General features: G+C 34.6%; 7 protein-coding genes across 11 annotated transcripts in view; 3 read left to right on the top strand and 4 right to left on the bottom strand.

The window, feature by feature from the left end:
• Window positions 1–2,657: 2,657 nt before the first annotated feature.
• Window positions 2,658–9,691, top strand: LOC129939783 (uncharacterized). Of its 2 annotated transcripts, none has more exons than XR_008780577.1 (2): window positions 2,658–3,218; window positions 9,009–9,691. XR_008780577.1 is itself a non-coding variant. In XM_056047925.1 (2 exons), exons 1-2 carry the CDS (start codon window positions 3,077–3,079, stop codon window positions 9,565–9,567), a joined length of 729 nt encoding a protein of 242 aa, XP_055903900.1. In that variant the 5' UTR covers window positions 2,676–3,076; the 3' UTR covers window positions 9,568–9,691. The 2 variants fall into 2 exon arrangements, 1 of the variants encoding a protein (XP_055903900.1); XM_056047925.1 differs by having other exon boundaries at window positions 2,676–3,246.
• A 15,664-nt stretch (window positions 9,692–25,355) lies between these two features.
• LOC129946804 (uncharacterized) lies at window positions 25,356–26,614 on the top strand. Its single transcript, XM_056057148.1, has 3 exons — window positions 25,356–25,890; window positions 25,966–25,990; window positions 26,035–26,614. Exons 1-3 carry the CDS (start codon window positions 25,561–25,563, stop codon window positions 26,532–26,534), a joined length of 855 nt encoding a protein of 284 aa, XP_055913123.1. The 5' UTR covers window positions 25,356–25,560; the 3' UTR covers window positions 26,535–26,614.
• Window positions 26,615–29,010: 2,396 nt separating this feature from the next.
• On the bottom strand, window positions 29,011–29,857 carry LOC129940564 (uncharacterized). The gene is made up of 2 exons (XM_056048942.1): window positions 29,303–29,857; window positions 29,011–29,227 (listed from the first exon to the last, which is right to left on the bottom strand). The coding sequence occupies exons 1-2, from the start codon at window positions 29,644–29,646 to the stop codon at window positions 29,110–29,112; spliced, it is 462 nt and encodes a 153-aa protein (XP_055904917.1). The 5' UTR covers window positions 29,647–29,857; the 3' UTR covers window positions 29,011–29,109.
• Window positions 29,858–40,398: 10,541 nt separating this feature from the next.
• LOC129953808 (fructose-bisphosphate aldolase) lies at window positions 40,399–52,658 on the bottom strand. Of its 4 annotated transcripts, XM_056067284.1 has the most exons (7): window positions 52,453–52,658; window positions 47,067–47,217; window positions 46,749–46,992; window positions 46,117–46,536; window positions 45,861–46,060; window positions 44,905–44,979; window positions 40,399–40,611 (listed from the first exon to the last, which is right to left on the bottom strand). In XM_056067284.1, exons 2-7 carry the CDS (start codon window positions 47,199–47,201, stop codon window positions 40,516–40,518), a joined length of 1,170 nt encoding a protein of 389 aa, XP_055923259.1. In that variant the 5' UTR covers window positions 47,202–47,217; window positions 52,453–52,658; the 3' UTR covers window positions 40,399–40,515. The 4 variants fall into 4 exon arrangements, with proteins under 4 accessions (XP_055923259.1, XP_055923256.1, XP_055923258.1 ...); XM_056067281.1 differs by lacking the exon at window positions 44,905–44,979 and having other exon boundaries at window positions 52,453–52,654; XM_056067283.1 differs by lacking the exons at window positions 44,905–44,979; window positions 52,453–52,658 and adding an exon at window positions 48,335–48,357.
• Window positions 52,659–68,414: 15,756 nt separating this feature from the next.
• LOC129940255 (larval cuticle protein A2B-like) lies at window positions 68,415–69,202 on the top strand. The gene is made up of 2 exons (XM_056048534.1): window positions 68,415–68,560; window positions 68,630–69,202. Exons 1-2 carry the CDS (start codon window positions 68,477–68,479, stop codon window positions 69,080–69,082), a joined length of 537 nt encoding a protein of 178 aa, XP_055904509.1. The 5' UTR covers window positions 68,415–68,476; the 3' UTR covers window positions 69,083–69,202.
• Window positions 69,203–80,765: 11,563 nt separating this feature from the next.
• On the bottom strand, window positions 80,766–82,731 carry LOC129942528 (uncharacterized). The gene has a single exon (XM_056051510.1). The coding sequence runs from the start codon at window positions 82,610–82,612 to the stop codon at window positions 80,792–80,794; it is 1,821 nt and encodes a 606-aa protein (XP_055907485.1). The 5' UTR covers window positions 82,613–82,731; the 3' UTR covers window positions 80,766–80,791.
• A 7,527-nt stretch (window positions 82,732–90,258) lies between these two features.
• LOC129941268 (ras-like protein family member 10B) overlaps window positions 90,259–121,896 on the bottom strand; it is a 151,103-nt gene continuing 119,465 nt past the window's right edge. The window contains 4 exon segments of the mRNA XM_056049854.1: window positions 90,259–91,442; window positions 94,789–94,856; window positions 109,125–109,238; window positions 109,316–109,429. Of these exon segments, the coding sequence (XP_055905829.1) occupies window positions 91,301–91,442; window positions 94,789–94,856; window positions 109,125–109,238; window positions 109,316–109,429 (438 nt within the window). The 3' untranslated portion in view covers window positions 90,259–91,300.

Genomic DNA, 121,896 nt, shown 5'->3' with positions numbered 1-121,896 from the left:
TGTCAACAAAAATGACAGCTGACGTTCTTCCTGTGCTACACCATTGTGGGCGACCTTTGCTACATTAGTGAGCGTTTTTATTGACAGCTTATACTACAGCGATTTTTTTAGCTACAGCTGCATCTAATTCTGTTCAAGCAGTTATTCTGCTTGAAAAGTTACTTGTTTTAGTTTTAAATATGCTATTTTCATTTATGAAGATCTCTGCGTTTTTGATCCACTATCTCTGTTCCACTTAAATAATTTTCATATTTCTTCTGTTCTGTTTGTGTGAAGATTTAAAAATGCAGAGTAGTAATTGATAGCAATTTAAATTGGAAGAATCATATTCATGTGATTGAAACATACATGTTATTGGTCATACGAAAAAGTTATTTAATTAAGTCTTTTTGTTCCCAAAAAGGTTTAAAATTTTATTTTATGGGCTTGCAAACTCAAAGCTGCAATACGGCATAACAAGCTGGGTTGGTTTCTACGTTAATACTTTTCAACCTCTATTGATTGCAGAGAAGTATTTAATACGAATTATTTTAATTACAAATCAGTCGGGTGAAAGTTGGCCTTTATTTAGGGAATTGATAATTCTACCAATTAGGCATTTATATATTTTTAAATTTTTGAGAGAATTTTTCAAACAAAGCGGAAATATTCCTAGTCGGAATTATCAAATGTACAACCTTCGTGTGAACAATATGAGCTTAGTTGATTTACCTTTTGCTTATAGAACACATTTTTCACATTTTTATACATATACAGCTTCAAAAATTTTCAATATATTCCCCTATCCTTAAGAGAAACCTTTTCAATTGATGTGTTATTCACCACTAACTTCTAGTTAAAGAATGGACACCATTATTCTTATTGATCAATATATAATATATAAAAAATCCTGTCACAGTGTTAGTTGCCATAATCCTACGAAACGGCTGAACCAAATTCAATGAAATTTTGCATATATATATTTGGTAGGTCTGAGAATAGGTTTTTATCTATTTTTTATATTCTTAAGTGCTATGGTTTGTTTGCATCAACATCGTACACGGTGCAACGATCTTACGATAGTATTCAATGACGCTATGTTGAATGAAGCATCGAATGCTATTGAGGATCTTTGCATTGTCATTGCCAAATTAACGCTCAGAATGCAGAACAAAGAACCATTTATGACCACATCATGCTCGCAGTTTCGTCAGGACAAGATTCTTTTTTTAGATGCAAAAGTTGGAACTGGCAGAACATTCCTTATTTCGCTAATTCTTGCTAAAATACGATCAAATAATGGTTTCGCATTGGCTGTTGCATCTTCTGGGATTGCGGAAACTTTATTGGATGGATGCAGAGGAGTTCATAATCCAGACGCGGTGTGCAATATAAAAAGCAGTCATCAATGGCCAAAGTGATGAATGCACTATGGCACACAAACATTCGCTTGAGGCGTTGAATAGGACATTGAAAGATATAAAAAACAACGACAGACTATTTGGCAGCACTATTTTCAGGTTATTTCAGATAAATACTTCTCGTTATTCCGCGTTCAACGTACGCTGATAAGATCAACGCGTGCTTAAGATCATCGCCACTGTGCCGTTATGTTGAAAAAGTACTACTGAATGTAAGTATGAGTGTTCAAGTGCTTCAAGATCCATCCGCTAAAATTTCTCAAAACAACTGATTGAATTAGGAGACGGAAAAGTTACTACAGATGAAACTGGATATCTGTCGATTTCTCGGTTATTGATACACAAGATGCCCTTATTGGCCAGATATTTTCCGATGTACACAGACAATATACAAATCATGAGTGGCTGGCAGAAAGAGCAATTTTATCACCAAAAATGTAGATGTCAACTAATTAAATCCCAAGATACAACATTTGTTACCAGGACACTTAGTGTCATACAAATATTGATACAATTTGTGAAGCTGTAAATTATGCAACTGAGTTTTTGAACTTATTAGATTTACCAGGCATGCCACCGCATAATATACAACTGAAGGTTGGATCTCCGGTAATTTTTCGTAATTTGAACTCACCACGGTTGTGCACCGGCACGTAATTAGTAATTAAAAAATTAATGAAAAATATTATCGAAGCCATAATTCTAAACGGCAAATTCCGAGTTGAAAATATATTATTACCGCGAATCCTTTTTATACCCACAGATGTGCCAATTCAATTCAAAAGATTTCAACTTTCAATTAGATTGGCATTTGCAATGACTATCAAGGCCAAAAGATGTCTGTCGGTGGCTTAAATTTTATTCATTCATTCCATTATTCAACTCTAACAAGTACATTTGACATTCATAGAATATCTTATAAGCTAAACTTAAATCTAATTAATTATATATTATTTACAAGTAGAGTCTTACATTTGTTGGAGCTCAAATCATCATAAATTACTTTATTTTTGAATTAAATTTTGAATAATTAACTTACTCTTAAATTGAATAAATTCTACTACTTTTATTACATTTATTTTTGAATTTGGCGCTTCATTTATACCATTCGCCATAATAACTTATTGTTGAATTCGCCTTAAAAATGTTACTTAAAAATAACGTAATTTCTCTCTCTAAAAATCTGCAATAAAATGTATGTATAAATAGAAGCTTTCAACTTTAATAAAATCTCTTTTCTTGTTCAAAAACCCTTAGGGGAAAAATCGCTGCATTCTCATTTCGTCGTTCGCTACAAGTTTATAGTTTCGCTTTTATAGTATATCGGCTATAATATAGTAATTTAAAAGTTATAGGATCTAAAGTAATTTCGCTTAATTTATCTCAACCAGGATCTACCTATCTTTTTCATAGAAAAGACAAAATAGAGTTCCCAGGTTGACGGTCAAGGTTGTTTGATCGTACATTTTTGGCGCCCAAACGTGTTTAAAGTGGTAATCCACATAAATTCCTATACAAAATTTAAAAAGTAATAAATTCTGTGTGAAAACTTATATATATCTTGCACTAAAAGTGACTATAAAAACTATAAACTTAATCAAAAAACTATAAATTAGTGCATTAAAAGTGAAAATTTCATCGGTTACGTCGCGCTATCGGTTTCGTGTCGCGAGTGCATGGTGTTGGTGCTAAAATCCAGGAGAAAGGAGAACAAAATCCAAGGAGAAAACTCTCATCAATCATCCCAGAAGAAGACGAACCAGCAGGTTAAAAAGCCAGAGAAAATTGTGGGAAATAAGTATAAAAATTCCCACCCAGGTATGTCCGGTCTGAATTTTATTCAAATGTGCGTTGTTCCAGCATCATAATTCATAATTTTAAAGCTAATTACAACATAAAAGCTAAATACAAAAAAAAAAAAACGCACATTCGACATACAAAAAAGACCATTAACTTGCTATTACCTAAATCTTCAAATGTACATTATATATATATCTAAACTATATACATACATAAAATATATTCTAACTATATTTAAATAAAACTATGAACAACATATCCTGCTTTATAAATAAATTTCATAAATAAATATTTAAATATAAAACTACATAAACTAAATAACATATATCGAACATAAATTCATTCGCTAACCATAATCAGCATCCGCATAATTTATGGTGCTTTCATCACGTAAAAATTGATAAAATCCACAAAAGTGTAATTACGATCCACTTTTGGGCGAAACACACACACACATTCACACAATATTAAAAAGCTTTCGTTTCCAACATATTTTCGAAAACTAACCCATTGACGCACTCACCACACCATTGCATAATATCGTTTCGCTCTATTCGCTCGTTCTCTCGTTACTTACAATCCACAAATAGGATCCATAGTATACACACCTGATTTCGATTTCAGTGCACAGATCAACATTTCGGCACACAACATCATTGATTTCATTTATCGCTTTGCTCTATTCGCTCGTACTCTCTTATCGTAGCCACATAACATCTCCATGGTATACACACCTGATTCGATTTCAACTTGATATCAGTGCATCGATCTTCATTTCGCCAATACATCATCACCCAGGTCGTCAACGTTGTCATCATCGTCATCATCGCCATCATCGTCGTCGTCGGGGGAGATTTTTGCTTCATGATCAATTCACTGATAGAGCTTTTTTGAATAGCATTTTTTTGTCGTTGAAATGCATTAAACAACTTTTGCCTTTTCGTAGGTTTAACCTTCAATGCTTTGAAAAGAAATTCTTAGTACAGAATAAATTCGCTTGTTAAAATTGGATTTTGGATTAATCTCAATTCTCACAATCTATCTTTGAATTCAACTCGCCGTGAGATTTTATTTGTTGGGACAGTTTTTTATTGGGAAATTTTATTCTTTACAACAGGGTTGCCACCTAGCATTTTTGATTTGTTGAATAAATTTAATTGAATTTTCAATAAATTATAATCGTTTTTGTTTTTACTGTCGCTGTTTAAAGAATAATAGAAAATTAAAAATCTAAAATGGCTGAACCAACACTTGATGAATTAAAACAACAACGAGCTTCTACTAAAGGAAGTATATCTCGGATAAAGAATATCGTGGAATCCAATTCTAACGCCCTAACTTCAACTGAACTTGAATGTCGTCTAGGAATTTTGGAGTCGTATTTTAAACAAATATTAGCATATCAAACCAAAATAGAAGTTTTATTACCAACAGATACTAGTAGAGGTGAAATAGAAGATTTGTACATCACCGCAAAAACTAAAATTCTTTCGCTTTTGGGTACTGGTAGACGAAGTAGTATCGCAGACATGACAGTTTCTACTGTCCCACATACAATTAGTCATCTTCCAAAACAACGTTTACCAAAGTTTAGTGGAAGATATTCAGACTATAAAAATTTTATAAATTCGTACAACAATTTGGTAGAAAATGATTTAAGTTTGACAAAAATAGAAACATTTAATTACTTGCTTTCTTGTTTGAGTGATCAAGCTCTTGGCACAGTTAAGGCTTTTCAAGTCACGGAAGCCAATTATCCCAAGGCACTTCTTAGTTTGAAAGAGCGCTATGATAATGATTGCCTCATTTTCTTAGAATATATCTCACAGCTGATCGAATTACCTAAGGTTCAAAAAGCTTCTTCTGTTTCTCTTCGGAGCTTGGTAGACAATATTTCGGCGTTGATTAGTTCGCTACTTTCTATAGGATCGCATGAGAATATTTGTAACGCAATAATAATTCATATTGCGATGTCGAAGGTTGACACAGATATACAATCGAAGTGGGATGAACAACTGGACTATAAGAAGTTGCCGGATTGGAAGGATTGTGCAAGCATACTCAATAAACGGTGCCAATATTTGGAAGCAAGAGATAGCAAGCATATTCGTTCGGAACAATGCGTGAAGACATTCAACAAACATTCATCAACAAAGCCAACAATAGTAAATCCTCATCGCCCACAAACTTCGCTTGCTGCAAACCAACGATCCTGTATCTTATGTCGAGACCTTAACCATTCAATTACAAATTGTAAAAAATTTCTTGAGCTTTCGGTTATGGATAGATTTTGGAAAACCAAAAAACTAGGCTTGTGTCTGAATTGTTTAGGGAAGGGTCATAGTGTATTAAGATGTCCATCGTCTTATAAGTGCAAGACTTGCAAACAAGCACATCATAGCCTTTTGCATAGGACTCAACCTGCAGACACCAATTCTGGTATTAATCCTCCCTCAGATACATCTGGTCAAAGCACATCAGCTGCAACTCATTCCGCAATGGAAAAAGAGCAAGTTCCTGAAGCACAAGTTATTTTAGCAACAGCATTAGTTCTTATCAAGGACTCATCGGAAGGCTTTCAACTCGGTAGGGTTCTACTAGATTCTGGTTCACAAGTCAATTTTATTAATGAAAAGTTCGCCAATTCACTTGGTCTAAGGAAACATCGTAAGAATGTTGACATCGTCGGAATAGGAGTGACTGAAACAAAAATAAAATATCAAACTCAATCAACAATCCGTTCACGATATAGCAACTTTGAAATTTCTCTCGAGTTTTTAGTTGCACCTTCCATCACTGGGTATCAGCCTGAAGCATCTCTCAATGTAAGCAGTTGGAATCTACCTTCTAATTTAGAGCTTGCTGATGAGAATTTTAATCAACCGTCACAAATCGATTTATTATTAGGGGCTGAAGCTTTCTTCGATTTATTAGAATCAGGTCAGATAAAACTCGGAGAGGGTCTTCCATCATTGCAACAAACTGCATTAGGATGGATTGTATCTGGAAGATACAAATCAAAATACAACACTACAAAGAAAGCATCGTGCGTAGCCAATACACTTGAAGTTGGTCTTGATAAATATTTTGAAAAATTCTTTGAATTTGAAGAAATTCAAGGTCTACGGTCAATATGGTCTGAAGAGCAGAATGAATGCGAAAAGCATTTCATAGACACAATTAAGGTGCTTCCTAGCGGTCGGCTTATGGTACAACTACCTTTCAAAAAACATCCTAGCTGTCTTGGAGGCTCTTACGATATTGCTTTTAGAAGATTTTTGTCGCTTGAGCGTAGGTTATCCAAAAATGCATCAATAAAAAGTCAATATTCTGATTTCTTAAAAGAATACGAACGTTTAGGTCACATGTCTCTAGTTCCCAATCCAAACCTTGATGAAGATCATTATTATCTTCCGCATCAATATGTATTAAGGCCTGATAGCGTATCAACAAAGTTACGTGTAGTCTTCGACGCATCTTGCCGCACATCATCACAAATTTCTTTAAATGGAATACTAATGGTGGGTCCTACTATACAGGATGAGCTTTTGATTATTTTGCTACGTTTTAGACTTTATCGATACGCGCTAACTGCAGATATCGTTAAGATGTATAGGCAATTCCTTGTGCATCCATCGGATAGGAAATTCCAATTCATCTTATGGAGAGAAAACGAACATACCCCAATACAAACTTACCAGCTCAATACCATAACTTACGGCACATCATCTGCACCCTTTTTAGCAATTCGCTGTCTTCAGTATTTGGCTGAAATTAACGTCGAACGTTTTAGTCAAGGTGCTGCTGTTCTTAAGTCGGACTTTTACGTTGATGACATGCTAACTGGGGCAGACGACTTGGATACTCTTTGTCAAAAACGGAATGAAGTCGTTTCAATTTTGAGTACAGCTGGCTTAGAACTTTCGAAGTGGAACAGCAATCATATCGCTTTAATTGAAGAAGCTACACCAAAGGACATCAAATTGACTGAATCCAATCTCACCAGTACGTTAGGTATTTCTTGGAACCCTCGTGCTGATGAATTCATTTTTTCATACAAACCTAATCGGGTCTATACAAAATACACAAAAAGATCTATTCTCTCGCTTTCGTCGTCTCTTTTTGATCCAATGGGCTTGCTTAGTCCAATAATTATCCGGGCTAAGATACTGCTACAACAGCTTTGGATAGAAAAATTCGATTGGGACGAAAATATTTCTCCAAATCTCGAGACAGAGTGGCGTCAATTCATGACAGATCTCAACTCAATTCAAAATCTTCCAATTCCTCGATACGTTTTTCTAGAAAACAATATCAGATTCCAGATACATGGGTTCGCAGACGCATCTATGAAAGGGTATGGCTGCTGCATTTATCTGCGGAGCATTGACAATAGTGGGTCCGTAGGAGTGAAACTTTTAGTCGCCAAATCCAGAGTTGCTCCTGCAAAGAAGAGAACACTTCCCCGCCTAGAGCTCTGCGCAGCACATCTCTTATCCAAACTTTGGGTAACAATACAAAGGGTCATCGTCAAGCACTACAATGAAACTTACTTTTGGACTGATTCGTCAATAGTTCTGCACTGGATATCCACACATTCTTCGAAGCTAAATACTTTCGTTGGTAATAGAGTAGCTGAAATCCAGGACACAACAAAGGAGGTGGTCTGGAAACATGTTCCAACTTCTGACAATCCAGCAGATATAGTTTCTCGAGGATGTACAGCGGAAGAGCTTAAAAGTTCAATTTGGTTCAGGGGTCCAGATTTCTTGATCAAGGATGAAGAAAGGTGGCCATGTTCATTAGGAGCTTCTCCTCCTCCAGAAGATTTATTGCTAGAACACAGGAAAACTGTTTTAGTTTGTCAAAAAGACAAAAACTATTATCTCAATTTAATTGAAAAGGTTAGCTCGTACACCAAAGTTTTGAGAATCTTTGCTTACGTAAAAGATATCTCAATTTACGATTACTGAGGATTCCATTCCCAGGTCGATACCTTACAGCTGGGGAGTTAGATTATTCGTTACTCACCATAGTTAATGTCATACAAATGGAGTATTTTGCGAAGGAGATCCAGGCAGTAAAATCAAACTCAAAACTTCAAGGATCGACAAAATGGTTATGTCCTTTTATCGAGGACAGAAATGGTCTTTTGTTGTTGAGAGTAGGTGGCAGATTGAAACATGCTGACATTCCAGAGGAAAACAAACATCCGATGTTGCTTCCAAAAGATTGCAATTTCAGCAAAGAACTTATTCGACATTTGCACTATTCTAACTACCATGCAGGTCCAAAGGCTCTTGTGGCGCTAACGAGACAAAGATTTTGGATCATCAATGTTCGACAGTTGGCACGCAGCGTTATTCGAAGGTGCACTCATTGTGCAAGATATCGACCGAAGTTATATGACCAAGTAATGGGAGATTTGCCTGCAGAAAGATTAACATCTTCACGTCCATTTTTATGCTGTGGGGTTGATTTCTGTGGTCCTATTTACACATACTACAAAATCAGGGGGAAGGTGCCTTATAAAACCTATGTGGCAGTTTTTGTCTGCTTCGCTTCGAAAGCGGTTCACTTAGAAGCTGTATCAGACCTTTCAGCAGACGCTTTTATAGGAGCATTAAAAAGAATGATAGGTCGTAGAGGTATTCCCAAAGACATCCACTGTGACAACGCGACAAATTTTGTTGGCGCACAGTCAAAACTAAGCGAGTTGCGAGATATGTTGTTCAAAAAATCCAACCAAGAAAATCTCATTAATTATTGTACTAATTCCAATATAAATTTTCATTTTATACCCCCCAGGGCACCCAATTTTGGTGGAATTTGGGAAGCTGCAGTTAAAGTCGCTAAGGGTCATTTGTATCGCAGCCTTGGAAACGCCAAATTGTCATTCGAAGAGCTGTCAACTGCACTTGTCGAGATTGAGGCCATCATGAATTCGAGGCCTATTACTTCTATATCAACAGATCCAAACGACTTCGAAGCCCTAACACCAGCACATCTCCTGATCGGATCCTCTCTCAAGGCGATTCCCGAACTATTGACTGAGGTATCCGACATAAGCTATCTCGAAAGGTGGCGGCGAATTAACGCTGTCAAAACTCATTTCTGGAAGCGATGGTCCAACGAGTACGTCACTGAACTGCAAGGTCGTGGAAAGTGGACAACATCAAGTCCAAATATCGCTATCGGCAGCTTGGTCATCATTCACGAAGACAATTTACCACCCCAAAAATGGCTCTTGGGAAGAGTCACCAAAGTCATCGAAGGTCCTGATGGGCGAGTAAGAGTCGCCGATGTTAAAACTCAACGAGGAACATTTCGAAGACCTATTCGCAAATTGGCGGCGATTCCGTCTTGAAAGGTGATCCTTTCAAAGGGGGCGGAATGTTGGAGCTCAAATCATCATAAATTACTTTATTTTTGAATTAAATTTTGAATAATTAACTTACTCTTAAATTGAATAAATTCTACTACTTTTATTACATTTATTTTTGAATTTGGCGCTTCATTTATACCATTCGCCATAATAACTTATTGTTGAATTCGCCTTAAAAATGTTACTTAAAAATAACGTAATTTCTCTCTCTAAAAATCTGCAATAAAATGTATGTATAAATAGAAGCTTTCAACTTTAATAAAATCTCTTTTCTTGTTCAAAAACCCTTAGGGGAAAAATCGCTGCATTCTCATTTCGTCGTTCGCTACAAGTTTATAGTTTCGCTTTTATAGTATATCGGCTATAATATAGTAATTTAAAAGTTATAGGATCTAAAGTAATTTCGCTTAATTTATCTCAACCAGGATCTACCTATCTTTTTCATAGAAAAGACAAAATAGAGTTCCCAGGTTGACGGTCAAGGTTGTTTGATCGTACAACATTCATTTCAACTTAAATGGAAATCTAATAAATCCTCAAATTGGTTGAAACAGGAAGCAGCATTGCGTATAGGATTATTCAAACCGTTAATAGTATTGTGTCTTGGGATATAATAGAAGTCGTTTTCTCTAGGTCGTATGAAACGCGCAGGAGCATAGATATTAAATAAAGACAGCAACTTAGGGCTAGAATTTCTAAATATAAAACCAAGCATAGCATTCGATTTTGAGATCAAAAAGTCCATATGCAAGGCGAAACTCAACTGAGAGTTAAAAATAACCCCCAAATCCTTTTGCACCGTAACGCGATTAAGATCACTCTGAGAGATGTTATATGCAAACAAGTTTGGATTTCTAGCTCCAGTAAATGACATCACCGCACATTTACGAATATTTAAATACAAGCAATTTACATATATCACACCAACTTGTAAGCCTGTCAATATCAAGTTGAAGTTGAGTACAATCAGACACAGTTTTAATTTGTCTAAAAATCTTAAATTCATCCGCAAAAAGTAATCCACTTGAATTTAAAATAAAATTTTGCAAATCATTGATAAATAAAAGAAACAAAAGAGGACCTAGATGGCTTCCTTGTGGAACACCCGAATGATTGAAAATCGTTTTCGAAAAATGCGAACCTAATTTCACGTATTGCTTACGGTTTTTTAAGTAACTCATTACCCAACTCAGTAAAGTAGCGTGGAAACCCAAGCCCAATAATTTACGCTCTAAAATATGAAACTGAACACGATCAAAGGCCTTAGCAAAGTCTGTGTAGATAGCATCCACTTGAAAGCGTCGTTCCATACTGTGAAGACAGAAGTTGGTAAAAATTGCCAAATTTGTTACCATAGACCTACCACTTATAAACCCATGTTGATCTTCGGATATAAGAGACCGAGTGACAGAATAGAGTTTTCGCTTGACTTTAGCTTCGAAGACTTTAGGGACCAATTGTAGTTTCGCAATAGGCCTATAATTTTCAATATTTTGCTTAGAACCAGACTTATGAATTGGTGTGACAAATGAGTACTTCCAGTAATCCAAAAACACACCTGTAGACAGCGAAAGATTTAAGATTATATGAAACGGGATTACGAGATTATATCTACAATTTTTAACAAAAATAGCTGGAATGTTGTCAGGTGGAAAAGTAGGAGAGCCATCAAGAGATGATAGTTCAGATAAAATATCATTTTTAGAGACATAAAGATTTCTCAAATTAACAGACGAGACATCACGAATTGGTTCAAAAGCAGATTCTGGCTCAGCAACGCAGTTAGATTGAAAAAAGTTCGCAAACATGTTACAAATATTTTTTAAATCGCTGCTCAGAGCATTATTGTATTTCATAGATAGAGGAACACCGAGCGATTTCCTTTTTGTATTCAGAAAAGTCCAAAAAGCCTTAAGATTCCTCTTAATTTTGGATTCTACAGATAAAATATGCTGGCGATAAAGAAATCTTTTTAAAAATTCATATTCTTTTCTCAGTCGACAAAATGTTACATGATGTGATGAATCATTTAAACTTTTCTTATACATTATGCAAGGGAGAGGAAACGCTACTTGACTTTTTTTTGAGATTTTAATAACTGGACATTGACCTTAGGTATTCACTGTGTCATGGTTGAATTTCGCATTTCTCTTTGTAAATCAGAGTTTTTATCTATATTGACTTTATTTGCACCATCGTCAATATTTAAAAAGTCGATCTGATGATATTCGTCGATCACCCGTTTCAAGTGTCCAAAACAGTCATACAGATTCCTCTGCCATAAGGACAAAGAAACATTTGCACAATTAACACATCTCCAATAGATATTTATGTTAGATTTTATTGTTTCAAGTTCATTTGATTTCAATAGAGAACATAATACATGAAAAAATGCACCGCAAATACCACATGAAACAGTATCACACTCGTTCAGTGATTTGGCACAATGTTTGCACATAGAACTCATAATAGACAAACGAAAATAAAAGCAAAAAACAAAAACAATAAATTTGCAATGAAAGCTTTTCGCAAGAAAGACTGAGCCCTTCATGTTTTTACACAGACAATTTAACGTAGAGTGGTATCAAGTGGGCAAACGATCCAGTTAGTTTGTATTAACGAAAGATGGGATCATAAAAAATATTGTTCACTCTGTTGTTATTATAATTGATAAAGAATTAATATTATAATTTAAAAAAAATTGTTTATTGATTTGTTATTTTTATATTTTATCACCGTTTACAGTGTTCTATATCTCTCCCACTTATATACCACATCCTTACATACTTAAAATAAGTTATTTATTGCTAGAAAAATATTCTTTAGAAATTGTTTATATGACAAAGCAACGTTTGTCGGGTCAGCTAGTTGTTATATAGTTTTAAGTTTAAATGAATGAATAAAAATACAATACAATACAAGACAATGTAATACAAAAAACTTTGTTTATCCGCTACGTTCATACCGACGTGATTTAAAAATCACGATGAAAGGCCGTCATGAATTTTTCGTATTTTGGTTTGTCGTTTATGTCAATTTTGACATTTACCTTGCAAACTGCAATAAAGTATCAAACAAAATTTACCATCTGTACATTTAAAGTTAAAATGAACTCGAATACTTTATTTAACATTTATTGTACCAACTTAAGGCCAAATATGATTTAAGCATTTTACTCATCTGCACATATCAACAAAGCAAACAAATAAATATCTTAAAACTATTAAGCTGGCTATATACGATTGAGCTAAAGAGCCAAATGGACTGGAGCCGAACCGTAATCGACCTTGTTTGTTGAATCTGAGATGGTTCGGTTTGGCTCTATCAATCCATTTACATTTTCAGCAAGTCAGAAATCAACGAGTCCGAGCCAACGAGCCAAGACTCAGCTCAGCCGTAATAAATGTACCACGTAGTTCCGTCTGTTTACACAATATTATCTTGCTATCTAAAAACTATATTAATGTCTCAGTCTATAACATACAACAAATGCTTAATGTCTCTTTTCCTCTTTTTATTTTTCTGGGTCAGCTATCAACTTTTTTACATTTTTGGATCAAGTTTTTCTGATTTAAACATATTCTTTTGAACAAATTAAAGGACATTTTGCACACATACACACATATATTTAATTTGCTCGAAATGAAAAATATAAAAATAATCAATCTGTCAATGTGGCTCCGGCTCGGTGGTGCATGTTGGGAAAATTTGGACCGCATCCAAATTGCTCGGAGCCAATTGGCTCTACCGTGTTTGGCCAGCTTTATGTACATCACCTACCGCTTTAATCGGTCAACACAACAAACATATGTATGTACGTACATTTTTGCAGTTAATTATAAGACTGCGTTATTTCTAGATACGCTCAAAAACTTTCTGGTAAAAGATGTAGCAGCAAATAATGATGCTTTTTTGAAAGAAAACTTCCTTATGTCTCGGTAAAATTTCAATGTATTATGCAGTGAGTTCATATTCCTGAAAGCGATCTCATGGAAAAAGAGGTTGCAATTGCATTTTACACGTTTGGCTCTTCAACTGAGTATCGAAGTATCGCAAACCTCTTTGGAGTCGGAAAGGCAACAATTTGCAATATTTTGAAAAGTTTTTGTTAGAAAGTATGCAATATTTCCAAATTACATGACAGCTTATCAACTTACTGAAGTAGAAATGTCAATGGATTTGCAATGGCTGTAAGATGAAAGTGCAATCAAAGAGCAACGGAAGCTAAGTCTGCTATTACACGATGCCTCACGATTCACGACTCACATAAGTGCGAAAAAGAAAGCAACTATCAGAAAATTAGATGCAAACAAAAATTTCCGGTGAGTCTCGGGCAAATTTTTAGTAGACTCATTTTGACGTTTCTTTTTTCTCATATTCGTTTTATGCTGTTTATTTTCATTCGATTTTCTTGTTGCTTTGATAAACAACATCGAATTAGTTTGAAAACCAGAGAAGTGTGTAACTCCATATACGAAGGAAAGGAGCACTCAAAACAAAACAAATAATAATTGTCAAATTTGAGGCACTTAAATGGAAATCTAATAAATCCTCAAATTGGTTGAAACAGGAAGCAGCATTGCGTATAGGATTATTCAAACCGTTAATAGTATTGTGTCTTGGGATATAATAGAAGTCGTTTTCTCTAGGTCGTATGAAACGCGCAGGAGCATAGATATTAAATAAAGACAGCAACTTAGGGCTAGAATTTCTAAATATAAAACCAAGCATAGCATTCGATTTTGAGATCAAAAAGTCCATATGCAAGGCGAAACTCAACTGAGAGTTAAAAATAACCCCCAAATCCTTTTGCACCGTAACGCGATTAAGATCACTCTGAGAGATGTTATATGCAAACAAGTTTGGATTTCTAGCTCCAGTAAATGACATCACCGCACATTTACGAATATTTAAATACAAGCAATTTACATATATCACACCAACTTGTAAGCCTGTCAATATCAAGTTGAAGTTGAGTACAATCAGACACAGTTTTAATTTGTCTAAAAATCTTAAATTCATCCGCAAAAAGTAATCCACTTGAATTTAAAATAAAATTTTGCAAATCATTGATAAATAAAAGAAACAAAAGAGGACCTAGATGGCTTCCTTGTGGAACACCCGAATGATTGAAAATCGTTTTCGAAAAATGCGAACCTAATTTCACGTATTGCTTACGGTTTTTTAAGTAACTCATTACCCAACTCAGTAAAGTAGCGTGGAAACCCAAGCCCAATAATTTACGCTCTAAAATATGAAACTGAACACGATCAAAGGCCTTAGCAAAGTCTGTGTAGATAGCATCCACTTGAAAGCGTCGTTCCATACTGTGAAGACAGAAGTTGGTAAAAATTGCCAAATTTGTTACCATAGACCTACCACTTATAAACCCATGTTGATCTTCGGATATAAGAGACCGAGTGACAGAATAGAGTTTTCGCTTGACTTTAGCTTCGAAGACTTTAGGGACCAATTGTAGTTTCGCAATAGGCCTATAATTTTCAATATTTTGCTTAGAACCAGACTTATGAATTGGTGTGACAAATGAGTACTTCCAGTAATCCAAAAACACACCTGTAGACAGCGAAAGATTTAAGATTATATGAAACGGGATTACGAGATTATATCTACAATTTTTAACAAAAATAGCTGGAATGTTGTCAGGTGGAAAAGTAGGAGAGCCATCAAGAGATGATAGTTCAGATAAAATATCATTTTTAGAGACATAAAGATTTCTCAAATTAACAGACGAGACATCACGAATTGGTTCAAAAGCAGATTCTGGCTCAGCAACGCAGTTAGATTGAAAAAAGTTCGCAAACATGTTACAAATATTTTTTAAATCGCTGCTCAGAGCATTATTGTATTTCATAGATAGAGGAACACCGAGCGATTTCCTTTTTGTATTCAGAAAAGTCCAAAAAGCCTTAAGATTCCTCTTAATTTTGGATTCTACAGATAAAATATGCTGGCGATAAAGAAATCTTTTTAAAAATTCATATTCTTTTCTCAGTCGACAAAATGTTACATGATGTGATGAATCATTTAAACTTTTCTTATACATTATGCAAGGGAGAGGAAACGCTACTTGACTTTTTTTTGAGATTTTAATAACTGGACATTGACCTTAGGTATTCACTGTGTCATGGTTGAATTTCGCATTTCTCTTTGTAAATCAGAGTTTTTATCTATATTGACTTTATTTGCACCATCGTCAATATTTAAAAAGTCGATCTGATGATATTCGTCGATCACCCGTTTCAAGTGTCCAAAACAGTCATACAGATTCCTCTGCCATAAGGACAAAGAAACATTTGCACAATTAACACATCTCCAATAGATATTTATGTTAGATTTTATTGTTTCAAGTTCATTTGATTTCAATAGAGAACATAATACATGAAAAAATGCACCGCAAATACCACATGAAACAGTATCACACTCGTTCAGTGATTTGGCACAATGTTTGCACATAGAACTCATAATAGACAAACGAAAATAAAAGCAAAAAACAAAAACAATAAATTTGCAATGAAAGCTTTTCGCAAGAAAGACTGAGCCCTTCATGTTTTTACACAGACAATTTAACGTAGAGTGGTATCAAGTGGGCAAACGATCCAGTTAGTTTGTATTAACGAAAGATGGGATCATAAAAAATATTGTTCACTCTGTTGTTATTATAATTGATAAAGAATTAATATTATAATTTAAAAAAAATTGTTTATTGATTTGTTATTTTTATATTTTATCACCGTTTACAGTGTTCTATATCTCTCCCACTTATATACCACATCCTTACATACTTAAAATAAGTTATTTATTGCTAGAAAAATATTCTTTAGAAATTGTTTATATGACAAAGCAACGTTTGTCGGGTCAGCTAGTTGTTATATAGTTTTAAGTTTAAATGAATGAATAAAAATACAATACAATACAAGACAATGTAATACAAAAAACTTTGTTTATCCGCTACGTTCATACCGACGTGATTTAAAAATCACGATGAAAGGCCGTCATGAATTTTTCGTATTTTGGTTTGTCGTTTATGTCAATTTTGACATTTACCTTGCAAACTGCAATAAAGTATCAAACAAAATTTACCATCTGTACATTTAAAGTTAAAATGAACTCGAATACTTTATTTAACATTTATTGTACCAACTTAAGGCCAAATATGATTTAAGCATTTTACTCATCTGCACATATCAACAAAGCAAACAAATAAATATCTTAAAACTATTAAGCTGGCTATATACGATTGAGCTAAAGAGCCAAATGGACTGGAGCCGAACCGTAATCGACCTTGTTTGTTGAATCTGAGATGGTTCGGTTTGGCTCTATCAATCCATTTACATTTTCAGCAAGTCAGAAATCAACGAGTCCGAGCCAACGAGCCAAGACTCAGCTCAGCCGTAATAAATGTACCACGTAGTTCCGTCTGTTTACACAATATTATCTTGCTATCTAAAAACTATATTAATGTCTCAGTCTATAACATACAACAAATGCTTAATGTCTCTTTTCCTCTTTTTATTTTTCTGGGTCAGCTATCAACTTTTTTACATTTTTGGATCAAGTTTTTCTGATTTAAACATATTCTTTTGAACAAATTAAAGGACATTTTGCACACATACACACATATATTTAATTTGCTCGAAATGAAAAATATAAAAATAATCAATCTGTCAATGTGGCTCCGGCTCGGTGGTGCATGTTGGGAAAATTTGGACCGCATCCAAATTGCTCGGAGCCAATTGGCTCTACCGTGTTTGGCCAGCTTTATGTACATCACCTACCGCTTTAATCGGTCAACACAACAAACATATGTATGTACGTACATTTTTGCAGTTAATTATAAGACTGCGTTATTTCTAGATACGCTCAAAAACTTTCTGGTAAAAGATGTAGCAGCAAATAATGATGCTTTTTTGAAAGAAAACTTCCTTATGTCTCGGTAAAATTTCAATGTATTATGCAGTGAGTTCATATTCCTGAAAGCGATCTCATGGAAAAAGAGGTTGCAATTGCATTTTACACGTTTGGCTCTTCAACTGAGTATCGAAGTATCGCAAACCTCTTTGGAGTCGGAAAGGCAACAATTTGCAATATTTTGAAAAGTTTTTGTTAGAAAGTATGCAATATTTCCAAATTACATGACAGCTTATCAACTTACTGAAGTAGAAATGTCAATGGATTTGCAATGGCTGTAAGATGAAAGTGCAATCAAAGAGCAACGGAAGCTAAGTCTGCTATTACACGATGCCTCACGATTCACGACTCACATAAGTGCGAAAAAGAAAGCAACTATCAGAAAATTAGATGCAAACAAAAATTTCCGGTGAGTCTCGGGCAAATTTTTAGTAGACTCATTTTGACGTTTCTTTTTTCTCATATTCGTTTTATGCTGTTTATTTTCATTCGATTTTCTTGTTGCTTTGATAAACAACATCGAATTAGTTTGAAAACCAGAGAAGTGTGTAACTCCATATACGAAGGAAAGGAGCACTCAAAACAAAACAAATAATAATTGTCAAATTTGAGGCACTTAAATGGAAATCTAATAAATCCTCAAATTGGTTGAAACAGGAAGCAGCATTGCGTATAGGATTATTCAAACCGTTAATAGTATTGTGTCTTGGGATATAATAGAAGTCGTTTTCTCTAGGTCGTATGAAACGCGCAGGAGCATAGATATTAAATAAAGACAGCAACTTAGGGCTAGAATTTCTAAATATAAAACCAAGCATAGCATTCGATTTTGAGATCAAAAAGTCCATATGCAAGGCGAAACTCAACTGAGAGTTAAAAATAACCCCCAAATCCTTTTGCACCGTAACGCGATTAAGATCACTCTGAGAGATGTTATATGCAAACAAGTTTGGATTTCTAGCTCCAGTAAATGACATCACCGCACATTTACGAATATTTAAATACAAGCAATTTACATATATCACACCAACTTGTAAGCCTGTCAATATCAAGTTGAAGTTGAGTACAATCAGACACAGTTTTAATTTGTCTAAAAATCTTAAATTCATCCGCAAAAAGTAATCCACTTGAATTTAAAATAAAATTTTGCAAATCATTGATAAATAAAAGAAACAAAAGAGGACCTAGATGGCTTCCTTGTGGAACACCCGAATGATTGAAAATCGTTTTCGAAAAATGCGAACCTAATTTCACGTATTGCTTACGGTTTTTTAAGTAACTCATTACCCAACTCAGTAAAGTAGCGTGGAAACCCAAGCCCAATAATTTACGCTCTAAAATATGAAACTGAACACGATCAAAGGCCTTAGCAAAGTCTGTGTAGATAGCATCCACTTGAAAGCGTCGTTCCATACTGTGAAGACAGAAGTTGGTAAAAATTGCCAAATTTGTTACCATAGACCTACCACTTATAAACCCATGTTGATCTTCGGATATAAGAGACCGAGTGACAGAATAGAGTTTTCGCTTGACTTTAGCTTCGAAGACTTTAGGGACCAATTGTAGTTTCGCAATAGGCCTATAATTTTCAATATTTTGCTTAGAACCAGACTTATGAATTGGTGTGACAAATGAGTACTTCCAGTAATCCAAAAACACACCTGTAGACAGCGAAAGATTTAAGATTATATGAAACGGGATTACGAGATTATATCTACAATTTTTAACAAAAATAGCTGGAATGTTGTCAGGTGGAAAAGTAGGAGAGCCATCAAGAGATGATAGTTCAGATAAAATATCATTTTTAGAGACATAAAGATTTCTCAAATTAACAGACGAGACATCACGAATTGGTTCAAAAGCAGATTCTGGCTCAGCAACGCAGTTAGATTGAAAAAAGTTCGCAAACATGTTACAAATATTTTTTAAATCGCTGCTCAGAGCATTATTGTATTTCATAGATAGAGGAACACCGAGCGATTTCCTTTTTGTATTCAGAAAAGTCCAAAAAGCCTTAAGATTCCTCTTAATTTTGGATTCTACAGATAAAATATGCTGGCGATAAAGAAATCTTTTTAAAAATTCATATTCTTTTCTCAGTCGACAAAATGTTACATGATGTGATGAATCATTTAAACTTTTCTTATACATTATGCAAGGGAGAGGAAACGCTACTTGACTTTTTTTTGAGATTTTAATAACTGGACATTGACCTTAGGTATTCACTGTGTCATGGTTGAATTTCGCATTTCTCTTTGTAAATCAGAGTTTTTATCTATATTGACTTTATTTGCACCATCGTCAATATTTAAAAAGTCGATCTGATGATATTCGTCGATCACCCGTTTCAAGTGTCCAAAACAGTCATACAGATTCCTCTGCCATAAGGACAAAGAAACATTTGCACAATTAACACATCTCCAATAGATATTTATGTTAGATTTTATTGTTTCAAGTTCATTTGATTTCAATAGAGAACATAATACATGAAAAAATGCACCGCAAATACCACATGAAACAGTATCACACTCGTTCAGTGATTTGGCACAATGTTTGCACATAGAACTCATAATAGACAAACGAAAATAAAAGCAAAAAACAAAAACAATAAATTTGCAATGAAAGCTTTTCGCAAGAAAGACTGAGCCCTTCATGTTTTTACACAGACAATTTAACGTAGAGTGGTATCAAGTGGGCAAACGATCCAGTTAGTTTGTATTAACGAAAGATGGGATCATAAAAAATATTGTTCACTCTGTTGTTATTATAATTGATAAAGAATTAATATTATAATTTAAAAAAAATTGTTTATTGATTTGTTATTTTTATATTTTATCACCGTTTACAGTGTTCTATATCTCTCCCACTTATATACCACATCCTTACATACTTAAAATAAGTTATTTATTGCTAGAAAAATATTCTTTAGAAATTGTTTATATGACAAAGCAACGTTTGTCGGGTCAGCTAGTTGTTATATAGTTTTAAGTTTAAATGAATGAATAAAAATACAATACAATACAAGACAATGTAATACAAAAAACTTTGTTTATCCGCTACGTTCATACCGACGTGATTTAAAAATCACGATGAAAGGCCGTCATGAATTTTTCGTATTTTGGTTTGTCGTTTATGTCAATTTTGACATTTACCTTGCAAACTGCAATAAAGTATCAAACAAAATTTACCATCTGTACATTTAAAGTTAAAATGAACTCGAATACTTTATTTAACATTTATTGTACCAACTTAAGGCCAAATATGATTTAAGCATTTTACTCATCTGCACATATCAACAAAGCAAACAAATAAATATCTTAAAACTATTAAGCTGGCTATATACGATTGAGCTAAAGAGCCAAATGGACTGGAGCCGAACCGTAATCGACCTTGTTTGTTGAATCTGAGATGGTTCGGTTTGGCTCTATCAATCCATTTACATTTTCAGCAAGTCAGAAATCAACGAGTCCGAGCCAACGAGCCAAGACTCAGCTCAGCCGTAATAAATGTACCACGTAGTTCCGTCTGTTTACACAATATTATCTTGCTATCTAAAAACTATATTAATGTCTCAGTCTATAACATACAACAAATGCTTAATGTCTCTTTTCCTCTTTTTATTTTTCTGGGTCAGCTATCAACTTTTTTACATTTTTGGATCAAGTTTTTCTGATTTAAACATATTCTTTTGAACAAATTAAAGGACATTTTGCACACATACACACATATATTTAATTTGCTCGAAATGAAAAATATAAAAATAATCAATCTGTCAATGTGGCTCCGGCTCGGTGGTGCATGTTGGGAAAATTTGGACCGCATCCAAATTGCTCGGAGCCAATTGGCTCTACCGTGTTTGGCCAGCTTTATGTACATCACCTACCGCTTTAATCGGTCAACACAACAAACATATGTATGTACGTACATTTTTGCAGTTAATTATAAGACTGCGTTATTTCTAGATACGCTCAAAAACTTTCTGGTAAAAGATGTAGCAGCAAATAATGATGCTTTTTTGAAAGAAAACGTCTCGGTAAAATTTCAATGTATTATGCAGTGAGTTCATATTCCTGAAAGCGATCTCATGGAAAAAGAGGTTGCAATTGCATTTTACACGTTTGGCTCTTCAACTGAGTATCGAAGTATCGCAAACCTCTTTGGAGTCGGAAAGGCAACAATTTGCAATATTTTGAAAAGTTTTTGTCAGAAAGTATGCAATATTTCCAAATTACATGACAGCTTATCAACTTACTGAAGTAGAAATGTCAATGGATTTGCAATGGCTGTAAGATGAAAGTGCAATCAAAGAGCAACGGAAGCTAAGTCTGCTATTACACGATGCCTCACGATTCACGACTCACATAAGTGCGAAAAAGAAAGCAACTATCAGAAAATTAGATGCAAACAAAAATTTCCGGTGAGTCTCGGGCAAATTTTTAGTAGACTCATTTTGACGTTTCTTTTTTCTCATATTCGTTTTATGCTGTTTATTTTCATTCGATTTTCTTGTTGCTTTGATAAACAACATCGAATTAGTTTGAAAACCAGAGAAGTGTGTAACTCCATATACGAAGGAAAGGAGCACTCAAAACAAAACAAATAATAATTGTCAAATTTGAGGCATGGGGCACGAGTCAACATGTAATAGCGCTTGCTTCAACGAATACAAATTTAAAAGAAAAGTCAAAGTGAGTCGTTTTTCTTTTTTAGTTCAGAGCTCGAACTGTCAAAAGAATAATTGTGTTTCTTTTTGAGCTCTGATCGTTCAGAGCTTCGAATTGCTGTTTCTTTTTTAGTTCTGAACATGTTCAGAGCACGCTCTGTAAGCTCAAAGTAAAATAACAGAGTAAACGGAGTAAAATGCTGAACACACACAATTTGAACTTGAAAGCCGGAAAATTAAAAAAATTATCGTCAATGCAATAAAAATGGTGGAAGAGGCTAGTCTCTTTAGTGTAGAAGGAATGATAATTTAGAAAAAAATAATTGCATATAGCATTTTTATGAATCAAATTTATTTCATGAGTCAAATGAACCAACTTTATTACGTCGGCTTGAAATTTCATTAAGAAATTTACAAACCGACTCGTAGCATTACACTCAACTTCTATTTCAATGAGTTCTTCATCTGTTTTTTTCTTTTTTAATAATTTCTTAGAGTTATTTTAATGACTTATTATCTGATGCACGTACTTAAGAATCAGTAGCGCTGGACGTGGAGGCTTCAAAACGCATAGGCAGTTCCAATTCATCCAGTTCAACGGTCTCCCAGATTGCAACAAGTTGCTTTTCTATTTTGTGACAGAAAATCATTTCAATTAAATCTTATTTAACTTTTATCAGAGAGCAACTAATTACTTGTAACTACTCATATTATGAATCTGTACACTAAAGATAGTAGTTTTATCCTCAAAGCACTTGGATATCTCTTTTTAGAAGTAAATTTACCGAGAACATTAGTTAAAAGGAACATAATTAAATTTTGTAAAATAATTCCGATCGAAAGTTAAATTTAATTTGTTATGACAGTTTGGAAGTCGTATTTGATTTTTTTTCCTGAATTAACTGCTGAATTGGTAAACATGTATTTGCGATTTAAATTGCATTTTGTTTCCGCTACTTCGATTTTATTTTATGCAGATTTGCGATGCCAGATACGTAATTTAAAATAAAACGAGCTAAATGAAGTCAATTTAAATCATTAAAAATGTATGGTAAAGCACAGAATTAGTTATATGACTTACATACATACATATGTATATCTTATCGTATTTTTCAGACTCAGAAAAGGATGCAAAAATACTGGAAGAATGAAATTACTGTTAATTTCTTTTCAAAAGCAGGCAACTGATAACTTGTAATTGCAAAATCATTAAGTGAATCCTTGAATTTCTCATTCTCCGAGAATGAAAAATGTGTCCAGTTGGACACAGTCCAAATTTGCCCGACATTCACTACATAGAAATAGCCAATTGGACGAACGTATTGTTTATGTTTGTATTTTTCATTGGGCAGGTTCAGACGACATTATGGTCTTGAAAGTAAAACAAGTTTCTAGCATCAGATTGGCCAGTTGCCAAAAAATGTCCTTCCAATTAAGGCAAATTTATTGGAAAGTTGACTGGAAAGTTAGTCAAGAAAAATCTCAAGTCAATTTTACTTATGTCAAAATAACAGATGATCATAATTTTTTCTTCAAAGGAAATCTAAAATGTATTACTCCGTACTTGCTCATTTCTATTTGATGTTTTTTTTGTAAAAGGGCTTCTCATCAAATTGAAAAAAAGAGTAAGCAATATTTCTTTAAAATACAAAATACAACTCGAGATGAAATTTTAGCTTGTCTGAGAAGTGTTTTGTAGACAATTATGTTTTTGGTAATTTTCGCACAATTAACTGAAGGTAGATGTTAGTGTAGTAAAGTTCCGAGTTTGAAGTTTATGACATTAAAGAAATTAACTAGTTGCCTTGGTCCACATTTACGATGAAAGAATGCAGCGGACTGCAAATGAAGTCCCTTATGTTGTCTGAACCTGCCCATTTATAGGTTTTCAGCTATGGCCAAAAATGTAATTCCATGTTAAAATAAAAGTTGTCAACTGAAGCAGAAAAAAAATTAAAAGGGTAAGATACATTCAGAATTTTGTTTCCTAAATTATTGTATGAGATCGACTGAGATAGTTAGATAGTGTTTAGATATCGAGATATAATTGTTTAAACAGACAGAACCCACTTGGCTTGATAAATCCCTACACACGGCAGAGCTGAGCATTGGCCCGTTGATTTTTGTATTGCTGAAAATCCAAACGGATGGACAGACACCAACTGAGCAATATCAGTTTCCTCACACAAGATTTTGGGGCGTATCCTGTCAGTTTGGCTTTGTTGTGACTTATGCTAGCTTAAATGCTTGAAGTTTTAATTTTCTTTTTAAATAATGTTGCAAATTTTGTATACGATTTAGTGAAATTTTAAAGCAGTAATTTATTGAGCTTACAAGATGATTTACATAATTTTAACATCTTACTATTGCTAAAGTTAAAATCATGGAATAGTTGCTTTAACTTTTAGCAATTCGTTAAGGCCATATGACATAATTAAAATTATTTCTTAAAGAGCAGTGGATGGAATAGTCCAGTCAACAGTTGTGTCGATGATAAATTTTTAATAAAGCAATTTGCTAATAAGCAAAAACGAAAAGAAGGGTTTAAAATTTTGGAGTCTCTTCATAAATTGCTAAGTATTTAGCAAATTTCTAACTAGCAAATTGCTTCGAAGTTCCAGAATTTGCAAACTTGAGACAATGACAAAATCTTTATTTTATGTTTAACTTTCTTTTGATGTATTAAAATAACTTTCAATCAGTCAGAATGCATTTTATTTTTACAAATAATAATTGAAGGACTAAACTTTTACTTCCAGTTTTTGCATCAATAAAATATTTGACAGTCGATGTTGTAAAAACGGAAATGTCAAAATGTGTAAATGTTCAGTATGAACGATTTTCGGGTTTTCGAAAACTTTTTTCCGAAAACTTGGTTTTGAGTTTGGTTTGAACAGACTATAACCCAAAAAGAAACTTGCGGAGTCTATCTAAATACCGACTCATAAGAAGTTGATCAAACATATTATTTTGTTTTGGTATTTATTAACAAGTCGTCTTTGAAAAAATTGGATGCTTAAGAAAAACGTTTATTAAAAATTACAATCTGGTCAAATGCACGAGCAACCCAGTTTAATATCTAATTTTATTAATTAGGCGCTGAATGCACTTCCAGTTCCAACAGATGGTAATATCTAACTTTTAACATCTTTACTTTTACTTGCACTGAATTCTGTTTTGGATTGGTTGGTTGTATGTAGTTCACAATAACAAAAAAAAAACAATAATAGAACCACCAAAGGCAAACCGAAACCACTTCAACTAAAACTTTATGCCTTGGCTTATGTTCTTCGAAATTTACTTTTGTAACCACAACTAGAAAAAGATTAATAATTTAGGACCAATTGCATTTTCTTTACAACAAAAATTATTTTAAGTAATAAATGGGTCGCTTTTCTGAAAACGACATAATTAAATTCCTTGAACTGTACAAGAAAAGCGAATGCTTGTGGAAGTGTAATCACAAGTATTATCGAATAAAATCTAAACGAAATGAAGCCTATATTCGGATAAGAGATGCAATGAATTTGGCTAGCGTGCTGGAAGTGAAGCAAAAGATTAAATCTTTCCGGGATACATATGCTTCGGAAAGAACTAAAGTGAGAAGATCCATGTCGAGACATTCTTTTAATGAAACCTATAAACCGAAATTACGTTGGTACAATTTAGCTGATTCATTTCTTAATAATCCTGAAGGATTTTTTAAAGTCAACTGTTCGGTGAGAATTGAATTTAAATATAATAGCAATTGGTAATAAGCTTTTTTTTACGTTTTAATTCTTTTGTAGCTTACTGTTGAAGATCCTCATACTAGTAGAAACACCTTTAATGAGCCGTCAACCATTTCCAACCACAAGGACCTGATGCTATTTATTCCAACTCACAATCATCTCAAGGTTACAGCATGATTAATAAAAACCCAATTGTAAATCAGTATCCAATGCCTCGAGTTCATGCTCCCAACCATTATCAATATCAAAATAACAACAACTCATCGCTGCAACAAAATCAGCAGAATTACAGACAGATCCCTGATAATCCTGAACCTGAAAAACAACATCCAATCCAATCTAATGAATTTTATCACTTTGGCATGAATATTGCCATGCAATTGGGCTCCTTGCCGCTTGTGCAAGCATTAAATGTACAAACGAAGATTCAGCAAATGTTATGTGAGGAGCGCATAGCTTATGAACAAAGTCGTTATGAAATTATTTATGATTCCAATCATTCCCAGTTGGCAGGACGAACTGAATCGGACTTTGTGAATAATACACAAAGTGATAGTATTTCAATTGAATCCACCATTGAGAAAGATAATATTAAGGAAGAATATTTGATTGATGAACAATCATGAGATGATTTATAAATGTATTAATACCAAATCAATAAGTTAAAAAAAAAATCTTATTTGTTTCTTTTCCTTAGAAAAAAATTGCATTTTTTAATTTTTACTGGAAATCTTGCTTACCACGAATTCCATCGTAATCCAGAACTTATGAAGTCCGAAAAACTGTAACACGAAATCTGTTCGTAATGCTAAATTGTATGAGATTTTAAACTACGAACCAATAGCGGATCCTTAGGGCATCTGAGAACTGAATCAAGAACTAAATATGAATTGGAAATCCAGCCCTATTACAAATGCACAGCCCTATTCCATCTAAAAATTTGTTAGTAATTTAACAATATTCACCAAAAAAGGTTTACAACAAAAAACAACTGTTTTCACAACATTAAGAATTAAAAAAAAACTTTAGTAGTGCTTTTAAATTATTTTCACAAGATCTTATCTAAAAGTAAAGGGAAAATATTTATGTTCTTAGGAAGAAGCTTAGAATAAGAATAAATTCCTTAATCTTGTTTTCAATTCCATCTTATTTTTTAAAGCACATAGTTAGTACAATACAAGGGTTTTTTAAATTGTTTTTTTTTTTTTGTTTTAATTGGTTTTCTATTGCTTACTAACTTGTGGTCCGGGCGCACCTGGGCCTTAACCAACATGCGTCTCCAGCCAGCTCGGTCCGTATTTAGCTGTCTCCAGTTTCACACGCCAAGTTGGTTGAGGTCTTCACCCCCGTGCGTGCGCCACCTGAGTCGCTGTCTTCCTCCATTGCGCCGTTCCTCATTGGATTGGAAGACCTTTCGGGCTGGAGCGATTCGTCATTTCCGTTTAATATGCAGTGTCGGTGTATAGCCCGTACAATTCGCCGTTATATCTTCTCTCATCTATGCATACGGGACGAATATCTGTAAGGTCGAGATACACATTATTTTGTTTACATTTTGTCAGTCTCCTTTAGAGAACATTTTTATGCGATGCTCAAAAAATCGTCTTTATGTTAAGTGTCTGCCCGCTTCCCCCTTTGAATAAAGGTCTAGGATGTCCTTGCTAAGAACGTATTTTGTAATGGTTTTTTTCGGGATTCTTAAAAGTTTTTGATTACTATAAAATTCATGATGGGCCTAAATATCTAAGATTCTTAAGTAAGACAAGGATATCATTTAAGTTTGAGAAGATATTCTGCAACTAAATGAATAATAGTTAAATTGTCAGTAAATCGATTTCCACTATTTTGAAGAGAGTTGTGAACATACACTTCGGCTTCAACTGAATACGCACAAACATTTTCGAAAATGATTTTTACATTTTTTCCAAATATTGATGTGTATAAGAATTTGAAAAGATTTATTCAAAATCAACTGCTAGTTTTTCTTTCGCCCAGATTGGTAGTTTGATAGATCCAACTTTTCTTTTAATCATTTCCTAAATTCGTGCGGGTATGAATCTTACAGCCTTTTGATAAAGTTCAACGATATTTCGCCTAACGCTAACTTAGTTGCAAAATTAAAGAATTCTTTAACTTTAAACTGATGACATCCCTCGTTGACTGTGGGAACTAACCACCTCCAATTATATTTAATCATGTTACGACCAGGTGAGTACGGCAGTTATTAAAAGAAGTGTAAATTTCGTCCAAGCTTTCATTACGCACACAGAGTGAATAGGTGCGTTATCATGTTGGTAGACCAAGTTTATGAGTCAAAAAATGTTAGATTGTTAAGTAAAAATTCATCAATCAATTGTTTAGTAAAAGCCTAAAAGAAACAGAATACCATTATTATTTAAGTTTTGAAAATCTCTAATAGCATAACTTTCCGTTGGTCATCAAGAAGCTGTTTTTTTCTTAAGTTTAAGATGGCTCGAATTTTATAACTTTTAAAACTGTAGAGTGACTTGCACTTACGCCAATTTGTTGTTTCATTTTTCTCAACTCAGGTGCACAACTTCTTCAAGCTGTGGTTTTTGCCGTTTTTTTTTACCTTCCACTATGTTTTATCTGTACGAATCTATAAGTAAGAATAAAAACCATCAAGACGTCAGCCAATTTTATCAGCAGCTGCACGTCTGGTTAGGTGTTGGTGTCTAATCAACTCGATTTTAGCTATTGAAACACTGCCAAATGCGTATGAAATACTTTACAACTGGGTGAAAACAAGACTCGCAGTTTTATTTGAAAATAGCATCTTAAATTAGTAGTAGGAGTAGTTAGCATCGACAGATGTCACAAAAAATTGTTTAATTGTATTTAACACTGAAGAGATGAATTATTTTTACCTTTCTTTAGACAGATTTGAACGATCATACTTTTGACACCCCCGGCTTTGAATAAAATAGAAGAACCCTGCAATTTTTATCTTTGCCCAATTTAATGTATGTTTTTGCTAATGACTAAAAGTAAATCATGTTAATGAATTCATATAAGAGTACAGACATTGAATAATTGCAATTATTCAATGATACAGACAGATAAAGGAAAAAAACAATTGCATTTTTTTTATTTATTCACATGCTTTGGAATGCGTTACAAAAATAATTTTAACATTTTTATTATTTACAAAGAGATTTAATAGAAAAAAAGTAACTATTTTTATCGATATAACCCAAATGCATATAAAATTTGAGTGTTTTTATCGACAATCTTGAATGCGTAGTTGTGATCATACAAGAAACCATAACATTTGTCCTTTTTATCTCTATTTACACTTCTAAGGTAAATTTTATTATTTGACGTCTTACTTGAAAAAGTTACTTTATTGTAATCATTAAATGCATAAATATACCTTCCGTACAAGGAGAAAATCTTATCGTCGATTTCATAGATATCCTCGCTGGTGGGACAAATTGTACCACCAACTCTTTGCTGTCTATTCCTTTCGATCTTCTTATCTGGTTCAGTATAGGTAAACTTTTTCATAATATCAATATAATCGATTATATTTGGTTCATCAGCTTTATATAGAACATTTCCTTTGAAAAATATGGCCTTACAATGATAACTAGGAACTTCAACCAAAGCCCCTAAATCTGAATGATTGTTGAAAAATGTCTCTATTCTGTAGTTGCCCTTTAGCTTGACGTCTTCAACGCTATCAGCGGAAAATGTGTCGTCGAGGTTATTGTACATTTTCTTGATTCTACGATATACAATTATTATATTTTAAGTGAATCGCTAAATAAAAATTGTTTATTATTTCGTTTTTATCAATAAAGTTCAATTTGCCTTGTTGTTTTCTTTATGATTCAGGATTAAGTTCAGATAACTTTAAATACGATGTTTTAATTTAACAGAAACTCAAATTCAAAAGCTTTGACAGAAATTTGAAGTTACATAATTTATGTTGGTAGCTCTGCAAATGAACTTTGAATGTCCTGAATGGCTGCGTTCATCGCAGATGTTTAGGTTCAAAACTATTGTAAAATAAAATGTTCAATGAATTATATTGATAATTCACCAGATTCTTCTCACGAAGCATACAAATTTGAAAACAATTGTTTGGTCCCTTCTAATTCAACCATATCGCTGGCTGAATACTTAAAGGTTGTATGTCAGCAAACCTAAGTTTTGAAAAAATTATTTTGTATAAAACTTCTAAATAGCAGTAAAATATTGATTAAATCTGATAAAGAACTGCTAAAAACCCAAAAACAAATAAAAAAAATAATATTTTAATCACTATAGACAATTCTACAGTCATTTAAAAAAAATACATAGAAGCTTTTCCTGAAAATCTTAGTTATATATGAGATAAAGGGTTCTATGTTCAACATAGAACCTTATATTACTTAAGAGCTTATATGGAATAAATGGTTTTTGTATGGAGTAAACAAATCGTTTTTCGTGAAAATAGATGGTTTTTAAATTGTATTCTATTTTTTATACTATACAGTAAGAAAACTGATTAAATAGTATATTTTCTTAAAATAAACTATTTCCTAAAGCATATAATTGTTGTAAAATTAGGAATCCCCAAAAAAAAGTTTTTTTCCATACTTAACTTGATATCAAAACAATAAGGAATCTGTTGTAAGATAGTAGTTCTTTTTTATAAAAGTCCAACGAAATTGTAATAAAGCCCAATATAATTATAAGTTACATAAATAAATTAATTTTTATTATAAAGTAACGAATACATAACAACTTGGATAGTAATTAAATACAAATAAAGAATTGTCAATTAAATGTGAACAAATTATTGAACCAGTTAAGTAGCATTTTTCGAAATTAAGTTTTCCAAGAAATCAAAATCTACCTTTGGCATAAAAGGAAGCATTGCAATAAAAGATTTTATTTTAGCTTCAGACAATTTTTTCTTACTTTTTTCTTCTTCAGGAATTGGAAATTCGGGAACAAAAGTTTTGTTTGCATATGATTTTCTTGAAGGCTTGTCGTACTTTAAATTTATATAATCATAACTTTTTTTGTAAAAACTAGTTTTAAACCCCACCGTTAAAATATTAGTCGAAAATTCGATTTCACATACTTTTGTGAAAGGTATTGTTTTAAAATAAAACGTTTTGGAGCAAACCTGATAGTTTTTGAAGTCCGAAGGTCCCATCTGCATGACAATCAATTCCTGTCTTTTGTAGGTTATTTTTAGTACTATGCGAATAAGAGAAATCGGCGAGTAATACTCGAACCTTCTTAGATTTCTCTCAATCACGCTGTGTACTGAATCGATTTCTTGTATGCACGAATGGCCAGGTACACTGAAGCGGAGTGTTATTTTTATTATTTGTGGGTGCCATTTTATAAAATTTAACAAAGCAAATGACATAATGGAGTTCCTGTTCTGCGGAACACAAGAATCGGACCAGAGAATCAAGTGAATAAAATGCTGGTTATCTTTAATGACCCGATCCAAAATTTGTATTAAGGCACTGGCCAAATCATTGCCACTTCTTCCCATTAAATTCTCGCTCCACAAAGCGCAGTAGACCTACATTAAAAGAACATAAATAAACTTATTATCCAAGAAATATTACATTTTTCTTACCATATTATTAGTGGACAGATGGGCAGTGAGATTAAAATTATTTAGCTTTGAATAGTTAAAAATGAAGAAACTTCGGCCTTAGGACAAGAAAGGACATTTTGAAGATCAAAACATATGACTCGAGTCGATGATCAGAGAGAAAAAAAAAGAATTCAACACGCTATAAAAAATGAGAGTAAGAGGTTCCAAAGGGACGGAGACGAGGAAATTTGGCTCTCTCATTTAGTTTTTTCTCTCTGTCGATGATGTTCTGTCCAACTGTCGAGTTTCTCTCGATTTTTGGTTTTGTAATTGATGTGCCTTATGTTTTGATTTGAATTCTTTCAATATTATGTTGCTCGAGCTTCAAGTGACTTTAAATTCCTCACAGAGGTCCTTTTTAGGTTTAAAAAAAGAGATGTTGAACTCTCGTTCAAATATTCTGCGGTAGACGTGGCTTTTAACTGCCTTTTCCTCTTCACATTTGAATATTTAAACTCGAGTCTATGTATTGTTTTTAAGAATAACGTCTACAGTAATGTGATTAAACGGTAGGGAATCGAGCAATATGATTTCTTATCGGTTCCTCTTTTAAACTTTCTCATCAATCGAGATGTTCAAATGGTAGACATGTGCATTCAAGAGGACACAAGCGTCCACAGGTTTTTCTTAAAACCAACCTCTGTCTATCAACTCCTACTCTCACCTCCACGTGGTGAACATCGGGTGCCTAGTACCTCAACTGGAGATTGGGTTCCAACCCCAGTGGAAAGATGTTGGGGGCAGCAAACAAGAGAGGTGGGGAGAGGTGTTTCCACTAAGGCACCTCTCCTTATCCAGACGGCAGCGGAGGAACTCCCGAGATGGAATCAACGGTGGCGTCTACAGTTCCAGTAAGGTTGAACTACTTAGTGAACACCTTATAGGGCTTTTTCGACTTATTCGAAGCCCAGGCCTGTAAGGAGCGGTTTTATCCGGCTCCCCATCCTTGGAGTTATACTTAGGATCTGGCCCTCCAGGTTGGAGGTTGTGCGTCGGGGTGACTTCCTGGCCACGTAAAAGCTTTCATGGTTGCGAAGCACCAACAAGCCTCGGATACGGACGGATTTACTGTTGACAACCAACGCAAACGAATAAAGGACAACGAACTTCGGATATGCACGTGGAATGTTAGGTCCCTTAACAGACCACGTGCGGCCGAAGAATTAGCGGAGGCCCTAGAACGATATAAAGCAGCTATGAGCAGAAGAGGCGAGAGGAACGCCGACTTCTCAGAAGGAAAAAGAGAGGGCATGAGAAGCGTGCGGTCGAAGATGTTGAGAGGTATAAAAGCAGGAATGAGGTTCGAAAGTTTTATGAACAGGTGAAACGAAATTCACAGGTACATAAACCTAGAACCGAAGGCTGCAAAGACGAAAGTGGAAACATTATAGTGGAACCGCAGTCAATGCTGAGGATATGGAAGGACCACTTCTGCAGACTGTATAACGGCGACGAAGAACTGAATTCCGCTGTCAGACATGATGATCCATTCAATATAGAAGACGAAAGCCAACAATCCCGTCCTCCCGACTTAGACGAAGTAAAGAGCTCTTTAAGGCAGCTGGGGATAAGCTGGTTAGGAGCATGCACCAACTTATCTGTTAGATATGGTCGGAAGAAAACATGCCCGATGAATGGAACCGCAGTATTGTTTGCCCGATCCAGAAAAAAGGAGACCCTCTAAACTGCACCAACTATAGAGGAATAAGTCTACATAACATCGCCTATAAAATCCGTAATATGTGAACGTCTAAAGCCCATCGTCAACAACCTGATAGGTCCTTATCAGTGTGGTTTTAGACCAGGAAAGTCCACAGTTGATCAAATATTCACATTACGGCAGATCCTGGAAAAAACTCAAGAATACCAAATCGACACCCACCATCTCTTCATCGATTTCAATGCCGCATATGACAGCATCTACAGGGACGAGCTGTATTGAGCCATGTCTAGTTTTGGCATCCCTGCCAAACTCATCCGTTTGTGCAGGATGACCATGGAGAATTCACGCTGCTCCATAAAGGTTGGACACAACTTAACAGAACCTTTTGATGTCAAAAAATGCTTTAGACAAGGTGATGCGCTGTCATGCGATTTTTTTAACATCCTGCTTGAAAGAATAGTGCAGAGCTCACGTCAACACTAGAGGCACTATCTTTCAAAAGTCTGTCCAATTACTGGCATATGCTGATGACATTGACATAATCGGAAGAACTCAGCGTGATATCAGTGGGGCTTTTGTGAGTATTGAGGCAGAAGCGGCAAAAATGGGTTTAACGGTTAATGAGGGCAAAACAAAGTACATGCTGTAACTTTGAGGTAGTCAAGGACTTCGTCTACCTAGGCTCCGCTGTAAACGCAGAAAACAACACAAGCGCTGAGATCAAACGCAGAATAACTCTTGCTAACCGCTGTTTCTTTGGACTAAGAAAGCAATTGAGTGGTAAAGTCCTCTCTCGAGGGACCAAAGTGTTGCTATATAAGACCCTTATCATCCCCGTCCTGCTATACGGTGCAGAAGCATGGACCATGAAAAAAGCGGATGAAAGCACCTTGGGTCGCTTCGAGAGAAAAGTTCTTCGTGTGATCTACGGTCCCGTATGCATCGAAGGGGAGTGGAGGAGAAGATGGAACGACAAACTGTACGGGCTGTACAGCAACGTAGACTTAGCCAGAAGAGTAAAAGTCCAACGACTACGATGGTTGAGTCACGTAGAGCGCATGGAAACCAATGCTCCGGCCCGGAAAGTCTTCGAATCCGCACCCACAGGACAGCGCAGTAGAGGAAGACCGCGGGTCAGGTGGCGCGCACAAGTGGAAGGTGACCTCACCCGACTTGGAGCGCGAAACTGGAGACATCTAGCTAGGGACCGAGCTAGATGGAGAAGTTTGTTGGGTGAGGCCCTAGTTCACACAGGACTGTAGCGCCACCTTAAGTAAGTAAGCATCAATCGAGACACAAAAATCACAATGAAAATAATACTAATGTAATAACTACTACATAGAACTTTTCGTTTCATTCAAACGGTATTCAATGCCGTGTAGAGCAATTTAGTGCAAAATAGTTGCATGTAACTTAAAAGTATTTGTTTTTTGTATGAGACAAATTAGGCAAAGGGTTCTATGTTGAATTTTTAATAACATAGAACCTTAAGATATTGGATATTGGTGCAAATGCATGAAAGTTGTGTGTTTTTTGCCTGTAGTGTTGCCATTGATTTTTTCTAATTTATAATTTTGACTTCATCTGAAAGCCGCTGAAATTACGAAAATTATGATGTATAAAACTTTGTTGTTTCAATGACTTGCAACCTTTAAGTACTCAGCCAGCAATATGTTGAATTGAATACATACTATGTACAGTGGTGGCCAAAGTAATAATGAAAAATGGAAAAATTTTCATCAGTTAATAAATTCTACCGTTATAACCTTACAATTTTTTTTTAAAATGTACAATTATTTTTGGATTTCCTGTAAGAATTTTCCAGAATCCCTGACAATTTCCACACGTTATTTTAATTCACGAAACTCATATAGCGTGCACTATAATTTTGCAATATTTCTGGGAAACTATGGCTGGGTTTTCTTTTTTAATAACCAATTAACTAAAATAATAGTTTTTAGTTTTGAAACTTTAAAAAATGGGACATTTAAGACATTGTTCTGAAGAAAAAAGCCGTGTGATTTTGCAATTAGAAGATGGAAGTAACACTTGCGATTTTGTGGACCAGGTATTAAAGCATCAATATAAAACATAAACACCAGCCAAACCAAGAGAACGTCCAAAGAAAACTTCAGCAACTATCGACAGAAAATATATCCCGAAATATTTTGTACAGAAACGAAACCAAAATAAATTTTGATTTGATGGCCGTATTTATGTTAGAAGGATCTATATCCTGAACAACTTAACCCTAGAAACACCATAAAAACGATAAAGCATGGTGGCGGCAATATACAAATTTTGGGGTCTTTTTATTACAATAGAAAACGCCCTATCTTTTGAATCAAACATATTATGACCCAAGCAAAGTACCTCCAAATATTGTAAAACGTTATGCTTCCATTTGCGAATGATAATCTGCCATTAGTGTGTCCCCAAAACACACTGCTAAATTCTCGAGAAGTTGGTTTGTACATACAATTCGCCATAAAGATTTTGTAAATGTAAATTGTTATATTCTTATGTTTATAATAAATAAAATCATTTTAATCTAAAAAATCTACAAATGTGTCGATGTTACAATGTCGTTCTCAATCGCAAGATCTAAACCCCATAGAAAATCTTTGATGTTAGATTTTAAAAATAGAATATCGTGCAAGAAGATCACAAATACGAAGGCACTATGGATACAAATACAAGAAAGGTGGTACACTGCTAGACAACATCTGTGGAAATAAGTCATTAACTAACTCTATGTCAAGAAAATGTGAAGCGCTTCTTAAGAACAAAAGTCACCCTTCCAAGTAGTGACGTCTTGATTTTACCCATTTTTTACCTGATTTTTTGTCTTATCATTTGGGGTTATCGGGAACTTCTTTTCCCATGGATTTGTTCACATATTCGAAAAATTGGTATGGGGAATTTTTCGAAATTGGAAAAAAAATTCTAATGGAAAAATACCTATCGGCAACTTATTTTTCATGGGTAAATCTTGTGTTTTTTTCTCTGAATATCTCCCCGTTATTTAGTTGTCGGAATTGTAAGTGGAGCAAACATTGTAAGCAATTCTCAACAAAATAATAATGAAAATATTAATAAAAATCATCTTTTTAAGGTCGAATTAAATAAATACTCACCAAGTTCCCGTTTTAATTAGTTTTATGGAAAAAAACGAGATATTGCTAATGGTTCACAACAAATCGGTGTAAGGAAGATGTATCAAAATTTTGGAAAGAAGTAGAAAAAGAACTTACCAGTTTGGGCCCACAAACAAAATCTATTTCTGAATGGAAAAAAGTAGGTGATAAGTTGATAACAATGTTTTTTTTCTCTTAATAAAAAATAACTTGAGGTAAGGCTTAAAAAAAAAAGTACGTGAGAAAAAAAATGTATGAAAACAAAAGACAGGTGTTTAATTTAGTGCGTTGAAGGAAACGATAATACGAATTTGTGTCTTAAAAGAATCGGTGAAAGGATGTCCAGACGCTTTAACTGTTGGTCTCCCAGCTAAACATTGAATGCAGAACTTCAACTCCTTGTCCTACAAAAAGCCAGAAAAAGGCATAACTTGTGAAGTCGCTTTGGAACGAGAAATTGAAATCCAAAAAGAACTCTGCAATAAGGTTGAAGAGTTAAGAGCTATGAAGCGACACCTAAAAGAAATGGAATACCTACCATTTCAGGAAAACATAAAGATCCACTGACAAAATTAGTGAGTTTCAGAAGAAGGTGTTGGATTAACCTCAAGGCACAACCTTGAAATGGAAGCGATGAGAAAGGAGGTTAAAGCAAAACTCGAGTTCCATTTACTTGAAAGCCCCTTATGAATTTATAATAAAAAGGATATTCTTTGCATTTTAAATTAGGGAGTAGTTCTAGGACGAGAACAAACAATTTTTTTCACAAAGAACCGACTCCAAAACTATGTTCGAAAATAAATTTACGATTTTCATGTTGGCAAAATTTATTCCCTTGAAAAAGAATTCCGTGGGGAGTTCCCGATAGTAGGAACATGCTGCCGGGAAGAGAAAAATTCCTAGGGAGAAATATTTCAAAAGTAATTTTCGATAAAATTTTAATCCCTCTAATTTTTATTGGGAAAGAAAAAGGTTTCATGAATATTTTCGGTTATAATTTTTTTTTAAACTAAATTTCATATTAACAATTGGCAAGAATAATATTAACCTACAAGACTTACACCTTTTTAGTTATTGGCTCAACAACCTTTGTTTTCAAAGAAAGTTAGGGCATTAAATTATTTTAAAGCTTGACGAAATTATTGAAGTACAAAAATCAAGTGACAAACGATAAATAATGGAATTGAATTTTGAAAACAAAAATTATACTAATTTCCAAAATCAAAACAAAATCAGTTTGAACATTTTTTCTTGAAATTTCAAGTTTAGAAAACATTATTAACAAAACTATTCATTCGAACAACTCTATTAAAAAATAAAGCTACGGAATAGTTCCTGGCTTTACAAAATGCTGTAGCATGACGCTGTGTGTATTACCGTTGTTTTTTAATATGTTTAAATGCACAGTGTGACAATTTCTGTATTTAGCGGGATCTGATTAAAAAGTCGACTTGCAAAAATGTAAACAAACGTAAAGTTGTGCACAATAATTCATGAAAAGGTTTGGTGTAAGAGCAAGTGTTTCAGATTTCTTTGCAAGTGGATCGCATGGTATTAATTGAACGTTTTATTTTTAATTAATAAAAATAATTTTAATTGATAGTAGGGTAAGGTTATTTAGGATAATGGGTACTTTTGATTGAATTAAGGAGGAAAGGAAAAAAATCATATTATAAATTTATGCAATTCTCCGCATTCATTAGGGAAAATTATAGTTATTAAGTGTTACACAAGTTGAAGACTCCATTTGTTGTAAAGCCATGTATACCTATGTTGACAATCAAAAAGTGTTTTGACTTCTTATGCACATGTGCGGCACCCATACTTATTTAATTTAATTTTTAAGGATTACTACAGAAATTCCGAAAAAAAAAAAACAAATGTATGATGATTGGATTTCAAAGAATGATTGGATTTTAAATTAATATCTTTGATAATTAAATGGGGCTGTGATGGTGCTCATCAAAAGGCATTAGGTGATAATTTCTATAGAAATCTTTTTAGTGTCTCAATGGTGCTTTTCCAAATGTTTTTCTTACAAGAGAAAATGTAAAACGTCCTGTGGCAAAACCTTCCGAAATAAACAATCTAGCCAAATCTTTCGAGGAAGTCTGTGGGCCAACTTTCAATGTTCTTCGGATTAAGTCATCTTCACTCTTGGATCCGAGAGACATCACGGGAAATTGTAGAGCCGATGAACTCGCTAAAAATGGAACCGTCATGCCTATTTCATCTAAAAGGGAGGAGATAGGTATACCGATAGCTAGATGTAAACTTATGCTAAAAGAAACAGCTTTTGCGATAGCAAATTCTAGGTGATACAATTTACCAACATGCGCAGCCACAAAACTCATATGGTCTTCACTGTACCTAAAGCGCTCTAAAGGCTTGTTATCTCAAAGCAGACTTCATATTAGCTCCCTAATAGGTGTCCTTACGGAACACTTTCTTATAGGCAGACACGCAATACGACTTGGTGTAGCCTCAAATGACTTCTGCAGGAACTGTATGGACGAAGAAAAAGAGGAAACAATCTCTCACCTTCTCTGCACTTTCACTAAAACGCAAACTTCATCTGGGAGACTACTGTTCTTATAATCCAAGTGAACTAGTTAAAAAGGATATGAAATATCTTTTTCTCTTTATAAAAAGCTCAAAATGATTCGACTAGTAAGAAGTAGTTCTCTAGATTCATATTGTATCACAATGGGCCTTTTCTTCTGGCCTTATAGTGTGGATTCTAAATCCCCAGCCTAAGGCAACTTTATTGGAAAGTTAACAGGAAAGTTAGTCAGGAAAAATCTCACTACCTATTAACTATCCACTTATGTCAAAATGAAATCTAATCATAGCTTTTATTTTCAACTGAGAGCTGAACTTTATTAACCTGTGATTTATTTATTTCCTACACAATTCTATTTAATGTTTTATGTAAAAGGATTCTTTGTCAAATTGGAACAGGAATAAGTAATATTTTCTTGAAATACAAAATTCGGGTCGAGATGGAATTGTAGCTTGCCTCAGAGGTGTTTTGTAGACAATTAAGTTCTTGGTAGTTTTTCCGCGGTCAACTGAACGTACAGGATTGTGAAGTAAAGTTCCGAGTTTAAGGTTTGTGACACCTGCAAAACTAACTAGTTGCCTTGGTCTTAATTTACGTTCAAAGAATGCAGTCAACTGCCCATTTCCTCCTAACAGACTTTTAATATCTCAAGTCAACATGAAGTGCGCTAATTGTTAGACATACCAAACGAGTAAAAAACCGTGTAAATTGTCGGCCTTTTTAAGTTGTTTTTTGGCAATGTAATGCAGCGAAATTTGTTCACACCAGAAAAGTTAAGAGACCTATAAGCAGTGGAAAAGTAAGAGACTGGGGTAGAGAAGACGTTAACGATAGTGCGTTAAAATTGTAGATAATTTATGTCCCGCTATGTCCTTAGAAAGTAAGTCTTATTAAAAAAGGTTTAAGCATTAGTTAGTACTCAACATGCAGATAGGAAATTCAAACATTCACTATTACTTTTTGAATAAATTTATTTAAGTTTTTTTTTTCAACATGCCAAATCTAAGATTATGGTTTTTTAAAGTAGGTTTTGTTTGTAATGTATCATGCTTTAACAATTTAATTATAATTTAACACAAGTAACAAAATTGTGTCGCATAAAATGTACTGCTTTAAAAAAAACTCCATCTCATTCGAACAGACATATATCCAGGCATTACAGGAAATAAAATCCTTGATGAAAATAAATCTATGTTCAAGACAGAAGTCTACATACATTTGATTTAAAGTGTAAGAATATTTTTATTTTCCTTTTTATCCTATTTTAATTTTTGATAAATAATTTATAAATATTTTTTTTAGTAACTGGATTTAATTGCACCTAAGCTTCTAACCTCTTTTTTACCTTTAAGTTTTATCTGCTATTGTTATAATTTGTATAAAAAGAAAAAACATTGTTCGTTTTAGTTGTAAGTTTTTGTGGTGGGAAGAGGATTAGTTTTTGTATTTACGAGTAGGTTAAAATCTCCATTGTGCTTCATATATTGATAGATTTAAGTTCTTTGTTTGTTGATTTATTTTATTATTTTTTTTTGTTGATGCTTATAACTATATTTCCACAATAATAAAAATCATATAATCCTTTTAGTTTTGAATTTTCAGGTAGAGAACGTATTTAATAGGCGTGGTTGGCAACGAACAAAGCTGCATCAGCGCCAGCACCGACTACACTACCAGCAACGTATTTGCCAGTTGCTGCTTCACCGTTACCCTGAAAATAGAAATAAGAAAGCAATTGTTATTACTTCTGTTTTTATTTATTTAGTTTTTATTAATTTAATCATAGAAAATATGGAATTTGAAAAGATCAGATAAGTTCAAAAAATTTACAGGGTGTTTATTTTTTTTTCTAATATTTTTAATACGTATGTTTTTTAACAAATAACCAAGCTAAGGGTTCACTATGCTAAATGATTTTTTTATTCTGGTTGGTCGTATTATTTGTTCGAAAAATCGTGCGCTATTGTTAAAAAGCATGCTTCTTAATTCTAAAAGAATGTCGACAATTGAATTGACCAAATTCTTCCAATGCTTATTGTCTCTTATAGGAAAAGCCGAGCTGTCTGTCATTTCCAGTTTAAAAAAAAATCAGCCATGGATTGTGGTTCAAATATCGACGGATTTTTAAAGGTATTGGAAAGGTTCAGAGAACATAAGGGGCTTCATTTGCAGCTAACTGCAGCCATATATCAAACTTAAATGAAAAGGAAAAAGTGTTATTTATTTTCAGTCGTTTTAGACCTTAGTTTAAAACCACGTTTTCTGTTTTCAATACTATAACTTTAACATTTATAAGCTTTTTCCATTAGTTAAATATTTTCTTTTGAAAAGCAGCTTATATTTTTAAAGTAAATTTGGCAATTTAATTCAAAAGTTTAAGGGCTTCTGTCAAGGAATAAAATTCTGTGTTTTTTAACTTCCCATAGGAAGTTATTGTAATGGGTCCGATTTGTCAAATTGAAAATATTGACATTTCTCGACGTTTCAAGGTCCCTAGAGTCGAAATAAAAGATTTTTAGAAAGATGTCTGTGCGTGAGTCCGTACGTCCGGAACATGAATACAGACTTGGTACTCTTTGTTTTATCACCTCTAGACATTTCTATTTACAATGATTACTTTAAAAATATCATTCAAGTAAAATGTTTTTGCCATTCAGTACATCATAAAATGATGAAAAATGTAAAGTAATACCGTTTTTGGAGCTATCATAGACAAATTTGGTCCTTTGTATTGAAAGGCGCTGTAGAGCGAGAACCTTTGTTTACAGAAAAAACAACTTTCGACACAAAACTGTAGCAAATGTTGGTCATATTTTTGTTATATATAATTTGTTTGCTCTCCTGGTAACAAAAACTATTCTTCTTAATGTAAAAGAACAAAATTTATTTATACCTGAATTTTTAAATTTAATGGATATTTGTTTTGAAAAGTTATTTCCAAAACGATGTTTAAGAACAATAAGCACAAATTTTTACAACAAAAACACCTGCTTTAAATAGCACACAAAATCCTGTCCGTGCAGCTTGTGAAGTGGAAGAGAACAAACGCGTTAGACCCAGACTTTAGATAATATACAGTGTGGGCCAACACTAAATCAACTTAATTTGTTCTTTGTATTTTTGATGTATTAGTTTTTGGATACTTCGGTTAAAATATGGTTTCAAGGAATCAAGGAAAATATTACTTTTAAAAATTAGAATTCTCTGGTCGCTTAAGTTTTGGCTGACAACGTAAAGTTGAAAGTAAAAAATAAATAAAAAAATGAAGTATGTTTTTTTTGCACTTTTTAGATTTCCCAATAACGTTTGCTTTGAGCCGAGTTTTTAATTTGTTGTTTGTAATAAAGGTCTTAATTTGAAAATATAATATTATTTAGTGCAAAAATAAACTAACTAAAAGCCTAGCGACTTACTACTCTCAACCATTCCTGTCTGCCAGTAGTGTTGTCAGGGATGAAGGTGACCTACACTTTTAAGCCGAATCCGAACGGCTAATTTGAGAAAGCACTTTTCAAGTCAAGAATTACTTTAGGAGGATTTGTCAAATCCTCGTAAGAGGCACTATCCGTGAAAATACTTTAGTTGGCACAGGCGGTATTGACCTTAAGACCTCATGACAGTGCTATGCACTTATCATCACGCTACGGGTACTACAAACTTTTCACTTTTATTTATGGATACGAATTATGATGTAATTTTTATATTTTTGGAGAAGATTATGAACAAATAATCATTACCACTTCATTAGAGTCTTGAACAGTGTTGCCAATTTGTATTCGTAAGATTGCACTGGGGTTCAATAATTAACTATTAATTTGAACATTTCAATTTAAACTTAAGCTGAAAGCTCGCTTCATTTCATCTTATAAAAGTAGTTAGTGCTTCCTTCGGCGACGAAGAACAGAATTCCGCTGTCAGGTAGGATGATCCATTCAATATAGACGACGAAAGCCAACAATCCCGTCCTCCCGACTTAGACGAAGTAAAGATTGCCATATCTAAGCTGAAGTCTAATAAAGCCGCTGGAGCGGATGGCTTGAATGCCGAGCTCTTTCAAGCAGCTGGAGATAAGTTGGTTAGGAGCATGCACCAACTTATCTGTAAGATATGGTCGGAAGAAAGCATGCCCGATGAATTGAACCTCAGTATTGTTTGCCCGATCCTGAAAAAAGGAGACCTTCTAAACTGCACCAACTATAGAAGAATAAGTCTACATAACATCGCCTATAAAATCTTCTCTGCCGTAATATGTGAACGTCTAAAGCCCATCGTCAACAACCTGATAGGTCCTTATCAGTGTGATTTTAGACCAGGAAAGTCCACAGTTGATCAAATATTTACATTACGGCAGATCCTGAAAAAAAAACTCAAGAACACCAAACCGACACCCACCATCTTTTCATCAATTTCAAGGCCGCATATGACAGCATCTACAGGGACGAGCTGTGTAGAGCCATGTCTAGTTTTGGCATCCCTGCCAAACTCGTCCGTTTGTGCAGGATGACCATGGAGAATTCACGCTGCTCCATAAAGGTTGGAACCAACTTAACAGAACCTTTCGATGTCAAAAAAGGTTTTAGACAAGGTGATGCGCTGTCATGCGATTTGTTTAACGTCGTGCTTGAAAGAATAGTGCAGAGCTCACACGTCAACACTAGAGGCACTATCTTTCATATGCTAATGACATTGACATAATCGGAAGAACTCAGCGTGATGTCAATGGGGCTTTTGTGAGTATTGAGGCAGATGCGGCAAAAATGGGTTTAACGGTTAATGAGGGCAAAACAAAGTACATGCTGTCGTCTAGAAAGGACATACAACACCGACATTTTGGTCAAAACGTCACAATCGACAGACGTAACTTTGAGGTAGTCAAGGACTTTGTCTACCTAGGCTCCGCTGTAAACGCAGAAAACAACACCAGCGCTGAGATCAAACGCAGAATAACTCTTGCTAACCGCTGTTTCTTTGGACTAAGAAAGCAATTGAGTGGTAAAGTCCTCTCTCCAGGGACCAAAGTGTTGCTATATAAGACCCTTATCATCCCCGTCCTGCTATACGGTGCAGAAGCATGGACCATGACAAAAGCGGATGAAAGCACCTTGGGTCGCTTCGAGAGAAAAGTTCTTCGTGTGATCTACGGTTCCGTATGCATCGAAGGGAGTGGAGGAGAAGATGAAACGACGAACTGTACGGGCTGTACAGCGACGTAGACTTACCCAAAAGAGTAAAAGTCCAACGACTAAAATGGCTCGGTCACGTAGAGCGCATGGAAACCAATACTCCGGCCCGGAAAGTCTTTGAATCCGCACCCACAGGACAGCGCAGTAGAGGAAGACCGCGGATCAGGTGGCGCGCACAAGTGGAAGGTGAGCTCACCCAACTTGGAGCGCGAAACTGGAGACATCTAGCTAGGGACCGAGCTAGATAGAGAAGTTTGTTGGGTGAGGCCCTAGTTCACACAGGACTGTAGCACCACCCTAAGTAAGTAAGTAAGTGCTTCCTTCAAATTATTATTTATTGTAAAATTGGAGTTTTGAATTAAGCTTGACTATTTTAGTTAGTCGGATAGACTTTATAAAAATAAGATGAAAATATGGAAACACAAAAAATAACAAAAATAAATAAACTAAAGAAAAACAAAACAAAGCAAAGAATATATTAGGTGTATTTTTATAGAAGTGTAAGAAAAACAGGTAAGCAAATAAAATTTAAAGTATTAAAAGAAAACATAAAATAAAACAAACAATTAAAAAGCATACAAACAAACAAAAACTAAAAAATTACAAATAAAGAAATTTGATATTTTGTTAAATAGAATAGAAATTTAGAATGCAAAATGATTAGTGTAGTATTTTTTGGATATATCGACTTTTATTTAAGTCTTTTTTGTCAGTCTTAGGAATAATAATATTTTTATATCCAAAATTTGTAGTTGTTGAAAAGTCCGTATAAATTATGTTTATTGTGTATTGCTGTTTTTCTAGTACATATGATTTTTAACATGTGAAGAAGTGTTGCCGGCTAACGAAGAAATTGATCCAGCTTCGTATTTGCCTTGACAAGCAAGCGAATTGGCCTATTTTAAAATAAAAAGAATTCTAAAAATTAGTCACTTTACAAAAAAAAGGTTAAAATGAAGCGTTTTTCCTTTTAGAACCATACAAATGTGTTAAATTATATTGTAGAATGTTTGTATTCCCTTTTCGCTTATTCAAAATATTCATTTAAAAATGTAAATCCCAGCCACGAACACTTAAAAGTCAGCAGATCGAACTAGTTAAACATGCAATATCTAGGTAGATGATAGAGTTCTTATATGTTTCAAAGCTATCAACAAAGTTGATAACAATTAAATTAATGAGTTCATGCAAAAGCAAATTTTTAAAAAACATGCATATGTACCAAAAAGGTAAACACTTTCTCAAATTATACATCTATGTTATTTCATTTCATATCCCCTGAATTTGGTTTGGTAAGCGCTGATGATTGACGTATTATCAGGTTTATTTTGAATCCAGGAAGTCTTTGTTAGTTTCGTGAGTTATGACAATTATGATACTGAATATAAAGCTGGTTCCCTAATTAAATTATATAATGTATTGATTAAAAAAAAACTGAATGAAGATTTTCCTAAAGTTCATAATTGTTTTATAAATAAACCGAATGACCAAAGCAAATGAATTTATGGGAAGAGTCAAAAGTGTGTTCCAAAAAAGTTTCGTTAAAAATATTGGTACCCAAAGGCATACACTTTTTTTTTTTAATTCTAATTTAACGAAGTTTCACCCATTTTTGTCAATTTGTTTTTTATCTCACCATCTAAATGATTAAGATTTAAAAAAAAACTCAAAAAGTTCCCATTGAATATCATGACACCAAAATATAAAAATAAGTTTCACAGATTTTTGTTCAGGCATGAACCACCCTCGCTATGTAGTATAGTTGAAAAAAAATTACCTTAGCACGTTTCAAGAGTTCAGTTTGGCCAGCGGCGATATTTTCCTTCTTACCAGCCCAGGCGCGGAGTACAGATGCTTGAAGGGCACGTCCGTATGAGAAGGTAAGTGCCCATGGTTTCAACAATGGTACTTTGTTGATGGCGTTCAAGTGAACGGATGCTTCTTCTTCAGACTGACCACCAGACAAGAAGGTGATTCCTAATAATAAATAACTATGATTCTAGCTCTAGTTCTATTTGTGTATTATAACATACCGGGAACAGCAGCTGGGACAGTCCTGCGGAGGGCTAAAACGGTTGCGAGCGCAACTTCATCGGGTGTGTACTTCTTGGCGCATGATTGTCCAGCGGTTACCATGTTTGGCTTCAACAATGTACCTTCCAAGTAGACATGGTGATCATTCAAAGCTTTGTAGCATGCAGCCAAAACGGTTTCGGTAACTTTTTGGGCACGTTCCAAATCATGGTCACCATCGGGGAGTACCTCAGGTTCAACAATTGGGACGATACGTTGCGATTGGCAGATGGAAGCATAACGAGCCAAGACATTAGCATTCTCCAAGATGGATTGGTAGCTTGGAGTGTTCTTGCCGATTTTCAAGACGCAACGCCACTTGGCGAAATCGCAACCATCCTTTTTGTATTGAGCACAACGAGCAGCCAAGTCATCAAGACCTAAAAACAAATATAACGCATTTCAAAAAAAGATTCTTTAATCTGTATTGTTTTTTTTTAAGTTTTTTTTCTCAAAATTGTAAATAATAAATCAACATAAACAAATTAAATAGAATTTTGAAGATTACGAATTGGTTTTCAAAAGTTTGTCTTATATTTTGTAATTAAAACCCTTAAGGAATTTATTTTAATTAAATACATTTATAGCTTACCTTGGGTGGTGCACTCATCTTCAGATCCCATCAATGGGACAACACCTTTGTCGACCTTGATTCCGGGAATAATTCCACGCTTCTTCAACAATTCAACAAATGGAGTGCCATCATCAGCCTTTTGGTACAAGGTCTCGTGGAACAAAATCACACCGGAAATGTTTTCAGATACTTTTGGGTCAGTGGAGAACAATAATTGACGGTATTGACGACGGTTTTCGTCTGTGTTCTCAACACCGATGTCCTTTAATTAAAAAAAAGTATAATTATTATTATTACCAAAATTTTCTTTAAAAAGAAAAGCTTTATTTTAATTACTTGAAGACGCTTGCCCATTGTAGAAACGGACTCATCAGCGGCAAGAATACCTTTGCCAGGGGCAACAATAGCCTTGGCAATACGGCTCAACTCTTCTTGCAATTCCTTTGATGGGTAGTTGAAATAGGTTGTCATTTTGATTTTTTTTAATCTGCAATAAGAAAATAAATAAAATGTTTTAAAAGTTTTATGTAGGAATACACAAAGGGCCTACATAACAACCCTTTAAAGCTTTCAATTGAAATTCTTTTTAACTAAGTTGGAATATCTATTGATCCGTTAATTGGCAGCCTAATTTAAATTCTGAAGCTAAATCAATAAGTTGATAATTATTAAACAGTTTTGTGTACTGTCTCGATTGTATAATCAGGGAGCTGGTTGAAGTTGAAGAAACATTGCCAAAATGCAATCAGAGTTGCCTCTGACGTGCTGGGTTTAAAGCAACCATAAATGGACGAGTGCTGCCCCCGAGCTCTATGAGCAGAAGAGGAGAGAGAAGCACTGGCGTGTGGTCTAAGATGTTGAGAAGTTCAAACGCAGAAACAAATATCGAATGTATTATGAGCAGGTGAAACGAAATTCACAAGTACATAAACCTAAAACCGAAGGCTGCAAAAATGAAAGTGAAAACATCATAGTGGAACCGCGTGATATGTGATGATAACTTCTGCAGACTGTATAAAGGCGACGTCGAACCAAACCCTGCTGTGAGGCAGGAAGATCCATTCAATATAGATGACGAAGACCAACAATCCTTCCAAAAGGATGCGTTGCTCAAAAGAATTTGACTTGAAGATATTGGAACTATTGAACATTAAGTTTGCCACTTATAATAACACACCCTTTTAAGGAAATTCAATTAAATATGTAACTTCATCTTAATAACTTGAAGAAGTAAACAAGAATTGCTTTATTAAAAGAACAATGCACTCGATAATTTGAACAGTTCTTGGATTAAAAGCAAAGTTATTGATATCTTATCAAAACACCAACAGAAAATAAGAAATAATTTATAATTACTCGAATGAGGTTCAAAGTTTATCAGGCAAGAATTTTACACGAGATAAAACAGAAATTACAACTCAAATAAAAAGAAAACTCGTTAAATCTGAATGGATTAAAAAAAGTTTTGTGTTTTTGAATCTTCAGTTGAAGGAGAAAGTCGAATGATTAAAAATAACCTTGATGTTGACCTCTGCAAATATAAAACAAAAAACTAGACTAATCTTACAGATACAAAAAAAAAGTATAACAAAAATCAACTTTACCCTTGAAAGTTTTCCAAAAAACTAGAACGAAACCAATGGAATTATTTAGTGGTAACCGGCTGTTGGCACTTTGTACAAGTTAACATAAATCTATGTAGACCTCTTCTCTGAGAGGAAGAAATTCGACAAAAGCTTTATAATTTACCAAAATAACTTTCACTTCGATGATTTTCATGTGTTTAGAAGACAAAAAAAGCTTTATTTTTGAATATGCGCAGTGAGTAAGCAATTGAGTACATTACGTTTGACATTGATGAAGGTCGAAGTGATATGTGTATGTAGGTACATTCCAAAGAGACGTATGTATATGCGATTGTGGAATAAGCCATTAGTTCATTTAGGATATTATTGTATTGGAAATATAGATAAGGGTGGGTTACTTAGAGAGAAAATCGCAATCCTTCTTATCGTCATTGATAATAATTTAAAGTTTTATTTTGATGGCGAAAAAGAGACAAATGGTCAAAAAGAATCTCTTACGTGATAAATATAAATTGTTTACAATTTTTTGTAGTTGATTTGTTTGGTTTTAATTTAAGCTGCATACAAACAATCATGTAGTAAATAATTGTTGGAACAAATCTAAATTGTTAGTTTTTTTTGTCAGAGTTCAGGAACTTAACTTTGCTTTCAACTAGAAGACTAGACTTTAATCTCTAATCATAGTTATATTTTGTATGGTTACGTAGATTTTTTGGAATAGGTTCCTAAAATAGAGCCATCAAACATTGACACGAGACGGTTTTTTCGATACAAATATAACAAAATGTTCAATTTTAAAATCAAATCTTTCACCAAGACTATATAATATCTTTTTATAGATATTAATTTGTTTGTTGTTTTCGTTATATACTCGTATGTACATTGAAAAAAATACACCATATGCATTTTATTAAATTTCATAAAAATAACTGCAGTATTTGTGAAAATAATATTTTTTTTGTTTAAAAATCACATCGCTATACGAATGTTCATCGATAGACAACGTTAAAACAAATACAGTCAAACTTCTTTATAACAAACCTTCAAGGGAACAAAAAATTGTTTTTTATAAACAAATCGTTATGTAAAAAAATTATTATTTTTAACGGTCCAGGCGTTCTTTTATATTATATTTTTATATATACTGCTTGCTAAAACTCTCCTAAAGTTGCTGTTGTTGCTAGATTTTTAATGATCTCATTGTTGGAACTGAGTCTTCATCGAACCAACTATCAAAAGTACTGAGTTTAAAAAATGACATTTGTTAAAATTAATCTTATATTTCTTAAAGGGATGGTGAACAAAATGAAATTGGCTACAAAGACAATTACGTTATAAAGAATTTTGACTGTAATGGTACACATCTGAAATGGCCAGTTCACGAAAAATACGCAAGGTTATTAAATTTGTCTGTTATTCAATTGAATCATACGAACTATCTTAAAAACCCATATTTCTACGTTTCTATGTTTTTGTGTTTGAAGATATTTCATTTTTTTTCACGAAATTATGTAAGAAATTTTAAATTAAAACAAATTGTCGATCACAAATGATTGTATTCGTTTTATAGAAGTACCCCCGCTACGACGTTTGGACTTATCAGTGTTTGATTTTGTCGTATCTTTATAAGACATAACTTATCAATGTTTGAATTAGTCGTAGCTTCATAAAGCTTAACACCTTAGTTGATAAATCCTTTAACAAATGTATTCATATTTTTCTATGCGAAAAAAGCAAAACAAACACAAAAAATAAGTCGATTCACCAGGATTAAATTCTAAAATTAAAGAAAACATATTTGAAAAATGAGTTTTTCAAGCTGTTCATCACGGTAAAATAGTTTACACATACTTAGATAGGACAGCACAAAGCTATTAATTTAAATATCCAATCCAATATCGAAAGGAAAGAATAAATATCAAAATCACAAAGGACCTCATTGATTGGAAATGAAATTATGCGTCAATTATGATTGCAAAAGGGTTTCCTTTTTTTATCTAGTTAACTAGTAAATTCATCTATGCATGAACTCCACACAAAAAAGCTATAATCTAAGTCCAATGAATACATGACCCCATTTATTGTTTTTAATATACAAATGTACCTATTTAATTTAAAATGAAAATTTTATAAAAAAGCCTTTTATATTTAAATAATTAAGTAAATAGAATACAAGTAAAGACAATTTTATCAATCAACATTAAACCTTATCAGTATGTGTATTTGTAAACCAAGCCCCCCAAAAATATTGTTTTTGTTTGTTTTGGTTGACCTGGATTTGACCTTAATTTGATACGATAAGAAGAACTCGAAACCTCAGGACGACTTTGTCCTCGTTTTTTGTACTTGCGACAAATAAGAACTATGTATATGACAAGTTTTGCATTCGTAAAAAATTTGAACTCGAGATTTTAAGAAAAGAATAAAACGGGTTCCCCGATTCCACCCGTCTGTCTGATGCCTACATCTCAAATCAGGGGGTCGGTTGACTTGACATTTGGAAATTAAGGTATTGAGACGATTCGCGTTAGGGCCTTTTTTATATTTTTAAGACTAAAAATAATAAGAAATCGATTATTCGAATTTTCTCAAAAACAAACCAACAGATTTTTTGTAATGTTCTTTTAAATTTCTCTTCTTTATTTGGCTTCTTTCAAAATACAAAATAACTTTGTTTTGCTCCAGAAGAGTACCCCCCATAGAACTGTTATTTTATTTTTAAGTTTTCTTAAGAACTAATCAACCAACTTCAATGATTTCGTATTCTCTTTCAATAATATTTGATGATAAAAAATGTGATTGTTTTTATTTTTGATTTTTAAAAAAATATATTTTTTTTTTCGATATTCGATAATTCAAAAACCAACATTCTTGAATATGGGAAAAATTGAAAATACAAAAGAAAAATGTACCTTTTAAAATCCGATCTATTCATAAATATTAGGAACAAAAAGTATTTTGTCTGAAAACAATAATATGCCTTTGGACCTTCGTTCAATTATTATAATTGATATATTCAAAAAGCGTGTAATTTTCTAACGATTTTGATTAGAAAAATCAAAAATGTATTTTATTTTTGCATTTTAGTTGTTTATTTTCGAAAAAGATATACCTAATCAAATACCCAACTAGATATATGTATGTACATATGCAACTCGCAATTGATTTAATTTTTGTTCTCCTACGCAAATCTTGTTCAACAACATTAAACAGGAAAATAAACTGGATCAGAAACAGGAAGAAAAATTCATAAGTTTTCAAATCGCTGCATAAAAGAACCTACCTACTTGTAACTTAAATATACATATGTATATGTATGTATGTATATACACAAAAGTGATAAATTCAGTTTGGTTACAATAAAAGACATTCAAATCAAGTGAGCGCCAGATATTTTTGAACAAGTTGTTTTTTGTATTAAATATTTTTAAATAGGTACGTTTCAAGCATCACATAGAGAACGTGTTGGCACTGTAATTAACAATTTAATTTAAATAAAGAATTGAACTAGCAAGTGGCGCATTTAAGAAGGAAAGTACGACACTATGCAAGGGAGTGTTTCAGAGAAAAAGTTGATGATGCTTTTTTTTGTTCAACTTTGTCATCATGTGATTCGATACAGAAAATACGAACGAACGTAAGGTTGAGTTGAGGGTCGCTTCTTTTACGTGACATTAATTAAGGTTATTAAGGCTTTTCTTTTATACAAAACTAGAGGACATGAGTGAGAACTTGATTTAGATGCCATCTTACTCCTGCTAAACCCCAATCGTCTATGTACATTATGTATCACATATCAACTCTTGATTTATTATTATCTAGGTAAGTTAGATAGGTATACAAAAACAAGATATAGAAAACTTTCTTATCTTATGAAGGTTCAAGGTCAAATTGGTGACTGATGATAGATTATTAATCATAACATTGATTTCACGTTATAACAACTTTATTACTCAAAATTGCAAACTTTTTAAGAAAGTAGCTTTAAGGTAGTTCGAATTTCTATTAAGTTTTTGCGCACTTTTCACAATGAAAATTCGTGTTATGAAATCACATCTTAACGCGAAAAAAGAAAACGTCTCAACTTCGTAGGAAAATTATTTAAAAAAAAAGTAAAGAAGAAACTTTGCACTTACTTGTCTTGTCGCTGATTGGATTAAGAATAACAACTAAAATTCACAAAATGAATTTTTAACTTCTTTTTTATTTTCTATAAATTAGTTTGCTTCCGGTGTGTTGACTGGAAGGTGGACACTTTACGATTCACTTTTAAATTTCCAAATCACTTTATGAAAAGAGCTGAAGCTTAAAACCTGATGTAGGGGTGAGAAAGATACAGAAATTTCACCGTCTCTGATGAAAATTGAACAAAATTTCCTGATAAGTAAACGTCAAAAGGTTGTTTAGAGGTCATTTGAGTGGCGGTATCTTGTAGTGAAGATGTGAACTGTGTTTTGATGCTGTTTTTACTATCAAACGTTAGGTGGCACTGGCATCATCTAAGTGTATTTCTTTAATATTATTATATAGGGTGATTAGTTTATGGTTTAATACAATTTTATTTTATTTATAAAGCACTTCTTCAATTTTCAGCTGGAGTAGGGGAAGGTGCTCGAATGACGGTCACTTAAGGGGAAAGTATGAAAACTCATTTAAAATGTCGCACATTTTTTTTTATTTTGATCAAAAAACATAAATTATTCAATTCTTTAAGTTTCTCATACACTTCATAAAAAGCGAAATTTAAAAAAAAGTCCAATCTGACCGTCATTGCCCATTGCATAGTGGGAAATTACGGTCATGAACACGGGTAATCACAGTCAGACAATTATTGTCTTCAAATATAAGGAAAACTACAAAAATAATTCAATTTTTACTTTAATTAAAGATAAAAATACATAGGCCTTAAAACTACATGACCTGCATCAGTTTTTGGTGTTGAAGTCACGGACGAGAATGGTGTCCAAGAAACGGTTTGAGGAGTCTTAGCTGAAAATAATTTCAATTTAGGAACATCTTTTAAAAAGAAAAAAAGATAATATGTACCGTTCGAGAGCTTTAATTATTCGACGAAAGCAGATTTTGACGTTGACGGAATTTCTAATGGATCTGATGTTGTTAAATCACCAGCAAAAAATTCATCTTCTTTAAAAACATGAGGATCTAACGGATATATTCCTGTTGCTCGGAACCCCTTAATGCCTTTATTTATGTTGGCCACCTTACCATATGCTTTGTTAAATAGGGATGCTACTTCATATGGTGTGACTCTTGCCATTAAATTTGATTTCATATAGAAACTTACTTCCTGTCTGTAAGCAGCCTTAAGCGGACCATAAAATGACACGTCAAGAGGCTGAAGTCGATGAGAAGTGTGGGGAGGAATCTAAAGCATGACAATGAAGTTATTCCTGCAAAAATTATAGGATGCAAGTGATATATGGCTGCTGTGGTTATCAACTATTAAGAGAACATTGTTTTCTTCGGATGGCTTAGTGCATGAGCGGAAGTGCTTCAGCCAGTAGTTGAAAATATCTTCAGTTATCCAACCGTTTTTGGAGATGGTGTAGAGAGCAGCAGGTGGACCACCTTTCTCCAAAAGAGGAGACATCCTTGCTCTCGGGAAAATAAACATTGGAGGAACATATGTTTCTGAAGCACTCACGGTTATATTTTTTCCTCGTTCACCACTAGTTACAGCACCCACTCTTCTTTGTCCTTTTTGGGCTAAGATTTTTCCCCGATCGGCAACCGTTGTTATCCCAGTTTCGTTCACATTGAAGATGTTTTTTGGCGTAAACTTGTGTTTTTCCATCAAGTTTTCAAGCTGTTGATAAAAGAGGGAAACCTCAACCTTGTTGAATGCTGAAACGCGATTCAGACTTGTTGATTCAGCCTTGCGAATAGCTACTTTTGGGTTTCGACGCAAAAAATTTCTCATCCATTCGACTCCAGCTAATTTGTCTTCATTGTTAAAATTGTTTGGAACGCAGTTTTCTTGTGCGTATTCGTAAACATGTTTTCGGAGCTGCAAAGCGCTAACGCCGTAAAACAGCTTGCAAGTCAACCTGGTCAACAATTTCTTTTTCTTGTTGCTGTGTAAAAATAGGGTTTCTTCCCATAGAAGGTGGCTTTAAATGCCATTTTTGCAGACTGCGTTGTTGCAGACTGGAGAAGGGAATTTAGTATTTTTTTTGCGCCACCCTCATTGTTAGGCCATTTGAATGGGCTCTGATGGCATTCTGTAAATCGTTATCTGTCCAAAGAGCCTTATTGGACGTTCTTTTGCGATTTCTTGTCATACTGAAATAAAAATTATAATTTTAATGACAATCACTTGACCGTTATTTCCCAATATCATGTGTCACCACAAACAAATTTTTTTCAGAAAAATGCATAAATATTTTTTTTGAAATATTAGTGATCTTACACACAAACCACCCACGCAATTTTCTTGAGAGCCCTTTCTGCATCTTTCTGGCTTATTATCTGTATAACAAAATTTATTTGAAGTCGATATCTCTTCTGGTTCTTGAGCTATGGACAACGAAAAAACGTCGCGAACGTACGGACGTACAAACGTACGTACACACGCACGCACAGGCATCTTTCTAAAAATCTTTTATTTCGACTCTAGGGACCTTGAAACGTCGAGAAATGTCAAAATATTCAATTTGACAAATCGGACCCATTACAATAACTTCCTATGGGAAGTTAATAAATAATTATGATAAATAAGTTTTACATTTCGAAAATTGGAACTTTTCTATTAAACTCCACAGTTGTTATTCCTTCAATAACAGTTGCTTTTGGCTCTGGCAACAATCCACAAATTTGGTTCAGATTAACAAAACTTATATCGCTTTCGACAACTTGAAACACTGTTTTTGATGAATTCATGCTTGTTGTACCAATGACTTCAATTTCATCTTCTTCTTGCAAAACTTTGGAAACCAAACAAACGTACTTATACATAGAAACAAGCCGTTTGCCACCCTTGAAGTTGACAACGACATACATTCCTTGTTTTAGGTTGTTGATTCCATCAATGTCCAACAATTCTATGTCCTCGTCTTCTTCGCCTTCATTCCACGCTGATTCAATACTTTGAATCGATAGATCGTCTTCATCTGATGATGAGTTCTGAATATTGGTTTTCTTGGGCTTAAGTTTTTTTTGGTTTTGAACGTTTTACTTTTTCCTGTAAAAATGTTTTTTCTTTTTTGGGTCGCTTTTTTAAAAGTTTTCAGCCTTCAGGTCGTCAGCTTCCTTTAAACGGCTTAACACTTCGTTTGTTGTTAGTACTTCTCCGTATTTCATCTGCTTTAAGCGTGACACTGGCTTCTTTTTATCTTCAGGTTTAGTAGAAGTTGACGGAGATGGATTTTGAAGACTGAGATATTTTCTAAAAGTTCTTTAGGTAAAAAATAAAACAAAAAAGGAATTAGAATAAAGAGCCAAACTTAAGCCAAGAGATAAATCTAAGGATATTAACTAACCTTGAGAACGAGCCAACATAGTTTGTGGAGATGAAGGTGATTCATTTTGAGCTAGCAGTCCCTCTCGGCTATTCTCGATAGTTTGACAAGTACCTAGATGTAAAAGCAGAAGTAGGTTCTTATGAAAAGAATAAGAAAATCGTCTGGAAGTTTCTTACCCTTTGATGTAGATGGCATCTCAATCTGTTTTGCAACTGCTTGCCTCATAGCTTTAACAAAGTCCAGTGGAAAGAAAGGTATTGGTTCTGGCTGAGGCACTGCGATAGATGGAGCTGCACCATGTATTGGCGAAGCAGTTGACCAGATTTTACATAGTTCATTGTAAATAGCTTTTTCCTTTGCGTTGAAGGCAATAAATTTAGTAGGATCAAATGGGAATATCCTGGTGGATACAAATCTTGAAATAATATTTGATGACGTCAAGTTGTTTTCCCAGATTGGATTCAGAAGTGCTGAAAAGTCGCTCTTTGGAAGCCGGCAGCTTCCTCGGCCCATCATATTTTTACCATATTTAACAAGATCTTTATCCCAAGCTGTTTTAACTGGGACAAAAACACATTTGTCAAGCGGTTGCAGTTTATCTGTCAAATGACTTGGAAAACGAACCAATTGTATATTATTTTTTAAAGCTTCTTCAACGATCCTAACACTGATATGGCTAGAGTGGCCATCGTAGAGCAGAATGGCAGTTTGGTCTAATAAACCTCTTTCCTTTCTAACTTCTTTGACGTGAGGAATTAGACCATTGGAGATCCAATGGAAAAACTGGGGCTCTTCCATCCACCCCTCCTTTGACGCAGCATAAAGTGTTCCTGGAAAGGAATCCATTGAGGTCCATCGCGCTTGGACTGCACCACCTTTAAAAACAATAAGCGGTGGTAGCTTATCTCCACTAGCAGACACGCATGCCAAGACTGTTGTTGAATCTCTTCCAGAACCACCAGAAACCCGGCTTAAGGGTACGCCTTTTTCTCCGATGGCTCTGAGACGACTTGGATCACTTCCAAACCCACTTTCATCTGCATTTAAAACAAAAGCTGCCTTATCGGGACTTAGTAAATTGAACTCATCATAAACTTTTTTTAATTTCGTATAGAAATCGAATATAATTTCAGCTTTTCGAGCACCTTGGCGTGCTTTTTGAAAATGCTCCGGTTTTTTACAGAAAGGTTTGGATGCCGTGACATGGAACTCCGGTACCAGTCGTCTCCTGGCCTACCATTATGGAAAGGGGTAACCATGTTCTCTGCCCTTATATAGGTACCTACTAGATCAAGGAGGCCATCCTTATCGCAAGGGTAACCAGCACGAGATCTTGAAATAAGGCACCTAGCTATAGTGTCCTCCGCGCTTCTGCTGCTTGTCGATATGCTTTGTTTTTGTTGCACACATCTTCAACAGCATGGAGGATATCTTCTGACGTGTATGATGAAGCTGTAGTTTTTCGTTGATATGTACGTGGCATCTTTTGATATAAAATATTGTTACCAAAGCCATTGAAATGGATATTTACAATTACCCTAAATTGTTTACTTTTACCCCATTTCGGTGTTTACATTTACCCATGACAGGAAAATAATGAGGTAATTGTAAACATCCAATTACTTTAAAATTTTGTTATGCAGACAAATAAAAACATATAGCATGCATTTATACTTATATTTCACTTTCTTAAATATAAAATTTAACTTACTTTGATCGCTTCTGTTTGTTTTGGAACAGTTTTAATTACCACTGAAAAACTTAAAAGCACGGAAAAACGAATGACTCACGGCAACGCGTCAATATGATTTAAATATAATGTATTTTCAAATAATTTCATGGCATGCTTCAAATTATAAACGGTTTTGAGAAAATTAAGTGCGTTTACAATTACCCCAGTTCACAATTACCCCCCTTGACCCTACCACTCCGTCAAACAGAACAGACATTAACAAATAATCTCAATTAGCCTATATCTAATGTTACACAATCACTTGTAAAAAATAACAAATACTACATTAAACCCTCTGAAAAAGAATCCGATTATGAAAGTATTCAATAAAACAATATGCACCAGCAAAAACGACTCTGCTGACCGGGTACTGAGACAACAGGGAACCTCAGGAGCTTCGGTTGCTTCAAGTCTTGATCAGGGGTGTCGGAAAACCCCTCACACCAAAAACTATAACACCAACTCTAGCTTTCAACATTATAACTCACCTTATACTGTACAAAAGCCCAATAACACTCAATCTATGAAAGTTCTACAATGGAACGTTAATGGTTATTTTAATAATGAGCATGGCATGAACTCCAATTATTATAATACATGACTATAACCCTTCAATAATAACTCTACAAGAAACTCACCATTAAGCTAACTGTTCCCCTCACCACCCAAAATAGTGTCAAGCTTACTTCCATAACTTAGAAAGTATAACCGCATCAAAACAAGGCACCGGATTGCTAATTCATAGTTGTATCCCCCTCTAAGCTTTTTACCCATCAATTCCAAAATTTCAGTAATTACTAAAGAAATTGTTCTTAAAATGAAGATCACTATCCTCTCGCTGTACATTCCCCCATCCCAAAGATTTACTTCCACATAATTGATAAACATTATAAGCAACGTCCAAACAAAAGAGGACGTCAATTCCTGGAACAACTTATAGGGCTCTCCCGCTAATAATGCCAGAGGTAATTAATTTTAAAACTTCCTCTCAACCACGCACTTTTTAACCCATAACACATGGAAACACGAAGACGTGACAGCCATATCTTCACAAATATTAAGATATGTATCATGGGAAAATTTCGACGATCTACATGGGAGCGACCATCTTCCAATTCTGACATATTTTTACCTACGATATAAGTCTGCTCTTAAAAAAACGACTTTTAAATTTCAAACGGACCGAGAAAAGAAACAGATTTATTATTTAAAAAAACACACCCTCTTCAAATATAAATAAGGAAACAGCTCTTTTCACAAAAACACTGCGATCAGCAGCCAACAAAAAACACTGTACGGGTTACGTCCAGGTCAGCAACCGAAACTAAAACGGATGTTCCCATAAATGCAGTTCCAAATAAAGCAACATCATCGTCAGCAAAAGTGATGAAACATGAAAGTAATGTGAAATTGACAATCGATTGGACTCGTTAGAGTTCCAAAAAATGGTTGAAATATCAAATCAGCAGAAACATAAAGTGAAAAGTTGGGAACTTATCGAAATGAATGATTAGTCTGTATTCGCGAGCTAAACCAATAACACCTTTGTAAATAAGATTAAGTGTTGAAAGAAATAAATAAAGATTTTTTTTAAGAAACTTTTCTCGTACGAACTTATTTTACGTAAATCGATAGCTCCTTGGTGGAGCACCGAACTCTCTATTTTACGAAATAATAAACAGATTCTTTTTAAAATTTTCAAAAAACATCCTTTCCACACTTACCTCGTGAACTACCGAAAAGCAAATGCCCTCTTTCGCAGAGAAGCAAAAATAGCCAACAAAATAAGTTTCCAGAAATTCACATCCAATATTACGCAAACTCTACAAGTAAAAAAATGTGAGCAGATATAAAATCCCTTACAAGTTACCACACCCCGCTTTGAATAAATACGTTAATTACTGGATCTGGAATACTTACCAAACCATTAGATTTATGTGAACACTTTGGTATATCTGGGTCTAATTACGCTAATGACCTAATGACTCTAACTTCTCTTCGACTTTCCTCGACTCCAAACGTCTCATAGCAAACAGAGAACCGCAAGCAGATAACCTAAGTTTATCAGCAAAATATATCGAAAAACAAATCAGCTTTCTAGAACAAGAAAGCTGCCTAAATTCCCTTCAAGGCAAAACTCCATGATTAGATCGGATTTCATACCCGATGATGAAAAACCCACTTCTACTAAAACAAAGAATCTTAAACTTATACAATCAAATTTTTGAACAAGGTACCTGTGGTATTGGTCTGGAAAGTCGCAAGTGTGATTCCTATCCCCAAACCGACAAAAAGTTTGACGGATCCCTTGGGATACAGACCAATTTCCTTGCTGTCATGCTCTTAGAAAAAAACTATATCCAAAGGGTATATAGAAAAGAACAACTACATTTGCCCAAACCAGGTTGCTTTTAAACACGGACGCAGCTCCATGGACTCCTTACTTCACTTAGACGAATACATTAGTTTAGCTCTCTGATGCAAAAATCATATGTCTTTCTTGTCACTTGACTTTGAAAACGCATTGGACAGGATCGGCAACCATATCATCCTAAATAAACTTATGTAGTGGAAGATCGGTTCCCAAATGTTCTCATTTATAAAATCATTTTTATGTAACACAACATTTAGAATCAAATCAAATAATCATTACTCCACTGTATATAATTTAGCAAACGGTATCCCTCAAGGCTCACCCCTTTCGGTGACTCTGCAACTTTTTGAAAATATAATTTTAGAGCTAAATGACTGGTGCTCCCTTTCAGCCCTTTCAGGGTCCAATATCTCACCTACCAAGAGTAAACACTTACGTATCTGTGAAAAAAGAAACTGTAAACATCTTAAATATTTTAGGTATCATTTTTATTAAAATTATAATTTTAAGAATTATTGTGAAATACTTAAGAAAAAGCTAGCTACTAGATTAAATATAATAAGATTTCTTTCTTCAAAAAACAGCTTTATTCATCCCAACTCACTTATTCAAATTACAAGGAACATCATATTATACAAGATTGACTACGGATTGGCTATCTATGGAAAATGCCCAAAATCTACACTGCAAATCATCAAACCTTCCTTCTACTCAGCAATCAGAAGCAGCTTAAAGGCGTTTGCCAATTCACCAATAAAAAATATTCTCACTGAATCTGGCCTTTCGTCCATCAAACATCGCCGAGACCTTCTAACTGCTGGAATCACACCAAAAATTTGCGAGTCTTTCAAATCACGTCAACAAAATTAAACTGCGAACAAAGATACCAAAACACCCATCCACCTTGAAAATCACCCTTGATACTGCTAGAAGCATCGGTATTCGGCCAACAATTAATAAACTGACTCTAAGCAACAACCCTCCATGGCGGATACCAACAAATACAATAGACACCAAACTCTCAACTTTCAAAAAGGATTCCACAAACAAAGAAACCTTATCACAACTATTCCATGGAAATATACAAGAACATAGACAAAACGCATGGGATATCTTGTATACAGATGATTCCAAATCCGAAAACGGTACAGGAGTAGCATTTGTGTCTGAGACATGAGACGTTATCAGACTTCCAAATTACTTTTCAGTATTCTCTTCAGAAGCGCATGCTTTATTAAAAGCTACAGAATTTGTAATTACTAGAACTAAAAACGTAGTAATATGCTCAGACAGCCTTTCCACTTTGAATACTATCGAAAACGTCAAATCACCCGTTAACACCAAAATACGTGCTAATATTTTCAAAAACAAAAAAAATACTTACGCTCCTCTGGATACCAGGGCACTCCGGTATCAAAAGAAACGATTTAGCCGACAGTGCAGCCAAAAATGCTTCGATACAAATATATGCGAACTTGAGCCTTCCAAAAGAGACTTCCTGGAAGTTATTAACAATTTATACAAAAACAAAAGGAAAGAACAATGGAACACTTACAACAACCAATATTCGATCATTACCCCAAAAGGCGAACAATCATGATTCCAACTAAAACATCTACCGCCTTCGACTTGGCAACACTCAGCTAACACACATACATACCTGCCACCTACGTCAATCCAGTCATATCTATTATCTAACAATCAAACATCTTATCTCTTTTATAAAGTAAACGATCTGTGTAAAAATCTTTTTAATACAAACATAACTGATCTCTTATCAAAAACCACTTTTGAAAACATACAAAATTTATATAAAATATTAACTTTACTTAAAATTAAATCTGTTATATAATAATTTTTCCTATTTATAAAAATGTGGGGGCCTGTTGGTGACTCGCGGTCATGCTGTTTGGGCGGACCGCTGATCTCTGGCAGCCCCATAAGTCATTTATATATTTTTTTCTTTAAACTCGTGTTTTATTCTTTTATTTTTTCTTCAAATATTTCCTTGTTGGGAGCACTACGTACTTGCCAAAGCTTTAATGGCTGAATCACAAACACGCTTCAACTTCGGCTTCGTGTGCGTTACGGTGGCCTTGCTTCGAGGTTGCTTTGAATGACATTTCTATTATTTCATCCCTCCAAGAGCAAATACTTTATTGGTTACCATTTTTTACAGCTGTTGAGCTGTCAGACAAAGCAAATGTTTAGATAATTGAACTAGAGCTTCCGTTTGGAGTCACATTACGTTTTTTTCCTTATGATTGTCAAACGAAACGAAGCTCCAATCTGATAGAATGCATTGAATTGCTATGGCTGAACTCGTAAACGTCAGGCGAAGCCGAAGCTGAAGCGTGTTTGTGTTTCAGCCATAAAGGTAATATACACCCAATATGCAGGATACATTTAAAACATCGAATCCAATTGTGTAAGCTTGACAGTCCCAACTTATATGTTGACTCGTTTGGCCGGCGGCGATTAACGAAACGATACAATTTTCAATTATCATTTTTGTGCAGCACCACATATGTATGTAACAATTCTATGTTGAATTAGTTTCGGTAACTGTATTTTACATAAATATGCTTCCATTGATCATAGAGAAAATCATTTCAAAACATACCGTTCTAAAACTGCCAGTACCTTTTAACAGCAAAGATACCTAGTCCAAGCTGTTTATGAGAGTTGTCATTCTGTCAAGTTCTGTTTTTACAACTTTTACAAGAAATAAAATGTAAAGGTCGAAAGAAAAACATAGACGAAGGCGTAGCATTTCTCCATTTAACTGTTTCAGAACTAGATTTAACCAGTTGAAGAAGAACTAAAACTGCTTCTGAAGAGACTTAGCAAAATCATAGAAGAAAGTAGGTTAATCCCAAACCATCAGTTTGGCTTTAGAAATAAACATTCCACGATAGACCAAGTTTATAGAATATCGGATGTAATAGAAAAAGCATTAGAAGAAAAACGAGTATGTTCAGCTGTTTTCTTAGATGTTGTTCAAGCTTTTGACAAGGTTTGACATGAGGGACTTGAGTACAAACTGCAAAGGGATCTTCCCAGGCAGTAGTTTGAAATATTAAAATCGTACATCTCAGACCGATTGTTTAGAGTAAGCTACGATCAAGAATACTCGGAATTGAAGAAAATAGAAGCCGGTATACCACAAGGAAGTGTCCTAGGTCCTACCCTGTATTTACTATACACAAGGGATATTCCAGTTGGTAATGACACCATAATGGCTACTTTTGCAGATGATACCGCAATTTTGGTACCCGACAAATGTGTCTCTAAGGCGGCAGTAAAACTACAAAATGCCGTCGACACAGTGAGAGCTTGGACCGAAAAATCAAACTCAACGAAACAAAATCTTCACATATAAACTTTACAAATAAAAAGATAAACAATATTCCAATAATCATTAATAATCAAGCTGTACCTTACGCCAATACGGCCAAATACCTTGGAATGACTTTGGATGCAAAGCTTAAGTGGAAAGAGCATATCAAAAAGAAAAGAGAAGAACTAAACTTGAAATATAGAAAAATGTACTGGTTGCTTGGTAACAACTCTGATTTATCAATCTAAAACAAAATAATGCTGTATAATCAAGTACTAAAGCCTGTTTGGACCTATGAAATCCAATTATGGGGCTGTACAAAAAAAACAAATACCGAAATCATCCAAAAATTCCAAAACAAAGTCCTTCGTGGAATAGTTAATGCACCTTGGTACATAAGAAATACCGATCTACAACGTGACTTACAAATAGAAATGGTTACAGAAGTTGTTAAAAAATACGTTGTATCGCACAACCAGAGACTGCAAAGTCATACTAATTCTGAAATGGAGTCCGTCTTGAATATAAGAAACCATGTTCGGAGATTAAGAAGAACCAAGCCTCATGAGCTTATGGTCTAAAAAAACATGGGAAAGTATTAAAAGTTTAAACTTCCCCCAAAGTGATTGTACAAAATTAAGACAGAAAAATCGGAAGTCGATCTTTCAAGATTGGTCCAGATGAAGAGGTGGTTTTAGTGGTTACAAGTCCCACACTACTTGGTGTCGAAGATTTCCTCCTGTCAAAAAAAAAAAATCTGTTTGATTCTAATTCGTACATTTTTGTTTAAAGGTATTGTGTCCTGAGGAGCTATCAAAACCTTATTTATATATAAGCTTCTATGAATAAGATGGAATAAATGAACTGTTTTCTGCAGGATTTATAATAGATGTGGTTTTAGTTAACAGTTATTGTAATTTTTATTCTTCGCTTATTAGAAGCTGTGTTGAGATCTTCAAAACTTTTACAGTGTCTCGCTTAAAACTGTGGGCTTTATGTTGGTGCTTCAAGATTGTATTTATTGTGGAGATACTCTAAAACATCATCACTCAGTTTAAAAACATGACTCAAATACATTGAATATTTTGTCCTAAATCTTTAAAGATTGAATGTATTTAATGAAAAAAAATTCCACTGATTTTTGGGTTTTATTAAATATTTAATAATGTGTGCTGCCACCAGCCTTTAAAATAACTTCAAACATTCTATCTTTTAGGGATTTATAAAGAGATTCCAAGTAGTCCAGTGAAATCTCACTCCAGGCCAATTTGATACCATGAATAAGCTCTTCCTTGTTATCGTATCTTCCCTCCCTCATACATCTTAAGTGTAAGCCAGCCCCACACATTTTCCATTATGTTAAGGTCCGGGGAATATAGTGGCCAAGGCAGCAAGTAGATGTTTTGGTTTGCAATGAAGGATTTTACCTCTCGGGCTCTGTGTATCGGAGCGTTGTCCTGCTGAAAAATCCATGAAATTGATCCAAAAAGCTCGGTAATTTTGGGGAATATTGATTCCAGCAAAGCTTTGTAGGTTTTTCCAGTCATTTTACTATCTTGGACTACCAAGTCTATAGTGCCATAAAACGAAATTGAGTCGCAGACCATAACGCCTCTTTTTCTGCTATGGTGAAGGTTTAAAAATCGCTCCTCTTTCCTCATGCCATGGAAATAATAATTATAACCATCTGGCCATCTAGGTTAAATTTTTTTTCGTCGGAAAACGCAATATTCTAAGTATATTTCGCGTTTCGCGAAGTATTAAGGCGGAGGAAGTGTTTTCTTCATAATTTTTTAGATATGACGTTGGATTTTTTAAATAGTTGCTGACACAATGATCACTTCGATTTATTTTTTGGGCTATAGCACGGCATAAAAGACCTTGCCAATTGACAATTTGTCATAAAAGATCCGTTAGCTAATTCTCTAATATTCCCAAACTTTACATTTTGTTGTTAACAAAGTAGTTTTTCATTTACTACAGTTGTTTTTTTTCTAATCCACCATGTAACGGGAGAAATATCGGTTTTACTTCTCAAAAACGCCTGCTTCTTACCTTATGACCCGCAGTGTATATGTATAAATATTTAATAATAATAGTTATTGTTATTATTTATATAAAAGTTTGATTTGATTGTAGAAATATTTGCATTAATGATTTATGTATGTATATTCAGTTGTTATAAGCATTCTGTAGTGTTAGCTAATTGTGACAAATTTGAAATTAACTGCGTACAATCTCAGACAGAAAGGGATACCTTTTTGTTTGTGCTTTAAAATAACAGCTGATCAAAAACAGCTGAGGTGTCAAAAAAGGAATCCAAAGGTATACTAGAATTTCTGGGATTTGTAGGTATCAGACAGAACAGCTGATTCAACACATGGTTGAATTTCAAGAAACTTGAACATTGATTTCGGCTTTTTGTATTTCTTGGTAAACAAAAAGATACAAAATGTTAGTTTAAGTTGTATTTGAGGATATTATGTACATAATAGACTATGAAGAAGCTATTTGCCTCCTATATCTAGGTATTGTCACTTCTTAATAGACCTCGTTTCTGTTAAGATAGTTGTTAGGAAAATTGCTTTATAGGAGAGAGAATCTTGGAAGTAGTTCTTGTCATACAAATTATGATTAAGTTGAATATAGAGTAATCTGCTCTCCGATTGAAGGGCATTTTCAATAATCTGATTTCTTTAAGATTCTTCAAGTTTTTGTATGATTTTTTAGAACTTCGTTTTTATGTGACCAATATTGTTGCGATTGATCTGCGTGACTTCTCCACAGGAAACTTTGAAATTTCCTCGTATTCTTGCATACCCCATATTTGTGCTATTTATAACAGAGCGAACACTTATGGAAAAGGCCTTTGACACCGTATGGTTTGAGGGTCTTTACCTAAAACTGAGCAGGCTTGGCATAAGCAAGCCATTGTTGTATATACTTTATGATATGCTTAACGGTAGAAAGTTTGTTGTCAAAAGTGGCAATGTAACTTCTATCACAACATTCTTAATTAAAAATTGTCTTCAACAGGGAGCGGTGAATTCGCCGATTTTCTACAGCATTTACACCAGCGATCTGATAGGTAGTCTTACAAAGGCAACTGCGTAGGCCGACGATCTATAATTGCGTACAGAACGGCCCGAAGGGTTGAGGTTATTAGAATTCTCTTGCAGCGTGATTTCGACAAGATTCAGCGATATTGCGACGACTGGAAACTGAATAAATGTCCAGAAGTCGGAGACAATTCTGTTCCGGACTCCGTTGGCTAGGGCCAAGATGGTCATCGTTGATCTTCACGGGTAGCCATTAGCGAGAAAAAGTGTAGTGAAGTAACTCGGTATCTGGTTAGATCAGTATTTATATTTCGACAGACATATAAATGCTGCTCTGACCAGTGCCTGAGGAGCGGCAGTGTTTACGACGCTGTACCGGCTTATTTCGAACAGCCGAATCTTCTTATGTGCATTACTATTCCAACGAGGTCCTATAAAACGGGGCTCAAATCAACAGAATTGACAATTTCGTGATAAAACTTGTTCGAGGTCACATTGCAAGAGCTATGTCTTCGACCAACAATTTAATATTCGGAGCGTTCTTCCGAACGACAAGTATTTTGAAAATGCATGCTTGAGCGGCTTCATTCCACAAGAGGCATTCCTATTTTTAGACAAATGCGATCTGATACAGGATAGATTGGCAGTTCCGTTAATCTACCACGTCAGACGAAGAACCGTGGATAGGCGACTCCCATACAATCGGGACGTCATATCACAAGGCGGAGCAGAGCTCCTTGGGTTCAGTAGCGCTGTGTCCGAACGGGACCGAACTCATAGGCTGAGTTCCAGTTTTGGTGGCTTCAATCGGCACTTGATATTTGGTAGTCGGGATGGGGTTTTAAGCCTTGGCCGGCTTACATACTTGTTTTATAGTTTTAAAGTGTTGCCGATGCCTGAATGTGTTTAAGTCGATTCCTCGTCGTTCTCAGGAATAAGGACTGTCTTAGGGCTCATTATGGCGTATTTTGTATTTGGATCTACACCTACATACATCCATATAAAGTCAAGCCCACACAACAACTGAAGTCAGCCGACCATTCACAACGTATATGTACGACGAATTGGTGCTTGAACAACAGGAAATTCAAACAAACATTTTCTTCAGCGACGAAGCACATTTCTCACTTGGTGGGTATGTTAAAAAACAAAATTGTCGTATTTGGGGTTCTGAGATTCCCTATGTAATTGAAAAGAGGCAATTACTTCCTCAAAAAGTCACTGATGTTTGGTGCGCTCTTTGGTCCAGAGGTGAGATTGGACCTTATTTCTTCGAAAACGACGAGGGAACAATTGTCACCGTCAATTCGGAGCGTAATGATTTTATGATAACTGACTTTCTTTGTCTGCTGCTAAATAATGCGACTTGGAGAATATGTTGTTTCAACAAGACGGGGCCACTACCACACGCTAAACAACTCGATCGAATGTGGCTTTATTGCAAGAGACATTTACTGGCCGCGTTATTTCTAGTCGTTTCGATATCAACTGACCACCAAGATCATACGATTGGAACACCGCTGGACTTTTTATCGTGGGGCTAAGCTAAAGACGCCCAATATTTGTTGAAGGAGTTAGCAAAAAGTATTGTAAGTGTGTCAACCTGAGTTTTCCGTCCATAATAATCTAATACATCATCACATATAATGATTTATTATTAATCAAAAGGCGGTCCCTAAGAGGTTCAAGTAAGCATTTTTTTAAATCCAGATTTGTCAAAACTTGGCTTTTAAGCTTTCAAAAACTGTTTTATAGCGTTTAATCTTTTCATTGACTATATTGTATTTGAATATCGGTTACCTACAAAATTAAGAATCGTGTCAAGGTCGTTTGCTCCGCTTGCGGCATGACCCAAATTCTCTGAATAAAAAAATACGTCCTTGTCCAGCCACAGAGAGGCACGTGTTTTTTTTTTTTAATCCGTAGACTAACCTTTCACTTCTATATACGAATCTTGAATGAATTTTTAGTTGTAGGTCTCCTTGGTTGCAGGTAAATAAAAGCACATGTTGCTTGAGATTGGAATAATTTGTTCATTGTCCACTTTAAATGCACTTCGTTTTTCTCGTCTTAAAAAGAAAAAAAAAGAAGATGAGAGCAACAAATCCAGTTTAATACGATTTCTTAGCTGTTTGGCCGGCCCATTATTTTGGGACGTTTCGTATAAAAGCAACATGATATTTCTGTATCACCATCATTCGAATTTTGTTTACCTCACAAAACACACAATACAATCAACTCTTCAAATGGCCTTTAAGGTAAGCTTATCTCTCTATAAGCCCTTTATTTTTGTGTATTAACTTTTGTTCTTTTTCTGCGTCTTCCAGTTTGTTTTTGCTTTAGCTCTAATTGCTGCTGCCAGCGCTGGACTACTCCCAGCTGGTCAGGTGTATCATGCAGCTCCAGCATTGGCCGTATCCCATCCGGTACTGACTAAAGATGCCGAACAATACGATCCCCATCCGCAATATAAATTCTCTTACGATATTAATGACAGTCTCACTGGAGATGTAAAGAGTCAAGTTGAAGCCCGTGATGGTGATATTGTCCAAGGTGAATACTCTCTCAATGATGCTGATGGCTTTAAGAGGACTGTTCAGTATAGTTCTGATCCAGTTCATGGGTTTAATGCTGTTGTTAATCGTGAACCACTAGGTGCGTCTGTTAAAGCTGTTGCAGCTCCATCTCCAGTTGTTGCTTACGCTGCTCCTGCTCCCGCTTTGATCAAATCTTCACCAATAACATACGCAGCTGCACCTGTTCTTTCATATCATCACTAAATCAAAACACGTTAGCAGACGGGAACTAATGAACCAAAAAATTATGGCTACAACATTGCTTTCTGTAGGTATACATAGATACTTAAGGAAAAAATAAAATAAAAACAAAAAAAATCACAATATGTCGTTACCGTTGTCAAGACTAAAAGTTCTGAAATAGTTATGATCTGACAAACTTCAGTAGGCATATAATTTTTTATTTTCTGAAGCTTAGAACCTCAGTTGGTCCACATTTCCTTGAAATATTATACAATTTATGGCTATTTCAGGTTTCAAACAATACGAGATTCACTTAAAAAAATGGTCGAAGTTTTAACACAACAGATTTTAATTCTTTCAAATTTGGGAAATCAGAAAGAGATAGAATAAAACCTTGTTTTCTGATTTGTTGATTAGTTGCTTATGAGTTAGTTAGTTAGTTAGAAAAGCTTTATTTGAAAAATAGTTTTAAAATTAACAATTATCAAACTATATTCACAAGTTAAATATGGTTTGGCCAGTGGCCTTCTACTAGATTGACAATGTTTTTAAGTTTAATTGTAAAATTAACATAGTTGTTTCATTAAAAGTTTCCTTCGCGGATACGTTGTCTATAGTGCAATGCGGTTGTAATATCTAATATATAAAATTCTCCTGTCACAGTGTTAGTTGCCAAACTCCTCCGAAACGGCTTAACCAATTTGAATGAAATTTTGCATATACATTCGGTAGATCTGAGAATAGGTTTTCATCTACTTTTTATGTTTTTCAGGTGATTCTAGACAAAGATTTCCCGTTATTCCGCGTTCAAAATATGCTGATGAGATCAACGCGTGCTTAAAATCATCGCCACTGTGGTGTGATGTTGAAAAAGTTCAACTGAAAGTAAATATGCGTGTTACAATGCTTCAAAATCCACCCGCTGAAACATTCTCAAAACTGTTAGATAGGTTAGATTAGGTTAGGTTATAGTGGCTGTCCAAGATGAAAACGGACACAATTAGGCCAGTTTAATGGCCCATTGTGATACCACAAGAATCTTGAGGCTTCCTCCTAGATCAATGGAACCAGCTTGAGTCCCTTACGAAACGTGAGAGGCTGAATATACCGATATGATTTAGATCGTTTATATCGTTAAAGAAGAATTCTCCTAGGTAATTCTTGCGTTTTCGAGTTAGAGCAGGGTATGTGCAGAGAAGATGAAGAACCGTTTCTTTCTCTGCCTCGTCCATACAGCTTCTGCAAAAGTCATTTGAGAATACGCCTAGTCTCGTGGGGTGCTTTTCTATTAGACAGTGTCCGGTTATGCTACCTATTATCGAGCTTATATGCGATCTGCTTTGAGAGCGCAAGCACCTTGAACGCTTTAAATCCAGTGTTGGCCAGATGTTTTTTGTGACTTGACACGTGGTGATGTTGTTCCACCTGGTGCCTGCCCTCCTCACAGCGTCTTGCATTAGCAGCAGTTTACAAGTAGCGATTGGTATGCCAATACTTGCCAAACGTGGTAGGATGGGCTGTACTGTACCGTTCCTGGCGAGTTCATCTGCCTTACAGTTACCTGGAATGTCTCTATGGCCCGGCACCCAGCAAAGGTAGGTATAGAAATCTGGAAGTTTCTGTCGAATTGTAGTTGGGGGATGGTGTAGTCTGTGTGCTTTGGAATTGATTCTAAGTACCTTAGAATTACGGAGTGGCCAATGTTGTTGTTAGTCCACTGCGACGACGTATTGAGGCGAATAGCAGAGCTTGCAGCTATTTGTTTTCTAAATATGTCAAGAGGTGTAAGGTAGAGCAAGGTGTCCAGTGTCCGCAGAAGGGGTCATGCGAAGCGATCCGGTTATACATAGGCAGGCTGATCGTTGGACTTTATTTAACTTATCCCTGTTTATACCTTTCTCTAAAGCAGTCCACCATACTGCCACACCGTACGTTAAAACAAGTCTGATTACCGATGTGTATAGCCAATGCGTGATTCTCGGTTGTAAACCATATTTATTACCAATAGCTTTTTTGCAAGAAAAAAGAGCTACAGTAGCTTTTTTGACTCTTTCCTGTACGTTGCGTTTCCAATTTAGTTTTTTGTCTAAGACAAGACCTAGGTATTTAGCGTCGTCTGAGAATTTTGATTGGATTCCTTTAATATAGGGAGGGTTGACAAATGGAATTTTGTATCTCCTAGAAAATAAGACCAGATCGGTTTTGTGAGGGTTAACACCCAGTCCACACCGATCAGCCCAAAGTATTAGTCTGTCCAACGCATTTTGTAAGAGTTCTTTAAGGATATTAAGAAGCTTTCTGAAACTGCTATATCTAGCAACGTCGTCCGCATAGGCTATCACTCTGAAACCCTGCTTATCCAGACTAGTTAGGATTTCATTCACTACTAGGTTCCAGAGGAGAGGGGATAGAACACCACCTTGCGGTGTCCATATAGTAACGAGTCGTCTACTAGAAGAGTTGCCCAGTTTTGAGTTAATTATTTTGCTAGTAAGCATTAAATGAATTAGCTCCCGAAGCGAACTCTCTACATTTAGAGATGTCAGTGCAGATGTGATTGCAGATGTGTCCACGTTGTTAAAGGAACCTTCGATGTCAAGTAAAGCAACCATAGTGAACTCTTTATGATGGAGGGAATATTCGATGGTGCGTACTAGAGTGTGTAACGCTGTTTCCACCGATTTACCTTTACAGTAGGCATGTTGAGACGAAGACAGAAGACTTGTATCGATACGTGCCCTTAAATGGATATCAATCAATCTTTCCAGGGTCTTAAGAAGGAATGATGATAGACTTATAGGTCGTAGATCTTTATGATTGACTTGGGAGCATTTACCTGCTTTAGGTCTAAAAACAATTTTAACTTCTCTCCATGCCGAGGGAACATGGACCAGGTAAAGACAGCTGGTAAAAATTGCCTCAAGGATTGGTGCAATTATATCAGAAGTCTTTTGTAATTCGGCTGGTATTATTCCATCTGGTCCTGCAGCTTTAAATGGTTTGAAGCTGTTGAGAGCCCATTGTAGCTTATCCTTTGTGATCAGACCTTGTGGATATGTTGTATTTGAACTTGAACGTGTAAAACTGTTGCAAGTTTCGGTAAGAGAACTACCAGGAAAGTGAGTGTCCAATGTAAGTTCAGCGATTCATTACTTGAATTTGTCCAGGAGCCGTCTGTATTTTTCAAGCAGCTTGGCATAGCTGGATTAGTTGAAAGAATTTTCCGTAACCTAGAGTCTTCAGAAGTTTCTTCTATCATTCCACAGAAGGATCGTCAAGAAGATCGCTTGGATTTCCTTAGTGCCTTCTTGTAGATTCTTAGGAATTCTGCATTGCTTCCTGAGCGAGTCAAGCTCTGAGGCTCACCATTGTGGTTTCCTCTTTCCTCTTATGTGTATAAGTAGACAAGCAATTTCTAGCGATCTGTTCATAGCTGAGGTAAGATCATTGACTTTGTTGTCAAGTTCATTAGCGTTAGAAGAAGGACTAGATAGTCTAGGTTCTAGTAAACTCTGTAATGAGTTCCTGTATGAAGCCCAGTCAGTTTTCAGATAGTTTCAAAGTCAATGGACTCGGATTATCATCCACATTTATATTGAACTGGATATATCTATGATCAGAGATCGAGTGTTCTTTGGATACTTTCTAGTCCAAGTTCATATTGTCTATACTATCTAAGACTTCTTATCGAGTTTTAGTTATGAAGGTTGGTTCATTTCCAACATTACTTACTAAGAGGTTAGTACCAAGAATATAAGCAAAAAGAGACTCACCTTTATCGTTGATATTTGTATGCGCAGACGAATAACGTTTTTGATATGTGGTAAACGTATTGAAACAAGAAACTCAAATTTTATCTCATAAGAAATATTGTTTTTGACATTCAGTAATTTTTTTATAAAAATACAAGAGACAGTCAGTTTTAAAAAAGAAAATTAAAATCTAAAAAAAAGTACGCAAACTTGGTTCTCATGAATAAATGGAGGTTTTGTCATCAAAATGATTTTTTTCTTTCATTGTTGGATAATTTTTAATTATTTTTTTAGAAAAATTAAACGAAACATTTTTTCGCAAAATACGAAAACCTACAAAAACAACAAAAAACTGACTTCAAATTATTTATAAAGGGTGTCCCAAAATTAACGCAAGATTCGAATTAAATAGAAAACGAAATTTTTAGTCTTTTGATAGTTATATTTTTATTAACTCGTAAAGTACATAAGATAGGGTTATGTATGGAATAACACATCGGACAAATGGCCACCACGGCTTTGCATGCACATGCGCACCCTTTTGTTAAAATTTTCCATGACCATTTTGCATAAATGTGGCTGAATTTCGTTGATGCAGCGTTGAATCTCCTCCTTTAATGCACGGGTGGTTGTGGGCTTGTTGACATAGACTTGTGATTTCAAATAACCCCATAAAAAGAAGTCTAAAAAAATATGGCCCAATTATGCCTCCAGCCCAAAATCCATACAGTCACGCGTTGTGGATGCATTTGTTTTTCGACAATCACATGTGGGTTCTCCGAACCCCAAATGCGGCAATTTTGGCGATTGACAAAGCCATCAAGATGAAAATGTGCTTTATTGCTTAGGATGATTTTGCTCTAAAAATCAGGGTCCATTTGTTGATGTTCAATAATCCATTCAACGAACTCTCTTCTCTGTCCATGGTCATAAGGCTTCAATTGTTGTGTTAATTGAATTTTGTAAGCATGAAGACACAGATCTTTGGTGAGTATACGCTGTAGAGAGGTTCTTGAAATTTGCAATTCTTGTCCACGACTTCGAATTGAGGTTCCTGGATTGTCAGCAACACTCTCACGCACTGCTTCGACATTCACATTTGAACGGCTCTTTTTTGGACGACCAGTGTGTTTGGCGTCTCCAACGGATCCAGTCTCCATGAATTTTTCAATTAATCTCTTCACAGTTGACGAAGTTAAAACACTATTCCTTTCACTATTTTTGAAATATTCTTTAATAATGAAGATACGTTGTTCTATCGTGTAACGCTCCATTTTTAATAACCCTATACTGTTAGCTGTCAAATTGCTTTTTTTCAGGGTTGCCAACACTTCACTGCACAAATGGCGGCAAATTCAAATCTTGCGTTAATTTTGGGACACCCTTTATGATGTCATTCGCGGCTTAAAATCGATAAATCGGTGGGTATCAATTTGAAGTTCTTGGGCTTCAGACGTTCACATAATACGACAGAAAGGATCTTATATGCGATATTTAGGAGGCTGTAGTTGGCGAAATTCAGGGGGTATGTTTTTTTCCGACCATATTTTGCAGATGAGTTGGTGGATGCTCCCTACCAAGTCATTGCCTGCTGCTTTTGAATATTTCGGCAGCGATGCCTTCAGCTCCAACCGGTTCTTTTGACTTCATTTTCAATATTTGTAGTTGTCTTCACTTCGTCGAATTCGGGATAACTCTGTGTCAGCAAAAGAAATACTCAACTTTCTGAGAGTATGAGAACATCATGGGGAATATTATAGACCTTGTTAGTCTTCGTCCGGAGGTCGTTTAAAATTCTGATAACAAATCATTAATTTGTGTAGCTGCTTTAGGGTACTTGTTATGCATTTATTATGGTTGATATATTTAATTAAAATAATTGTATAGCCTGCATATTTATTTCAAGATGGCTGTATTTGCCCCGATGCTGTATTATTCTGAAACTTGTTTTTTTCATAAAAAAATATATGTCCATACATAAAACAATACCTGTGTTTTGTTGGGAAATCTATCCATAGTAAAGTAGGATTTTACACGAATAACAAAAACAATATCCCTAGTGAGAATAACACCGATAAAAGTTAGAGTCTCACTATGGATAGGTTTTTGACATTTATACGAGCTTCGAATGGATCTTATGTGATTTCGTTCTTAAATGTTGGTCTCGTACGATTGATATTGCATTTGTATCTCGATGGCTGTGTTCGTTGAGTAGTTCTGCATTTAGAATCATGTGTGTTTCCCATTGCGGAAAAAACGAATCTATTACTGTTGATATTATTTAGTTTTGTTAATGAAAATGGACTAACTGGGCTTATTTTGCAAGAAAAAACAATAGAAAAGAGATTTATGTTTTGCTATGTTTCCAACAAAGGTTTATCTCAGTGTAGAATAGATAAATCTCAACTCGATTCATGTATATAAAGAATTGAGGCGAGCTTTAAGCTCGCTGCGGATCGTTTTGTTGAGAATTTCTCACTTTACTGCGAACAAAACGCACGTAATATGTACAAAAAATTCTCCACTCAAAAATATAACTTTATTACAATCTTAATTAAATGCACTAAACCCAAATATTTTAAGAGGGTTGTTCTCCAAATCTTTCAACTTGACAAACAAAATTTGTAAACTTTTCTGTGTAGATTTGAATAAACTTTAAATGTTTTGCTTCTGTCTAAAATGAGGCAGTGTTAAAGACTTAGTAACGAAGTTCTCCACCAAAATAAAGGTGTCGGATTTTTTTGGAAACGAATATTTAATTGTCCTAGACTATTATAGAAAAAAACACTTTTTCAATGCAGGATGCCCTGAAATTATTGATATTTGACCTAAAGACTAACATATTGAACAAATATTTTCAATGTGGGCTCTCTGTCTAGGTCATTTTCTCAAAAAAGCTAGATACGATTAAAAATCAGTAAGGAACGAGCTTTGAGTTAAAACACTTTACTAAGAATAGTATTTTAAAATAACGTTTAATCTTTTCATTAATAAATTTAGTTTGATAAAGTTTATGACAAAGTCGGTGTTTCTAATATATAACCCACTTGTTTTTAAAAGAATTTGTCTAGTTAATCCAGCGTTGAGTTATTTGACGCAGTAAATTATCTCCTCCGATGGTATCAAGACCCCGCTTCTCTATAAAACAATGTGACAAAAAAATAATACAATGTTTTAATATTTGAATGTTTGTATATGATCTTAAATTAAACTTGTATGATATGTTTTATTTTGTATACATCGAACTGCATAAAATAAAAAAAATAAATATTTTAAACCTTTTGTGTTTATATTTATTTCTGGTGCTTACCTGAATTAATATTAAATAAGCTAAAAGAGATAAATTTATTGTTTCAAAATATTTTTAATATCGAGGTGCTAAAATATTTAATGAAAATCATATACAAAAAATGGGCTCTTACTCGCCTGAAGTCTTCTGGTGTTAGGGTTCTCTTTGCATTTGAAATTTCAAAGGAATTTTAGAGGGGGAATTATTCCAGTCTAAAAACAAAGAAAAAAAATAGTTTTTAATAAATCAATTTATAATGAAAAAGATTTCGCAATTTGATTCAAGAAAATTAAATATAAAGGTAAATAAAATGTCAATAATTTATAAAATTGTGAAGTTCACAAAGCGTGAGTTGAATAAAAATTATCTTTTTTAAATCATAGTCCACGTTTATATACCTACAAAATTTTACGAATTGTTCATTCCATTTTTGCATGTTATTAGATAAAGTATGATAGATATAAGCCCTTACTTACCATACATTTATTTAATCTGAAAACAAATATTTGCATATTTTATATAAACGTTTTTTATCTACGAAAAATTCAATAAACAACACCGTTAAGTACTTTTGTTTAACGTGGACAATATGAATATAATGTTAATCCTTTAAATAAAAACCATGTTAAATTTATGTGCACTTCAAAAAAAAAAAAAAACTAAAACATTTGCAAAACTTCTTAAAAGCATTTGGTGACGACAGACGTGTAGCACAATGTACTCGTACATTATATGCATGGAAAAATAGATTAGCTATTGACATTCATTTAAGCTTCTGCGTTTTCGTTTAAGTGCTTTTGCTATAAGCTATCATGAAACATAAGCCCCAAAATTAAAAAAAAATTGAATAAACATTTAAAAAGGTTCCAGATAATTTATATTTGAGTTTTTAATTAAGTTTATACCTTGAAGCAGAACTTAATTTAAATGTTTTAAATACAAAACTCGAGTATTAATTGGTGTTTTTGTCTTCTGTTGTATAACCTATTCCTGTGCAGAAAAATGCATAATTGTTCATTTTTAAATATATATCAACTTGACAAAAAATAACATAATATAATAGGTTCAGAAATAGAATTCAAGATGGATTAAAGTTTAAAAAAAAATTAAAATAATTGTTCTACACTTAATCGTATTAAATTTATATAGCTTTTACTCTTAAACGTCTTGAACATATAAACAAATCATAAAAGGTACAAACTTAGAATTAGTGTGACCATTTAGTACAAACTTACCTCGTTTCGTCCTCAATATCTTATTGCAGCTATTACTTAAATATCTATGGGGATGTGGTCTTCTCTATTGTCGCTGCTGAGGCCCGCACGGATAATTCCAATTATAATAATTATTATTTGTATGATATTTTTTTAAATTATTCGTTTCTTAGGCCCATTGTGTTAAACCTTTTTTACGAATTTTCTGTATTCATTATTAAAATTATTGATGCTCTGTCCGAATCCATCCAAAGAATTGTTGCCCATTATCCTCACACTGAAATCGTCATTGCAGGCGATTTCAATGTACAAAATTCTTCTTGGCTTCGCTATACTGGCCAGTCAACACCCGAAAGACGGTATGTTGAGGTCTTTGGTGAGTTAAATCAATCAACTCAACTTGTTGATGAGCCAACTCGAATCCCTGACGTCGCAGGTCAATTTGCCAATACCCTGCTGGACTTGTTCTCTAACCCTATTAAATATACAATCACTGTATAACCGCCTCTAGGCACATCAGACCATTGTTGCAATATTCTCATCTCTAAAAAACCCAGTTAAAGAAAAAACTCCTATGAGAACCGTTTGGAAATATGAGGAAGCCGAATGGGACGGCCTCAATTAATTCTTCAGGAACTTTAACTAGTCACTATGCTTCCTCGATAGTGACGTGGATTGCAGCGCAGATATGCTTACAAACTTAATTCTTTGTGGAATGAAAAAAACCTAAACAGAACTCATAGTTTGATTCGAGCTGTAAAGAGGTTATTAGGTTCAGAGATGTACGTTTCCGGATTTATAAAGCCAACCCCACTGAGGAAAACCGGAATAAGTAAGAAGCTAGAAAAACTTGTTATGGTCATATTCGACGAACCAACTTTTTGCATCATCAGAAATTAAGGCAAAAAATACTACAGTGTCACAAAGGTATTGAAAATGTCTGGCCATTTGTAAAAAAACTTACGAAACACCACTCCATCCTCGGTTCCAAGGCTCGTCCACAATGACACTATGTGTGCTCGATCGATAAAGCCAATTTGATTGCAGCACAGTTGCTGTTAATTCGACGCTACCGGAAAGTAGCATGATGCCTCCTGTTCTTGAGAACGTAAATGATTCTATGGAATGAATCTTGAAATTCACAAATCTGCCGACCCGGATAGTACCTTCCCAATTGTTCTAAAGAGGTGTTCTTCAACGCTTGCAAATCCACTGCGTAAGCTTTTCCATCTTTCCTACTCTACATGTTTTTTTTCCGAGCGGATGGAAAATAGCATTTGTACAGCCTTTCCCTAAAAAAGGAAAATCCTCCCAACTAACTATCGTCCAATAGCACTCACGTCCCTTCTTTCCTACATCATGGAAAGAAAATAAATAAATTGGGTGGCGCAACAGTCCAACTCTCAACCATTCCTGTGTGCGAGTAATGTTGTCAGGAATGGAGGGGACCTACAGTTTATATGCCGAATCCGTACGGCTAATTCGAGAAGCACTTTTTCATGACAAGAGTTACTCTTGGAGAATTTGTCAAATCCTCGCAAGAGGCAGTACCCGTGAAAAGACTTTTGGTGGCATAGGCAGGGATCGAACCCAAGACCTCTGGCATGACAGTCCAACGCACTAACCATCATGCCACGGGTACACGGATTAATTATCAGCTTAAGAAATATCTCGAAGAATGGAAGCTTCTTAATGACCGACAGTATGGCTTTCGTAGCAGTAGGTCCACTGGTGGTGGTCTCATGGTTTATCTCACCGAACAGTGGAACAAATATTTACATCGTTTAGGAGAAAGTAAGATTATTGCACTTGATATTTCAAAGGCATTTGATAGAGTTTGGCACCAAGCTCTCTTATCGAAAATGCCTACTTTTGATAATGATGAAACTCTTCTTTTTTGGATAAGAAATTACCTTTCTTACCGTTCAATACAAGTTGTATTGGATGGATTCAAGTCTGAAATTCATAAAACAAATGCTGGTGTTCCGCAGGGCTCCGTTTTGTCTCAGGCTCTCTTCCTTATCTTTATAAACGATCTTTTGTCTGTCACTTTTAAAGCGTAACCCACCCCCGATGCCGCTATCCATGAGTGGCACTTGCATCCAGGAGACTTATCAACTGTCAGTACTCGGTATGTGTATCACAGATCAACTCTTATAGAATGATCACATATTCGATATTGCTAAAAATGCTGCTAAGTGGTAAGGATTTCTCCCTCATGCCTTTCGTTGTTCTACCGATATTGAGAATGTGGAATGCTTTACCCAGCTCTGCTTTTCCCTTACATTTTGAAGTTCGAAACTTAAAGAGCAATGTGCATCAGAGTCTTCTCTTTACTCCTCTCCTATTTTCCTAAAGCATGTGCACTGTGTCTAAACTTCAAACATGTTAAGGGTGTTAATAACCCCTTTTGTGCCCGATAATTATAAGATTAGAAGGTGAAGAAGAAAATTGTATTTTTTTGTTTTAAAACCCCATAACCTTTGCTATTTTCAGCTTGAATTCTATTCTATTCTATATCGAGGATATAATAAGCTTCGTTTAAAAATCTACAACAGAGACTTAAAGAATCTTGTAACCCATAGAACTTTCTATATGTAACCTCAAATAGTAATGGCCTCATTCTTGAAGCTCTGGAAGATGCATATAAGGAAATAAGAGAAAGTAAGAAGGCCAAAACTGCTTGCGAGCTTCACGAGCAGAAGAGGCGTTAGGATCACCGGCTTCTTAGATGAACAGAAAGAGAGTATAAGAAGCGCATGATCGAGGAGATGGAGGGATGTCAGATCTTCCCATAAACAAAACGATCACAGCGCGATCAAAAGCAATATGCGTATTCTTTGCCCACTCTTAATCCAAACCGAACTTATTTGCCCAATGTTCAAGTGAGAATTTTCAATGTGTTTGCCATTTAAATTGTTATAAAGTACGTGTGAAATAAATCAACATCAAATTAGAACATTTATAGATTGTTTTCAGTTAGACAGATTTGGAAAAAGTTGAATTGGATCAAATTCAAAGTGTAACACTTACATCACGTTAATCAAAGCTAACCACTGACGACTCTATTTGAATTGGTCTAAAATATAATTTATTTATATTATCAGCCCCATTTATATTTAATCATAATCAGCTTAACACTTGGCTAGGGTCAAATTCTTACAACATAATAATAATTTTAAAACTAAATATCACTTTTAAAGTCTTTCAGAGTTCACATCAACGCTTATCTCATTCATCACATCATACAATTCATGACATAAAATTTATAAATATTTGAGATGAAAAAACCTTTGTTTTGCTAAATTTATTTTTAGATTTTTCCACATCTGACTATGAACAAAACAAAAATGTATGTGTCTATTTTCAATCATCAAGTTTATTATTGTTCGCTGGAAAAATGAAGCCCTTGCTGATTCAAAAAAATAATAAATATAAATACACACAAATTATAAAAAATCATCTAATTTAATTTCTAACAATCTTTGCACATACATTTTACTGTGGGATTCATTGCAACATTATCATTACACTCGAATGCATCTTGAAACTCCCACGAATTCATAAAACTTCTATTTATTAACTCCGAGTATCCATTTTCGTCTCTATCTCTGCCACAATGCAATTGTGCTACCGAGTAGAATAACACCCGACTTGAGTTCAAATTGAAATGTTCCAGCACATAATCCTCGGCAAAAGAGAACATTTCACCCTCCAGCCAGAAGAGGTAATCTTCAAATGACTCATGAAATGCTCGATTAAACTTTAACAAGTCTTCAGCTTCTACTGCCGTTAAATTGCCAAAAATTGAGTTTTCTTCAGAGTACAAAGTAGATTGTTGGTCCAAGCAATCAATCGCGGTGTACAAGTCATCGGTGGAATAGAGAAGTCCCGAATTGTACCATAAATCAAATCCCTCCGTGGCGAAATAATGGAACAAAGGTTGTTGTCCAGTTAAAATGACAAAATTGAGAAATCTGCGAACAAAATTTGCTGGGTGATTTGGGTCTTCCTTGTCTACGTAGTTGTCTTGCAGAAAGGACAATCTCATTTGTTTTCTCTTCATTTTAAAATAATTCTCAAAGAATGCATTCCTTTTTATTTCCAATTCGGAGTAATCGGTCTTCAGAGCTTCTGGGGAAAGATTATTGTTGCCGTAGTTCCTTATAAGACGTTCAAGATTAAGGTCCTTTCGACGTCTCTTCTTATCCAAGAATGATTCCCAGTCTTCGGCATACATGATATCCTTGCGGCGTTTCTGAAATCGTGTTGTATGATACAGGAAGCTAGCTAGAGCTACGTCCTTACTTAATTTGGATTCCATCATACCCCAATTCCAGTATTCCGATTGAAGCAAAGGATCGAATTCATCAGTCAGCCGAAAGCAGTCATCGTATTTAAGCGCTTCAAGCATTTTCCATATAATAAAGTTAAAAACAATCCTTGGTTCGGTTTTACGAGTAACTTTAAGAATTTCTTCAAGACGTTCGGTACGAATTTGAACTTTTCGCGCACTATTAATTTCTTCCTCGGAAAAATTCAATGCAACGAAGAAAAAATTAAAAAACTCATGTGTTTCCAGCAAGCTTTTACCATCAGTGTCTTCAGGTATTTCAGAGGATGCTGGGAAAACTCCAATTAAATTCTGACAAAAGGACCACAATTCAGATGATATGATCTCTGCAATTTGATTGTTCAAAACGCTTGTCGCTGGACTCATAATGAGCTCTATTATCTCCTGCTTTTCTGGAGGACATCTTATATCAGCTGGACTGATAAAAATAGTGTTTTTGGCAAAGAAAACGTCAAAAAATACAGGAATCCCTCTGGCAGCTAATTGTGCTGTCAAATTGGACCATGTGGTCGAAATGCCAGAGTCTTGCCATTGATGGTGTAAGAATGGCCATTTTGTAAACTCCTCCAAGAAATCAATGCTTTTCCACTGCGAGGTGTCCCAGTTTTTCTGCTTGCACGATTCGTATAGCCCGTTTAAAAGGATACCTCCGGTAGTTGTAAAATTCACTCTGTTATTCTCGAAAAACATCACGAAGCCTTCCTTATTATACATGAATGGAGCAATTGGTGCCACGATTGTATCATAATAGCCACAGGCATGTTTATAAAAGTCCTCACATGGGTCATAAAACTCATCAATTAACGATGTCATTACGTGTAAATGCTCTTGATAGGATTTTGAGAAATGCATCCCAGTTGTTCTTCCAATAATTTTCATCATCGTTAAGAGCAATAAAAATTGTTTGATTGTCCTGAATTCGTTTGTCCTAACGAGCAACATCTCGTGCGATCTATAAGACGATAAAGTATACTACTGCTTCATATTTGTTTAGACTTAATTGCAAACAAATCTCAAAACACAAATTTGGAGCACGCAAAAATGCATTATCAGACGTTTTATAAAGTATATAGTTTAGATTGAGTATCGTGAACTTGAATAGAAGATAAGAGTATGAGACCTACGAGTAAGGAGTGATAACAAGAGATGAGTGATTGGAAATATTTATAGTACTCGTATTTTGTAATCATTATTTTTCTTTTCTATTGCTTTTTTATGTATTTAATTAAGTAAAGGTAAGAGTATGTATTTCCATTAGAAGACGAGATAAGGATTCTTCTTTTGTTGTGTAGTGTTTTCATTTTTATCATCATGCCAGAGCTGTAAATTTTCAAGTATCAGTAAAAGGAACTTCAAAATCATCTAATTTAAGTACTTTTACTGGATACTGTGATACTTTTAAGTAAATTTACAGGTAGTATTCAAACTTTTACATGTCTTTAAGAATCAGAGATGGGTAATCGGCAGAAATGAAGTTCGAAAGTTTTATGAGCAGACGAAACGAAATGAAGTACGTAAACCTTGAAACAAAGGCTGCAAAGACGAAAGTAGTAGAACCGCAGTAAATAATAAGGACATGAAAGGACCACTTTCACAGACTGTAAAACGAACTGAACCGAATTCCTCTGTCAGGCAGGATTAATCATTCAATATAGACGATGAAAACCGAAAATCGCATTTTCCCGACTTAGACGAAGTGAAGATTGCTGTAGTCTAACAAGGCCAATGAAGCAGATGGCTTGACTACCCGATGAATGGAATCTCAGTATTGTTTGTCCAATACCAACTAAAGAGGACTCAGTCTACTTAACATTGCTTACAAAATCTTTTCTGCCGTAATATGTGAAGGTCGAAAGCTCATCGTCAACAAATCGATAGGTACTTATCAGTATGGTTTTAGACTAGAAAAGTCCACAGTGTGGATCAAATATTCACATTGCGGCAGATTCTGGAAAAACCCCAGTCGGGCTTTTATGAATATTGAGGAAAAGGCGGCAAAAATGGGTTAAAGGGTAAGTGAGGGCAAAACAGAGTACATGCCAAGGGCGGATCCAGACTTTTCATCAGGGGGGGGGGGGAGGCTCACACACTTAGATTAGTTTTTACTCACCGCTTAAAAATGTTTTCTAATGTTTTGTTAAGCATGCTAAACAAAATTTAATAATTGCTTAAATGACAACTTTAGCTATCAAATTATTTAGAACACTCATATGAAGACATTCCAAGATTTGAATAGTTGTCTAAATATGCCATATTTAAGAGCTAAAATACAAAGCTTAGGGGGTTTTTGGTGCATTTCCCGCCGAAATGTAGGAAATTGTTTTGAAACGTTGCTTTATTCCAAAAACAAAACATACTTTTCTTCTTTGCATTTCTATTAATGCGAAGAACGCTGCAAAAATTTAAAAATCCAGAAAATGAGAGAGGATCTGAATGTAAAAATGTCGGGCTTTTTTTGACGTAGTTTTTTCGAACTCAATTTCCGGGAATCTCTTATTACTATCGTTATCAATCTGCTAACTCGTATTTGGATCTTATCGAGGCGTCAACAAAACTTAAAAATTGTAGACACAAAAAGGTTTGGTTATTGAATTCAAGGAAATAGTTGTATTTAAGAACATAATTTATCTAAAAAACTTAAATTAAAACAAAGTAAGGTAAGTAAACAAATAAGTTGAGAAGAAAAGTTTTGTAGCATTCACAAATTACACGTTTCAAAGCTTTTATATCAATAAATATGAAACGTTTATTATGCTTTTCACTTAGCCATTAGTTTAACAAAAGTGTCACTTGATTTTTTGGGACATTTGTATTATTGAAATTCATGTTTCAATCTCAGTTCTAGAGCATCCAAAGCAAATTTACTTCAAAAAGTAGATTTATTTAATTTTTTAAGATCTTTTGTATCCAACAGAAAACCAATTTTGAAAGAATTAAAGGCACGATTTAAAAATGTACCTCCAAAATAAGTTCTTCTCAAAAATTTAAATACCATTTTATTTGTCGAAAAATCTAGATTAACCTATTTTTTTCGAAAATCATTTTAAATTTTGTCTTAAAAATATTTTTGGTGTAAGCACTAAATGAAGAGCTTATAAATATATGAACATTTTACATTTAAATTTCGTAAAAAAATGTTGTCCCCTTTCTGAGATATCAAGTTTTGTAAACAAAATTAGTATTTTATTAAAAATAAAAAAATACATTTTCGATCCTAAAAAATCATCATCAATTTGATCATTGACATGAGCTTGCACCAGAAAAAGAAGAATTTTTAAATCGTTCCATTAGTTCTTGAGAACAAAATACAGATTTTTTTGAGGAGTACCCTTCTGGAGCAATACGAAAATATGTTTTTCTTGTAGAAAGAAGCCAAATTAAGAACACAACATTTTGAGGAAGTTTTAGAAAAATCACATATTTGAACCAAAAAATTTGTGTGAGGACTGCTGTTATTCATTGTATTAATACAATGATAAAAACTTCTTACACTAAACATCTGAAAATCTTAATTTAAATCAACACAATTGTTTGGACTGTAGGGGCCAGGAATGACAGACAGACGGAAGGTATCGAGGTACCCACTTTTTTCGACTTCTCTACCGTCGTAATGTTATATTTGAATAAAAACTCTAGTTTGAAATTGTTTACTAATGCAAAACTTGCTATATAGTTCCTATATGTCGCAGTAAGAATCGCTTCAATAATCACTATTTATGTGTGTCAAAAAAATGTAATAATAAAATTTAAGGCTAGTTTAATCCTGCAGTCGTCGCGGGGATTAATATTGTAATCCAATTATACAAAATGGAATATTCCTAAGAAACTAGTGGTCTAGATTTTTCGTCTCTTTTAGTACTTACAGTTAAATAGTTAAAACAGTTAGTTAACTTAACTTAATATAACATGTAATTACAATTTGAAGCCAAAATAATTTTGATAAAATGAAAGCATTTTGGTATCATTCTAATTTTAAAATGGATGACATATGTAATCCACGCGACGACTGGTGTAACATTTTGCTGCGCGACGACATACAGCAGGGTTAAGGAATTCAAAGGCAACTTAATATAAAGTTGATGATCTCCTATTAAAGGCTTCTTCTTAAGAACCTGAATATATGTATGTTCTTTCTTAGAAACAATTTTTCTGAAAATAATTTAAAGCATGACTAAAGTTTTTTCTAGTTCAAAATTGAGCTAAAATCAAACTTTAGGTTGTTTTTGACAGCAAACCACTTTTTGGTGAATGTCGCTAAATTACTAATAAATATTTAAATGAAATCTTTACTTATACAACTTAACTGTATAAGCTTTTTGGCTCATATGACCCCCCCCTGGATCTTCAATTAGTCAAAAGTTGATGAATTTGTGCTGTGTTTTTGGAATAGGGCTGAATATCCGATTCATTTTATGTTCTTGGTCCAATCTTCAGTCAAAAGTAGTACTTTTATACAAAAAATAAATAATTCAAAATATAATGGGGGTCATATCCATTAACGCAATACGATTAGGTTTGAATTGAAGGGAATTCCTACGAAAAAGCAAACAAATTATCTCCCAGGGGGAAGTCATGACCCCTACGACCCCACCCCCCTGGATCCACCATTGTGCTATGTTTACACATCAGTAACTGTTGTTTTGAATTCCAACCAAATTAAAACACTCAAAATCATTTTTATTTTTAACTTTTCGTTTTATTTCTCAACAATCACGATTTATGATTTTTTTGTTTGGCTTTAAATTTATTGTTTTTTTATCACTTTTATTTTAATTTTATTTTTATTTTTGTTAAAAATTTATAACATAACTACATAGCTGTGTTTTTAATACTCATTTTTGTTTTGTGTCTTCTTTAATTTTATTATTGCATTATATTAGCGCATTTTGTGTATTGCGTGCTTTAAAATTTAACAATAGCATCTAAATATATATATTTTGTTTGTTTCTTAAGCTTAAACCAAATAACTCATTGTGTATATTTACAATTTTCTATGTAACATGCAATTAATATTAAGCAACATTTTTTTTTGTTTGTACAACATGCGTGAAAATATAGTTTAATTATTTTTATTTCCATTTGCTTTTAATTTAACGTTTTTTTTTTTAGCTCAATAAGTAAGATTATGATGAACAATTTTTATTTATTTTTTTCATTAGTTGTTTAGTTTTCTTTTAACAGCCGTTTTGACGATTCAATTTTTTCGTAGTATTTACTCCCTTAAAATATGTTTTCTGTTTTTTAATAAATTATTGTATAAAAAGCAGAGCTGAACAGTTTTTCTTTTTATTGTTTTTTCCAATGAAAATGCTGACTAAAAGTTAAAAAAAGTTATGAAATAAATCGGGAATAAGAAGCATTTTTTTAAGTTTCGTATTTTTTAATTTATTTTTTGTAAAGTTCAGCCTTTTTCTAATTCAAGTAGCAAACTATTACACTGTTAACAGGGGCAATGAAAATTAAAATTTTTTTCTTAGTGCAAACAGTTTCAAACTATTACTACCAGTTTTTTGTTTTAAATTTTAATTTTAATATGTGTGTTTAGATTTATGAATTAATTTTCCACTGATTTCCTTTTTTGTGCGTTTTGTATTATTTTTTTGTTATGTCTTATGTAAACACTGCTAAAAATATTTTCAGATTAAAACTGAAATGATTATTATAATTATTCTACTTCTATAACTAAAAACATGGCTTTTGATTTTATATATTTTTTCTTTAAATATGTGTATTGTTTTTATTAAATTGCAATTTACATTTTTCTAGTTGTTTTTTGTTGCAATAATTATTTTGTTTGTATTTATTGAATATCATAGCCTACTACAAAAGATCACAACTTTGTTTTATCTTATGTTTTTTTGTTTTTTGAAATTATAAAAAAGTATTGCCGCTTATTAAATTAAATTTTTATTAGTTTGTATTATAATTAGACGGTTTTCCTCGTAAACACGTATTTTATTTATAATTTCAAGACGCTTTCATTTTGTATACAAATTCGGTATTCATAATTACATAATTTTTGTATTATTCATTTTTTGTAAACTATGGTGGGATAATTTTTTTTTTTTTTATTTTTTATGAAGTGGGATTGGGTAATACGGAATTTTTGTTTTGTTTAAAAATGCAAAATAGATATTAAAATAAAGAGTTTTTTATAACAATTAGTAAGGAAGGTATAAAATTTGTAAATTGTTTTCTTGGAAAAGTGATTTTATTTTTTTTTGAAGGCTTATTGCATTGAGTCGTATATGTTCAAAGAATAGTAAAGTTAGCAAATTTACAACTGAAAAACTGAACATTTTAAAAAAGGGGAAAAATACAAAGCGAAATTTCCATAACCAAGTTTAATTAATAATTATTTTCCCAACGCGCGAAATGTCCAAAAATCATGTTGCTTCTTAACAATAAAGCTTTCTGATCCGCTTTCCTAAAAACGACGAAATGCAACTAAAATAAATAAATTAGATAGCGAAACAGTCCGTTGAGAACAAGGGCAGGCATTCCCGTGTGCGAGTGCTGCTGTCAGGGAAGACCTACAGTTATAAGCCGAATCCGAACGGATAATTTAAGAAAGAACTTTTTCATGACAAGAATTACTTTGGGAGAATTTGTCAATTCCTCGCAAGAGGCAGTACCCGTGAATAAAACTTTAGGTGACACAGGCAGGGATCGAACCAAAGACCTCTCGCATGACAGTCCAATGCACTACCCATCATGCTACGGGTATAAAAGAATTGCCAACACAGAAATTGTGTCTTTTTTATATTGTGCCCACACTTAAGGGGTTATGATTTATGAATACCCTTAGGAGAATGAGTGGATGAATGAGGACAGTATAAGAAAGGCTATATCGATGCACATTGTAATGAGTTGGAAATATTAAGCTTGTTTAAGCATTGTTTATAAAAATAACGATAAAACAATGATAGGCATGAGACAGACCTTGCAGCGGTGTTCAAAAGCAGCAAATGTCTTGATAAGAGAACGATGACCTTTTATTTTTAGAGTTCTCTTTTCAATTCCATCCAAAAAATTCATGTACGTTAATGGGGCACCAGACCAAATATGAGAATTATACTCGAGTTTTGGACTAAAAAAACTAGTTTTAACCTTTACATTGGGGATGGTTACGCTTTTGGAAAAGTAGACAGCATTCAGTTTTCGAAGCATTAAATTCTACAAGATATTGTATTCCCCATTGGACAATGCTGTTAAGATCAGAATTGAATGAGCTTAACATACGCTGCCGTTGAAAATCCATATCCCAGGGGCAGGAATGGGAATCTAAAAACGAATAAAAAAGGGTACTGTTATCAGCGAAACAATTCAGTGGTGAGAGGCTTCGGAAAAAAAATCATTTATAAAATGAAATAAGAAAGAATGTGACAAAACGGAGTCCTGGGGCACACCAGCATATCAGATTTGAACCCGTCTAATACTACTTGAATTGAACGGTCCGAAAGGTAATTTCTAAGCCAACAAAGGATTGATTCATCAATACCAAATGCACGCATCTTCGTTAAGAGGTACTGTTAGTCATTGAGAAGCGTTCGTTCCTCAAAATATTTCGTAAACTGAAAAATAATCAGCATTTCCATGACCTGGAGAGAAGGGACGTAAATGCAATTGGACGATAGTTAGAGGCTGAGGAGGATCCGACTTTTTTAGAGATAGGCTGGACAAAATAATGTTGTTTTCCACCCACTCGGAAAGAGACCAGATAGTACAGATACAAAAAGCTTACGCAGTAGTTTGTGAATGTCAAGATTTGCAAGTAATCGAGGAACTGTACGAGTGTGAAAAAAGATTCGTCCCATAGAATATAGGCGGAGCCATGTCACTAATCGTTAGCATCAAATTAACAGCAAACTGTGCTGCAAGCAATTGGTCTTTATCAATCAATCTTTCAAATGGCGTGAACCGAACCATGAGTTTTCTTTGGGTTTTTAAAGATTTTACCCTATTCGGGATATAATTTTTCATTTCACAAATAATTAAGTTTGTAAACATATCTGCGCTGGAATTCACGTCACTATTGAGGAAACATAGTGACTAGTTAAAGCTCCTGAAGAATGCATTGAGACCTTCTCAGTAGTCTTTCCCATACGTTCTATTAGAAGTTTTCTCTTTTTAACTGAGTCTTTTGGCATGAGAAATTATTAGTAGTTATGAAACAAAGTTCTGATGCGTTTATTTTTACAGGAGTGTCAGTGAAAGATTGCTGAAAGTAATTAGCAGACGTGTTACACATTTCTGGAGTACTAACAGAGATATTCGGAATTTAAATCATTGGAAAGAGATTTGAATTCTTCAAAACGAGTTACACATACTTCATGCTCTTCACCTGACATGATTTTATAAGATTTATACAAGCCTTTCTCTTGTTTCGAACCATTTTAAGTTCTTTTGAATAGCGTGGATGACAAAAGCTGGAATATTTGGATATATTAAGAGGAACGATATATTTTATGTAGGATTCCAATACATTGTGAAAGTATGAAACTGCAACATCATTTAAAAAATTGTTTTTTTCTCAAAACTACAAGTAGATAGTCCAAAATTCAATAAAATATGAACAATACGTCTCAATTTTCTTTATATCTACGTGACGGTGTGACGACCTTTCCTGAAAATTAAAAACTCTTTGTCAAAAAGTTCCATGTCTGAGTTTGTGGTATTCAAACATGGATTTTAAGGCAACAATATACCTAATACTATAATCAAAAGAAATTTAAAAGGAGTTAAACACAAAACTAAATCATTTTAAAATCTATTCGTAAGATAAATGTTAATTCAAACTGTTATTTTTGTTTATAATAAAAATACAACTCAATGCATCTAATATTTTTCTAAACGTATTTCAAACTTTATTTTTTTTAACTTGTATGCTAAAACTCACTCGTTTTTAAAATCTCTAAGTTTACAAATGTATTATTTGCTTTGTTTTTTTTATTATCATTATTATTATTATTATTATTATTTTTGTATAACAATTATTATTTTCAATAAATATCATAAAAACTACAAACTCTTGCTTCAGTATTTTTTTTGCAATAATATGCACTTCAAAATCAATTAAATATAAGGTTTATTTAGGTATGAATGTATACAAGTATAATTTTTATTCATCGGTAATAATTTATGTACATAATAATTTTACAATAAATTAATTCCCTTAAGTAAAATTTATTTACGAATGTCATCCATTTTTATATAGTTTAAAAAAGGGTTGCTTATTGTAATTTCTTTCAAATGAAAATATTTTGGAATAGAATGAAATTGAACTTTTTTGGAAACCCATAAATTTAAACCAACATATCGTGCTGTGTCGACCTTCGTAAGTTCAATTTTTGCTTAGTTTTTGTATTTTGGAAGATCTGAGGTAAATTAAAGTTTTCAAAATTCAAATTTAATATTTTTTACTTAACTTTAAAAACAATTAGTATAGAAACTGTTGAAAAGCCACTCAAAATTGATGAATTAGACCACAGTTCATTCATACAAAAAGACCACATTTTCCATTTTAATATAATGTAGATATCCTTTAATTCTGTATTTTTTTTTTTAATACCGATATTTTTTTCTAAAAAACTACCACGTTTGTTGATTTATGAATTTACTGAGATATTGCTAGAGGATTGTGCAACGTCCCTTATTTCTATTTGATTGTGAATATTCAGTTCCAATAACTCCACCGCTACCCATGCCACTTCCACCAGTTGTAGTACAGCCCATCAATTCTCGAAAAACATCACCGATTTTGTAATTGTATCTATGAAAATAAAGGTTACATTGGGAATTTGTACAGAAACTATGAAATGTTAGACTTAAGATTTAATATACAGTGCATCAAAATAAAACTCGTAAAAAACATTCGTTTTTATGAAAATAAAGAAATAAGTAATTCGGAATCATTATATTTTTAAGTAATTTAAATAATTTTACGGTCGATTTCTTGATAAAGTTGAAAAATTAGAAAAAAAATTACAAATTTCTTAATCAAGTTTTCGAGCGTTAAAACTCTGATAAAGATCTCAGTATGATATATAACTTCGATTTATTAGATTCTCAAATTTGGGGGTCTAGGATTTTAGAACTTGATTTAGAAATGTTTTTACTTCTTCGAAAAGAATTTCAGTCAGAATTTTGAGTCAGAACTATCTACTGGGTTATACAAAAACAGTAAAACACCCGTTAAAACTCAGTTTCAACCAACCGAGATTCAAAATTCCTAGAACTCAAAAATGATTTTAAACCGAGTTCTACAGATATGATTAAATGAGAAGAAATGCTCGAGTTATAAAAAAAATGTAAATTGAAGTTCCATAGATAAACCGATAAAACTCGATCCACTAACTCTCGGTTTATACTTAAAACTCATGTTTTAAAATATTAAGAACTCGGGCATTTCTTCATATGAAATAATTTGTACAAAACTCAAGTTAAAATCAATTCCCAGTTTAAGGGATTTAGATCTTAGTTTTGAGAAACTAAGTTCTACGGAATAAATTCTCGCTTTCGAGAAACTATTTCAATTTGTTGAACATTAAAAAAAATTGTTTGAGTTGTGCAAGTCTTATTTATGTATGGTAAACTTTCTTATTAACGTCCCATAGTTGTAATCGGTCCGATTTGTCGAATTTGGCTACGAAATTCATCGACGTTTCAAGCTATCTAAGGTAGAAATTAAATATTTTTAGTGAGATGTCGAGCCCTTCCCGCCATTTTATCGTAAACAACATTTTCAATAAAAAAGACAACTTAATTATTACAATTTGATAGTAACACAGAGCCTTGAATGCTTTTGTCATGTCTTAACTTAAGCATCATTAACAATTTCCAATACTGACTACGAGTACAAGTTGTATCAAGGACCAGCAGTAAGCTTTTGATTTGTCGTTTACGATAAAAATTTTTTGTCGCTTAAAATAAATTGTCGGGAAGGGCTAGATGTCTGTTCTTGCGTGTGTAGGTACGTTGTTACGTCCGTACGTAGGGGAAGCTTTTTTCATCGTCTATAGCTCAGGAACCAGTAGAGATATCGACTTTAAATAAATTTTGTTATACAGATAATAATGCAGAAAGATCCGGAAAGGACTCTCAAAAAAATTAAGCTTGTGGTTTTTTTTCTATAGCATTTTAAATGATTTTCAAATCAAATATTTTTTCAAAAATTTGAGATATACATAGGTTTCAAATTAATTTTATTTTATAAAAAAATATTGTTTTCAACATTCTATAAAATAAAAAAGATAAAGAAAGTGTCTTCAAAAAAAATGAGCTTGTAGATTTTTTTCAATAGCAATTTAAATGATTTTTTCAAAAATTTGAGATAAGCATATTGTTTTCAACATTCTATCAAATTATATAGGAAAAACGAATGGGTGCTTGAAAAACAGGCGGGGGATGGCGATTTTACGAACAAAATTCTCTTTAGTGACAAAGCACATTTCTCACTCGGTGGATGTCGTATTGGGGTTCTGAGAATCTTCAAGTAATTGAAGGGAGGCCATTACATCCGGAGGTGTGATTGGACCCTACTTCTTTGAAAACGATGTTAGAACGACTGTCATCGTCAATTTGGAGCGGTATGTCCATATGATAACCGTCATTTTTTTTGGCTGCTATTGAAGAGTGCGACTTGGATAATAAATGCTTTCAACAACACAACTCTAACGTATATGGCGTTATTGCAAGAGACAAGTTATGGCTGAGATACCAAGTGTCAAATAGTGGTCGAAAATTACCTTAAAAAATCGATGTTTTAACAATTGGCTTGGTGGTCATTTAAATGATGTACTCTTTCATACATAATGTTCAAACTTTATAACAAAAAACAAATATCATACAAACATACATTATTCTAAATGTACAATGTGATTTATTAACTTCCCATAGGAAGTTATTGTAATGGGCCCGATTTGTCAAATTGAAAATTTTGACTTTTCTCGACGTTTCAAGGTCCCTAGAGTCAAAATAAAAGAATTTTAGAAAGATGTCTATGTGTGCGTGTGTACGTACGTTCGTACGTCCTTACGTCCGTACGTCTGCGACGTTTTTTTCGTCGTCCATAGCTCAAGAACCAGAAGAGATATCGATTTCAAATATTTGTTATACAGATAATAAGGCAGAAAGATGTATAAAGGGCCCCCAAGAAAATTGCGTGGGTGGTTTTTTTTACCATAGAGTTTGAAAAAAAGGTGAACATTTTGGTTAACCCTAAATATCTTACGAACCAAAAACGCTAGAGAATTGAATTAAATTTTATATAATATATTGTAACGTGATATCAAAGAAGTATATTTTTTGAAAACAATCTATTTTACGGTTTTTTTATAAATCAAAAAATTTGTCACCTCTAAAATTTTACGACTAAAATATGATTTCATCTCCAAAACAATTTTGTGCAACGAAGAATAATGTTTTTGTCATCTGATAAAATTTTGAGAAAAATCGAATTGACAGTTTTTTTTTACAAAAAATAAAACTCTAAAAAAAACAATACTAAAACTTTGTAAAATTTACTTTCGACTCAAATAGCTTTTCAAAAATTAAAAATATTGGCTTCAAACTTATTTTATTTCACAGAAAATATTGTTTTCGATATTCAGTAATTCTTATATAAAAATCCAACAGTGCATTTTTTCATAAAAACTAAAATCCACAAAAAAATAGTACGTAAATTTGGTAAAAATTGATAAGAGTACATATAGACATAGACGTGTACATTTAAGACAAGACAAATCGACAGACGGGATGGGAAGTTATCAGCGTGGGTCGCATCGCAGCCTCTTTTTAACTTTTACTTTTAAGACCGTAAAATGCATTGCCAGGTATAATATAAAATTCAATTCAAGTCGCTAGCGCGTTATTGGTTCGTGAAATATTTTGCGTAAATCAACATTTTCATTTATTTTCAAAAAACCACCCACAATTGCAATAGACTTTGTAGCAAACGTAATAAGATATTAGTTTAAAAAAGCAACGGGATATTGAATGATTTTTTCTTCGAATCACTGTATTATAGTCTTATAAAGACATAGATTTAAGTAAGTCGCCTTCATTTGTTTTATATGGAGTCTTTATCAAGTAAATAAGTATATTTCATATAAACTTACTTTGCTGAGCATTCTACGTAGCCACATCGCCAGTGCTTTCGTACAAGGGTAGAAATATCTTTTAATTCCTGAAAATAATGAAATTGGTAAAACTTAATTAACATTCATAATGTACTATTTGATGTAGATACATAATAATACTTTCATTTAAACAAATAATGATAACATGTTAGTATTTATTCACATAGTTATATTGGTATTAAAATCTTGATTTTTTCTTGTTAAACTAAAGGTATGCTCACAGCTATTTTATATTTATCTAGGGATATTTTGTAACCAATGCATGTCAACACAATCCCTTGTACACCATACTGTCTGCCAAGATTCGAAAATAAACATTGTTAAAAAAGAAATCACCTTCGATATTAATTAGCAGGTGGTTGCTTGGTAAGAAACGACGAAAAGGTTAAAGAATAAACAAGTAAGATAATATACAAACCAATTTACAATGATAGCACAAATACATATGTATGTATAGAGTTTTTCAAGTTTCTTAAATTAAACTATTATAATTACTTCAAACATTATAGGTTTAGGGTTACACTAATCAACAAGGTAATGTAGGTGAATAAAAACATACTTTTTCTAAGTTTTTTGATGGTTTCGAATACGACTTACAAATTAATCTATAACGTCAGATTTTTGTGATACAACCTTATTATTTTAGGTCTTTGAGGCTATGTTAATTCATAGAGTAGTTTTTACTTGCTTGGAACTATATGCTAAGTTTTGCATTCGTAAAAATGTTTGAACTCGATATTTCATTTTCATCAAACATGGTAGAGAAGTCGAAAAAAGTGGGCCCCGAATCCGTCCGTCTGTATGTCTGTCCAAAGCATTGGGTTTAAGTTTGGAAATTAAAGTTTTGAGCAGCCTTGCATTTTAAATTTTTTTTGAAATCTACAATCGCTTGCTGCAATATTGCGTTAAAAATGTTAAGTAGCTAAGTTATTTTTCAAAAAACCCTCATTAGTTGCAAGTCTTTACCTTGTATACATTAACCTCAAAAGAAAGCTAAAATGTTATTCTAAAAAACAGTCCTTAACAGAAAAACGGAAAACGGTGTAAGGGCGATTTTGTATGTTATCACGAATGCGTACTCTCAAAGTTATGATATTAAGTTTTTGGTGTTATACATATGTATAACTGAGCTTGGTTCCGAAATCAGTAGTAAAAATTAACATTCAAGTAAGGGACAACTAATAAGAAATTACGAAAACTAAGTGAGATTTTTACCTTCTTTCCAAAATCATCATAGAATTTATTGTTGTGTTGTAACTTATTCTCAAGATACCTGTTTTGAGTAATCTTAATCATTTTTAAAATGGCATCTGAAGAAAGTTAGTAGCTGGGCCACGAGCAATGGACTTGGTGAACAACGTGTTAAGAAGGCCTGCGTTGACTTTTACTTACTTACTTACTTAAGGTTGTGCTACAGTCCGGGGCGGACCTGGGCCTCAACCAACATCCGTCTCCAGCCAGCTCGGTCCCTAGCTAGCTGTCTCCAGTTTCACACGCCAAGTTGGTTCAGTTCCTCTCCCACCTGGGTGCGCCATCTAAGTCGCTGTCTTCCTCTACTGCGCCGTCCCTCGGGATTGGATTCGAAGACCTTCCGGGCTGGAGCGTTGATGTCCATCCGCTCTACATGACCTAGCCATTTTAGCCGTTGGACTTTAATTCTGCTTACTAGGTCAGTGTCGCTGTACAGCCCGTACAGTTCGTCGTTATATCTTTTCCTCCATTCTATATCTATGCGTTCGGGACCAAAAATCACCCAAAGAATTTTTTTCTCGAAGCATCCTAAGACGCTCTCATCTTTCTTTGACAGGCTCCAGAACCGGGATGATGAGTGTCTTATAGATGGTGATTTTAGATGATTGAGAGAGGACTTTACTTCTCAATTGCCTTCTAAGTCCAAAGAAGCAGCGATTTGAAAGAGTTATTCTTCGTTTGATTTCAGCGATGGTGTCATTGTCTGTATTAATAGCGGTGCCTAGGTAGACAAAGTCCTTAACTACCTCAAAGTTATAGCTGACCATGGTGACGTTTTGTCTAAGACGTCGTTGTTCAGTGTCCTTTTTTGATGACAGCATCAAAAGTGCCCTCATTGACCACTAAACCCATCTTCTTTGCTTCCGTCGCAATGCTCAAAAACGCTCCACTGACATCACGCTTTGATCTTCCAATTATGTCAATATCATCTGCATATCCGAGTAATTAAATGGACATTGGAAGATTGTGCCTCTAGTGTTGACAGTTGAGATTTGCACAATTCTTTCCAGAACGATGTTGAAGAAGTCGCATGACAGGGCATCGCCTTGTCTAAAACCTTTTTTGACATCAAATGCATCGGTAAGATCTTTTCCGACCTTGATGGAGCAGCGTGCATTCTCCATCGTCATTCTGTACAAACGGATAAGTTTGACAGGAATGGCAAAACTAGACATTGCTCGGTAGAGCTCTTCCCTATAGATGCTGTCATACGCGGCTTTAAAATCGATAAAGAGATGGTCGGTATCGATTTGAAGCTCCTGGGTTTTTTTCCAAGATCTGCCGTAGTGTGAATATTTGGTCGATAGTGGACTTTCCTGGTCTGAAGCCACACTGATAAGGACCAATCAGGTTGTTGACGAATGGCTTCAGACGTTCACATAATACGGCAGAGAGGATCTTTTACGCAATGTTAAGGAGACTGATGCCTCTGTAGTTGGCGCAGTTTAGAGGGTCTCCTTTCTTATGTATCGGGCACACTATGCTGAGATTCCACTCATCGGGCATGCTTTCTTCCGACCATATTTTGCAGATGAGTTGGTGCATGCTCCCTACCAAGTCATCGCCTGCTGCTTTGAATAGTTCGGCGGTGATGCCGTCAGCTCCAGCAGCTTTGTTTGACTTAAGTTTAGATATAGCTATCTTCCTTCACTTTGTCAAGGTCGGGTAGGCGGAATTGTTGATCTGCGTCGCCGAGGTTGAGTGGTTCTATCTCTCTTACAGCGGAATTCGGTTCGTCATCGCCGTTATATGATTTGGAGAAGTGATCTTTTCATATTCTCAGCATCGACTGCGGTTCTACTACGATGTTCCCCTGATCGTCTTTGCAGGCTTCGGTTCGTGGCTGGTACCCTTGGGAGGTTTTTTTTACCTTTTGGTAAAATTTACGAACCTCATTCCTGTTGTGACATCCCTCTGTCTCCTCGATCGCCCGCTTCTAATGCTCTCTTTTTTTCCATCTAAGAAGCCGGTGTTCCTCTCTCCTCTTCTGCTCGCAGAGTTTGCGAGCAGCTCTAGTCCTTTTGTGCAGCGCCGTTTTGTATGTCTCGTATTTCGCTGTGTGCACTTGCCGGCATTCGTCGTCAAACCAGGGGTTTCGCTGTGGTGGCCGTGTGAAACCAAGCACTTCAGTGGCGGCATCTCTGATGGCTGCAAGGCAATGTTGCCACTGGTTTTCAATGCTTAATGCAGGCAGCATAGGACTCCCTAAGAGGTTATTAGAGACTCGATCGGAAAAGGACATGGCAGTCTCTTGCGATTGAAGCCGTCTAACGTCTTCTCCCAGTACTTCCTTGTTTTGGCTTGGATCGCGATATCCGTAGCCGTACCTTGGCTACAACGGGGTAGTGGTCCGAGTCAATGTTGGCCTCTCGGAATGTTCGGATATCCTGTATAGTGGAGAGGTGGCAGGAGCCCTTCGATCCTGCCCAACAGATGCCTTAAATGTTATTTTGCACCTCCTACCATAGTAGACCAACAGTTTAAATATTTAGTATCGCTCAGAGCGCTAAAGCTCCACTTCAAAAGCCAATTATGTTTTCAATGGTGCCGTTGCTATTAAAAATGGTAGCCAGGTATGTATTCATATAATGCTTCGGCTATCAAAATTGATAGCTAGTAGAGGACATTTCAATACGAATCGAAAACACTGGCACATTTGGGCCTGTTCTTACAATCTTCAGAGGAAGTGTAGTTTTAATTTTTTTTTCCAGCACAAACTCGACCTTTTTCTTTTATTATACGATTATGGAAAACACTACACTTCCTGCGAAACTTAATCAAAGAGTCATTTACCCTGTCCTTCAAATGGTGATGCTTTACACGGGGTTGTTCTGGTCGAGATGAAGAAGATAGCGTACCGAGAAGCTCAGCGAAAAGTTTTTCTCTGAATTTGCGTATGCAAATTCTGGTATCTACTGACGTTCCCAGCAACAGCTCTATTTCTAGTTTGCGGTACCACTTTACGCCTATTCTTCGAGTGAGATCCCATTTGGCCGGGCTAATTAATTTCAGATTTGCATTTATTGTAAGCTATAATTGCTTCAGGCTTAGTTATCAATCTTTGTTTAGTTTTTCTTGGTCTTGTTCCTTGAGGTGGATTATAACTTGTGGAGGGATGGACATTATCTTCTTGATTGCAGAGCGTCTATTTCAAACAGGTACCAAAACTGGAGCGTGTTTGGTAGAAAGCATTCTGACACTTCTGGTGTGTTTCCACTTCAAAGCGACGATTCTGTCATATTTTATGGAAACAACCTTCCTCTTTTCAAATTTGGGAGAGGAATTTCTATCGGAATGTGTCGCTTATTAGCTCTGAGGGTGCCTACAACATGGGTCTTCTGTTGCAAGAAGAATATCTAATTTGTAACTAGTATAGAAGCTCTCTACAAAAAGACACTTTCAACCGTAGCGGATTTACAAGTGTAAACTCTTATAATTTCGTATGTACTGTCTAAATAAAAGACGACCACTCCATGGAACTAGAGTTTCGTCAATAACGAAATCTTCGCCAGGGTAAAAAAAAGAGCTTTGAAGTTGGTTTGAAAGATGACCAATACATTTTTAGCCTTGCGAAGTCAATTGGTTTGGCTACTTGTTTCGTTGTTTTCAAAATGTAGCATCAAAAGCAAGGCTTGAAAACGATTTCTGGACATAATTGTCGTAGGCATTTTAGGCAAGGCCATGTTGTATACTAATTTGGTTTCCCAGTATCATCCACATAATCAGTCCAAAGAATTTCTTTATTTCTAATTAATCAGTTGGAATTCACTGGTTTATTCAATCATGCTTTAATTATTATTACATAATTTAAAAAATTTAATCAGCCCTTCGTTCACAATATGGAAGTAGATATCACTAGGTATGTCTTGATCCGTAATCTCAATTTGAAATCCTTATATCCGACAAACTCGAAGATTTTGTATCTACCCACGTACTCGCTCAACTAATGAAGACTTCTTGTTCCACGATCATCATTCGAATGCAGATCTTCATTTTCTTCCTCAAAAACAAAATATATCTAATGACATCCGAAACATTCCCACCTTCATTGGATGAGTTTTATTCCTGAAAAGACATCGGTGCCAAAATCCAAGTCGAATTCCGAATAAGACGACATTGAATCGGTTTCAGTTTGAGCAATTCTACGCATTATGAATTAGTTTTGAATTGAAATCTGCAAGCCAAATGAAAATAAACAAAAATACAAAATAAACTGGCTATCTTATATAATAGCCATGGCCCCTGACGGACAGATAGATGTCTTACTTATTGTGCTGTGCTATCAAATTTGATTGCCACACAAAAGTCCTTCCCAGGACTTCCTAGAAAAAGAGAAACAAAAATATATGTATACACTAATATATTTATCCCATCCTATGGCGGATATTTTTGAGACCACTGCAACCCTGCCTAGAACCTCAGTAAAGATTTTAAAGATACTTTTCCTACCAAAAAGGATTAGTGGGATGGCATGGTTATGATATTTTTACAGGTGGGTCAGGAATCTTTTCTGAGTCCTTAAATGCCTCTTAGTCTTTTCGGCTACCGATTGTGCAAGTGTATTTCAAGTCTAAAGGGCTGTACCATGTACAGGAAAAAATGGCCTAACTATAACACCGTTCTATCGAACTTTTACATAAAAACAAATAAATTGGGTGGCGCAACAGTCAGTTGAGAACTAGAGCAGTGACTTACAACTCTCAACCATTCCTGAGTGCGAATACTGTTGTCAGGGATGGAGGGTACCTTCAGTTTTAAGCCGAATCCGAACGGCAAATTTAAGAAAGCACTTTTCATGACAAGAATTATTCTTGGAGACTTTTTCAATTCCTCGCAAGAAAAAACTTTAGATGGCATATGCAGTGATCGAACCCAAGACCTCTGGCATGACAGTCCAACGCACTTTTTTCTTTTTTTATATTTCATTTTTATTAATTCATTCTTAAACCTATCTTAAAGCTAGACAAAAATTCATAAAACTAGCCTAGTTATCCATAACTTACAACTAACTTAATGGTCCCATACGGACACTCTAAGTTAAACTATAACAATTAAAACTAATGCCTTTCGACCCTAAGATCTATTTTACTTCATTTAAATTTTATTTATTTTTGTATTTCTTAGAAAATTTGAAAAAAAACTAATATCAAGATCCTTTTTTTTTACTTAAAAACTACTTAAAATAAGGTCCTTAATATAAACTTAAAACTAACTTAAACTACCTATTCTACCTATAAACTACTTAAAACTAGAACAACCACAGCAGCAAATCTAACTATCTAACATTTTTGTTTTTCATATTTTGTTGTCTTTATTTTTTTCTTTTATTTTTTATTCCATGTTTTCTCTTTTTCATTTTAATTTTTTTTGTATTTTTTGTATTTTTTTTCTATTTCTTTTTGTGCCACCATGCCTATTCTACTTAAAACTAAACCCTAAAACTATAAAACAAGTATGTAAGCCGGCCAAGGCTTAAAACCCCATCCCGACTACCCAATATCAAGTGCCGATTGAAGCCACCAAAACTGGTTCTCCTGCTTCACCCTATCAGTTCGGTCCCGTTCGGACACGGCCCTACTGAACCGAAGGAGCTCTGCTCCGCCTTGTGCCATGACGTCCCGATTGTACAGGAGTCGCATATCCACGGTTCTTCGTCTGACGTGGTAGATTAACGGAACTGCCAATCTATCCTGTATCAGACCGCATTTGTCTAAAAAGAGGAATGCCTCTCGTGGAATGAACCCGCTCAAGCGTGTACTTTCAAAATACTCGTCGTTCGGATAGAACGCAACGCCCGAAAATTAAATTGTTGGTCGAAGACATAGCTCTTGCAATGTGACCTCGAACGAGTTTTATCACGAAATTGTCAATTCTGTTGATTCGAGCCCCGTTGTATAGGAAGTCGTTGGAATAGTAATGTACATAAGAAGATTCGGCTGTTCGATATAAGCCGGTACAGCGTCGTAAACACTGCCGCTCGAACACCCGAAACTTCTCCATCTGGGAAGGGGCAACGTTGAACCACACAGAACAACCATAAACGATCATCGGCCGTATGAGGCCCATGTAACAAATTACCTTCACTTTGGGCTCAAGCCGACTGCTAAAAAACAGCCGTTTCGTCAGAGCGAAGGCCCTCTGGCCATGGTCAGAGCAGCAATTATATTATGTCTGTCAAAATATAAATACTGATCTAACCAGATACCGAGGTACTTCACTACACTTTTGTTCGCTAATGGCTGCCCGTGAAGATCAACGATGACCATCTAGCTCGAATTCTTGCACGTATCCCTCGTGGCCCCAGCCAACGGAGTCCGGAACAAAATTGTCTCCGACTTCTGGACATTTATTTTCAGTTTCCAGTCGTCGCAATATCGCTGAATCTTGTCGAAATCACGCTGCAAGAGAATTCTAATAACTTCAACCTTTCGGGCCGTTCTGTACGCAATTAGATCGTTGGCGTACGCAATTGCCTTTGTAAGATTACCTATCAGATCGCTGGTGTAAATGCTGAAGAGAATCGGCGAATTCACCGCTCCCTGTTGAAGACCATTTTTAATTGAGAATGTTGTGGTAGAAGTTACATTGCCACTTTTGACAACAAACTTTCTACCGTTAAGCATATCATACAGTATATACAACAATGGCTTGCTTATTCCAAGCCTGCTCAGTTTTAGGTAAAGACCCTCTAACCATACGGTGTCAAAGGCCTTTTCCAAATCATCCAGAACAGCACCTGGCATTGTTGTTTTGATTTATTGCAGTGGATATCAGAAACGAGTTTAGACGCAGCATGAATTGTGTCATAACCCGCCTTGAACCCGAACTGTTTATCCGGAATTATTTTGCTGTCCGCAGCCCACTTAGTCAGAGCCCTATTAATGATCTTTTCGAAAACTTTGCTGATGCTCGGAAGAAGACTTATCGACCGAAGATTTGACGGGTTGGAGTTGTCCTTTCCCTTTTTCGGGAGACGATGAACCACAGCGGTCTTCCAATGCACTGGATAATATGCATTATTCAGTGCATTATTGAAGAGTGTGGTGTAAATGTCAATTGCAGTCCAACGCACTAACCATCATGCCACGGATACTACAAATTTAATGCATACCCAGGCATGATATAGCGAGGGTCACTGCAATATGTACCGGACAAGATAGGAGAGCAAGCAGCAAAGCTGGGTATCTCTCGCAATACTTTCTGCCGTAGCGAGACTAATATGAAAGGAAAATGAGATTCACTTTCTCTGTGAATGTTGTGCCCTGACCAGTTTTAGAATGTTAAGCTTCGTAAGGGCACTCCTTAAAGATCTTGATGATGACTTACCGAGATGACTTTTCTGAACGCGACGAAACGGCTTTAGTATCACTTGTTTTTTTTTTTTTAGTTTTCAATATATTGGTCAGTTTAAGGTACGAAAGCGGCGCAGCAAGGGCTGCTTGTAACTGCCATCTCTACCTACCTCCGTACCGACCAATGTTATTCGAGGGTATTGAACACGATTTAAAAATGTGAGTCGATGAACTTGTCAACGTTAATTTATATTTTGTTAAGATTTGTCTTCCTAAGTGCACTATAGATGGTTTAAAAATGTATATGTAACAAAAAACCAGCAAGCAAAAAATTAGTATTTGTATGTTTTTGAATTACTGTTTTTATTGACAAAATCTGTCTCATGTAATTCGCGGATTATTAAAATCACTAATTTTGTGATTTCCATTTTATTTTACCTCGATTCAAAAGTTCGACAGAGACAAGATGTTGCTCCTTTTGATGTCCAGAGTCTTCCTTTCTAAATATCACGACATTTTTGATTTTCCAAACCTTTGTTTCAAACCAAATGTTCTATTTCTAGTTTGCGGTACCACTTTACGCCTATTCTTCGAGTGAGATCCCATTTGGCCGGGCTAATTAATTTCAGATTTGCATTTATTGTAAGCTATAATTGCTTCAGGCTTAGTTATCAATCTTTGTTTAGTTTTTCTTGGTCTTGTTCCTTGAGGTGGATTATAACTTGTGGAGGGATGGACATTATCTTCTTGATTGCAGAGCGTCTATTTCAAACAGGTACCAAAACTGGAGCGTGTTTGGTAGAAAGCATTCTGACACTTCTGGTGTGTTTCCACTTCAAAGCGACGATTCTGTCATATTTTATGGAAACAACCTTCCTCTTTTCAAATTTGGGAGAGGAATTTCTATCGGAATGTGTCGCTTATTAGCTCTGAGGGTGCCTACAACATGGGTCTTCTGTTGCAAGAAGAATATCTAATTTGTAACTAGTATAGAAGCTCTCTACAAAAAGACACTTTCAACCGTAGCGGATTTACAAGTGTAAACTCTTATAATTTCGTATGTACTGTCTAAATAAAAGACGACCACTCCATGGAACTAGAGTTTCGTCAATAACGAAATCTTCGCCAGGGTAAAAAAAAGAGCTTTGAAGTTGGTTTGAAAGATGACCAATACATTTTTAGCCTTGCGAAGTCAATTGGTTTGGCTACTTGTTTCGTTGTTTTCAAAATGTAGCATCAAAAGCAAGGCTTGAAAACGATTTCTGGACATAATTGTCGTAGGCATTTTAGGCAAGGCCATGTTGTATACTAATTTGGTTTCCCAGTATCATCCACATAATCAGTCCAAAGAATTTCTTTATTTCTAATTAATCAGTTGGAATTCACTGGTTTATTCAATCATGCTTTAATTATTATTACATAATTTAAAAAATTTAATCAGCCCTTCGTTCACAATATGGAAGTAGATATCACTAGGTATGTCTTGATCCGTAATCTCAATTTGAAATCCTTATATCCGACAAACTCGAAGATTTTGTATCTACCCACGTACTCGCTCAACTAATGAAGACTTCTTGTTCCACGATCATCATTCGAATGCAGATCTTCATTTTCTTCCTCAAAAACAAAATATATCTAATGACATCCGAAACATTCCCACCTTCATTGGATGAGTTTTATTCCTGAAAAGACATCGGTGCCAAAATCCAAGTCGAATTCCGAATAAGACGACATTGAATCGGTTTCAGTTTGAGCAATTCTACGCATTATGAATTAGTTTTGAATTGAAATCTGCAAGCCAAATGAAAATAAACAAAAATACAAAATAAACTGGCTATCTTATATAATAGCCATGGCCCCTGACGGACAGATAGATGTCTTACTTATTGTGCTGTGCTATCAAATTTGATTGCCACACAAAAGTCCTTCCCAGGACTTCCTAGAAAAAGAGAAACAAAAATATATGTATACACTAATATATTTATCCCATCCTATGGCGGATATTTTTGAGACCACTGCAACCCTGCCTAGAACCTCAGTAAAGATTTTAAAGATACTTTTCCTACCAAAAAGGATTAGTGGGATGGCATGGTTATGATATTTTTACAGGTGGGTCAGGAATCTTTTCTGAGTCCTTAAATGCCTCTTAGTCTTTTCGGCTACCGATTGTGCAAGTGTATTTCAAGTCTAAAGGGCTGTACCATGTACAGGAAAAAATGGCCTAACTATAACACCGTTCTATCGAACTTTTACATAAAAACAAATAAATTGGGTGGCGCAACAGTCAGTTGAGAACTAGAGCAGTGACTTACAACTCTCAACCATTCCTGAGTGCGAATACTGTTGTCAGGGATGGAGGGTACCTTCAGTTTTAAGCCGAATCCGAACGGCAAATTTAAGAAAGCACTTTTCATGACAAGAATTATTCTTGGAGACTTTTTCAATTCCTCGCAAGAAAAAACTTTAGATGGCATATGCAGTGATCGAACCCAAGACCTCTGGCATGACAGTCCAACGCACTTTTTTCTTTTTTTATATTTCATTTTTATTAATTCATTCTTAAACCTATCTTAAAGCTAGACAAAAATTCATAAAACTAGCCTAGTTATCCATAACTTACAACTAACTTAATGGTCCCATACGGACACTCTAAGTTAAACTATAACAATTAAAACTAATGCCTTTCGACCCTAAGATCTATTTTACTTCATTTAAATTTTATTTATTTTTGTATTTCTTAGAAAATTTGAAAAAAAACTAATATCAAGATCCTTTTTTTTTACTTAAAAACTACTTAAAATAAGGTCCTTAATATAAACTTAAAACTAACTTAAACTACCTATTCTACCTATAAACTACTTAAAACTAGAACAACCACAGCAGCAAATCTAACTATCTAACATTTTTGTTTTTCATATTTTGTTGTCTTTATTTTTTTCTTTTATTTTTTATTCCATGTTTTCTCTTTTTCATTTTAATTTTTTTTGTATTTTTTGTATTTTTTTTCTATTTCTTTTTGTGCCACCATGCCTATTCTACTTAAAACTAAACCCTAAAACTATAAAACAAGTATGTAAGCCGGCCAAGGCTTAAAACCCCATCCCGACTACCCAATATCAAGTGCCGATTGAAGCCACCAAAACTGGTTCTCCTGCTTCACCCTATCAGTTCGGTCCCGTTCGGACACGGCCCTACTGAACCGAAGGAGCTCTGCTCCGCCTTGTGCCATGACGTCCCGATTGTACAGGAGTCGCATATCCACGGTTCTTCGTCTGACGTGGTAGATTAACGGAACTGCCAATCTATCCTGTATCAGACCGCATTTGTCTAAAAAGAGGAATGCCTCTCGTGGAATGAACCCGCTCAAGCGTGTACTTTCAAAATACTCGTCGTTCGGATAGAACGCAACGCCCGAAAATTAAATTGTTGGTCGAAGACATAGCTCTTGCAATGTGACCTCGAACGAGTTTTATCACGAAATTGTCAATTCTGTTGATTCGAGCCCCGTTGTATAGGAAGTCGTTGGAATAGTAATGTACATAAGAAGATTCGGCTGTTCGATATAAGCCGGTACAGCGTCGTAAACACTGCCGCTCGAACACCCGAAACTTCTCCATCTGGGAAGGGGCAACGTTGAACCACACAGAACAACCATAAACGATCATCGGCCGTATGAGGCCCATGTAACAAATTACCTTCACTTTGGGCTCAAGCCGACTGCTAAAAAACAGCCGTTTCGTCAGAGCGAAGGCCCTCTGGCCATGGTCAGAGCAGCAATTATATTATGTCTGTCAAAATATAAATACTGATCTAACCAGATACCGAGGTACTTCACTACACTTTTGTTCGCTAATGGCTGCCCGTGAAGATCAACGATGACCATCTAGCTCGAATTCTTGCACGTATCCCTCGTGGCCCCAGCCAACGGAGTCCGGAACAAAATTGTCTCCGACTTCTGGACATTTATTTTCAGTTTCCAGTCGTCGCAATATCGCTGAATCTTGTCGAAATCACGCTGCAAGAGAATTCTAATAACTTCAACCTTTCGGGCCGTTCTGTACGCAATTAGATCGTTGGCGTACGCAATTGCCTTTGTAAGATTACCTATCAGATCGCTGGTGTAAATGCTGAAGAGAATCGGCGAATTCACCGCTCCCTGTTGAAGACCATTTTTAATTGAGAATGTTGTGGTAGAAGTTACATTGCCACTTTTGACAACAAACTTTCTACCGTTAAGCATATCATACAGTATATACAACAATGGCTTGCTTATTCCAAGCCTGCTCAGTTTTAGGTAAAGACCCTCTAACCATACGGTGTCAAAGGCCTTTTCCAAATCATCCAGAACAGCACCTGGCATTGTTGTTTTGATTTATTGCAGTGGATATCAGAAACGAGTTTAGACGCAGCATGAATTGTGTCATAACCCGCCTTGAACCCGAACTGTTTATCCGGAATTATTTTGCTGTCCGCAGCCCACTTAGTCAGAGCCCTATTAATGATCTTTTCGAAAACTTTGCTGATGCTCGGAAGAAGACTTATCGACCGAAGATTTGACGGGTTGGAGTTGTCCTTTCCCTTTTTCGGGAGACGATGAACCACAGCGGTCTTCCAATGCACTGGATAATATGCATTATTCAGTGCATTATTGAAGAGTGTGGTGTAAATGTCAATTGCAGTCCAACGCACTAACCATCATGCCACGGATACTACAAATTTAATGCATACCCAGGCATGATATAGCGAGGGTCACTGCAATATGTACCGGACAAGATAGGAGAGCAAGCAGCAAAGCTGGGTATCTCTCGCAATACTTTCTGCCGTAGCGAGACTAATATGAAAGGAAAATGAGATTCACTTTCTCTGTGAATGTTGTGCCCTGACCAGTTTTAGAATGTTAAGCTTCGTAAGGGCACTCCTTAAAGATCTTGATGATGACTTACCGAGATGACTTTTCTGAACGCGACGAAACGGCTTTAGTATCACTTGTATTTTTTTTTTTAGTTTTCAATATATTGGTCAGTTTAAGGTACGAAAGCGGCGCAGCAAGGGCTGCTTGTAACTGCCATCTCTACCTACCTCCGTACCGACCAATGTTATTCGAGGGTATTGAACACGATTTAAAAATGTGAGTCGATGAACTTGTCAACGTTAATTTATATTTTGTTAAGATTTGTCTTCCTAAGTGCACTATAGATGGTTTAAAAATGTATATGTAACAAAAAACCAGCAAGCAAAAAATTAGTATTTGTATGTTTTTGAATTACTGTTTTTATTGACAAAATCTGTCTCATGTAATTCGCGGATTATTAAAATCACTAATTTTGTGATTTCCATTTTATTTTACCTCGATTCAAAAGTTCGACAGAGACAAGATGTTGCTCCTTTTGATGTCCAGAGTCTTCCTTTCTAAATATCACGACATTTTTGATTTTCCAAACCTTTGTTTCAAACCAAATGTTCGAGTCATTATTCAAAGGTTGTGAATGTCTTATGCCTATTTTTCATTTTGTCCTCAGAGGTCATATTTGCTGGATTTGTGTTTGAATTTTGTTATATTTATTTTTTTAATATACTTATACAAATCACTTTAATCTACGGTTTGAAATAGCATCAAATTAACCATTTTTTCATTTTGAAACACAGCTTATTTAATTTCTAAAAAAAGTATTGTTGACTTCAAAGTTAAATAGTGTAGGTACAGTTAAGTTTAAATTATTTAAACATTTTCTGTAGCTTTTTATACTAAGGCATTTCAAAATAAGACCTTACCTGAGAATTCGATTGAGCTTCAGTGATTGTATCGCATTTATTACCAACGACAATTATACTAAAATCACGATGGCAAAAGCTGTCTAAAATTTGATCTCTCATCGATCGGCAGTACTGTAATAATAATTAAAATTAATACAAGATAAACGATTATTTTTACATTCTACTTGGATTTGTAAAATCAAACTTACCTGAAATGTTTCCAAATTACCCATGTCAAAAACCAAAACATAAGCATGTACCGTTCGCAGCCCCAGTGGATGACCATTGTTCCATTCAGCAAAATTATCAGCTGGAAATCTCTTCTTCTCCATTTTGAAAATAAAAAAATAGAAATATATAGGTATGAGTACATAACACTCTAATTGTGCATGACAGCACTTAACAAAATAAAAAATAATAAATATTATTATGAACCAAGTACGTAGAAGTTCGAAAGGGTTACTTTATTTGGTAAATTGAAAATGGTCATGGTCTGGTTACAGAGGCGTATTTAAAGATTTGGGCCCAGGGCTTATCAATTTTGGCGCCTTTAAAATAATGAAAAGACATTTAAGCATTGTTTTTGTCACAAATAAAGTAAGTGACTCGTACGTAGAGCCTAGACACAGTTTCAACAAGTTTAACTAAAACCGTTCCTCAAAGTTTTTTTTTTGGAAAGAAATTAAAAACATTGGCTTAAGAAAAGATGCCCAAGTTTGTAATGACGATATTGATTTGGAGGAGATGAATCGTAAATTCTCTACTTCCCAAACCCAATTTAGTGTTATGCCCTCAAAAATTTGAGGGATGATAGTATTGATAAGACGCATGTTCGGTAAGTACGGTACATGAGTATCAATTAGGAAAAGCAATATTTTCTATAAAATCGAAATGCACTGGACCTACAGTCTTTATAAAACTATAAATAAAATAAACTTCTTCCTATATCGAATTAAGAAACTCAAACCTCTTTCGTTATATTAAAAAATTCCATAATTGATTAAGTTCCACAAGTTAAATTTAGGATTGATCTTTAATAATAAACATACTTGGGATACAGAAGTGCGTCGATACTGTTCTGTCAACGATTTATGCTTCAAGATTAATTCTATCAACTCATGCTTAATTAAAGTCGGTTATGTATAGGTGCGAGCTGTTTGTAGGCCTTGACTGTCATACGGCTCAGAAGTTAAAGGTAGACTTAATACCACTGTTCGAGAAGTTTTTAACCTTCGTAGATTTGATCATGTCTCGTATCAGGCTCTTCACCTTTTTATCGGTTACCTGGAAACTTTCTTCAAGTATTGTTGTTATATCTTACTTTTCAATTAGATTATTAAAAGTTATCTATCTAATGTCTAGTTATTGTCAAGTCGTTTTATCTTATTGCCCCCGTCCACCCATTTGTTTGAAGGAAAACAGATTTCTCCACCAGTTTCCCATATCTTTAAGAAAAAATGACAAGCCCAAAAAGTAGTTGTCCACGCGTTGCCCACATTTGCACGTTTTTGAGAACCAATACAACTAAAACTACTTCGGAAGAGAAAGATAATGTCCACACTATCGACGCTCTATAGATCATTTGTTAACAGCTTAATTCCAAAAAGTTATCGTGGAAAGATTTAAATTGCTTTTACTTTTCGAGTGAAAATATTTTTACCGTTGAAACAAAGAAAACGATACTATTTATTCGACATCATCATATCAAACTTTACTATCAGTCTAAGGGTCAAATTGAACCCTCACCAGTTCACCACCCGTCTGTAGTGGTTTGATTGAAAGTCACACTTTAGAACTATCACATAACGCAAGTTTTGGAACCAAATGGAAAAGCGGTTCACAAGTTGTCTATAGGGAACTATTAAAGGGGTTGGTTTGGTTTTCTACAAACATTTTTTGCGGTAAGCAAACCTAAGAACACACTCAAGTGCCTTAAGGTCAATATAGTAGGTGTTAAAGAAGCTTAAGATTGGCTCTCGTCCATATTTTAAAATCCCAGAGTTAATTTTGTTTGGTTAGAATAGAATTTATAAACTTTTAAATAAGAGATTTAGTAGTACTCGTGGCGTGATGGTTAGTGCGTACGACTGTCATGACAGAGGTCTTGGTTTCAAAAACCTGCCTTTGCTATCTAGAGTTTTTTCATGAGTACTGCCTTTTAAGAGGAATTGACAAATCCTCCAAGAGAAATTTTTGTAATGAATTCTAAAATTTGCCTTTCGGATTTGGCACAAAGACTGTAGGTCTCCTCCATTCGTGAAATGTTGGTTGGGAGTTATAAGTCACAAGGCCTTATTTCTCTACGGACTGTTGGTCCACCTAATTTTGTTTGTGATCTACATATTGAAGGCTTGCGCTGCACCTAGCAATCTTACATCTTGAACTTTTAGCCCCGGGGTAAATACGCCCCTGTCTGGTTAGTACAAGTACGAAGTTGACCGAAGCTTTTAAGAGGATGAAAAAAAATTATAAATCTAGTGGTGAAATGACCAACAAACCACTTACACAATGAAACCACACAAACTGTCATCGGGGTTTTCTCTGTTAGTGATATATGTACGTTTTTGTGAATCTATGTACATATATGTAGCTTTAAAGGTATATTTCTACATAAACTAAAACTTCAATCGAATCAGGGATCCATTATATTTCTCATAGAGATTTTTTTATGGAATGGACCTGCTTTTCTGGTCATGGTTATTCATTCATTTGTATGAAATATATACAGATAGACATATGCTTACATTACACATATGTACGTAAAAGAATAAGTTTGTCTGCAGTATCCTGGTTAACCAACCGCACATGCAAGAATAATGCTCAAAACATATCGTAGGAGAGAAAAATATTGAAGTGTGGATGTGCCACTTTATGGCAATGCTAGAAATGACCCTTGATAACAATACGGGATCACAAACCTGTTGTTATTCATTTAACTTGCAAACGAATTATTTTTAAAATTTTAATATTTTACTAAAATTGAAATCCAATAGTTCCGTATTAGTATCCTATACAAAATATGTAAAGTTTCCAAATTCTATAGCAATTCTTAAATATTCATGTTAACGTGTTAACAATGACAGTTTCTAGGCTAGCTAAATACTTACTTAATGAGAAAACATCAATAAGTTTTATAAAAGAACGCTTCGTGTTGGGTGAAGAAGGGTATTTCCAGTTCCTTATAGCTTATTAGAAAGTTAGAAATATGAAAACATCACCAAGTTTCGAATTTTTGTACCCTCCCATCATTCATTGTGTAATGTAACCACCGAAAAAAAAATCGTTTCTCTTAAATGAAACAATGTAATTGATTAATGTTTTAAACATGGAAAGGGCTTTTTTTAAGCATTACGTAAGAAAAGGAGGTTATTTTGCAACGTTTCAAATTTAAGGCTTTCAAAAAACATAAGTTGCCGAGATTTCTTAAAAATAAAAAAGACATTTTTAGTAAATAACGAACCGGATAAAACGTTAACTAGAAAAAGAAGGTTGCAAAATAAACCAATTGGTCATGAAATGGTTTTCGAAAGCCAAAAGTGAAAACATTCAAATTTAAGGCTCCAATAGTGGCAATATATTTTATGCGATATATTTTATCGGTTGAATCAGCTGATGTAAGCCAAGCAATTGTTGACCATAAAGACTTATATTGAAATTCAATCTTTGTTACTTGGATACCAATGGGAAGATGTGTTAAACCTTGATGAAAGGGTTAGTGGTAATGGGTCAGAATATTTAGATTAAGATTTTAGATTTATTTCCATTTTATGTTTACAATTATTGTTTTAGAAAAATAATGTTTAATTATAACGGTTAATGTAAAGTTAACATTAAGTATTTAGTTAAGTTTTGCATAAAAGTATTAGAAAATTCGTTATTTAAAGGTTAACAGTATTTAATTACACTTATGTATTATAAAAATAATTATTAAAACTATAGAAGACAAAATAGTGCTTGACCATGAATTATAAAATGAAATGGTATCATGCACTTTGTGGTACGGATAGCAGTGTAGAGTGCATTTTAATTAATAAATTTAAATTGGGTGGCGCAACAGTCTGTTGTGAACCAGGACCTAGTGACTTACAACTCTCAACCATTCCTGTGTGCGAGTACTGTTGTCAGGAAAGGAAGGGACCTACAATTTTAGGCTGAATCCGAAAGGCTAATTTGAGAAAGCACTTTCATGACAAGAATTACTCTTGAAGGATTTGTCAAAATCCGCGAATTTTTTTTGTTGTTTTTAATTAAGATGACACAGGCAGGGATTGAACCCAAGACCCTTGCCAGTCCAACGCACGTTTTGTTTTTTTTTTTTTAATTCATTTTTATTAGTTCATTCTTAAACCTATCTTAAAGCTAGTCAAAAATTCATAAAACTAGCCTAATTATCCATAACTTACAACTAACTTAATGGTCCCATACGGACACTCTAAGTTAAACTATAACACTAACTACTAATGCTTTCGGCCCTAAGATCTATTTTACTTCAATTTATATTTTATTTATTTTTGTATTTATTAGAAAATTTTGAAAAAAACTAATATCATGATCCTCTTTTTCATTTTTACTTAAAAACTACTTAAAATAAGGTCCTTAATATAAAACTTAAAACTAACTTAAACTACCTATTCTACCTATAAACTACTTAAAACTAGAACAACCACAGCAGCAAATTAACTTATCTAGCATTTTGGTTTTTCATATTTTTTTTGTCTTTTTTTTAAATTTTTTTTTATTCCACCAAAACTGGTTCTTCTGCTTCACCCTATCAGTTCGGTCACGTTCGGACACAGCCCTACTGACCCGAAGGAGCTCTGCTCCGCCTTGTGCCATGACGTGCCGATTGTACAGGAGTCGCCTATCCACGGTTCTTCGTCTGACGTGGTAGATTAACGAAACTGCCAATCTATCCTGTATCAGACCGCATTTGTCTAAAAAGAGGAATGCCTCTCGTGGAATGAACCCCCTCAAGCGTGTACTTTCAAAATACTCGTCGTTCGGATAGAACGCAACGCCCCGAAAATTAAATTGTTGGTCGAAGACATAGCTCTTGCAATGTGACCTCGAACGAGTTTTATCACGAAATTGTCAAATCTGTTGATTCAAGTACCGTTGTATAGGACCTCGTTGGAAAAGTAATGCACATAAGAAGATTCGGCTGTTCGATATAAGCTGGTACAGCGTCGTAAACACTGCCGCTCGAAACTTCTCCATCTGGAAAGGGACAACGTTGAACCACACAGGACAACCATAAACTATCATCGGCCGTATGAGAGCCATGTAGCAAATTACCTTTACTCTGGGGTCAAGCCGACTGCTAAAAAACAGACGTTTCGTCAGAGCGAAGGCTCCTCTGGCCCTGGCCAGAGCAGCATTTATATGCCTGTCGAAATATAAATACTCAATTTAAACAAAGCAAGTAAAATTATCTTTTTTATGGTTTAGGTTGTCGTGGTATAAGAGGTCAAGCTAAGTCTTTCACATCTGATTTAGAAAAGAGCCAAATTCTAAGATTTTTTAAGAACCTTTGGCATTGGCCATTAAAAAATAAATATAAATTGGGTGGCGCAACAGTCCGTTGAGAACTAGGGCCTAGTGACTTACAGCTCTCAACCATTCCTGTGTGCGAGTAATGTTGTCAGGAATGGAGGGGACCTACAGTTTATATTCCGAATCCGAACGGCTAATTTGAGAAAGCACTTTTTCATGACAAGAGTTACTCTTGGAGAATTTGTCAATTCCTCGCAAGAGGCAGTACCCGTGAAAAGACTTTAGATGGCATAGGCAGGGATCGAACCCAACGCACTAACCATCATGTTACGAGTACTACATTGGAATTGGCCATTGCTGTTGCATATATCTGCTGGAAGTTTATTATATATGAATGAGGCTATGACAGTACAGAAGCATCTAAGATGCTCTGTTCTAGTTCTTTGGATAGTCACAGTAGACGCTGATGATCTCAACTAGCAATTTATGGCATTTCTTCTTACTGCATTGTGAACACCGCATATAGAACAGTCTCAACGGAAATGATGTTTCCCATCTAGGTTTGTGAAGCATTACTCTAATGATCTTCTTCTGGGCTGTGATTAAAGGCTGTAGATTGCTGACAAATGAACTATCCCAGCAGGAAATACCATATTCTAAGCAAGAGTTAGATAATGCATGATAGATAGATGTTAGTAAGTTTGTTGGTACTATTTTTCGAGAGAGGAAGATCTTGTTCAAAACAATAAACATATTTTTTTTAACACTCATAATGTGTGACTTAGGTAGAAATGGCGATCTCAAGGCAACATAGCCTGAGACTCAATTAGCGCTGTAGTGCGCCGTTTTGATAATGTGTGACTTATAGTTCAGTTTTGAGTCTAGTACCTACTATTCCAAGGTATTTAAATTCTGTTACACATTCAAGTGGCGTGCAAGAAACGGTACAACTAGAATGATCACAGCTTGCGTCATGAAGACCAACATTTTCAATAGAAATTTCATTTGACATGGAAAAGTACATTATCTTGGATTTGCTACTCAGCACCATCTGATGATGCTTAAACCAGTTTGCCGAAATAGATAGATCGATATTCATTGAGGTTTTTACTCTATCAACAGAAGGAGCAGAATACGAAAGGGCTAAGTCATCAGCAAAAGCAACTACATTTCCTCTCAAAGGCAACAGAAAAATTGAATTTATATAAATAATAAAAAGTAGAGGCCCGATCACTGACCCTTGGGGGGCTCCTACACATGCACTAGAGATCGAATCAATCATAGTTCTACCGATTCGCAATGCTGGGACCTGTTTTGAAGATAGGATGAGTACCAATTTAAAATGTTACTTCTGAATCCATGTCGTAAAGTTTATTTAAAAGAAGTTTATGGTCGACTAAGTCAAATGCTTTCGTCAAATCAAGAAACAGAGGACCAGAATAATCGAGTTCATTATTAATTCTTTACAAGAGTCACTACTGTATCTTCAGTAGACTTACCCTTTATGAATCCAAATTTTGAAGAGCTGAGAATTCTATATTTACCAAGAAACATAAGCATTCTTTTACTTACTAATTTTTAAATTTTTTTGAAGAGATAGCAACGAAATTGGGCTGTAGCATTCTGAGAATATCCCACTTTCAAAGCTGAAGTTAACAATACATGATAAGGGCCTTTTTATAAAACCATATATATTACTTATATTACTGTCTGCTGCTTAAGTCGTCTATTCCAAAGTAAGTTTTTGATTTCAAGTTAGCAATCGCATGAGATACTTCATTTTCGGTAACCGCACTAAAAAGAAATGAAGACAAAACTAAATCATCATTTGGATGTTCTAGACATCGATGTTTGAGGACCGAAGACTACAACAGCCATTTTGAAATTAAATGTAGGACCAGAAGGCAAGCATATTTTTACAAAAATTAAATTTGATAGCGGACTGACCATCTGAGAAAATACTCATAATAAATACTCTGGGACAAGACTTTTTTATCACCAAATGTTCGATTTGGAGCACGCTACATTGATTGCGAAAGCGGAATGAGATAATTAATTTTAGTCGTTCAGAGTACACAGCTTCAACCTCTTCAATTGTTTTTGATCCATCTGTGTAAAATTGGATTGACTCGTCTTGCAGAAATACCCTATTCTCCAAGAAAGTTCTTTGTATATCCAATGCGTAATTCGGGGTTGTAATCCACGTTTATTACCAATAGATTTTTTTGCATGAAAAGAGAGCTACAGTAGCTTTTTTATCTTCTGCATTAAAAACAAATTCTCAAACTGAAAAACGAACAAAGTCCTCTGTAGGAAATCTTATTCCGCTGCCATTTGAAAATTCCGCAAAGTGTCATCTAATCGAACAATAAGTGAAATTGATATTTAAGTACGATCACAAATTCGAGATTTATATTATTTTTACCAACAATTTTAAGTATGTTTTATAAATTAAATTTGACATCAGAACTACGAGTTAATCAAATTTATAATAAAATCACACCCATTAATTTAGTTCTACTCGAAGTATCCTACATCCATGTTTATACTAATAGTCGATAGTGTTAAAAAAATAAATTTTTTCAATGATTTTTTTGTTCATGTAGCCGGAGTTACATTATGCACCCAGTTTACTTGACCTCGATAAATGTGATTCACTTAAGCTTTTACTCTTATCCTTAAATCAGCTAATTTAAAATTACACATGTTCGACTAGGATTTCTGAAGTAAACCAGCACTTAAGTCTCTCAACCAAGACCCATGTTGAACGCCGCCGCCACTCACACTCCCTGAGGGTTATAATTAAATTAACGAAGCTATACATATGTATAAAATGCACATACCCAAGACAACAAGAGAAAAAAAATATAAGCTCTTAGGATATTCATTTCTGATAAAATTATCTCGTCCATTTACGGCGGGGCCAAGGCATAATGCGATGCACAGTAGAGTATTTTTAAACTTTTATATTGTATTATAGAAATTTATGGAACTATTGACTATACAATTTTACTCACGTTAAGTTTGTAATACAATCTGAAATTTTAGTTTTGTAACAAATAAACAAAAACTAGACAACAAATTGTTAAATCATTATCCTAAGAAATTTGAAAAAAAAGACTTGAATGCTTCCTGATATTTTCATTGCCTTTACGGGTGATCCAAATAGTATTGGTTCATCTTTATCTTAACAGATAAACCCATTTTCGACGCCTCTTTTTCAATACTCAGCATATGAGAGTAATTAAACAGACTTATTTGAAAGATAGTGTTAATGTGGGAGTCTTTCAAGTACGTTGTGAAAAAATCACATCACAGCGCGTCACCTTGTCTAGAGGCTTTTTTAAAATCGAAATGTTCTGTTAAGTTGTTTCCAACTTTTCGGATGAGCGCGATTTCTTCTTCACAAACGGACGAAATCGGCAGGGAGGCCAAGACTAGAAATGGCTCTACACAGCTCGTCCCTGTAAATGCTGTCATATGCGGCCTTGAAAACGATAAACAGATGGTTGGTGTCAAATTGATGTGCTTGGGTTTTCTTCCAGAATTTGCCGCAATGTGAATGTTTTTTATCGACTGTGGACTTTCCTGGTCCTAAACCATACTAATAAGAAGCTATAAGGTTGTTGACGATTTTGACGTTAACATATTACCGCAGAGAAGATTTGTATGCGATGTTAAGTAGAATGATTCCACTATAGTTGGTGCAGTTTATACTTTTTTCCGACCTTATCTATAAAATAAGTTGGTGAATGCTCCTAACCAAATTATTTCCAGCTGCTTGTTAGAATGTAGCTTAGATACTGCAATCTTTACTTCGTCTAAGTCAGGAAGGCGACTATGTTGAATGGATCATCCTGTCTGACAGCGGAAACCAGTTCGTCGCTGCCGTTATACAGTCCGCGAAAGTTGTCTTTCCATATATTCAGCATTGACTATTATTCCACTACGAGTATGATGTTTCCACCTTTCTTCTTTGCAGCCTTCGGTTGGAGGTTTATGGACCTGTAAATTTAGTTTCAATTGGTCATACAACTTTCGAGCTTCATTCTTACTTTTGAATCTCTCAACATCTTTGACTACATGCTTCTCATGCATTTTCTTCTCAGAAGTCGGTGTTCGTCACTTCTCTTCTGCTCATAAGGCTCATGAGCAGCTCTCGCCCTTCTATGAAGCGCCGTTTTGCGTGCCTGTTGTTTGGCTGCATTTGCCTGCCGGCATTCCTCATCAAACCGGGGTTTCCTTATTGGTAGCTGATTGACACTCAGTACATCAGAGGCTGCTTCGCTGATTGCATTTTGGCAGTGCTGCCACTGGTTTTGACAGACAAGGACATCATGAACGCTGGTAAATCATTCTTGGATAAGAAGTGATGTCTAAAGGACCTTAATCTCAAACATGTGATAAAGAACTACGGCAAAAATAATCTATCCCCAGAACCTCTGAAGACCGATTACTCCGAATTGGAAATAAAAAGGAATTCATTCTTTGAGAATTATTTCAAAACAAAGATACACCAAATGAGATTGTCCTTTCTGCAAGACAACTACGTAGACAAGGAAGACCCCAATCACCCAGCAAATTAAGTTCGCAGATTTCTCAGTTTTGTCATTTTAACTGGACAACAACCTTTGTTCCAATATTTCTCCACGAAAGGATTTGCTTTATGGTACAATATGGGACTTCTCTATTCCACCGATGACTTGTACACCGCTATTGATTGCTTGGACCAACAATCTACTTTGTAATCTGAAGAAAACTCAATTTTTGGGAATTTAACGGCAGTAAAAGCTGAAGACTTGATAAAGTTTAATCGAGCATTTCATGAGTCATTTGAGGATTACCTCTTTTGGCTGGTGGGTGAAATGTGCTGGAACATTTCAAATCGGATGTTATTCTACCCGGTGTCACAATTGCATCGTGACAGGGATAGAGACGAAAATGGGTACGCGGAGTTTATAAAAAGAAGTTTTATGAATTAGTGGGAGTTTCAAGATGCATTCGAGTGTGATGATAATGTTGCAATTAGTCCCACAATAAAATGTATGTGCAAAGATGGCTAGAAATTAAATTAGATGACATGCCTGTGTTTGTGATTTTTCATAATTTTTGCGTATTTATATTTAATATTTTTTGCCACTGCAAGGGCCTAATTTTTCTAGCGACCAATAATAAACTTGATGATTGAAAAAAGGCACAAACATTTTTGATTTGTTCATAGTAAGATGTTGAAAAACCTAAAAATAAATTTTAAAAACGAAATTCTTTTTCTTTCATCTCAGATTTTTAAAATTGTATGTCATGAATTTTATGATGTGATGAATGAGATAAGAGTTGATGTGAACCCTGAAAGACTTTCAAAGTGATATTTAGCTTTGAAATTATTATTATGTTGTAAAAATTTGACCCTAGCCAAGTATTAAGCTGATTACGATTAAATATAAATGTGGCGGATAATATAAATAAATTATATTTTAGACCATTTCTAATAGACTCGTCAGTGGTTAGATTTGATTAACATGATATATGTAAGTTTTTCACTTTGAATTTGATCCAATTTAACTTTTTTTTTAAATCTGTCTGACTGAAAACAATCTATAAATGTTTTATTTTGATGTTGATATATTTTCACGCGTACTTTATGACTATTTGAAGGGCAAACGCATACAAAATTCTCATGTGAATATTGGGCAAATGAGTTCGGTTTTGAAACAGCATTAGTAAGTCTGAGAAAGGTTTCATTTTTGGCAACACAGACATACGACAGGCCCTCAAGGACTTTTTATGTTTATATCGAAGCACTGTGTGAGGGTAAGGAAAATAGGATATGATTTAAGAGGAGATATCGGTTCACATTTGACTTAAAGTTAGCCAAAGCATTCCACGTTCTAGATGAGTGATTAAGAAAAGAATCTCTATGCTTGACATTGGTCCCGAAATTGAGCTCAATGGTAAATTGATGCACATTCCTTGAAGTGCGAGTATTACGAATGTAAATGTTTTGGTTATAGGTATTGTCTATCATTTTCCTAGCCCATTTTTGGATTTTATCCAAAAGATTTAAACTTTTTTTTCGGGGCACCTGCCCAGATATAAGAGTTTGGACGAATGAAGGCTTTGAAAATAACATTCAGATCAAAAGCGGTGACAAATTTCTTGCACCTACGGAGAAATCCTAAGCAGCATTTTTGGCAATGAAGAATATGTGATCATTCTATAAGAGGTGATCTGTAATGCACATACCGAGTGCTGAAAGTTGATTAATTTCTTGGATGCAAGTTCCACTCATGGACAGTGACATCTGGGGTAAGTTAACATTTAACGACAGGAGATAGCATTGAGTTTTTAAAACATTTAATTCTACACGACTTCTTATTCCCTATTAAACTATGCTGTCAAAATCAGTATAAAATGATCGTATCATACGCTACCTTTGGCCGTCAGCATCCGAAGAACAACAGGATGAGAATCTAAAAACAAATATGATAAGCTGAGGGTTCTGTCATCAGCGAATTATTAAGTGGGTTCAGATAAAAGATCATTTATAAAAATAAGGAATAGAGTCGGCGACAAAACGGAGCCTTGGGGCATAACAGAGTTTATTTATATATTATATATTATATTTTATTTGTAGCCAAATTTTGCGTTTACATTTTTCATACTTAAACCTATATTGCACAATTTACAGAGATTGGTATATATGCTACCTTACTACTGCCAAGTTTATATTTTGTAATCAATTTTATAAAGCTTAAATAAGAAATTTAAAGGAAAAGCTACTGTTAAAAACCTTTATTAAACATAAATTAAAAAAAACTTAAAAGGCGTAGATGTGTTGAGAGAAGGGGTGGTTTAAACACAAAGGGATACAATACCCAGTTCAAAACAGCTTTTACAAAAGAAATATATTTGTGTACATAATATTATACATAAATAAATAAATAAATTGGGTGGCGCAACAGTCCGTTGTGAACCAGGGTCTAGTGACTTACAACTCCCAACCATTCCTGTGTGCGAGTACTGTTGTCAGGAATGGAAGGAACCTACAATTTTAGGACGGATCCGAACGGCAATTTTTTTGAGAAAGCACTTTTTCATGACAAGAATTACTCTTGAAGGATTTGTCAATTCCCCGCAAAAATTAATTTGTTTTAAATAAAGGTGACACAGGCAGGGATTGAACCCAAGTATAAATAAAATAAAGTTAAAATACAAAAGAGATACTAAACAATTGAAAAAATAAAAAAGAGGCTGGGATGCGACCCACACTGATAACTTCCCATCCCGTCTGTCGATT

Source organism: Eupeodes corollae, chromosome 1 (assembly GCF_945859685.1).
Source record: "Eupeodes corollae chromosome 1, idEupCoro1.1, whole genome shotgun sequence".
NCBI classification, from domain to species: Eukaryota; Metazoa; Arthropoda; class Insecta; order Diptera; family Syrphidae; genus Eupeodes; species Eupeodes corollae.
This window is presented reverse-complemented; position numbering and strand designations above follow the sequence as displayed.

Excerpts from the sequence above, each read along its gene's own strand:
- LOC129939783 (XM_056047925.1), top strand. The coding sequence starts at position 3,077 with ATGGTGTTGGTGCTAAAATCCAGGAGAAAGGAGAACAAAATCCAAGGA. Across the intron at positions 3,247-9,008 it reads GGTCTGAATTTTATTCAAAT|GGCACCCAATTTTGGTGGAA; the intron begins GTGCGTTGTTCC and ends TATACCCCCCAG.
- LOC129946804 (XM_056057148.1), top strand. The coding sequence starts at position 25,561 with ATGGGTCGCTTTTCTGAAAACGACATAATTAAATTCCTTGAACTGTAC. Across the intron at positions 25,891-25,965 it reads AAGGATTTTTTAAAGTCAAC|CTTACTGTTGAAGATCCTCA; the intron begins TGTTCGGTGAGA and ends ATTCTTTTGTAG. Across the intron at positions 25,991-26,034 it reads TGTTGAAGATCCTCATACTA|GACCTGATGCTATTTATTCC; the intron begins GTAGAAACACCT and ends TCCAACCACAAG.
- LOC129940564 (XM_056048942.1), bottom strand. The coding sequence starts at position 29,646 with ATGTACAATAACCTCGACGACACATTTTCCGCTGATAGCGTTGAAGAC. Across the intron at positions 29,228-29,302 it reads ATTTTCTCCTTGTACGGAAG|AAGTGTAAATAGAGATAAAA; the intron begins GTATATTTATGC and ends AATTTACCTTAG.
- LOC129953808 (XM_056067284.1), bottom strand. The coding sequence starts at position 47,201 with ATGACAACCTATTTCAACTACCCATCAAAGGAATTGCAAGAAGAGTTG. Across the intron at positions 46,537-46,748 it reads AGATGAGTGCACCACCCAAG|GTCTTGATGACTTGGCTGCT; the intron begins GTAAGCTATAAA and ends ATTTGTTTTTAG. Across the intron at positions 46,061-46,116 it reads TGTCCCAGCTGCTGTTCCCG|GAATCACCTTCTTGTCTGGT; the intron begins GTATGTTATAAT and ends ATTTATTATTAG.
- LOC129940255 (XM_056048534.1), top strand. The coding sequence starts at position 68,477 with ATGATATTTCTGTATCACCATCATTCGAATTTTGTTTACCTCACAAAA. Across the intron at positions 68,561-68,629 it reads CTCTTCAAATGGCCTTTAAG|TTTGTTTTTGCTTTAGCTCT; the intron begins GTAAGCTTATCT and ends TGCGTCTTCCAG.
- LOC129942528 (XM_056051510.1), bottom strand. The coding sequence starts at position 82,612 with ATGTTGCTCGTTAGGACAAACGAATTCAGGACAATCAAACAATTTTTA.